Raw genomic sequence first — 144,179 nt, forward strand, 5'->3', positions numbered from 1 at the left:
CTGTGTCTGGCCAGGAGAGCCGTGCTTTGTTGGAGTGTAACGCGGCAAAACATTTTTTTGTCTCACCGCTGGAGAAACTGGAGCTGGGTTTGCATTGATTAGAATGGGTTGGCAGGCGCTTTATAATTAATACACACTGACTGCAAGCGAAAGGTCACCCAGGTACTTCGCGGAGGGTATTACTGCAGCCAGAAGGGGCCCTTTCAGGCTCGGTGAAGTTGCGGCTTGTATTGTCTCGTTACCATGTAAAGCTGGTAACTAGATGGGTATATTTCTGGAATCATTAGCGGCGCAAGCAGCCTCGCCTTCCCAAGACGTGCCCTTCAGGTGAGCTTTCTCAGATTAAAATGAACTAGTTCTTGGTTTAAAAAAACATTGCTCCTCTCGAAAAGCACAGAAACATTCACACACTGTTGAGACTAATATTGACTATATCAATAAGTACCATTTCGTGTTATTGTATCTAAATGCATTTTATGTGACCGTCTTAAACTCTGGTATTGAACTGCCCCGCTGGCACTTACAATACAGGAACTTCATAAGGGGAGATGTTCATCTGAGGACAGCGAAGAGCGTCCTGGTAACTCAGGGTGGTTTTTCTGTTTTCCTGTTCGATATATCCTGTCATAGCACGCTTTTTTGTAACTCATTTACAGATCTTAATGTTGGGACCTTGATAGATCCCGCCTGTTGGGTACTAGCTGCTAAAATCCTTTTTGATTTGTAGGTAGGTTTTTTATAGAGCATATGTAATTATGCGGTGGTTGTGCATGGTTTCTCATAGGTGATTTGTTGCCAGTCTTTCTCGTGTGGCTCACAGGGCTCTCAGTATGAGGCCGTGCTGCCCCCCCTGTGCTGGGGAGAACAGACGCCCCTTTCTTTCTCTCTAAACACAACCTTCGTGGTGATTTACCGTTAATTCCGTACATGGCATTTGCGTGCGAGCGGGGCTGAGTTTAATTGCCATGGGTGTTAGGTTTGGTGCAATTTATCACATAAACATTTGCTCCAGTTTTCCGAATTGAAACCGCAGCCCAGCTTGGCTGCTCCAGTAGCAGAACACAAAACTTCCCGAGCCCCGTTCAGCTGCAGGCCGCATCAGAGTCCAGGCATTGGCTTTGTAAGCGGTGTAGATGAAACCTGGCAGAAAACTGCAGCCCCTAGCATCAGAACCTGTTATGTGTCAGGAAGTGCACCCTTTGTCTGCATGTGTGGCTGTGTACCTCGCCCCTCCCCTTTTTGCGTCCCCGGCTGCCCGCTGGCGATGGAAATGCCCTCACTCACTCATCCTCACTCACCCTCAACCCCTCACCCACCCTCACCCTCAAACCCTCACCCTCACTCACTCACCCTCAACCCCTCACCCTCAACCCCTCACTCACCCTCACCCACCCTCAACCCCTCACTCACCCTCACTCACCCTCACTCACCCTCAACCCCTCACCCTCACTCACCCTCAACCCCTCACCCTCAACCCCTCACCCTCAAACCCTCACCCTCAAACCCTCACCCTCAACCCCTCACTCACCCTCACTCTCACTCATCCTCACTCACCCTCAACCCCTCACCCACCCTCACCCTCACTCACCCTCAACCCCTCACCCTCACTCACTCACCCTCAACCCCTCACTCACCCTCACTCTCACTCAGCCTCAACTACTCCCCCTCACTCACCCAAAACCCCTCACCCTCACTCACCCTCACCCTCACTCACCCTCAACACCTCACTCACCCTCACTCGCCCTCACCCTCACTCACCCTCACCCTCAACACCTCACTCACCCTCACTCGCCCTCACCCTCACCCTCACTCGCCCTCACTCGCCCTCACCCTCACTCACCCTCACTCACCCTCAACACCTCAACCTCACCCTCACTCACCCTCACTCACCCTCAACCCCTCACCCTCACTCACCCTCACTCACACTCAACCCCTCACTCACCCTCACCCTCACTCACCCTCACTCACCCTCACCCTCACTCACCCTCACTCACCCTCCCTCACCCTCACTCACCCTCAACCCCTCACTCACCCTCACTCTCACTCATCCTCACTCACCCTCAACCCCTCACCCTCACTCACCCTCAACCCCTCACCCTAACTCACCCTCACTCACCCTCAACCCCTCACTCACCCTCTCACCCTCAACCCCTCAACATCAACCCCTCACCCTCACTCACCCTCACTCACCCTCACTCACCCTCACTCACCCTCACTCACCCTCACCCTCACTCACCCTCACCCTCACTCACCCTCACCCACCCTCACCCTCACCCTCACTCACCCTCACTCACCCTCACCCTCACTCACCCTCACCCTCACTCACTCTCACCCTCACTCACCCTCACTCTCACTCACCCTCACTCACCCTCACTCACCCTCGCTCTCACTCACCCTCAACCCCTCACCCTCACTCACCCTCAACCCCTCACTCACCCTCACTCACCCTCACCCACCCTCACTCACCCTCAACCCCTCACCCTCACACAGTGCAATAGGTCTCGGAGCATTTGAGTTAGAGCTTTTAGAAATGTTTATGGCTTTTTTTTTTAATTCTTTAGCATTGGCTACAGGAAACAAAAATGCTAAAGACTTACACAAAAACCCATAAACAATTCTAAAAGCACTAACTCTAATGCTGCGAGACCTATTGCATTTCCAATGCTTGTTTGTTTTTTGGCTTGGGGAGAAGCCCCAGCATCACCCCCTTTTGATAGTGGCTGGTATTTTCCATCCTGTGGCAGTTATCAGGTTTATCTATCTCTTTACCCCAATAGTATGTTAATTCGCGACAGTCCCATACCATGTGAACGAAGTGTGCATCCATGTACCTACATCTGGGACAGTGGGTGTGCTCGCTCCGGATATAATTTATAAAGTACTCGAGGGGTCAAGTATGCGTGATGTATTACATTATAATGTATAAGTTCGAACCTTGTGTTGGAGCTTATCTGTTTGACCCCTTAATGTACTTTCTTCCATTCTGTCAATGTAAGAGGCTCGTCCAGTACATTCTCCTATTTTGTGTGGGTTGGGAGGGGATTGATAAAGAGATCCTCCTGAAGTGCTCTGTATTATGCAAGACCAACCCCTGCCCCCTGCCAAGGTGGTTATCCTCTGTAGGGCTGTTGTGATGGGCGGTTCCAGCAGGAATGCCGGCCACAGTTCCCGGGCCACTGCAGAAATCTTTGCATATTGCAGGAATTGCCCCTTGCCTAGCTCAAATATATTCTTCTCCTCCTCCCTCGTTATGAACCACTCAGCAATGTATAGATCCCCCATTGTATGGCAGCCAACCTCCTTCCACTTATTGATGTTCATTGTTTGCCCTATCATTTTGAGGGGTTTTACTACCCATAGGGGTGTATCTGGAGCGTAGGGCGCTCGCTTAACTACCTTCTGTACAGCTAGTTCCCAAATCGAGGCGATATGTTGTATGATATATGGGAAAGATTCAGGCACTCTGGATCCCAGCATGAGAAGCTCTGGGAGAGGGATCCCCTTATGCGTGCCCGCCAGCAACCGCTTCTCCCAGTTGTCCTGTTTATCGAACCAGCGTACACAGTGTACTGCGTGTTGGAGTTGTGTGGCTATGTAGTATAATTCTAGCCACTCGACCTCCAGACCCCCCTGCCCCCACTCCCTCTGCAAGGTGCTAAACTTTATCCTCTTCCTTTTTTGGCCCCACTGTAATTCCACTATCAGACTTTCAAGTTGAGAGAAATACCTGTGTGGGACTCTATACAAAGAATTTTGAAGGTTATATTGACATCGCGTAGCATGATCATTTTCAATACTAATCTACCCATTAGGGACAGTGGGAGTTCCTTCCAGAAGACAACCGATCTTTTAATGCCTTCCACACTCTTTCCTATGTTACTGTCCAAATATGCTGTGGTTGTATGGGTTAATCTGATCCCTAAGTACCTTACTCCATCTAGTACCCTTTTCATCCCCATGGGTAGCTCGTTCTCAGTTTTCTCTACTAGGTTCCCCATGCGGAATAATTTGGATTTCCCCGGATTAAGAAGTAGGCGGACCACTCCCCAAGCCTTTCCAGTTCTGTAGTAAACACCGCGTGGCGCAAGTATACCAGCATGTCGTCTGCATACATAGACAACACGTGATTTATGTCCCCCAGTCAAGCTCCCCATCTCTCCATTTTTGTTCTTAGGGTGACAGGGGCATCCCTGTCAGGTACCCCTTCATAATACAAAACTTTCTGATACCTGGCTTCGGAGGTGGACCCTGGCTGCCGGTTTGTTGTATATTATTTCCATTATTGTATAAATTGTCTTCCCACTCCTATCCTTTCCAACACCGTCCACATATAACTCATTCCACCGAATCAAAAGCCTGTTGTACATCTAGCAGGCACAGTGCCCAATTTTCCTTTTCTAAACTTGGTGCATGCCATACATGCGCCAGCCGCCACCAGTTGTGTGTGGTATTCCGTTTAGGAATAAACCCAGCTTGATCTGGGTGAATCAGTTGGGGCATATACGGTAATAGCCGGGATGCTAGGATCCAGCTCAGTATTTTGGCATCTATGTTTAATAGGGAGATCGGCCTATAGGAACTCCATATGAGGGGATTCTTGTCCGGCTTGGGGAGCATGGTCACCACTGCCTCCAACATGGTGTTCGATAATACTTTACAAACTAGGGCTTCATTAAACACCTCTAGTAGACGATCAACTAACAGCAGAGCATATTTTTAGTAAAACTCCACCAGTAGTCCATCTTTCCTGGGCATTTCTCTGGTTCCAGTTTCTTGATAGATGCGAGAATCTCCTCTTTTGAGACTGGTGCCTCTAGAGCTTCAGCGTCTGCTTCTTCTAACAAAGGGAGTACTGTACCATCCAGGAATTCCTGCAGCTCACGGGGGTGAACCCGACGGTCACTCGTCCAAGTAGATTCCAAGTGCAATGCAAATTCCTTCAGGATCGCCTCTTGTGTTTGTAATATGACCCCATTATTATTTTGAAGTTGCAATATAGGTATCTGTTCCTTTTCTGTTCTGATTAATCTCGCGAGCCGGGCCCCAGACCTGTCACCCTGCATATATAACCTTTGTCTACATGTAGTGTATGTAACTTTCTCTAATCTAGTCCAGGCCTCTAGGAGCTCTCCATGGACCAGAGTCATTCGGTCATGTGTGCCGGTTTCGTGTGTATGGTGCCCTCTAGCTTTTGCAGTTGGTCCTCTAGTGTTTCAATATCTCTACTCAACTGCTGATTCACCCCTTATGTTGTCTTCATGCATACCCCTCTTATAACCACCTTATGGCTTCCCATTCAGTCGATCTGGTGGCCGTTGACCCCCAATTCTCATCAAAATACTGTTGTAGGGCCTCTGAGACTGTATTTGCATAGGGTGGGCCCGTTAGTGTTTCAACCCGGAGCCTCCAAAGCGGTATGGCCAGGCGGCCCCCTCAGCGGTACATGATCAGATAGGTAGCGGGTAAGGTATGAAATTCCCTTAGTGTCCCAGGATGACCCAGGTGTAAGACAGCAGTGATCAATGCGGCTGAATGTATTTGCCACAGGGCTGTAGCAGGAGAACACTCTCTTTAACGGGTTCCTAGCCCTCCACTCATCCCAGAGGTGCCTACCCTGCATTAGCGTTTCTATTGACCGCCGCAGGCAGGGCTTGGCTTTGACTCTAGGGGATCTCTGTCTAAAACTACATTGAAGATGCAGTTAAAGTCCACCAAGGGGATAATCTCTGCACCTATGTATGGTGTTGCTGCTTTCAGGATAGATGGGAAAAAATCGGGGCAATCCACATTCGGTGGGGTAAACATTAATAATACAAAGCTCTTTGCCCTCCCATTTCCCATGTAGGATTACATATCTCCCTTCGGGTCAGGACATGATTTAAGTGCTTAAAGGGGACTCCAGGAGCCACCCACACTAGGGCTCAACGTGCGAATCCCGAATATGATGTAGCATATAGCTGCCGTCTTCATCTTTTGCGTATGCTAGAGATAGTACCCCCCTTATGTGTGTTTCTTGTAATCCAGCTACCACTATTCTGTACCCTTTCTAAAACGCTGGAACTCGGCAGCGTTTTTCCGGGCCCGCCATAGCTCTAAAGTTCCAATTAAGTATTTTCAGAGTTTGTACAGCCATCAATGTCTTCCTGTTCGATTACCTCTGCCAGTCCCTTTCATCCCTGTGCGTCTCTTCCCTCCAGCCCGATTGTGCATAGCCAAAGAACACATTTCTCCAATGACCATATGCATTCCCCATAACTAGTAAAACATATATAAATTAACTGTCCCATATCCCCCTCTCCCATTGGGCAGTCACGTGAATTCCGCTGCTATCAATACAACCAGTGCAAACTTCAACACATACCGCCCCATGCCACCCTCCACCCATCCCTTGTGTATCCTTCTAGACCATAACATAAACATCTGAGGTCCAGATACTATTCTGTTTTTGATTTAAACTTTAGTTAACCATATTGAACACGTGCTGTGCTAGAGAACTGGGACCGCCGAAGGAGCGAGATTACTCTCAAGCGTCCCCTGTGGGCCTAAACTCTAGTGGGGGGGGGCGTCGCTATCCTGCAGCCGCCCATTCTTACCCCTTCTTTTATACATTGCTCTTATCATCGCTCATTCCATATTTGTATAGTTCCACACCAGCGTGTGTTTACGTTTACTGTCACTTATCCCCTTAGGATTCAGGCCATCTTCATTCGTGTCCACTTCCCTGATATCCTATATCGAATATAGCATGTTACAACATATGCTATAACATCGTGTACTATTACTATTACAACCCAGTTGTTACAAAGACCTTGTTGTTAGTACACGTGGCATTTACATTGCAAGTTATTATAACGATTTGCACTAGGGGGCCGCGCTGGACTTAGGAATAGTATTAATTACTATTCCTACTCCAGTTTGCTCAACAGCAGGGAAGGTGTTGGAATTTATTTCCAATACCTGAGCACCCCCTAGTGCAAGTTGTTGTAATGACTTGCAATGTAAATGCATTGCGTACTAACAACACGGTCATTATAACGACCACGTTGTAATGGTAGCGCGATGTAATGACAGCGTTGTAAATGCTGTTTCCCCCAATATCAGTCTCTGGGTCTTGTGTCACCTCTGTTGACTCTTTGCAAACAAAACAGGTGATTGACAGAATGTGGATCAATGTCACATATTCACCCCAGTCCAAAGACCGGGCCCAAATCCATCGTTTTTTTGCACTCCACACCACCCTGGGTTAGACAATGGCGATATGCAAATCAGCTCTGATCCTGTGCCCCATGGGAACAGTCCAGTTCGAACTACAAAAGCCATGTCCTTCCCAGAACGGAATCAAGCATCCGAGGACCGGATCGGTTTCGAGGTAACACCTCTCATCAGCCCGGCTAGCTTGACTCCAGTGGTGTGGAGTGCCTGGGACCCACGTCTGAGCATCCCCAGCGCACTTATGGCGGCATTTGCAAACAAAACAGGTGATGGACAGAATGTGGATCAATATCACACATTCACCCCAGTCCAAAGATCTGGGCCCAAATCCATCGTTTTTTTTGCACTCCACACCACCCTGGGTTAGACAATGGCGATATGCAAATCAGCTCTGACCCTGTGCCCCATGGGAACAGTCCAGTCTGAACTACAAAAGCCATGTCCTTCCCAGAACGGAATCAAGCATCCGAGGACCGGATCGGTTTCGAGGTAACACCTCTCATCAGCCCGGTTAGCTTGACTCCAGTGGTGTGGAGTGCCTGGGACCCACGTCTGAGCATCTCCAGTGCACTTATGGCGGCAATTGCAAACAAAACAGGTGATGGACAGAATGTGGATCAATATCACACATTCACCCCAGTCCAAAGATCTGGGCCCAAATCCATCGTTTTTTTGAACTCCACACCACCCTGGGTTAGACAATGGCGATATGCAAATCAGCTCTGACCCTGTGCCCCATGGGAACAGTCCAGTCCGAACTACAAAAGCCATGTCCTTCCCAGAACGGAATCAAGCATCCGAGGACCGGACCGGTTTCGAGGTAACAACTCTCATCAGCCCGGCTAGCTTGACTCCAGTGGTGTGGAGTGCCTGGGACCCACGTCTGAGCATCCCCAGCGCACTTATGGCGGCACAGGGTCAGAGCTGATTTGCATATCGCCATTGTCTAACCCAGGGTGGTGTGGAGTGCCAAAAAACGATGGATTTGGGCCCAGATCTTTTGACTGGGTTTAATGTGTGACATTGATCCACATTCGGTCCATCACCTGTTTTGTTTGCAATTGCCGCCATAAGTGTGCTGGGGATGCTCAGACGTGGGTCCCAGGCACTCCACACCACTGGAGTCAAGCTAGCCGGGCTGATGAGAGGTGTTACCTCGAAATCGGTCCGGTCCTCGGATGCTTGATTCCGTTCTGGGAAGGACATGGCTTTTGTAGTTTGGACTGGACTGTTCCCATGGGGCACAGGGTCAGAGCTGATTTGCATATCGCCATTGTCTAACCCAGGGTGGTGTGGAGTGCAAAAAAACGATGGATTTGGGCCCAGATCTTTTGACTGGGTTGAATGTGTGACATTGATCCACATTCGGTCTATCACCTGTTTTGTTTGCAATTGCCGCCATAAGTGTGCTGGGATGCTCAGACGTGGGTCCCAGGCACTCCACACCACTGGAGTCAAGCTAGCCGGGCTGATGAGAGGTGTTACCTCGAAACCGGTCCGGTCCTCGGATGCTTGATTCCGTTCTGGGAAGGACATGGCTTTTGTAGTTCGGACTGGACTGTTCCCATGGGGCACAGGGTCAGAGCTGATTTGCATATCGCCATTGTCTAACCCAGGGTGGTGTGGAGTGCAAAATAACGATGGATTTGGGCCCAGATCTTTTGACTGGGCTGAATGTGTGACATTGATCCACATTCGGTCCATCACCTGTTTTGTTTGCAATTACCGCAATAAGTGTGCTGGGGATGCTCAGACGTGGGTCCCAGGCACTCCACACCACTGGAGTCAAGCTAGCCGGGCTGATGAGAGGTGTTACCTCGAAACCGGTCCGGTCCTCGGATGCTTGATTCCGTTCTAGGAAGGACATGGCTTTTGTAGTTTGGACTGGACTGTTCCCATGGGGCACAGGGTCAGAGCTGATTTGCATATCGCCATTGTCTAACCCAGGGTGGTGTGGAGTGCAAAAAAATGATGGATTTGGGCCAAGATCTTTTGACTGGGTTGAATGTGTGACATTGATCCACATTCGGTCCACCACCTGTTTTGTTTGCAATTACCTCTGTTGACTCTGCCATTGTCTCTGTGTCACATGCTTGCAGCGTGCCATCGTGAAGGACTTTAATCTGGCCTGGGCCCCTTGCTGTATCTGTCCGTTGTTGCCTTTTAGACTGCCTCATCTCTTGAATCGGGCTTGTCGCAATCCGTTTTCCTGTGGACCCCGTGGATGAGACCAAGTGCCGCCCTCCTGCTCCCCTGGCGTCCAGCCATTCGCTTGCATCCCTTGCAGAGAAAAAGAACAATGTGTGTCCTTCATTTGCAACTCTCAATTTCGCGGGATACATGAGAATGTATTTCAGGTTCAGATCATGCAATCTTCGTTTGACCATGATGTAGGATTTCCTCTGTTCCTGTATTCTTTGGGTGTAATCCGGATATAGAACTGACCCCGGTTGCGAGACAACTGTAGGAGAAGGTCTCTGTCCCTGTAATTAAAATGTTTTGCAATGAAGGCCCTGGGTCGTGCCCTCGGCCTGGGAGGCGGAACCAGCGCCCTGTGCGTGCGTTCAAAGCTAAAAAACGTGGAAAGTTTCTTGGGGGCGATTTCTTTAACAATCCAATCTTCCAGAAATAGCTCAGTGGAGGGGCCTTCTGCCTTTTCGGGAAATCCAATGAATCTTAAATTGATCCTTCTCGATCTCCCTTCAGAGTCCTCCGCTCTCCCATGCAATTTTATTACCTGCTTTTTTTTGTTTATTCACTCTGGCGTTGAGAGACTTCATTTCTTTTTGCAGTGTGCCCACGTCTTTTTCGGTGGTGGCCACCCTATCCGAGACCTTCCTCAGGTCATTTCTCAACAGGTTGACGTCAATAGCCACTGAGTCAATTCTGTTGACCATATCATCCTTGGTCGCCTTGGTGGCTTGGATCTCGTCCGCCAAAGTGGGGAAACCCTCTTTGCCTCTCTCCACAAGTGCCTGATCCCTATTGATATTATCCTCCCTCTGCTCCAGCCCGTGCACCAGTGGCTGAGCATAGTTGGAGATTTTATTTGTCTGTAATTTGGGAGCCTTCTCTTTCCCCATGTGGACTGTTGGTTTCTCTACCTTCTCTTCACTTATTGCTGAGCGTGCTTACTCCGTAGGCCCTGGCTATAGGGCTTCTTGGCCTAGCATGTTCCCTTAAGAACCCTCAATGATCTGTTGCTCGAGTTTAGGGAAAAATTACATGGCTCACGGTGTGAATTCTTGGTGGAATTGGTCGGTAGGCAGTTCCTGTTTTGCGACTTGATCCGTTTCCCACCTATCTCAGTCGCGGGCCCAGGTTCTCCCTAGCATGCAGCCGTGCTTGGCTTCTGCATTATTCTTACTGTGGCCTAACCCAACTCGCATTCTCTGGGTCAGCGATACCAACGCAGACAGTCTCTCTTGTGGACTTTTATTTACCCCCTTGTTATCTCTGTATGCCACTACGCCGTTGCTCCACAGCAATCCTTATGTCTTCCCAGACGCCGGTGGTCCGAGTTCGGTGACCCCACTTCTGCCTCCAATCGGGCCTAAAGCCTATTGTCGCGGCTGCCAGGCCCGCCGCAAACCAAGTTCCTTCCCCCCCTCCAATCACGCCTTAGGGGGTTCTCCTCTGGTCTTGATCTCACCTCTAGGGTTGGCTTTTCCTGCTCCCTCGCCAGATATCTGGTAAGTGCATCGGCCTCTCCCAGCCCCACCAATATTTCTTTTCGGGGCACGCTCACCGCCCCTCACATGCCCGCGGCTCCCAGTCTCCACGTCAATATTGAGTCATCCGCTGGGCTGCCTTCAACCCCCACTGCTAATTTCCGGGGGTCTTGGTGTTGGGCCAAGGTACGCGCTGGATTCCCTCTTTGCAGCGACCACCTACCTCACCAGGAACACAGACACCACTCCCTGTACATGAGCGGCTCTGCCGCTTCCTCGTCCGTGCCCCCGATGCGTCGCCTTTGCCTTTGGCGATCCCAGGGGTGAGTCTCCAGATTTATTGGCTCCCGGACTTTGCAGCGTGTCACATCCTTTGGCCTTCTCTGCCCCAAAATGAAGCCTCGGTTCTCCGGAGGCTTCATCTGTGCTTTAAAGGTGTTAGAAAGCTTCCCCAATCTTCGCTCTTCTTGTATTTTCATGGGTGCAGATTACCACTGCTCCATGGTTCGGTTAGAGCTTTCGATAAGGACAGGCTATTTCAGGATTCTTCTGTTTTTTCCGATCGCTGCCAGGAGCTCAACAGAAAGACGTCTATGCGGCCATGATGGTAAGCCATGCCCTTCGTCATGGTACCTTATATCCTCTGACATAATAGGCTCATATGGTGCTCAGGGTTCCATCCTTCAACTGGGCCAGGTGTCTTGACAGGTTCTTCAGAGTTTTGGGCCCGCAGTTCTGGAACTGACTTCTACTGGACCTGCATTTTACCTCAAATTATGTGCAGTTTTGCAGCAGTTTGAAAACACACTTTTTTCTAGTCACCTTGCAACATTCTCTTTTAGTACTCCTAGCGCCAAAATGCCCTTGACCCTTTCGCTGCGGCGGCAATTCCGCAGCAGCGCTGGGGGGGGCGGGCAGGGCCGCGCGGCGCTCCCACGCTGGTGACAGAACCGCTCTGTCACGAGCCTCGGGTGGGCTGTGCTTGTGACGGAGGGGTTCCGTCACGGCCCCGCCCGCTCAATAGAATGCTCAGCGCAGGCGTGAAATCGCTGCCGCGCAGGCGTTCCGAGCGGGCCGTGACGGAAGCGCTCCGTCACCAGCACAGCCCACCCGAGGCTCGTGACGGAGCGGTTCCGTCACCAGCGTGGAAGGGGTTAATTGTACATGTGCTATATACATAATTACATGTGTAGTTATCCGATTACCAATTGTTTCTACTATTTCCAATACATAGTAAATGAGCGAATTAATCCTATAATAATAGCCCCCTAGAAAGGGTTGCTACAGTGCCCTTCAGTATAAAGTCAAGAATACCAGCCTTGGTATAATTCATGTTAACTTCAGCTTCATAAAACCATGGTGGGAGCAAGAAATCCTATTGTTTAAAATTGTCAAAAAATAATCTCTTTTGGACCAATTTATTTGATAGGGTAGCTATAGTAAATTGACCAATAATTGCTTTGGTTCCCGTATTTCATAATACAATTGGATTATCTATAGGAAAAGGGCAGTGGTTAACCAGCTGTTTACTGTTGCCAGCAACTGAGCCATAATACAATCTGAAACCTACAACTGAGGTTAATTTGCAGAGTTGGTTTAGCGTTTATGGCATGAGAGAACCATAAAGGCCCATAACTATCAACGTGATTTATGAAATGGCATTTGGAAATAACTTAACGTCTTGTATTTGTAATGTGTTTCTATCTGCATGAACTAATGAGGTGGTTATTTTAATTCTCCTTTTTGTGTGTATTAGGTTTTTATGCTAACCTCCTAAGTATTTAGACAGTATGACCAGATGGCCTATTTTTGTGCTCTTAGTCAAATAAGGCATTAGTTATGTTGTCATGTTGGTATATGTTGCTGCCATTACAATTTAATAAGATTGCTATTTGCCAAAAAATAATAATGATGCCGGAGTCTGTCCTGCTGTCACCCATATGTTAGAGATTCCTTGTCTATATGGGCAAAATGTTATGTTATGTTATGTTATTTATTTTCTTCTATAGCGCACGGCTACTCCCAAGAGCATCCCGGCGCTTTGGCGAAGAGAACTAAGTGCAGAGTAACAACACAACAGCTAAAAACTGAGGGAAATCTAGAGCTACTATTGGACAAAAAGCCAGGTTTCAGTGCTTTCCTAAAAGCTAGAAGGCTGTTTGCCTTTCTCAAAGACAGAGGTAGCTCATTCCAGCCCAGAGGAGCCAGATAGCGAAAAGACCGACCACCTATTCTAGAACGCTTGATGGCAGGCACTACCGCTTTGGCCAAAGAGGCTGACCGCAAAGCCCTGTTAGGGAGGTAGAAAGATAGGCGTTTCCCAATATACTTGGGGCCTACACCATGCAGGGCTTTAAAAGCCAAGGTCAGGCTTTTAAATAGGATTCTCTTGGGAATGGGCAACCAGTGCAATGCTTTAAGCACTGGCCCGTCTCGGGAGCCCAAAGATGGCACGAGCTGCCAAATTCTGCACCACCTGCAGGCGGGTCAAAAGAAATTTGGGTAGGCCCAAATAGAGGGCGTTCGCATAATCCAAACGCGACCCTATAAGAGCCTGCACAATGGTATTTTTGTGTTGGAGCGACAGCAGAGGGAGAAACTTCCTGAGCATCCTCAAAATACCAAAGCATTTCCCAGAGAGCCCTATAATCTGGGGTCTGAAAGAAAGGTCACAGTCAATCACAATTCCAAGGTTTTTCGCTTTGGAAGAGACATTGTCCGGGGGAAACATGTCCTGCGGCCACCAGGCCTTCCAGCTGGGATCCGGTGTACAGCCAAAGAAGAGCAGCTCCGATTTATCGGAGTTGCATTTTAGGCCATGCTGCTGGAACCACTCAAAGACAGCATCAAGACAGTCCCTAATCCGTATGCCGTCGATAGCCCTACCTCTGTCACATGAGAACAGAAGCTGGGTGTCGTCAGCATAGGATATAATCTGGGCGCCGAAGGGTTCCGCCACCACCGCCAGAGGGACCATAAAGATGTTAAAAAGCATGGGGCTAAGAATGGAACCTTGAGGAACCCCCACCTCTAGCGGCGTCATATCGGCGGAAAAAGGAGGCGCCCAGATCGTTTGCCGGCGGCCGGTAAGAAAGGATTGAAACCAGTTCAACACCATCCCACGTAGGCCAATTTCCCAGAGTCGTAAAAGGAGACCGTCGTGGGGAACGGTGTCGAAAGCCGCCGACAAATCTGGCATAACCAACATGGTTAGTGTTTAAGAGAACGCACAGCATTTATTATCTTCATGATAGACTGTCAAAGGCATCTGCAGCCATGAAGCATTCAGGGAAGTGACTAGAAAAAATAAAAGACCCTCCCATCCCCCCACTTTGAGCTCTGTATCATTAAATAACGGAGCAAAGTGAGAGACCTAAAATGTTCCAATGCAAGCCAGTGAGAATTGTTTTCACAAGGAATATTTGCACCAAAAAAAAGATAAATAATGCATCCTTCTTTGAATTCTTCATTTTCTTGTTCCTTTCTTCCTTATTATCCTCTTCCTTCTCCCATTCATTCCATCGATCTTTATTTTTGCTTTACTTCAATTTGTTAATTTGTTCTCTTTTTCCTTCCATTACCCTTAAATCTGCCCCACATTGTTCCTTTCCATAATTATACTGTTTTTCCTGCTCTCCTTATTTCTTTCCCTCTTCCCCGTCCTCCTTTTATTTATTTGTTTCTTCCATCTTTTCTTCTTGCTGCCCTTCTTTCTGTTCTTCATTTTATTCCTGTCCCTTTTTCTTCTTTCCTTCCTCCTTCCTTTTTCTTTCCTTATCTCCATTCTTCTTTTGTCTCTTTTTCCATCTTGCTTCTTTTTAGGTCTGGCCTGCGACAGTGCATGCGTTCTTGCTTGTAAGAGATATTGTATTCAACAAGGGGCTTGCAGCCTACCCATGGCTTAACATTTTTTGGATTCATTGTCACTCTTACTTGCTGCCTTCTAATTGACCAGTGTGTGCTGTCTCCACTTCCTCTTCGTGTGTCTGGAGCATGAACCAAGTACTGATTGCTTCAGCTTGATTGTTGTTCTTCCGCTGATTGCGCTGTGATTGAGGTAGTACATTTATTTTAGGTCAAGCCTGGGCAGCACATGCGCTGCTCTCCGAGGCATGCTGTATTCAGGTATGGATTTGAAGCTTCGTCCATCTTTTCAATTGGCTCCTGTTACTGTCATTTCTAAATGGTTGCTTTTGATTCATCAATAGATTTAGTAGTCCCTCCTTAGTACCGCCTTGTCTGCATTTGTAACCTTCCATAAGGAGTGAACTTTTTAATTGTGTTGTTACACAGTCTGTTTTATATACAGTCTGTGAGCACTATTTTCTTTAACGATTTCCCCTTTTGCAGGCACAAAGTGCTTTCCTGCAAGGGTGCCCGCTCTGCCTCGCGGCGCCCCACTACGTTTTCAGCACAGTGCCTGCTTTCACATTTTTATTGGGCCAACTTGGCAAATAAATGCTTTTTTTGTAAAAGCACCAATACCGTACTTTCACTTTAAAGGCCGCCGCACACCTTTCTTAAGACCTGCCGCGTGGCTGCCATTAAAGTTAAAACATGGCATGTGGCACTTCTACAAAAAAATATTTGCAGTACAATAGGTCTTGCATTTGCAAGAGTTTAAGCTATTGGCATTGTAAATGACAATGCCTTTTTATTTTTCTGTTATAAAAACAACACATAAATAAAAGGCATTGAGATTTGAAATGCCAATAGTTCAAACACTCATAAATGCGAGACTTATTACATTGCAAATGCTTGTTCTTCTTCCCTGTTGGCCTTGTTGAACCTCTAACCCTTTGCAGCTATGTTTTATTATGCCACACACTCTTCAATCCATTGCAATGATGTTTATTGTGACAACAGATGTTATCTGCTTTTATTGTGACAACAGATGTTATCTGCTCCAAAATGTATTTTCACTAAGACATGGACATGAGAGTAATTGCTTTCTTTATGTGAGGATATTTTGGCAGGAGGGAGGACAGAGTGGAACACAACACAGACAGAAAGGATAGGCAACCTGAAGGGCGGGGGATCAACACGGACAACAGAGGGTATGGGGACAAAAAAAAACGCAATGATACTGCCAGCGGTGTTCGTGTTATAGTGCTTATCTTTTTTTATTATGGCAGGTTGGGGGAGTGCCAAGAAACAACACGGATGAGGGGGGCAAGTAACAGCATGGACGGAGGAGGAATAATACAGACGAGGGAGGATATGTGTTGGCAAGGAAAAATATGGATGAGGGAGTGCAGTTGGGAGCAGCAAACAACATAGACGATGAATGGCGGTGGGGGCATGTAACATCATGTAACAATACAGGTGAGCGAGGGAGGATGTGTAGGGGCAAGAAACAACATGGGGAGGGTGGGTGGGTGTAGTTAACCAACAACATAAGGGATGAATGGTCGGGGCAAACAACAACACACTGGTAAACAAAAACACTAGGGAAGGAGGTCAAGTGGGGACAAGTAACAACACTAACGAGGGAGGTAGGGTGGGTGGGGGAGAGCAATAACACAGACAAGGGAGAGGGAGAAGTACACAAGTGAGCCAGCTGAAAAAGATGCAAGCTGGTAGAGTCCTTAAACACAAAGTAGAAAGAAGTGCCTACATAAATGAACAACAGAAGGACACAAGTAATACAGCCGTACTCTAGGCAAGGGACAAACACACAACGACAAAAGAAGTCACAGGCAGTTGACCAATAAGAAGTAAGCAAATGAAATTGACAATGAAGCCAACCAACAGTACGCAATGGACACTCACTAAGCCCAATGATAAAAACAAAAGGTATTGGAGAGATCATATGTGCTGTCTCGGTGAGGTGTAAAAAAACAGGTCAGGTCTCGAAGAGGGTCAAGTTTCCTTCGTATCCCATAACAAGCATTTGCAATGCAATAGGTCTCGCATTAGGCTAGTTTGAGCTATTGGTATTGTAAATGACAAATATTTTATTTATGTGTTGGTTTTAAAAATAGCGAAATTAATAGCTTTGTCATGTACAATGCCAATAGTTTTAACTTTCGCAAATGTGACACCTATAGCATTTGTAATGCAATATGTGTTGTATTTACATGACTTCAATGTATTAATATTACAAATAACATTGGCTTTTATTTTTTTTAATAATTAATACTTAAATAAAAGTTATTGTAATTTATAATGGCAAAAGCTTAAACTTTTGTAAATAGCTTTTGGGAAGATTATGTTCAGTGTATTTTATTGTGATGAAAATCCAAGAACAGCAGTGAAATATTAACATCTTTTTGTGACATTTGTAATAAAGCTTGAAACATTGAGAGAACATATTAGAACCAGTTGTTGTTGAAGGGTTGCACAGAGTGATGCTGTGGTGTTCAGACATTTGTAATAAAGCTTGAAACACTGAGAGAACATATTAGAATCAGCTGTTGTTGAAGGGTTGCACAGAGTGATGCTGTGGCATTCAGTGGTGCTGAGTGATGCTGTGGCCTTCAGTGGTGCTGAGTGATGCTGTGGCATTCAGTGGTGCTGAGTGATGCTGTGGCATTCAGTGGTGCTGAGTGATGCTGTGGCATTCAGTGGTGCTGTGCCGTTGAGTGGTGCTGAGTGATGCTGTGGCATTGAGTGATGCTGTGGCGTTGAGTAATGCTGTGACGTTGAGTAATGCTGTGATGTTGAGTGATGCTGTGACGTTGAGTGATGCTGTGGTGTTGAGTGATGCTGTGGCGTTGAGTGGTGCTGTGGCGTTGAGTGGTGCTGTGGCGTTGAGGGGTGCTGTGGCATTCAGTGGTCCTGAGTGATTCTGTGGCATTGAGTGGTGCTGTGGCATTGAGTGGTGCTGTGGCATTGAGGGGTGCTGTGGGATTCAGTGGTGCTGAGTGATTCTGTGGTGCTGAGTGATGCTGTGGCATTGAGTGATGCTGTGGCATTGAGTGGTGCTGTGGCGTAGAGTGGTGCTGTGGCGTAGAGTGATGCTGTGGCGTAGAGTGATGCTGTGGCATTGAGTGATGCTGTGGCATTGAGTGATGCTGTGGTGTTGAGTAAGGCTGTGGCGTTGAGTGATGCTGTGGTGTTGAGGGATGCTGTGCGCTGAGTGGTGCTGTGGCGTTGAGTGGTGCTGTGGCATTGAGTGGTGCTGTGGCATTGAGGGGTGCTGTGGCATTGAGGGGTGCTGTGGCATTTAGTGGTGCTGAGTGCTTCTGTGGTACTGAGTGATGCTGTGGTGTCGAGTGATGCTGTGGCGTTGAGTGGTGCTGTGTTGTTGAGTGGTGCTGTGGTGTTGAGTGGTCCTGTGGCATTGAGTGGTGCTGTGGCGGTGATTGGTGCTGTGGCGTTAAGTGGTGCTGAGTGACGCTGTGGCATTGAGTGATGCTGTGGCATTGAGTGATGCTGTGGCATTGAGTAATGCTGTGGTGCTGCGTTGTTGAGTGGTACTGTGGTGTTGAGTGGTGCTGTTGCATTGAGTGGTGCTGTGGCGGTGATTGGTGCTGTGGCATTAAGTGGTGCTGAGCGATGCTGTGGCATTGAGTGATGCTGTGGCATTGAGTGATGCTGTGGCGTTGAGTGTTGCTGTGGCGTTGAGGGATGTTGTGCGCTGAGTGGTGCTGTGGCGTTGAGTGGTGTGGCATTGAGTGGTGTTGTGGCATTGAGGGGTGCTGTAGCGTTGAGTGGTGTTGTGGTATTGAGTGGTGCTGTGGCATTGAGTGCTGCTGTTGCGTTGAAGGCTGCTGTGGCATATAGTGGTGCTGAGTGATTCTATGGCGCTGAGTGATGCTGTGGCGTTGAGTGATGCTGTGCCATTGAGTGATGCTGTGGTGTTGAGTGGTGTGGCGTTGAGTGGTGCTGTGACGTTGAGTGGTGCTGTGGCATTGAGTGGCACTGTGGCGTTGAGTGGTGCTGTGGTATTCAGTGGTACAGAGTGATGCTGTGGCATTGAGTGATGCTGTGTCGTTGAGTGATGCTGTGGCATTGAGTGATGCTGTGGTGTTGAGTAGTGCTGTGGGGTTGAGTGGTGCTGTGGTGTTAAGTGGTGCTGTTTATTTGTTTTGAAAGAGGAGCAGAGGCTGTGCTTGGTCCTGTGCTGCTTCTGACTCTATTTTGTCAGATGGCTTTGAGTGCTGGGGCTATTGTTTGAATAGCACAGTCTGGATTAGAGGGGCAGCAGGGGGCCAAAGTGCAAAGCGAGCGCGGGCAGCTCCTAAAGGACACTCAGAGGCAATAGCAACAAGCTCTAGGCATTGCTGTGCAGGGGGGGGGGGTGGGCGAGCAGCACCCTTTGATGTCTGGTGATGTAAGAGAGACAAATGTTGTTGTGCGAGGCTTCCTTTCAAGTCGGGTGGGGGGGCGGGGGAGCAGGGGAGCAAGCGAGTGGGAGGGAACGAGCATATGGGGTGTGAGTGAGGCCAAGCGCTCTCTGGCGAAGCGTCACGCTTCAATAGATCAAATGGCCAATAGGTCTCGCTTTTAGGACCTTATAAGTATTTAGTTTTGCAGCACAATATCCTTGGTGCAACAACATCAGCTGTTGCATGACTAAACCTTGTACCTTATAAGTGTTTAGCTATGCAACAGTTGATGTTTTTGCACCAAGGATATTGTGCTGAAGTTATCCAGAAATGAGACAATTGGGGCTAGGGGGTGAAAGATTGAGAAAACGAGCAAAATGGAGAAAGATTGAGGCAGCGTAAAAAGGAAAGGTAAACGGAGTGGGAAGGGAGCAGGTCAGTGAGAAGGAGTGAGGTGAAATGCGAAGGCAGTAGAGGAAAAAAAGGGAGTGTTTATGAAGGAAGCTGAATGAGAGAGGGATGAGAGCGAGCGAGACAGAGAGGTGTGGAGGCGGGGGAGATCGAAGGAGGAGAGGGAGCAGCACAGTGCACGTGGAGAGCTCCTTGGCAGCTTGGACAAATGGTGCTCCAGATGTATGGCTGCTCAAGTCAGCCCAAGGCAACAATTCTAATCAATTCTAATGTGATTAAATGCTGCATGGGAAAGTGCACAGAGGCCGTGGCTTGTGTAAAAAGAACATATAAAAGCAGATTCTATCTAGAGGGGAGACCGGAGGGTGGCGAGAGGACACAAGAAGGGGGGATGTAGAGGAGGAGCAGACAGATGCAGGGACAGGATGAGAGAGAGAAAGAGAGAGATGTGAATAAAGTGACAGAAAGTGCAGTAAACAGAAAGGAGCATATGTGGAGAGAGGGGCCCCGATAAAGTCAGAAGGTGAGATAGTCGCTGATGGGGGGAGGGTACAGGGGAGAGGTGCACGGAGAAAGAAAATAGATTGAAGGAGAGGTGACTGGGGCAGGCAGAGCGAACACAGTGTGGCTCTCAAGAAGAGGGTGAGAAGAGAGAGAGGAAGAATGCCAGACAGGAATGGAGGGATGAGACAGGCAGGGCAAGGGGGTGAAAGATTGAGGTAAAGGAGCAAAATAGAGAAAGAGTGAGGTAGAGTAAAAAGGAAAGGTAAACGGAGTGGGAAGGGAGTGGGCCAGTGAGAAAGAGTGAGGTGAAAATCGAAGGCAGTAGAGGAAAAAAAGGGAGTGTTTATGAAGGAAGCTGAATGAGAGAGGGATGAGAGCGAGCGAGACAGAGAGGTGTGGGGGCGGGGAGATCGGAGGAGGAGAGGGAGCGGCACAGTGCACGTGGAGAGCTTCTCAGCAGCTTGCACAAATGGTGCTCCAGATGTATGGCTGCTCAAGTCAGCCCAAGGCAACAATTCTAATCAATTCTAATGTGATAAAATGCTGCAGGGGAAAGTGCACAGAGGCAGTGGCTTGTGTAAAAAAAGAGCGTATAAACGCAGATTAAGCGATTCCTCAGCGTGGTAATTCTATCTAGAGGGGAGTCCGGAGGGTGGCGAGAGGACACGAGAAGGAGGGATGTAGAGGAGAAGCAGACAGATGCAGGGACAGGATGAGAGAGAGAAAGAGAGAGATGTGAAGAAAGTGACAGAAAGTGTGGTAAACAGAAAGGAGCATATGTGGAGAGAGGGGACCCGATAAAGTCAGAAGGTGAGATAGTCGCTGATGAAGGGAGGGTAGAGGGGAGCGATGCAGGGAGAAAGAAAGTAGATTGAAGGAGAGGCGACTGGGGCAGGCAGAGCGAACACAGTGTGGCTCTCAAGAAGAAGGTGAGAGGAGAGAGAGGCAGAATGCTAGACAGGAATGGAGGGATGAGACAGGCGGGGCAAGGGGGTGGAAGATTGAGATAAAAGAGCAAAATAGAGATAGAGTGAGGTAGAGCAAAAATGAAAGGTAAACGGAGTGTGAAGAGAGTGGGTCGGTGAGAAAGAGTGAGGTGAAATGCGAAGGCTGTAGAGGAAAACAAGCTTGTTTACCTCTGTTTGAAACCAAGGCGGATGGGGGTGGGGGGGCGGGGGAGCAGGGGAGCGAGCAAGTGGGATGGAACCAGCATATGGGGTGTGACGAGTGGGAGGGAAGGAGCATGGTGGTGTGCGAGGTGGATGGGGGTGGGGGGCAGGGGAGCAGGGGAGCGAGCGAGTGGGAGGGAACCAGCATATGGGGTGTGAGTGAGGCCAAGTGCACGCTGGCGAAGCGTCACGCTTCAATAGATCACATGCATTGGGAGGAATCCGATTGTTCAAGAGTGTTGTTTCCCCTACAATAGTTCAGAGCTATAAATAGCTCGACCTAAAAATGCTGGAATATTTCATTTGTGTATTTTTCGGATTCTGGGGCCAATTTTGTGAAAAACTAATTTGACCCCCACTTTTCCAAACTTTTCTCTAGAGGGATATCCCCATCCTTACCCCCAAAAGTCTGGCTCACTCACTTTTCTCACAGACATTCAGCGCAAGTATTAAGTCACACTTACAAGCACCGGCAAGGCAAAGTCAATAGGTTTGGCTTGTTTTAGGAGAGTGTTTGTTGCTGTGTGATGTAATAACAAAAAGCTCATGCGGTAGCACTCAAATACTAGTCAACCAGAATGTTCTGTGAAGCACAGAATTCTAGTTTGCATGTTTTAAGCCCCACCCTTAATTATTTAGGCCACGCCTTTGGAGAGGATTACTAGTTATGCTTCTTTGGCCACTTCCCTTTAGAGATATTCTCCATTCTTTTTCATCCCCATTGAAAACACTGACCATAATCTCAAAATGTTCTTTTTTCTCGTTCAGCAAACCAGAACCAGCAGAGGACATGCCTGAGTGTTGGATGTGTACTTAAGGCAATAGTTTATTTAGGACATTTTAGAAACCTGAAAATTGTCAGCAATGTGATGCTAATGCAGTGAGATATACATGCTTATGCTAACTGAAATTCAGCTTTTAGAAGACGTGCATTTGAAGAATTAATTCATTTGGACAGAAACACTCAGTACCAATCCCTCTTTGGAAGTTTAAAGCACACAAAATGTCAACTGCATTTGAAATCTGTGCCCTTGTTTAGTTGAGGTTCTGATGCTGGATTCCGTTGTAAGCCACGTGCCCTATAGCTGCTGGAAAAAAGCATTAGACATTCTTAGCAAGAACTGTATGTCTTTGGACAGAGCAGCTTCTAGGAATTATTATGAGGGAGATAGCCATCTGAGTTCCACTGGCCAAGAAAGAGCAGAAAATAGTTCAATGTGATCCCGACTACAGTAGTCCTTAGTGCCAGAGGCACATTCACTAGAAACCAATGTGAGCTACCATTAATATGCTCAAATTAATCTGCAATTTGATAGATTCGTGGCTAGTGAACAATTAGCAAAGCCCTGACCTTTTCTTTAATGTATTTAAGGAATCAGTTGGCACATAGCAAAACAGAGAGCACCGGGACTTGAATTACAAATGTTAGCATATCTATATAAAGTATGTTAGGCACCAAAATCTGAATGCACTATATCATGTTATAATATTCACTGGGATTACTAGAGATGAAGTATAATTTCCTGACAAATTTGGTAAGGAGATATCCTTATCTTTGTCATTGTGCATCTGCTTTGTTTTCCCAATTAACTTTGTAGACAGAACACCATGGGGCACATTTGTATTCATAATTTAGAATTCAACACCTAATAACTGTAGGAGTTCCTTGAGGAGTGGGGGCGGGGGGTGGCTCGGTAGCATCTGTCAAAAACTCGAAGGTTGGCGAGGGAGAAGTCTAAAGTCCTGGCTCCTCAGTAAAGTGATGGAACACAACCTAGTGGTTGATGCTGTGGAATGAAGGTCCTGAAGTCCAAATGTACTAATAGGCATGTTTTGTCTTCAGTCATTGCTTTAAAGACCCCATCCCAGATGGGGTGTAGCTTGGATGCCAAGCAAGATGGCCGCATAGTTGCAAAGTTCTGCTCTGTTGGTCCTCTAGTCATTCTGACGTGGACGGAGAGAGTATTTTTCAATTACTGGAAGTACAGGACTACAAGTGTGGATTGCTGCGGTCAGCTAATGGAACCATTTATTGCCAATTCCTTACTTTTTTGGCAATTTTGGCACAGTTCTATATTTTCTTCATTAATGACTGACATTTTGTCAATGTGCCTGCACGCTGAAAACCACCTCATAACTCTAAACGTTTGCCCTCAGGAAATATCTAACCTTTGATTTCCAGCTATGGGCAAGTAAACTTTTATATTTGCAGCACACTTTGGTGTTTTTGATTCATTCCAACGATACATTTCGTGACTCTCATTTCAGAGTCAGCATTTTGTGAATTCCTTGACGTACTACATAATCAATATTTGCCTCCTGTTTTAAAAAGCAACATTCTCAATCTGTTTTTTCAAGGTGGGCAAGTTAACTTCCTTCACGGTTAATAACTTACAGCTAGATTCATGAAGCATTTTTGCGGACGCAAACGGTGCGAATCGCAGAATTCGGCCGTTTGCGCCCACAAAAATGGAATTTGGAATTCAACAATGGGTCATGAACTCGCAATTTGAAAAATCGCAAAAAATTGCGATTTTTCAAATTGGGATCGCATTTAAGGAATCTCTATTTGAGATTCCTTAAATGTTATTCATGAACCATTAAAAAAATGCGATTTCGCTATTTTTTCCCGCTATTTACCGCGAAGTCTGACTTCGTGGTAAATAGCGAAAACTGAGAAAAATGCACTTTTGTGCATTTTTCTCAGTTGTATGTTACACACACACATGTCCTTTGGACATGTGTGTGCGCAACATAAGTCTAAATTTACATTTCAGGGGTGCTACAGGGTGTCCTTTGGACACTCCTGGCACCCTTGAAATCGCATCCTTATTTGCGATTAGCGAATTGCTAATCGCAAATAAGGAATAACTCCCCATTCATTCCTATGGGCCTTTGGCCCATAGGAAAGAATGAGGAGTTATTCCTTGTTTGCGATTAGCAATTTGCTAATCGCAAATAAGGAATGTGTAGGAATCGCAATTTATTTAGCGATTCCTACATGAATCCCGTTTTGCAAGTCCTTAATAGCGATTCCTTAATAATCGCTATTAAGGACTCGCAAAACGGGACAATGATGAATCTAGCAGTTACTGTTTTAGCAGTTTGAGAGCTACACTCGGAATTTTCTGGTTAACGACCGCCATTTTATTGCTCTGTTGGCACGCTACAGAAAACCCCCACATCTTTGAATTCTCTCATAGGGATGCTTTTTATTAAAAATACTACAACAGTTTAGATTATCTATTTCTCTCTTCTTAGTCCTCTAAACCACTTTCAAGCACCTTATGCGAGACATTTGTACTGCTATGTGTTCATAATAACTGCGACAATTGTTTATCTTTTTTTCAGCATGATTTAATTTCGTCATGTCCTACATATGCTCCATGAAATAGTTTTAGCTAACTGATGTGCAATTTTCTACCATTATAATGTAATCCATACTAATATAATAAAGAGAGAGCCCAAACCTTTGAGGCGGGTAATCTCAGGAACCACAGCACCAATCACAACAACCAATACAGCGTTGGAAAGGGCAGTTGCAGCAGAAAGACATAGGCTATGCAGACGCCCACCATATACATTTTAAAGGTAAAAGAACCGTGCCAGCAAAGTAGACCTTTGTGGGCGTGTCTGCATTGTGCTGTGGGCGTGTGCTGGGGGCGTGACAAACGCTGGGGGCGTGTGGTACGTTCCACCCTTCATGCCATGTCTCATATTGTGTGGTAATCCCACCCTGCTCCCTTTAAATACCCCTGCACCCCATAATCAAAACCCACCCTTACTCCTTAAAATACCCCAACACCCTTAAACACTAACCCATTTTAACCCTATAAATATACCCTTTACTCCAAAACTCAAACCTATCCCTAAACTCTAAAAATACCCCTGTAACACAAAACCCAAACCTAGCACTGAACCCTATAAATACCCCTGTACCTCAAAACCCAAACCTACCCCTGAACCCTAAAAATACCCCTGTACCCCAAAACCCAAACCTAGCCCTGAACCCTAAAAATACCACTGTACCCCAAAACCCAAACCTACCCCTGAACCCTAAAATACCACTGTACCCCAAAACCCAAACGTAGCCCTGAACCCTTAAAATACCCATGTACCCCAAAACCCAAACCTAGCCCTGAACCCTAAAAATAACCCTGTACCCCAAAACCCAAACCTACCCCTGAACCCTAAAATACCCCTGTACCCCAAAACCCAAACCTACCCCTGAACCCTAAAAATACCCCTGTACCCCAAAACCCATACCTATCCATAAACCATAAAACTACCCCTGCACCCCATAACCCAAAACTATATCTGAACCCTTAAAATACCCAAACGCACCAAAATATATACCTCAGTACCCCAAAACATATACCCCTATACCCATACTTACCTTATCCAAACATTAAAAAAACATGCTTTTACCATTCATGCATTTACAACGAATTTCGTTGTAAATGTATGTGTGGTAAAAGCATATGAAATATAATGCCATAAGTTATAATGGCATTGCGGAGTCATGGTACTTTCGTAATGAAAGTATGCGGAGTGATGGTATGCGGAAAGAAAGTTGCAGAATAATGGGTGTTTACCCTCCCCCGGTAAGTACATTGGTGGCACGGCGGCCCACATCTCCAGCTGCATACTCAATTTTTTTCACCACCCATTTGAAAAATGCACAGGTCTCTCTCATTGATGACCAGCACCGACATACACTTTTAGACACCCCTCCCACCACAAGTTCTAGAATTGCAAACTTTAGAGCTGGGGAGCTACATTCGAATCTCAGTAGAAGGGTAAGGTGCCTTCAAGGGACTTAATTTGATTTATACTTATTTATTTGAATTGTTTTAGAGGAGGACTAGTCAATCGTCCTTGCAGTGAACTAATCAACAATTTATTGTATTTTTAAAAGACCAACATATAACATATAAACAAAGACACAAGGTGTATACGAAAAGTATTTTTTATATATCAAGTAGTTCATTAAAAGAAACCAACTTCATATACAGATAAATAAACAAATAAGATTTAGGACTGTAGGTACACATATAAATCAATTACTAAGTGACTCAACAGAACCTAAAAAACACCTATCCCAAAATACATTGAATCAAACAAAAAAAAGAGGGATGAGATGTGCTGTCGACGTTTCGGTTTCTTAATATTTAATTGCTGAAACCATCATCAGGACTGTTATTTTGGATCTGTATAGAAATATTGTAATCTGAAAATCAAAAGATATTTACAATTACAATGTTGTATTCACTATATACGTTACACCCTGGTGACCAAACAATGAAACTAAACAAAACAAAACTGACAAGGGACAATGTTATAATATGTATAACATGAACACAATATGAACCTAAAGTTCACTTAATTTAAAACAAAACATGAAAATCATTTATCTAAAAACATTCCAGCAGTTCCTGCAGCTTTGTCTAAAATAGGACAATAGTTCATGACACTATCTACACAGTTTGTCAAAATGAATTGTGGATCACAAAGGGAAAGAAACAAATAGATTCATCTATCCTTTGGGACAATGGGTCTACATTTCATTAAAGTTTGTACATCAAAAAATGATGATGGGTCTGAATTGATTGTCCTGTCCATGTTTAAGGTATCAATCTCATGAATGCATAACATAAACCATAGATGAGGGTTTAGGTAAAACTCTACCCCCCCGTGTATCATAACGTCATAGTTCCTCATATATATTTATAGCATCATTATTCCATCATACAATCAAAAGATTTATATAGCGGATGTTTTATGAAACCATTTTAGACGATTGAGCATAATCGTATTTCAGTCTAAATTCTCAAAGGAATGAGATACCTGTTTGTACAGATGCTGCCGCTTCTACACAAGGAAGAGTGGTATTATGAATCACAATGTCTTTTAGGTATGACTGAAATACAAATAAGGGTTGGTCAGAAACGTTAAATCTAAGTTTTTAAGTTAGACCAAGGTAGATCTGTTCATTTATCAGAAACATACCTATTCATTATCGATCAAATATCTTCGGAAATAGTATGAAGTTTGGATATAGGGTCGATTCTTCACTTGTGGAGCACAGGTATTTAGCAAGGCAAGGGTCGTCTGAAACAATAATGATAGGGATTCTAAATCTGGTCGATGTTTGTAATGTAGTTGCCATATAGTGCTAAATAGTTGTAATCTTACCCGGTATGGATGCAATCCTGTCAGCCACCGGGATTTAGTTGAGATAGGACAATAGGTACGCAGTCATCAATCCTGCACCGCCTATTGAAAAGAACGTCTGCGCGTCAATTACAGAGATGTCCAGAGATTACCGAGATAGCTGGCGTTATGGTAGTTGTATAAGCCTGCAGCGCTGACTGCAGTCACTAGTACTTAGAGCTGTTTACAGAAGCTTGCATTCAATGTTATCAAACAAGCTTTACAGATTACTTGCGTTATGACCAGTCACAAGAGGTGCAATGGTAATTCGAGCGCATGCACAAAAGTTTAAACGTGTCCGTCATAACTCGCGTTATAACTATATTAAACGTGCGGAACGGAGGCGGCATAGTTCCTAGCGTATGTCGGATCAGGTACTCTTACCTAGTCTTTTGACGAAGAGAGGTCAATCGAGCGTCTCACCAGTATGGAGCCACAGATTGTTACTGACAGCTATCGTGTTTTAAAGGAAAAGTTTGGAAGTCGAAATAGGACTGGTTTTTGCTGCCATATTGGACTAGTCAACGGACCAAAGAATCATTCGTCTAACATAAAGGCGGATTTAATCATAAAGCATCCACCTAATGCTATGGTGAACAAAGATGTTATCACCTTTGAGAATGCAACACTCTTGGAAATAGAAAACCTTTTTAAAACTCCTTGCAAATTCAAATCCAATTTACCCAAAGAACAACAGACAGCCCTACAAAACCTTCAAAGGCTACCAGATGCATTGCTCAAGCCGGCTGATAAGGGTGGGGTGATAGTTCTATGGCAGAGATCAAAATACGATGACGAAATGCTTAAACAACTTTCCATTTCAGCCCACTACAAAAAATTGACCTGTAACCCGACTAAAAGACTAACTACTGAGATTGTCAATCTAAGTCAAAAAGGTTTAAAGGTTTAAAGGGTGGTTGGCTTAACGAAAAAGAGGTGACTGGTCATAACGCAAGTAATCTGTAAAGCTTGTTTGATAACATTGAATGCAAGCTTCTGTAAACAGCTCTAAGTACTAGTGACTGCAGTCAGCGCTGCAGGCTTATACAACTACCATAACGCCAGCTATCTCGGTAATCTCTGGACATCTCTGTAATTGACGCGCAGACGTTCTTTTCAATAGGCGGTGCAGGATTGATGACTGCGTACCTATTGTCCTATCTCAACTAAATCCCGGTGGCTGACAGGATTGCATCCATACCGGGTAAGATTACAACTATTTAGCACTATATGGCAACTACATTACAAACACCAACCAGATTTAGAATCCCTATCATTATTGTTTCAGACGACCCTTGCCTTGCTAAATACCTGTGCTCCACAATTGAAGAATCGACCCTATATCCAAACTTCATACTATTTCCGAAGATATTTGATCGATAATGAATAGGTATGTTTCTGATAAATGAACATATCTACCTTGGTCTAACTTAAAAACTTAGATTTAACGTTTCTGACCAACCCTTATTTGTATTTCAGTCATACCTAAAAGACATTGTGATTCATAATACCACTCTTCCTTGTGTAGAAGCGGCAGCATCTGTACAAACAGGTATCTCATTCCTTTGAGAATTTAGACTGAAATACGATTATGCTCAATCGTCTAAAATGGTTTCATAAAACATCCGCTATATAAATCTTTTGATTGTATGATGGAATAATGATGCTATAAATATATATGAGGAACTATGACGTTATGATACACGGGGGGTAGAGTTTTACCTAAACCCTCATCTATGGTTTATGTTATGCATTCATGAGATTGATACCTTAAACATGGACAGGACAATCAATTCAGACCCATCATAATTTTTTGATGTACAAACTTTAATGAAATGTAGACCCATTGTCCCAAAGGATAGATGAATCTATTTGTTTCTTTCCCTTTGTGATCCACAATTCATTTTGACAAACTGTGTAGATAGTGTCATGAACTATTGTCCTACTTTAGACAAAGTTGCAGGAACTGCTGGAATGTTTTTAGATAAATGATTTTCATGTTTTGTTTTAAATTAAGTGAACTTTAGGTTCATATTGTGTTCATGTTATACATATTATAACATTGTCCCTTGTCAGTTTTGTTTTGTTTAGTTTCATTGTTTGGTCACCAGGGTGTAACGTATATAGTGAATACAACATTGTAATTGTAAATATCTTTTGATTTTCAGATTACAATATTTCTATACAGATCCAAAATAACAGTCCTGATGATGGTTTCAGCAATTAAATATTAAGAAACCGAAACGTCAACAGCACATCTCATCCCTCTTTTTTTTGTTTGATTCAATGTATTTTGGGATAGGTGTTTTTTAGGTTCTGTTGAGTCACTTAGTAATTGATTTATATGTGTACCTACAGTCCTAAATCTTATTTGTTTATTTATCTGTATATGAAGTTGGTTTCTTTTAATGAACTACTTGATATATAAAAAATACTTTTCGTATACACCTTGTGTCTTTGTTTATATGTTATATGTTGGTCTTTTAAAAATACAATAAATTGTTGATTAGTTCACTGCAAGGACGATTGACTAGTCCTCCTCTAAAACAATTCAAATAAATAAGTATAAATCAAATTAAGTCCCTTGAAGGCACCTTACCCTTCTACTCTTACTACCCAAGCCCTCAAGGGTATTCCGGGTCGCTCACTTTCTTGATAAACATTCGAATCTCGGCATCAGCTCAAAATCCTGTTATTCCAGGCAAATCGCTTTGTCTCTCCGTGCCTACCACAAATGAATGTGTTCTTCTGTAATGTAAATTGTGCTCATGTCATGTTGTCGAGTTTGCGCTATATAATATTGCAAGGAAAAATAAAGTAGGGAAACTGGAGTTCACAAAATACTGAACGCGCACTCTTAAGTGCATCAGCAGTGCACTGTGAATCGGAGCGTTTCACAGGCCTGTCACAGATAATAAATGAAATCCTACAAAACAATATACTACTGGCCGGCAGCAATTCATACCCGGACAACGTCGGGACGGGTTGCTAGTAGTTAATAATTTGATTGTTGTTCTCTAACTTCATAGAGTTTTTGGTTTATATGTTGTTCTTGCAACTCTTTCCCTGAATTAATGTTATGTTTTCTTTACAGCTTCTCCCCATACTGTGACATATTTTTCTGCTATTTTTATCATTTGGAGCTTCCCCATATCCGTGTTATCTTTTGTGATGTCCATCTCACCCTATACCCTTATGGATTTTCCTCCCCTAGGTATATCTTGCAGTCGTCAGTTTTATGACCTGTACTGTCTGTTTCTTTTTGCTTATTATCTGTCCCTGTCTGTCCCTTTCTTTTCAATTATCTTCGATTCCTCTCAGTACTGTCTCTTCTTTTTCTGCTAGCAATTTCTTTTTGACAGAAATCTCTTTTTTCCTATCGAAGACTACATTCCAATCCACAATTTGTTGTTTATATAATTGTAAGCACTGTGTTATTATATCATTTTCTATCTATTTTCATTCGGGGTAATCTCTAGGAATATTAAAGGTCTAAATAGCCCAATTAAAAGGCAGCAAGTACTTTCACATCTTTCCAACTTACATGCGGACATTGCACTTCTTCAAGAAACACGTTTGTGTGAGGTTGTATGATGTTACAACTCGATCTTTTAGATCGCGGTACATCACAACGCAGGTTTTACAATGCAAGTCGTTACCACGACTTGCGCTGTAGGGTGCTGGATTTAGGAATAGTTAGATTTACTATTCCAACACCAGCCTACTACAGTAGGGAAGGTGTTGGAATAGTAAATCTACTATTCCTTAGTCTAGAGCGCCCTCCAGCGCAAGTCGTGGTAACAACTTGTGTTGTAAAAGACGCGTCGTAATGGCAGCGCGGTGTTTTGACCACGTTGTCATGGATGTTCCCCATTAAGTGATATAGAAGCTACAAAAGTATAGACAAATTGGGTTGGGCATGTATTTTTTCACTCCTGCTGTACAGAAAAAAAAATTGTACTATAATTTTTGTTCACAAAAAACTAAATGTCATAACTATATCTCAAACTACAGACACAAAGGGCAGATGGAATGCAGTTGATATATTAATTGATAAAATCTCTCTTTCAATCTTTATTGTTTAAGGTCCCTCAAAGATAAATAATTCATTTTGGTCTGATATCACTAAACACATTTTGAATATTACTTGAGAATATTTAATTATGGAAGGTGATTGTAATTAGTGTGCTGACCCAATTTTGGATAGACTGTAGTCAAATGTATTCCCTCTAAAATGCATAAATCCTTTTGGTCAATCACAAAAATCACTGACTGATTCATGGAGAATGGCTAACCCCACTACACGAGAATATACCTTCTTTTTCCATGTGCGTGGTTTTCAGTCCAGAATCCACTATATATTCACTTCAAAGCACGTGTTCAAAATCTCATCCATGCAGAAATTGTTTCTATTTTAATTTCTAATCATGCTCCTACTATTGCTGATTTTGATTTAGTACCAGTTCACCCTCATCCAAAAAGATGGAGATTCAACAATTCCCTTCTTTTAGGTCCTGCATTTAACACACAACTTTGTGGTACTCTTTTAAACCCCAGCCAGAATTTTTATTCTTCACTATGTGAACTGTAAAAAGAAAAATGTTGAAAACACTTCCAAATCCAAATGTTACCATTCCAAATATCCTGACTCTCTTCAAGACCTTATACAAGCAAAGTCTCAATTCAATAAATTATGTACCGAACAGGCATCCTCCATACTGCTAAGACTAAATGCAGATATTATGTAGGACAGAATAAGACAGGAAAACTCCTGGGCAATTATTTAAAGGACAAACAAAAACGTAAAATGATTGATTCCATTAAGGATTCAAACAATCAACTATTATTTAAAGATGAATTTATCCTGAAAGAATTTTCTACCTTTTATAAATCTTTCTATACACCAGAAACTGCCCCCCCCCCATCACACATTTCTAATTACTTACACTCCATTCCTAAACCTAATTATAAAAACGTGGATTTTCCTACTTGAAATCTGACATTTACCTTTAAGACATTACGGCAGGTGTCAAAAAAATAAAACCTGATAAATCTCCTGACCAGATGGGTTCACATCTGAATTTCACTCTCATTTTTCAACTCTTCGATTTCCCCAGCTTCTTAAATTCTATCACTATTTTGCTCAGTCTCAAATTGCTTCCAGTACTTTTCAAGAAGCTCTTATTTGTCTAATCCCCAAAGATAATAGAGACTCTCAACATTGTAAACATTGACCCATTTCCCTACTTAATGTTGACTATAAGATTTTCGCCAAAATTCCAGCTCTCTGATTGGATCCCTTACTCCCTCATATTATAAGCCCAGAACAAGAAGGATTTATAAAGGAATGTTTCTCCTCCAATAACACTAAATGTCTATTTAATGCGCTTGGTAGAGCCTGTAACCTTTCCCATGAATTAGTGGTCATTGCTTTAGACGCCGAAAAAGCTTTTGAGCGAGTTAGTTGGCATTTTATGTTTGAATCCTTAAAGTGGTTTGGTTTTGGTCAAAACATCCTAAACCTCATTTCATTACTCAACTCCACTCCTAGAACAGCAATGTTTGCTAATGGCATGACCTCTGATTATTTTCCCTTACAAAGAAGAGTACGCCAAGGCTTCCCTATTTCACCTCTTCTTTATATATTAGCATTACAACCTTTTATGTTAAGAATCAACAAAACAACCAGTTATCTGGATTCTCATATGATAAGTGCCACTTAAAATGATCAGTTTATGCTGATGATATTCATCTTTATCTTTCCGATCCTTCTAATTCCATTTCTGTTTTTCAATCTGAGTTCCATCAGTTTGCTCCCATCGCAGGGTAAAAAATGAATCTACATAAATCAGAGATTCTTCCTCTTAGTACATTTTGTATAAAGGTAGATTTTAAAAATCAGGGATTTATGTGGATCCTATCAAAGAATGAACTTTGGGTTTGTGGGTCACCAACTCTATTAAATCCGCTCTTAAATTAAATTTTGACGAGGTAATACAAAAACTAGGAAAGTATTGTTCTAAATGGGACAGTCTCTTTTTGTCCTGATTGGGTAGATTACGTTCTATTAAAATGACACTCTAACCCTGAGTGATTTATCTTGTTTCCATGAATCCATGAATCCAAGAGGCAAGGTGCATCTTGAATTCAGGGGGATCTGGGAAGGCTATGCACTCTCTAAATCTATCCCCCTCCAGTGTGGTGTACCTCAGGGCTCCTCATTGAGCCCTACTCTTTTCAACATTTATATGGCCCCACTGGAGGATGTGGTTAATCCCTTTGGGATTAAGATAGTCACCTAAGCAGACGACACCCAACTAGTCGTCTTGCTATCCCAACAAGAGAGGTGCTCGGAAAATCTTTTTGCCTGTCTCTCAGGAATATATTCCTGGATGACCAACTCCCGGCTCAAACTGAATGGAGCAAAAACAGAGCTTATGCTCCTGAGCCATCAATTAACATATTTACCCAAGTCCATCTGGCCTCCCTGTATGGGTGACCTCCCTGCCCCTAAAGATGAAATTAAAAGTCTAGGGGTAGGGTTTGAGCAAGACCTGACCTTCAGGACGCAAGCAAAGAAAACAGCAGGTATTTGCTATGGCCTACTTCGGTCGGTGCGGAAGGTCCTTCTACTCCTGCCTTTCCAGTCTAGGAAGCTGCTAATCCAGGGGCTAATATTATCTAGGCTGGATTATAGCAATGCCTTGCTCCTGGCAGCACCCAAAGCCACCATCAACACGCTCCAGCGTGTTCAGGGATTTATGTGGATCCTAACAAAGAATAAACATTTGGGTTTGTGGGTCACCAACTCTATTAAATCAGCTCTTAAATTACATTTTGACGAGGTAATACATAAACTAGGAAAGTATTGTTCTAAATGGGACAGTCTCTTTTTGTCCTGATTGGGTAGATTAAGTTGTATTAAAATGACACTCAAACCCTGTGTGATTTATCTTGTTTCCATGAATCCATGTATCCAAGAGGCAAGGTGCATCTTGGATTCAGGGGGATCAGCAGTTGCGATCCTCCTGGATCTAAGTGCAGCTTTCGATACGGTGGACCACGGAATCTTAATTCAGTGCCTTGCCCAAGTGGGAGTGTCAGGCATGGCCCTGCAATGGTTCTCATCTTTTTTGAGTAATCGTTCTTTTCAGATCTGGAAAGGCTCTGCACTCTCTAAATCTATCCCCCTCCAGTGTGGTGTACCTCAGGGCTCCTCATTGAGCCCTACTCGTTTCAACATTTATATGGCCCCACTGGAGGATGTGGTTAATCCCTTTGGGATTAAGATAGTCACCTACGCAGACGACACCCAACTAGTCGTCTCGCTATCCCAACAAAAGAGGTGCTCGGAAAATCTTTTTGCCTGTCTCTCAGGAATATATTCCTGGATGACCAACTCCCGGCTCAAACTGAATGGAGCAAAAACAGAGCTTATGCTCCTGGGCCATCAATTAACATATTTACCCAAGTCCATCTGGCCTCCCTGCATGGGTGACCTCCCTGCCCCTAAAGATGAAATTAAAAGTCTAGGGGGAGGGTTTGAGCAAGACCTGACCTTCAGGACGCAAGCAAAGAAAACAGCAGGTATTTGCTATGACCTACTTCGGTCGGTGCAGAAGGTCCTTCCACTCCTGCCTTTCCAGTCTAGGAAGCTGCTAATCCAGGGGCTAATATTATCTAGGCTGGATTATAGCAATGCCTTGCTCCTGGCAGCACCCGAAGCCACCATCAACACGCTCCAAAGTGTTCAGAACTCAGCAGCCAGGCTACTTACCGGCTCCTCAATAAGATCCTCGGCCAAACCGGCACTGAGATCTCTTCACTGGCTGCCGATCCGCGAAATAATTAAATTCAAATCCCTTTGTATAACCCACAAGTTACTTCAGGGTAGGGGCCCCCCTATCCTCAGGAATCTTATTCGCCCCTACAAGTCCGCTCGGTCTCTTCGTTCAGATCTTGGCAACTTGGCCACTGTCCCCAGAGTGAGGAAAGCGAGCTCTGGGGGGCGTCGATTCTCGGTCAATGCAGCAACTCTTTGGAATAGTCTTCCCGCATCGATTCGTACGGAATCTAGCCATCTTAAGTTTCGTAAGCTCCTTAAATCTTTTCTTTTTCCCAAGGAGCCCTAATTATCGGTACCCACTTCAGTTGTCTTGCCCTTAGTTCTGTAGCGCTGGGACGCTCTTGGGCAGCCATGCGCTTTATAAATCACATTTCATTTCATGATGATCCCTGTCTACATTCTCCTACAATTTTTCAAAGAAATAGACTCAGTTCTTTTGCATTTTTTATAGAAAAATAAACATGTTTGCATGTCCCTTTCATAGTTGAAACTTTCGAAATATAATGACAGCCCAAACATTACCAATATTTTCAAAATGTCATGAAGCTTTTTGTCTTAAACAATCCTCCCATTGGCTCCAAGATAATAGTGAGATACCGGAACCTTTATGGTTTTTTGTTGAACCCTCTTTCATCTACCCCTTTTCGTTTAAAGAGCTTTTATCTCTTCCATCTAAGACGAGTTTTCTTTCTAGCCCCTCTATTACACACTCATCTAAACTCTTGAAACCTCTGCTCTTTCCAAAATCCCTTTACCACACTACGTTTATAAAATTCCACCCCTTGGCAGATAAACAGCTCAAAAGCAATAACAAAACCTTTTTTTTGAAAATTGGAAACACAAAAGCATTAACTTAATTAATCAGCTAATCTTCAGTGATAATCCTCTTCCATTTTCTGCAGCCTAGACTCTTTTTCAACTACCTCAAACATCTTTTCATAAATACACACAGATGCCCCCCCCCCCCCAGTCCGGATGGGTCTGGGAAAAGGTGTCTCGGTTTCTAGTTCCTCAGGGGGCCCCATGGCGGGTGTTTGAAGAGTGGATACAGTTAAACGGAATTTGAAAGCACCTGGCTTCTTGTTCCAGGTCAATTAAGTAATGGTCACCAGCTTGGAAGCTCAGTTAATTCTTCAGTATTTGTCATTGATCTCCATGTGTGGCTGGTTTGGGTCTGCCCCCTGCATCGTTCCCGATAACTCACACAGGGTCTTCCACTTCAGTCCCTTAGGTGAGCCTCGGCCGCTGTCGTCTCTCGGACAGAAGGAAAAGACTCAGGTGATTGAAATTATGGACGAAGAAAGCAAGATTTAGCACCAGCCAACTGAATGTTAGTGCCATAAGAAGGATTATTTTGAAAAACTGAAGAACATCTAGTATTCTAAATTTAAACAATTTCCAAAATCTAGGTGTGGCGAGGAAGTGGGAGCTGAGGAAAGTACTATGCCTGTAAGTGAAGTCTCTAATTTTGCATTTCATTAACCCAGAGCAAAGTCATATATGTCCACACAGCATCAGAAATAATGCCAGAAAGACCAATCACCACATCCTCATCTGAAATATTATCAGAAAGACAAATTGCCTCAGCATGACTGAATAACGTTCATCTAAAGCACGCATGATCTAAAGCATCATGTAATTCCAGAGTGGCAGCGCACACTGCATAAAAGAAAGATATAACAAAAGGTTTCTTCTGCAAACCATCAAAGAAAAGACACTGAAAGAAGAATCCGAAGCTGACACGCTAACAACCAAAAGATTGGAAAATCACCTTTGTTCAACAATGGTTTTTAACCAGTTACGCAAGTTTGAGACTATCTGCCTCGGTATATAACACCTCGACCCACTCTGCTCACTCTGGCGAAAAACTTAAAAATTCACCACTTTATTGTGTTCATGACCATCTCAGATTGTTTCCTTTTTATTGTGTACTGTTCTGTAATTCTATGTAAATCGCCTCAACATTATCTGTTGTGCACGAGTGATATGTAAAACTGTTAAATATAAAAATGGATTAAGAGAGCACCGTTGCTCTATAGCTAATGTAAATAAATCCTTGTTTTCAGAACTAAAAATAAATAAATAAATAAATAAATACACACAGATAATCCAGCACATTCAAGAATCTATTTCAACTTTACATGATGGTAATGTATCTTCTGATTACGAACATATTTTACTTCAGTCATTAACACATAATTCCAGGCCTTGTCTTTTTCTCCCTATTCAGAACCAAATCGATTTACGAATTGCAATGGAAGATTACAAATTGAGTTTTCTACTCGGTGCTGGGATAATCTTCTCTAAAACAACATACTTCCTCCGGAGCAGCAAATGTTACCCAAACAATATTTTTTACATATTATTCCTGTTTTATTACATACAATGAAAGTTGTTACACAAGACATTTGCTGGTCATACAATGCACCTTATTGTGACTTACTGCATATGTTATTCCTTTGTCCTCGTTATCATGCATTTTTGTTTACATGTTTGGGGCCAACTCACTCCTCTTTTTAATGTTAACATTCCTTATACTATACATAACATATTTCTGGGAAGTCTATCCCCGGTATGGTCTCAACTCACACATCCACCTCGCCTGTTAGATACCTTAATAGCAATCATTTTTCAGTAAACAACTCTAAATTGGAAAAACAATATACATGTTTCATATAAAGCATGGTAGTAGGTAGTATGTTTTAATCGCTGTCTGGATAGAGCTTGTGTACACCCAATTTCTTTAGCTCTTAAAAGAGATCATATGTGGTCAACTTTAACATTATTTGTTGATGCTTTAAGTTATCATAGTAAATCAGTTAATATTATTGATGAAGAAATCTCCAAACCTCCCTGAAATGTTTCTAATTGATACAGTTAAAGCTTAAGTTGCTTTCCCTTTTGGAATGCTAATTTAAATCTATAGTGCTCACAAAGTTTAGCTTTTTAAACTTTCATTTCAATATTTGACCTCTTTTATTTTAACACTCTTTTCCTTCTTTCCTTTTTACTTATTCATTATGTTTTATTGAAAAATGTTCCCATTCATACTGTTTTTTGCTTATTTCTTAGTTTTTAATACAAGTGCAACTTTGACATTGATGTAATATTTTTCATTTGTTTGATCAATATTCTCTTATGCTGTTATTATATTTGACTAATTTTTCAATAAAACATTCTTGAAACTTTTAAAAAGTGCCATTCCAGACTTACAAATGTACAAATGTTTTCATTCCCAGACAAGCGCTATGCTGGAGTGGGCAGCAAATGCAGTGATTACCATGATGAGCTTAAAACTGGCCAACAAATGTTTTCTTAAGGATCTTAGTTGCACTGCGGAAATGAGCCGGTAGTTGTAGGTTTAAGGTTAAGTCAAGCGGCTACCTGCGCTGAAGTGAAGAAATTGCTTAAATTAGAAATGTTTTCTGTTTAACGGAATTAGTTTTGTGTACGGCAAATATGTCAGTATGCTCTTTAGTGATTGTAGAAGGCATGATGGTGTTCAGGGAGGAACTTTCTGATTATGTCCTCAATGATCGTTAAGGGAACTAACGTGATAGATAACTTTGACATTTCCAGTTGGTTTGTTCATAGAGCAAAGGAAGGTGAAGAAGCTGCAAAACATTTTTTATCAGATCTAGGATCGCTAAATGCTAAGGCTGAGCCAAACATAAGAATTTAGGCAGTCTAATAGGTTATACCGTCTATTGATGTAGAGCATAGTCTCAAAAGCATGGCCAATGGGAAAGGAGCATGTCTTTGTAGCCCTGCCCCACTCTTAAGAAGCCGCTCTATCATGCCTTTGTTTTTAGACTCAACAAAAAGAAAAGCACAAACCATGTGTTACACCTGAAATCAGCCTTCACAGGATGCCAACAAGAATAATATGAGAACAGGCCAACATGCCAACATGCTTCAATCTGCTACCATCCTGGGTAGTCATAAAAGATTTTTTGTTGGTAAAGATTGATGTGATTTAAGGATTAATGGCATCGATTCGTGAGAGATTTGACGTAACCTCCAAATAATTGACGTTTCTTTTGGTGCTTTGTCCAACTATTGCTGTAACCCAAATGTTACCTGGGAGCAATTACACAAATATCTATTATTTTATAGAAATGCCATCCTCCAATGCAGAAAGTAAAATTACCATAATTTTTAGAACCACCGAAGTTTCACGAGGAGGGGATTTAATATGCCATCTTCTTACTCTAAGTTTAACACCAAGCCTATATTTTTAAATTCACGAAAACATCTGTATCAGAATAGGAGGCAGACCAAACCCTAAATCCTTAAACAATGGCTGGTCATATATATGCGAAGGTCAGTTCACTCTTACTGACAATGATACAAAGGGAGGCTCTTTGAGGCATCCTTTTTGAATTTATGGTAGGCACAGAATGTGTGCTGTATTAAAGATAGTTATAACATAAAGAAAAAGTTAGCTACCTGATCAATTATAAATGGAAGGACAGTTTTCTCATAATCCTTAGAGCAAAAGCGCATTAGAACCCATAGTTGGTGAAATGCTTCATCATTGGGTTCCTACCCTGGTCATCAAGTGCTTCAAGGGTGTGCTACGATGCTTAACTACAGCGGAGCTGTTTTTTCTTGTCATTCTGACAGTGCATGTGATGGTGAATAGTGATGTTAACATTGGCTCAGGAGCTCCTGCAACCAATAGTGGTTTAATATTGGTGGTCCTGGTCAACTTTTAAAACAAACAGTGGTGGATATTCCTAGGGTAGTAATTGATCCCACTTATCCTCAATATGGACAACATGTTTCAGTCATCCGTTATAATGCCTCTAAGGGTCAATGTGGCTTTCGTCAGGACAAAAACTCAAACAAGCATGCACGGTATGGCATGTGAGATTATAGTCTGTACTTACAAACCCGTTCAATTGTTGAGACAATAACTCCTTGTGATCGATCAATTTTTTGTAGTTGTTCACTACATGGGATGCTCTGAGGGGGTGGATCCTGTGGTCACACTTTCCTCAAGGTGTCTCACCCTCCGATCCACCTGTGCATCATTCTCAAGAGCCCACATCTATTATTATATTCTTATTATTATTCTAGAATTAAAACAAACACCTTGGACCCGGCGTGCACCAAGTGTATTTGTCTTTTTACTGGTTGGCTTAACGTGGGCTTTAGAAAAGAAAAGGGGGTAGGAACAGATGATCAACAGCTCAACATCTCTGTCCCAAATTTCATGTGTATGTCCATTTGTGGAGAAAAGCATTTGATGAACCCTAGACAGAAATTCCACAATCAACAATACGAGTCTAAGAATTTTAATACAATTGCATTACTTTTCTAAAATATTACAACAACTCTTATATATTTGATGGCTGTGGGAACTGACAGTAACCTGTTGGTGTGTTTTTGCTCTCCTACTGAGCAGGATTACCCCTGTCCCCCTTCTGCTGGCTCTGTACGCGCTGTTCTGTTTCAAACCTTCTGCCATAAAAGTTCCCAAAAGGAAACCTTGGCCAAAATGAAAGAAAGTAATAATGGAATAAGGAGATACAGACATTCACACATTCATACATAGAGCACTATTTTAGAGCGATCCACTGGGATTCTCAAATAAAACCTTAAATGTGTACATCAACGAATCGTAAGGAGTTGTGCGCTAATTTAATGCTCAAGCCTTAAGGGGGAGACTGCCTCATATTCCAACATGGCCATAAACAAATGACTCCCAGCCCAAAGCATCTACAGACAACGCTTGCTAGGGTCACAGCCATAACTATCAACTAAGAGTGTAGCTCAGCAGCAGTTACCAGCGGTGCCAGTAGCCTTCTGAGACTTTCCCCTAAGATGAGTGACAGACACACGGATAGGTAAGGAGTGCAGATTAACCTATGATTGTTTGCAGACTAGTGAGCAGTGGAACCTTTGGGGAATATAGAAGCTACTGCCTCCAGTTGCAGCAATAGGACCACACACTCCAACAATTACCTTGGCCTCCAAATGTTGGTCACAAGGTCAACATACTGCCACTGAAACCCATATAAAGAAGGAGTGACAAGGGTAGTTGCAGTAGGCAAAGGTATACTGTCTTCCCTGGGACAAGGTAATACTGGGACTGGACAGAGTAAGTGGGAGGCATAGGCACTTTGCATCACACATGACTAGCACAAGATTTCACTTGAGATGGCAAGGGCAGGTGTGCATTACATAGCTGCATCTGGTGCATGCCTTTCCGGGTCTCGACTGAGTAGCGCTGTTGATAGACTCAGAAAGAATCAGGGTGCACTAGTAAAAAGATAAACATGTTTCCATGCTGTAAGGGTATGTGCCCTCTTACTCAAGGCTACATTTACTCAGACTTGTTGTACCATTCTACCACCATGCTGAAGATTCATAGCTTGACACTTCTCCACTGAAACCACTGAGCTCCAAAGTTGCCCTTCAAATACCTTAAACATCACCTGTGACTTACACCTCAATGCATTGTGTCATTGTGATTGCCATTTTAATGGAGGGTTAGGACCTTTGCAATGTTACAGGTTCATGCTTCTTTCTGTCCTATACACAGTTATAGTAACAATGTAGGACATATAGCCTGCATCTTCTGCTGCACTTAGCAGTGATATTGTTTTCAACTTCTCCAGTGTGCTAGACTACTTTCAGTTCCTGTGCCCTCTTCCATATCTTTCCCTCTCCTGATGAATGCTTCAGATACATCTCCTATTAGTGTAAAGGAAAACAAGGGACACCCTACTCACATGGAACCAGGGTTGATAATCTACAACCAGAAACAGTGGTGCCTGTGGAAAAATGTAAGCAATAAACAATATTGATACTCACAATGGCAATAAACAGGGGTAAGGACGATGTCCAAACGAGAATAAGACCATATACAACGTGATATTTGTAAATTCTGAATGTGTGGTTAATTTAGCAGCTTGTGAAGTTTTTAATATTGTAAATTCAGTATGTTTATATACAGAAATCATAACAATTATATTCAAGATAAGTGCATAGTGTTCCCAAGTGAACATGGAACCTACAAAACAGTGTGTAACATTTTGTGACATAGAGAAATGGTTTCCATAGTGACAAAGTCAACCATCAAATTAGTGCATAATGAACACAGCCTTCTAATATGGTAATAGAGAGTGGTGAATGGTTCACTTTAAGTATTGTCGATGACGTTTTGACCCCGTTAACAGTAGGGGGTCTCTTCAGGACCAAGCAATGCAGGGACATCAGTAAGATGATGATAACATTGAAAAAATTAGGGTGGGGCCAAACACAGCCAAAAGGCTGTGGTTATATGCTTATGAGCGATAAAACAAGTACCTGAAAGGGGAATATGCTTTCCAAGTTAAGTGAAGTATGGAAGGGTACTCACTTGGGACCCAGCCGGGAACTGACAAAAATGAGAAAGAGGGGCAATGACACCTCATATTACACTACTACGGTGGGGATGTGAATACTATGGTAAAAAAAGATGGTAAAAAGAGACTTACCCCAGTGAGGGGATGGACAGTCTTGGTACGTGCTATGTACAGTAACCAGCATCGGTGTCCATAAAAACACGACAATCCATGTGGTCGATAATTGGTTAGGCACGAGTAAGCACAACAGTGTGTGTGGATTTAACATGTTTCTGCAAAAATAAAGAATTGCGAATGTAGCCAAGGATGCAGTGTCAACAAACATGGGCTAAAAATAATCAGGACTGAACGTGCTACCTCTGCTCTTACAGTTTTTTTTGCAGCAATGATGACTGCAGGATGAACCTACAGCCGCATGCAGCCGCTAGGCGTTAGGAAAAGAGAACCGCACAAGTCAGTTTCCTTGTGAGGCTCACCTGGATTTACTGCAGAGACGAAATGGATGGAAGTGATGCTAGGTCCCAACTTCCCTCACCTACCTCCTTCGCCCAAACCAGGTCAAAGCAAAAGAGGGAAGGTGGGGAAGGAGGGAAACAAAACAAGGGAAGGAAGAGGGGTAGACGTCCACTGGATCTTCTGTGGGGTGGTCGCCAATACTCCTGGAGGAGAAAACCAAGGTAAGTACTAAGTTAGTGTACAAGTAACTAGTTGTATGTTATCCTCCCTAGATTAATGAGATACATGGCTGACCAGACGGCCAGACAAACAGCTCTTAGGAAAAGGGAAGGAATGTATGTAGGAGGTCTAATGCCTAATGTATAACCCAGGAAAAGGCACAGTTACTCCTAAGGGAGGATTATCTCCTCCTACCTTCCCTTTTGAAGTCCTCCAAATGGATTACATCCAGATGGACAGGTGTAACAATTTGAAATATGTCCTGGTAGTGGTCTATACCTTCAGCCGATGGTTGGAGGCCTACCCCGTCAAAGACTGCACCGCTATCACTACCGACAAAGTACTATTAAAAGAGTACCTCCCACGATTTGGTTTGCCCCATTAGGTCTGGACTGACAACGGGACCCACTTTACGGCTCAAATTATGGAATATGTCTGTACAGCAATGGGTATAACACAAAAAGTTCATGCAGCTAACCACCCCCAGTCAGCAGGTCTAGTGGAGGTGTACAATGGCATCCTAAAAACAAAAATGGCCAAAATAATAGTCGAGGCAGGTGTCACTTAGGTTGATGCTCTGCCCTTAGCCCTACTGTCCACAAGAACAGGCTCACACCAGAATAGGGCTATCCCCCCTGCCAATGTATGGGGTGTCCCACAGCCTAAGAAACTGTCTGACGTTGAATACCCTATATTAACTGATTATCTGTATAGTTTGACTAATACCTTTCGTACTCTTTATCACCAGGTGCATGAGGCCATACCTTGACAAAAGCGAGTGTCCAGGACACCTGGGGATTGGGTCTTAGTGAAAAATTTTCAACGGACTAAGAGTCTCGAGCCCCGCTGGACACAGCCCCGTCAGGTGTTGCTGGCCACCCACACTGCAGTGAAAGTAGAAGGTCGGAAGAATTGGGTGCATTTGTCGCACTGTAACTATTAAGGATAATAAAAGGGCATGTGTTTGGCAAAGAACTAATTGTGGTATTAAGTAGAGAAATTAATAGATAAAGATAATTAAAAAACGGAGGATGCTTTCCATCTCTATTACCGGTCAAGAAAATTAACTGGGTATTGAGTGATGTCTTCACAATGTTAAAGCTGCCTCAATGTTAAGGCTGATGTGGCAGGGAGGTCATAAGCCAGGGCTACAAAAGTGGGTAGAAATATTGGAATATGTTGTCAGCAAACAGGTGGTTCTAAATGAACCAGCAGTAATTTGTAAAGGAATTGCCAGGGTGACTATACTAACAATATTGATGAAAAGAAAAATGAAAAATCATGGGTGTTCCATGGGACCAAAAGTTATAGCCAGCATGGTGCCTATATATAAGACCACAAAATAACATATTCATGGTGGAAAATTGCGGACTTTCATTGCAGGATGTCCGAGGCAGCTGCTTAAGTGCTAGAACAGCAGGGGTTAATACCGTATCCACCATTGCCAGGTAGCCACATTCTGTCACAGGACCCAACTGCAGGTCTCGTAATTTTCTTATGTGTTTTTCTGATTATGTGAAAAAAAGTAGGTGCTTAGAAACAGACTCAATACAGGTAGTAAATGCTATACATAAACCTTTACTGGACCCATAACAAGGTGGGACAACAGAACATGATGTGGTCCATTGGGTAAGTTTTAGCCAAGCAACTAGGACACTTGATGTTGGGGCAAAAAATTCCCTTGCATTGTGACTGATGTGTAACTCTGCCCTCTATGCCCCAGCTGCAATGATGTCTACATCATTGGTGGTGAATGTTGTTGTCATGGACGAACACGGAGCATGCATGTGTGCCATGACATGGGCCTGTTCTCATGGTTTGTAGTTTTGTTGAACTGGGAGGGGCGTCCAATGTGCTACCCTCAGTGTGAAAAGCTACTGCCTTTACAAGAAGTTAAGTAGCATGAGAACGGTGGTGGCAGGATACTGTCTAGTGATCAATAGAAGTGGACAGGCCTTTTTACCTGTGTCACTGGAGTGAGGCTTAGAGGCTCACTCATCTAATGTTCTGCTGTTGTGGGCTTAACTTGCCCAAGGCCTACATCAAGTAGTATGTAATGCTGTGGAGTGTGTGTTTAGTATCCAGGTGCTGGGATCATGTGTGCCTATGAATGGTACAATGAATGGAAGATTCTGGATTCCATTTTGGGAGACCCGGGGTTGACTGGAGGAGCATGAGGAAGTAGAGGAATACCCAAAACAGATCTGTGGATTGCTGCTTTCTTGTGAGGTGCGTGGGACGCACACTGGAAAAAGAGGAGCCAGGCTCTTCAGTACACTTGAAATGGTGCTCTTTAATTCAGAAAGAGGTCACTGGAAAGGGGCCTGAGCACATCTCAGGAAGGAGATGGGGCTGATAAGAAAATCATAAAAAGAAGGGCAGGTGCTCTGGGGTAACCTTTAGATACACATATCACTGTGGCTGACATTCATGTATGAACCTCTAGTCACTCCTGTTGCCAGGGTTGTGGGGCTATCAGATTCGGAGTTGCTCCTGCTGTGACATACTGCTTTCTCAAGGAAAGGCCATTTCAAAAGGAAGCAGACCCCCAACACAAACTTCAAAGACAAAACCAAGTCGTTACCTATCAAGCAACCAGTGAGCTGTGCGAGGGAGAGACGCTCTGCAAGACTTTTGCCTGTGACCAGGGCTGGGGGTTAAAGGCCTGCCAGTTTCCTCGCTGGTTGAGGGTACATCACCCAAGGAAAATCCAATCCCAGATGCCCCTAGAGCGCCAGTTTGAGAAGTGGTGAGTGTGTACTCCATAGAAAATCACAAGAGTTCTTATCAGGATTAATATCCGTTCTTTCAAGTTGTCATACAGAGGACAGAACTATTTCTGGTTGCAATAGGGTGTCTTTATTATTTTTTGTAGAACATGGACAGCCGACACGTGTTTCGCCCCCTCTTGGCGATTTGCGCCGGGGCTTTCTCAAGGCTAGTTTTGCATATATGGCATAAATTTATGTGGTTTCCAATTTTTGTAGTATCCAAAATACAGAACGTTCAATTTTCCAGAAATAGTTCTGTCCTCTGTATGACAACTTGAAAGAACTCTTGTGATTTTCTATGGAGTACACACTCACCACTTCTCAAACCTGTATTTCTACATGAAGCCCAAGAAGTCCAGAGCTTCGAGTGTGTCTCCATTCACCTACAAAAACAGCTTATCTAAGCGTTGTTCAAGCCTTAGAATCCCTGGACCTTTGCTACCTTGCCCATACCCTAGAGCGCCAGTGCCTGCTTGCTTGCCAAGACTAGTGTGCCCGTTGAGGAAGAGGAGATCGCTGGAGGGAGTGAGGTCCAGCAGGGATTCCTGATGAGTGGATCCCTGTAGAGAAGTGTGAGGAGAGGAGTACAATGCCAATGAGGCCTTTGTATGCATGCGGTGTGTAAGTTGGTGACCATGTATACCAGCTGGGATCGCTATGAAGTTAACCATGCTGATCGGGACTCGCCCACTTGCAACAAGTATGTTGGTGACCATGTACACCAGCAGGGCTGCCGTGAAGTTAGCTGTGCGTTTCAAGCAGTTGCCTGTGTGCAGCTGGAGAGTCGGTGACCTCATATGCCAGAGTGGGCTGCTGTGAAGTTAGCTGTTCCTGTTGGGCCATTGCCTGTGTGCGGCAGGAGAGACCGTGACCCCGTATGCCAGTGGGGGCCGCCATGAAGAGGATCTTGCTTCAGTGCCGATCAGGACATTGCCCAAGTGTGAAGTATGTCAGTGGGGGTAACTGGAAAGGACAAGTGTAGCAGCTTAATTGCTGCTGTTGTCAAGAGGAGAGGCCACCATGTGACCCATGCAGGCTCACGCCCTAACTGAGGATCGGAACCAGAAGCCGTTGAATCCCCCTCGCACCTGTAGGAAGAAACAAAGAAAAGTTACAGTCACACCTGAGGAGAGCCAAGGATACTCAGCCACTGCCCCTGCAGAGCAGCAAGTGATACTCACAGAAGGCAGCCACTGCAGTCATCACGCCTGTAAGAGAGAAACTCTGGGAGACTCTGGAGATATAATCCTTGCTGGTGCAGCTAAGATGGATCAAAGGGCCAGAAGGCCAAGAGGGATCTTGTCTGTTTTACAGCGCTTCAGAGCTGGAACACTTTTGACTTTTCTAAAAGAGACGGAGTGGGACTTCTGAGACTCGGCTTGATAGTAGGGTCTAACTTTAATGTTGCAAATACTTGAATGGGTAATAAACACTATTACTACTGAGAGACAAATGATTCAGTGGCTTGCCTATTAGGCACTAGAGCCCTTACTTCAGGGGGCTTTGTGTATTGTTTGTTTATGCCATTTTCACTTCTTTTAACATATATAAATCCTGCTTTTGTCACAAAGACAGTATTTGACTGACAAATCATGTATTGCTGCTATTGATCATACTTTTAGTGATGACCCTGTGTTCACCCCCGATATCTACATTCCTCCTGAGAAGCCCTGGACTGCTTGGCAGGTGCTACCACTGAGAGTCAAATGCCGATGGGGTACTTGGCTGAGTTGCTCACGATTCATAGTAGGTCGGGCCCAGACACATGAGAAGTAAAAGGCTTCCTATCCCAAAGTTGGGCTGAGTAGCTCCTGTTTGCCCTGTGGTCCTCTGAAGGGGTTCTGACACTTAACATCTTATCTCAGCTTTACCGCTTCACTTAAATATGCTGACAATAAACACTGTATTCTAAGTCTGAGCAGGGCCCACAACAAAGTGACATTTCCATGGGAACTGTAGTCCCTTGGTCTATCCATCAGATTCACTGCCATTCCAGTTGTGGCCTAGTGGGCTATCTTGAACAAGGAGGTGTGGTTTTTATTAGCAGACTCATCTCACCAAATTGTTAGAAATCAGAATTGTTTTAACTTATTTCTCTGCTCTCTTTTTTGGTACCATTGATAGTATGTTGAATAAATCTTAAACCTCAGATTAAAAGTGCGGTTAAGCAAAATGGACTGAATATTACCCATTGGAGGGACATTGTGTCCAATCTCATAAAATAGTCAATAAAATGCAATATGCTGGTAAATTTATATTCTTTGGAATCTTTTGCATTCTCGGGTCTCCTTCTTTAACAAACTGTTTGATCTTGGGCCTTTTCTACTCTCCCTGTGCTTCTAGCCACTAATTAGAAAATATGTGAGCACTTCGGAAACACTTACTGGAAGAAATAAACATTAAATATATGTTCCCAGTACAAGAACCAGGGCTCGAGTCGGGGAACCAGATCACTCAAAAGCAAAACAAACTCATCAAAAATGGTATAGTTGCCCATCCTAAGTCTGGCCTTCAAGCTATTGATCAAAACCCTGCCTCCTTCTCTTGCTCCCCTATTTGTTTTCGCTATTTGTTGATATCAACTGTTAGTTTGGTTCAAAAGGTTGATCTACACTAATTAACTCAAGTTGAATTCAGAATATTCTCTAGATTTCTTTTTAAGTGTAGCTTTTTGGGGTCACTAGTGGACTCATACCTGGTTCCCTCTCAAATTCAAAGAGGTAGAAACTGCAACAAGCATTGGAAATGCAATAGGTCTCGCATTAGAAAAGTTGGAGCTATTGTTCTTGTAAATGACAAATATTTTATTTATTTGTTGGTTTTTAAAATAGCTAAATTGATAGCTTTGTCATTTACAACGCCAATAGTTATAATTTTCGCGAATGTGACACCTATAGCATTTGGAATGCAACAGGTTTTGTATTTACGTGACTTAGATGACAGCTCTGGCTGTTAGGCCACATCTCTAGAGGTACAAAAGGGGGTGGTGATGGACGGAGGATCTGAATCAATCAAACACTCACACCCAGTCAAAAGATCTGGGTTTAATCCATCACCGTTCTTTAGCCCACTCTGACACCCCAGTTCAGACATGGCTACAAGCAAATCAGTCTGACCCTGTGCCTCATGGGAACAGTGCAGCCCGAACTGCCAAGCCATGTCTTCCCTGGACCGGAAACAAGCTTCTGAGGACCGGTTTCTGGCATTCCCGCCGTCTTCAGCCCGGCTTGCTTCAATCCAGTGGCAAAGTGAGCAAGGGACTCACGTCTGAGTATACCCTGCCACACTTATGGTGGCCAAAAGCGGTACAAAAGGGGGTGGTGATGGATGGAGCATCGAAATCAATCAAACACTCACACCCAGTCAAAAGATCTGGGTTTAATCCATCACCGTTCTTTAGCCCACTCTGCCACCCCAGTTCAGACATGGCTATATGCAAATCAGTCTGACCCTGTGCCTCTTGGGAACAGTGCAGCCCGAACTGCCAGGCCATGTCTTCCCTGGACCGGAAACAAGCTTCCGAGGACCGGTTTCTAGCATTCCAGCCGTCTTCAGCCCGGCTTGCTTGAATCCAGTGGCAAAGTGAGCAAGGGACTCACGTCTGAGTATACCCTGACACACTTATGGTGGCGAAAAGCGGTACAAAAGGGGGTGGTGATGGACGGAGCATCGAAATCAATCAAACACTCACACCCAGTCAAAAGATCTGGGTTTAATTCATCACCGTTCTTTAGCCCACTCTGCCACCCCAGTTCAGACATGGCTATATGCAAATCAGTCTGACCCTGTGCCTCATGGGAACAGTGCAGCCCGAACTGCCAAGCCATGTCATCCCTGGACCGGAAACAAGCTTCCGAGGACCGGTTTCTGGCATTCCAGCCGTCTTCAGCCCGGCTTGCTTGAATCCAGTGGCAAAGTGAGCAAGGGACTCACGTCTGAGTATACCCTGCCACACTTATGGTGGCCAAAAGCGGTACAAAAGGGGGTTGTGATGGACGGAGCATCTGAATCAATCAAACACTCACACCCAGTCAAAAGATCTGGGTTTAATCCATCACCGTTCTTTAGCCCACTCTGCCACCCCAGTTCAGACATGGCTATATGCAAATCAGTCTGACCCTCTGCCTCATGGGAACAGTGCAGCCCGAACTGCCAAGCCGTGTCTTCCCTGGACCGGAAATAAGCTTCCGAGGACCGGTTTCTGGCATTCCAGCCGTCTTCAGCCCGGCTTGCTTGAATCCAGTGGCAAAGTGAGCAAGGGACTCACGTCTGAGTATACCCTGCCACACTTATGGTGGCCAATAGCGGTACAAAAGGGGGTGGTGATGGACGGAGCATCTGAATCAATCAAACACTCACACCCAGTCAAAAGAACTGGGTTTAATCCATCACCGTTCTTTAGCCCACTCTGTCACCCCAGTTCAGACATGGCTATATGCAAATCAGTCTGACCCTGTGCCTCATGGGAACAGTGCAGTCCGAACTGCCAAGCCATGTCTTCCCTGGACCTGAAACAAGCTTCCGAGGACCAGTTTCTGGCATTCCAGCCGTCTTCAGCCCGGCTTGCTTGAATCCAGTGGCAAAGTGAGGAAGGGACTCACGTCTGAGTATACCCTGCCACACTTATGGTGGCCAAAAGCGGTACAAAAGGGGGTGGTGATGGACGGAGCATCTGAATCAATCAAACACTCACACCCAGTCAAAAGATCTGGGTTTAATCCATCACCGTTCTTTAGCCCACTCTGCCACCCCAGTTCAGACATGGCTATATGCAAATCACTCTGACCCTGTGCCTCATGGGAACAGTGCAGCCCGAACTGCCAAGCCATGTCATCCCTGGACGGGAAACAAGCTTCCGAGGACCGGTTTCTGGCATTCCAGCCGTCTTCAGCCCGACTTGCTTGAATCCAGTGGCAAAGTGAGCAAGGGACTCACGTCTGAGTATACCCTGCCACACTTATGGTGGCCAAAAGCGGTACAAAAGGGGGTGGTGATGGACGGAGCATCGAAATCAATCAAACACTGACACCCAGTCAAAAGATCTGGGTTTAATTCATCACCGTTCTTTAGCCCACTCTGCCACCCCAGTTCAGACATGGCTATATGCAAATCAGTCTGACCCTGTGCCTCATGGGAACAGTGCAGCCCGAACTGCCAAGCCATGTCATCCCTGGACCGGAAACAAGCTTCCGAGGACCGGTTTCTGGCATTCCAGCCGTCTTCAGCCCGGCTTGCTTGAATCCAGTGGCAAAGTGAGCAAGGGACTCATGTCTGAGTATACCCTGCCACACTTATGGTGGCCAAAAGCGATACAAAAGGGGGTTGTGATGGACGGAGCATCTGAATCAATCAAACACTCACACCCAGTCAAAAGATCTGGGTTTAATCCATCACCGTTCTTTAGCCCACTCTGCCACCCCAGTTCAGACATGGCTATATGCAAATCAGTCTGACAGTCTGCCTCATGGGAACAGTGCAGCCCGAACTGCCAAGCCGTGTCTTCCCTGGACCGGAAATAAGCTTCCGAGGACCGGTTTCTGGCATTCCAGCCGTCTTCAGCCCGGCTTGCTTGAATCCAGTGGCAAAGTGAGCAAGGGACTCACGTCTGAGTATACCCTGCCACACTTATGGTGGCCAATAGCGGTACAAAAGGGGGTGGTGATGGACGGAGCATCTGAATCAATCAAACACTCACACCCAGTCAAAAGATCTGGGTTTAATCCATCACCGTTCTTTAGCCCACTCTGTCACCCCAGTTCAGACATGGCTATATGCAAATCAGTCTGACCCTGTGCCTCATGGGAACAGTGCAGTCCGAACTGCCAAGCCATGTCTTCCCTGGACCTGAAACAAGCTTCCGAGGACCAGTTTCTGGCATTCCAGCCGTCTTCAGCCCGGCTTGCTTGAATCCAGTGGCAAAGTGAGGAAGGGACTCACGTCTGAGTATACCCTGCCACACTTATGGTGGCCAAAAGCGGTACAAAAGGGGGTGGTGATGGACGGAGCATCTGAATCAATCAAACACTCACACCCAGTCAAAAGATCTGGGTTTAATCCATCACCGTTCTTTAGCCCACTCTGCCACCCCAGTTCAGACATGGCTATATGCAAATCACTCTGACCCTGTGCCTCATGGGAACAGTGCAGCCCGAACTGCCAAGCCATGTCATCCCTGGACGGGAAACAAGCTTCCGAGGACCGGTTTCTGGCATTCCAGCCGTCTTCAGCCCGACTTGCTTGAATCCAGTGGCAAAGTGAGCAAGGGACTCACGTCTGAGTATACCCTGCCACACTTATGGCGGCCAAAAGCGGTACAAAAGGGGGTGGTGATGGACGGAGCATCTGAATCAATCAAACACTCACACCCAGTCAAAAGATCTGGGTTTAATCCATCACCGTTCTTTAGCCCACTCTGCCACCCCAGTTCAGACATGGCTATATGCAAATCAGTCTGACCCTGTGCCTCATGGGAACAGTGCAGCCCGAACTGCCAGGCAATGTCTTCCCTGGACCGGAAACAAGCTTCCGAGAACCGGTTTCTAGCATTCCAGCCGTCTTCAGCCCGGCTTGCTTGAATCCAGTGGCAAAGTGAGCAAGGGACTCACGTCTGAGTATACCCTGCCACACTTATGGTGGCCAAAAGCGGTACAAAAGGGGGTGGTGATGGACGGAGCATCGAAATCAATCAAACACTCACACCCAGTCAAAAGATCTGGGTTTAATTCATCACCGTTCTTTAGCCCACTCTGCCACCCCAGTTCAGACATGGCTATATGCAAATCAGTCTGACCCTGTGCCTCATGGGATCAGTGCAGCCCGAACTGCCAAGCCATGTCATCCCTGGACCAAAAACAAGCTTCCGAGGACCGGTTTCTGGCATTCCAGCCGTCTTCAGCCCGACTTGCTTGAATCCAGTGGCAAAGTGAGCAAGGGACTCACGTCTGAGTATACCCTGCCACACTTATGGTGGCCAAAAGCGGTACAAAAGGGGGTGGTGATGGACGGAGCATCTGAATCAATCAAACACTCACACCCAGTCAAAAGATCTAGGTTTAATCCATCACTGTTCTTTAGCCCACTCTGCCACCCCAGTTCAGACATGGCTATATGCAAATCGGTCTGACCCTGTGCCTCATGGGAACAGTGCAGCCCGAACTGCCAAGCTGTGTCTTCCCTGGACCGGAAACAAGCTTCCGAGGACCGGTTTCTGGCATTCCAGCCGTCTTCAGCCCGGCTTGCTTCAATCCAGTGGCAAAGTGAGCAAGGGACTCACGTCTGAGTATACCCTGCCACACTTATGGTGGCCAAAAGCGGTACAAAAGGGGCTGGTGATGGACGGAGCATCTGAATCAATCAAACACTCACACCCAGTCAAAAGATCTGGGTTTAATCCATCACCGTTCTTTAGCCCACTCTGCCACCCCATTCAGACATGGCTATATGCAAATCAGTCTAATCCTGTGCCTCATGGGAACAGTGCAGCCCAAACTGCCAAGCCATGTCTTCCCTGGACCGGAAACAAGCTTCCGAGGACCGGTTTCTGGCATTCCAGCCGTCTTCAGCCCGGCTTGCTTGAATCCAGTGGCAAAGTGAGCCAGGGGCTCACGTCTGAGTATACCCTGCCACACTTATGGTGGCCAAAAGCAGTACAAAAGGGGCAGGAGAGTGCAGCAGGGGAGAGAAGCACAGCAATGCAATAGGTCTCGCATTAGGAAAGTTTGAGCTATTGGTATTGTAAAGGACACATTTTTTATTTATGTGCTTGTTTTGAAAATAGCGAAATTAATAGCTTTGTTATTTACAATGCCAATAGTTTTATCTTTTGCAAATGTGACACCTATTGTAACACAATATGTGTTGTAGCACTGAGTGGTGTGAGGGTGAGGGGTGTGAAGGGGTGTGAGGGTGAGGGGGTGTGAGGGCGAGTGGGTGTGTGAGGGTTTGAGGGTGAGAGTGAGTGAGGGGGTGTGAGGGTGAGGGTGTGTGAGGGTGAGGGTGTGTGTGGGTGAGTGAGGGTGTGTGAGGGTGTGTGTTAGACGGGGACCCGGAGGGTCGGCCGAGCAAGGGGGAGAGGCCTCCTGGCGAGGGCCCTCTCCTTCAATCGTACGGACGAGCAACTACCCCCCCCACAGATGGACGCCACACAAAGATAGGTACTGCACACTTTTATCCGTATTCTTAGGCAGGTTAACTTGACAATACAGAAGGACCAGGATACGATGATCCCGTCAATTCTAGTCTCTTTGGGAAGGGGGTAGCGGGACAGTCTCAGTACCGGTCCGGTACAGGGGTAGCGGGTGTATAGCTCACAATCCTCGAGCGGGAGTGTTCACAAGTAGGGGCCGCGGCAGCGCCAGCAGGCCTTCAAAGATAGTTCACGATGAAAATGAGCCGCGGCAGCGCCAGCAGGTCTTCACGATGGTTCACGAAGAGGATGAGCCGCGGCAGCGCCAGCAGGCCTTCAAAGATGGTTCACGAAGAGGATGAGCCGCGGCAGCGCCAGCAGGCCTTCACGATGGTTCACGAAGAGGATGAGCCGCGGCAGCGCCAGCAGGCCTTCAAAGATGGTTCACGAAGAGGATGAGCCGCAGCAGCGCCTGTAGGCCTTCAAAGATGGTTCACGAAGAGGAGCCGCAGCAGCGCCAGCAGGCCTCCAAGGATGAGTTTGTCTCGGTGTCTCTCGACTCCAGGATACAACTCCCTTCCTGCTCTGGAGCTTCCCCAGTTATAGGTCTGGCGCCCTTTGATGTCCGGACCCTCGCACTTGGAGGTCGGAAGGTCCGGGATGAGGGAGTCCAGACACCCAGCAGGGGGGTGGAGCCAGCGTCCAGGGAGGCTGGGGGCGATCGAAACCTGGCGGAGGGGAGCCATCGACACTCCTTCTCCCATTGACTCGCCAAGTGGTCTCTTTACCCCCTGGGTGGATGGTGGTGCCTCGATGTCGGGCTTGGCTGGGCCTGAGGCTGAGGTCGACCTTAGGCCACGAGGCCTGGTCGTGGAGGGTCCAAGATGGCAGCTGGGCCGGAGACGGTGGTTCGGGAAGGGACCCGGGCCAGCCGAGAATGTTATGATTATGAGCCGGTGTTCCGTTGGGGAAGAGCTGGGGGTTGACCCGGCGGGTTGCAGGTGTGGTTCTTGTCCGGGGAACAGGGGTAGCAGTGGTCCGCGACCCGCCATGCGGGGAGGGGTCGGGCCTGCCACGAGGCCTGTCCAACATGCATCACCCCCAGCTGAAGGCAGGCAGAGTCACCCATCCTCTTGGGTAATCTCCTCGCCGAGGCGGAAGAAGCGGGACAGGCCGTCTGCGTTGGCGTGATCTTGGCCTGGGCGATGTTCCACAGTGAAGTCCATCCCTTGCAGGGAGATGGACCAACGCAACAGCTTCGGGTTCTCTCCCCGCATCTGCATCAGCCATTGCAGAGGACGGTGCTCTGTTTGTACCCGGAAGTGGGTGCCGAAGAGATAAGGCCGGAGCTTCTTGAGGGCCCACACCACGGCGAAGGCCTCTCGCTCTATGGTGCTCCAGCGCTGCTCTCGGGCCAGCAGGCGCCGGCTGATGAAGGCCACTGGCTGGTCAACTCCCTCGGTGTTGAGTTGGGAGAGGACGGCCCCAACGCCATGATCGGAGGCATCCGTCTGTACTATGAATTCCCGGCTGTAGTCGGGGGCTTGGAGCACGGGGCGGTGCACATGGCGGATTTGAGGTTCTCAAAGGCAGCCTGACACTCAGGAGTCCAGTGTACTTTCGGGGGGTTCTTTTTGGAGGTGAGTTCTGTGAGGGGCCCCACAATGCTGCCATAGTCTTTTACAAAGCGCCGGTAGTATCCGGTGAGCCCCAGGAAGGCTCGGACCTCTGTTTGGGTGACCGGGGGTTCCCAAGCCTGAATGGCAGCGATCTTGAGCTGGAGAGGGGCCACCTGGCCACTTCCCACCTGGTGCCCCAGGTAGGTCACGGACCCTTGGCCGATTTGGCACTTGCTGGCCTTGATTGTCAGTCTGGCCCGTCGGAGGGCTGTCAGGACCTCCCGGAGGTGTTGGAGGTGTTCCGCCCATTGGCGGCTGTACACGGCAATATCGTCCAGATAGGCGGCGCTGATCTCCTCCAGTCCAGCCAATACTTTGTTCACGATTCTCTGGAAGGTGGCGGGGGCGTTTTTCATTCCGAAGGGCATTATTTTGAAGTGGTAGTGGCCATCCGGGGTGGAGAAGGCGGATCGCTCCTGGGCACCGGGGGTGAGGCCGATCTGCCAATAGCCCGTTGTTAAATCAAAGATGCTCAGGTAGCGGGCGGCCCCCATGCGGTCGATCAGTTCATCCGCTCGGGGGATGGGGTGAGCGTCTGTCCGGGTGACGGCGTTCAATCCCCGGTAGTCTACACAAAACCTGAGCCCTGGGGCGACTCCAGGGGCGGCGGCCTTGGGGACCAGCACGACTGGGCTGGCCCAGGGACTGTCGGATGGCTCGATTACTCCTAGGGCCAGCATCTTGGATACCTCTGACTGGATGCAGGCGCGTACTCGATCAGGTACTCTGCAAGCCCTGTGCCGGATAGGGGGGCTATCCCCGGTGTCTACATCGTGGAGGCACCAGGGGGTGACCCCAGGGATGAGGGAGAACAGGTCAGCAAATTGCTGTAGCAAGGTTTGGCAGTCTTTGCGCTGTGCTGGGGACAGGGCATCGGAGAGGTGGACTCCTTCCACGGAGCCGTCTTTTTCGAGGGTCCTCAGGAGGTCGGGGAGGGGCTCGGAGTCCTCTTCAGCCCCACTGTCGGGGGCCATCAGGAGGCTAAGTTCAGAGCGTACAAAGTGAGGCTTAAGTCTGTTGGCATGGAGGACACGGAGAGGGTTCCCGGGGGATTCCAGGTCCACCAGGTAGGTGACGGGGCCCTTGCGCTCCACCACCTTGAAGGGTCCTGTCCATTTGTCCTGGAGGGCCCAAGGTTCGACCGGGGACATGACCCAGACCTGTTGTCCTGGCTCGAACTCAATGGATGAGGCATTTTGATCGTACCAACGTTTCATGTCTTCTTGGCTGGCTTCGAGGTTGGCCTTGGCGAGTTCCCTGAACCGCCGAGTCTGGTTCCGGAGGGTCAAGAGGTACTTGTACACATCAGGAGGAGTTTTCTGGGGGGTCACCTCCCACCCCTCCTTGACCAGGCTGAGGGGGCCCCGGACGGGGTGCCCATACAGGAGCTCGAAAGGGCTGAACCCCAGGGACTTCTGGGGGACCTCCCGGTAGGCAAACAAGAGGCATGGTAGTAGCACGTCCCATTGGCGGCGTAGGGGCTCCTCCAGGCCCATGATCATACCTTGAGGGTGCGATTGAATCGTTCCACTAGCCCGTTTCCTTGCGGGTGATAGGGGGTCATAAATTTGTAGGTGACCCTACACTGTTGCCATAGGGACTTCATGTATCTGGAGATAAAGTTCGTGCCCCAATCACTGACGACCTCTCGGGGGAAGCCCACCCGCGAGAATATCCCCATCAGGGCTCGGCCCACCACGGGCGCTGTCACTGTCCGGAGAGGGATGGCTTCGGGATAGCGGGTGGCATGGTCCACCAGGACGAGTATGAACCGGTGACCTTGTGCAGTCCGGGGCTCCAGGGGCCCCACAATGTCGATTCCCACCCGCTCAAAGGGAGTGGTGACGATGGGAAAGGGTTGCAGGGGGACTTTCTAATTTCTAATTTAACTTCTAATTTAAAACATTTCTAAAGCGCAGCGTGCACCGTGCGGTTTCTTGGCGCTGGTGGGGGGTTCGGCAGATGAGGGAGGAGACAGGAGAAAAAGGTGGGAAGAATTAAACGGGGAATGCCTGATTGAAAAGGAAAGTTTTTAGGTCCTTACGGAAGGAAAGATAGTGGGTGGCAGAACGGAGATGGTCAGGGAGGGAGTTCCAAAATGTGGGTGCCAGGGTGGAGAAGTTGGCCCCCCCCCATTTTTTGCGTGTAAAACGTGGGATCTGAAGGAGGGACTTGGAGGAAGACCGGAGCTCTCTTGCGGGAACATATTCTTTTATTAATGAAGAAATGAAGGCGGGGGCAGTGCCCTGGCGGGCCTGAAAGACCATACAGCCGGTCTTGAAAAGGGAGCGTTCCTTTACGGGAAGCCAGTGAAGCTCCCTGAGAAGGGGAGTGGAATGGTGATAGCGTGGGAGGCCATAGACCAGCCGGGCCGCCTGGTTCTGGATCATCTGGAGTCTCCGCAGGCTGTATGCTGGAATGCCATGATAGAGGGCGTTGGCATAGTCCAGCCGCGATATCACCAGGGCGGCCATGATCAGCTTAAGTGCCTGTGGGGAGAAAAAACGGGAGACAGTGCGGATGGTTCGAAGAGTGAGGAAACAAGAGGAGACCACGGAACTGATTTGTGAATGAAGGGTGAGCTGGTTGTTCAGTTTGACACCCAGTGTTTTGACCGTAGTTGAGGGGGAGGGTGCGGAACCAAGAGAGGAGGGCCAGAAGAGGGAGTTCCAGGGGCTGGACGAACCACCGGTGAGAACCAATTCGGTTTTGTCCGGGTTCAACTTAAGGTGGTTGTGGTTCATCCAGTCCCTGATGAATGTCATTGTTGACTGGAAATTAGAGACAGAGAGGGAGGAGGAGGATAGATCAAAGATGAGCTGGAGATCATCCGCATAATTGTACACGGTGACCTCCAGCTGCTGGAGTGCGAAGATAAGAGGGAAGATATAAAGGTTGAAAAGTAAGGGAGAGAGAGAGGATCCCTGGGGAACACCACAAGTGACAGGAAGAGGAGTGGTAGTAAAGTCTCCTAGCCGGACCGCCTGGGTGCGGTCCCTCAGAAAGGAGGAGAGCCAAACCAGAGCTGATCCCCCGATTCCAGCCGCCTTGACACGGGAAAGTAGGATGGTATGGTCCACCGTGTCAAAGGCGGCGGAAAGATCGAGGAGGACCAGTGCCTGGTGTTTGTTGTCATCCATACCCTTTCTGAGGTTGTCTAAGACTGAGACCACAACTGATTCAGTCCAATGCCTGGGACGGAAGCCGGCCTGGCGGGATGCCAGTCCCCCATTAGCCTCAATATGGGCGCTGAGTACCGCGGTGACGTGGCGTTCCATCACCTTGCCCAGAAAGGGCAGCAGGGAAATGGGGCGGTAGTTGGCCGAGATGGAAGGGTCCGCGCCAGGTTTCTTTAAGATGGGCACTATGGTGGCTGCCTTTAGCGCAGGGGTCACTACACCCTGTGCTAGGGAGCTATTGAGGAAGGTGATGGGGGGTTCGGAACAGCAGGAGTAGATTTGCTGCAGAATTCGTGCCGGGCAGGCGTCCGCTTTTTTTCTCCAGTTTTTTCTCCAGTTTTTGGCCGCTCTTCCCGCTGGCCTGGCAGGTGGGGCAGGCCCGGCAGTGGTTCATGACATCGTTCCGCATTTTCGGCCAGTAGAAATGGGTCACCAGGCGGCTGTAAGTCTTGTCCTGCCCCAGGTGCCCGGCAAGAGGCACATCGTGTGCCAGGTTCAAGAGGAAGTCTCTGAAGCGGAGGGGGACAACCAGCACCCGGCTGGCTCCCAGTTCGGCAATTTTTTGTTCACTGTAGAGGAGCCCGTTGTCCCAATAGATCCAGTGGGCCCCCGAGGCATCTCCTGCGCTCTGGGCTATGGCTTGCTGTCGGAGCTCAAACGCTTGTAAATGCGAGGCCCTTTGCATTGTCAACGTATTGATTGATGGTGGTTTCAACGTACGAGAATCACACACCCACTGCTTGAATCGGGAGCGGACGTGTGCGTGAGGAGCTCTCTGACCTTGGACTCGGCTCACCTGGTTGTCCTGTTGGGCGTCCTGACCGATTACTCTGACACGGCATAGAGGTGTGGAAACGTGGTGGCGGTCGGCTGCCGCCGGCAGGGGTGTTGATGAGTCGCGTGGTTGCTGTGGGACAGGCGGTCTGGCGTCCTTGGACTGTTGGGCTGGCCGTATTGGGTGCTGGTCTGGGAGCCGCGACGCGAGGAGCGAGGTTTTTGCAGCGGAGGAGTGTCGGTCTGCAGCATATCGAGGCAGGACCTTGCTAGCAGTAGCGAGGAGATTTGCGGCAGCTGGAGGAAAAAAGCCTGTGGCTGCCGGTAACTTTGGTAACTTGTTTTTTATCGGGAACCTCTGTGGCTGTCAGCTGTTTGCGGTTTGCTGGAGAAGGAGGCAGCAGGGACAGGGGAAGCTACGATTGAGCACCGTGAGGCATACGCGGTGTGCGGAAACTTTGAAAACTCTGGCGGCTGTATAATTGCCGGTACCGCTAGTCTATTCTGCACCCAACGCCTATTGTAGTGGAGAGTGAGGTAACTTTTCGCTGCTGAACGGATGTAAGTGAAAGTGTAAAAATATATCGTTTACTTATGGGATTAAGATCGTATTTGGGAGACAATACTGAAGTAAATACTACCCGGCTGGATTAATATATGATTGGTGCCACAGAGTTGGAGGTGCTACGTGTGGAACTCTTGTGTTTGCCCTTACGGAGCTGAAGGGAGACGGAACATACCTGCCCAGTTTTGTATCGTCACTGCACCAGGGCTGATTTTCGGGGACGAGTGCTGACATTGTTGGGACTCATAGTCCCAGGATTCCCCTCACCGCCCACACCTGAATCGGGGCTTTGAGCACCGCCCCTGCTGTCGTTATTTAGTCAACCTCCCCTACCGCTGCACGGGAACGTCCCGGGAGAAGCCCGTCACAGCCCGAAGCAGGCCGAGCCGGGCTACCCCTCTTGCAATTGCAACCTGGATTTTAGCATAAGATTTCACCAGGATCTGTCTTCTCTTGGCTCTGCCGTTGCGAGGAAACCATCTGTTGCAGCTTTCCTTCAGTGCTTCTAGACTGCGCATAAAAACTCTAATATCCAGCGCTCCGTGGTGCCGCCTCCCCGAGGACTCGCTGGTGTGAGCGAGAGCTGCAGTCCGCAGGCTCTACTCCCGCTCCCAGCTTGAGTCCTAAGGGTCGAGGTCAAGGGCAGAACAGCGCACCGAGCCCGGGGGACTGCGAGGACCAGCACCCCCTGCCTGGTTCAGCTGGTTCCTCTTCCCCCAGGCGACACGCCCACGGACACGCCCACCGGCGAATCAGGCGCATTTAATTCGTGACACCCGCTTCGCGGGTGCCACTCATCAGGATCTGTCTTCTCTTGGCTCTGCCGTTGCGAGGAAACCATCTGTTGCAGCTTTCCTTCAGTGCTTCTAGACTGCGCATAAAAACTCTAATATCCAGCGCTCCGTGGTGCCGCCTCCCCGAGGACTCGCTGGTGTGAGCGAGAGCTGCAGTCCGCAGGCTCTACTCCCGCTCCCAGCTTGAGTCCTAAGGGTCGAGGTCAAGGGCAGAACAGCGCACCGAGCCCGGGGGACTGCGAGGACCAGCATCCCTTCCCTGGTTCAGCTGGTTCCTCTTCCCCCAGGCGACACGCCCACGGACACGCCCACCGGCGAATCAGGCGCATTTAATTTGTGACACCCGCTGCGCGGGTGCCACTCACCAGGATCTGTCTTCTCTTGGCTTTGCCGCTGCGAGGAAACCATCTTTTGCAGCTTTCCTTCAGTGCTTCTAGACTGCGCATAAAAACTCTAATATCCAGCGCTCCGTGGTGCCGCCTCCCCGAGGACTCGCTGGTGTGAGCGAGAGCTGCAGTCCGCAGGCTCTACTCCCGCTCCCAGCTTGAGTCCTAAGGGTCGAGGTCAAGGGCAGAACAGCGCACCGAGCCCGGGGGACTGCGAGGACCAGCACCCCCTGCCTGGTTCAGCTGGTTCCTCTTCCCCCAGGCGACACGCCCACGGACACGCCCACCGGCGAATCAGGCGCATTTAATTTGTGACACCCGCTTCGCGGGTGCCACTCACCAGGATCTGTCTTCTCTTGGCTCTGCCGTTGCGAGGAAACCATCTGTTGCAGCTTTCCTTCAGTGCTTCTAGACTGCACATAAAAACTCTAATATCCAGCGCTCCGTGGTGCCGCCTCCCCGAGGACTCGCTGGTGTGAGCGAGAGCTGCAGTCCGCAGGCTCTACTCCCGCTCCCAGCTTGAGTCCTAAGGGTCGAGGTCAAGGGCAGAACAGCGCACCGAGCCTGGGGGACTGCGAGGACCAGCATCCCCTGCCTGGTTCAGCTGGTTCCTCTTCCCCCAGGCGACACGGCCACGGACACGCCCACCGGCGAAACGTACAAATATCACTCATAGCACTCCACGTCGTGGGACGCGCGCGGGACCAAGCGCGGGTCTAAGCCCGGACAAAGGGCGGGCCGTCTGTGGCCGTCCGTGGACGATCGAGGACGGGACGGGCTAACCCTCTTTCATCTAATCTAGGTATTCTCGAATACTGGAAAGATTACGTTACAACGCAGTTTTTGGTAAGCCAGAACTCCATTACATGTTCATGCAAAGGAGCTGACGAAAACTGATGATCTGATATAGCAATATACAGATACTCACCTGAAAACAAAAACAATATCTATATCAAATATTCTTTTCGTCAACATCTAACATAAACCAATCAAAACATCTGAAAACCAGCTGTGACGACTAAAACCAGCGGCTGATACCCGGGTCCAACATGAGGGCACTAAAACAACTACGTTCACGTACAATCTACATGAAACGTATGGGTACTGACGCAGCTGTCAGGAAATCAACAGATAAATCAATGAAACCGGGACAATTATCATATACTCCAGCCATAAATAAATATTTTTCTACCCTTTCCACGAAAAAACATTCATCCTTTTTGTTCTCAGATGAACAAGATAAGTTAGATCTCACAACAGATAGGGTACAGCATGAATCGCTAATCTCCTCCGATCAGAGACTTCACAAACAAGAATCTTTAATTACAGAGAATAGTTTGGCAAAGACCTTTTTTCCTGAAGAGCGAGACAAAACTTCAGGAAAATGCACCACCTTTGGAGGTGTCGGTAAGCAACACAACGAAAGGAGAACACGAAAAATCAGAAATACTATTTAGTCAAAAACAGCCATTAACTATTTCACCGGAAAAATCACCCAAACTCTTCTCCAATCACGTCAATTACACAGACCCTAACTTTACAAATCTAAATTTAAATTCTTTAAACACTGTTTCTCCCCTGTCAAAAGCACTTTTTTCACTACAGGAAATCCTGGAATCAGTACTTACCCATCTCGGTCAAATTCTAGCCAACTCTGACGATACACTAGATGTACAAATAGGAATCCTAAAATTTCTGGTCGAAGAAAAAAGGAAAAAAGATCTAACCAAAGTAACACCAAATGAACATGAATCAGTCAAAACGCTTCAAAACAAAGACTGTGAAAATAATGGAATAAAAAATCTAAACCAACAGGAAGCAAGCACTCAAACGACTGATATGGTAATAATCGAGACCAAAACTAAGGATACAAAAAATAAGAAAAAACATCTTATTACCTATTCACTTAAAAAACTGTTTATGGAAGAATCGGAAAACACCATCGAAAATGATATTAAGCACTATCCCATCTTCTCAAACAAAGTAATCAACACCAAGTCAGATCGGATAGCTCGGGATACTACATTAGAGACACCAAGAGTCATTACCGATCAGGAACCCAGTCAGATAGAAAAGACCGAAAAAAGTAATGATCAGGAAAAGGCAAGAGGGAAGAAAAAGAGAAGAAAGCCTCTGAGAAGAATACAGAAGAAAAAAGGGAATAAACTCAAATTTCAAAAACCTATCCCCCCAAGCCCCGCGAGCTCTCCACCAATCGAAAAAACACCTCCGGCAAAAACTCCGCTGGCGAATTCATTGAACCCGAAAGCAGAAGAATATTGTCCGATGATAGAAAACCGACCAAATCTGCGAAAGTCCATGGATACAGATAATTTACATGAAAAGAAATCTCAACAATGGGAAGAAATTCCATCTAAACATATAATAATAGAAGAACTCTTTCCAATAGATAAAATGCCGTTCAACCGTAGTAGAATAATTAATCTTCTACAAGAAATACCATCCTTGACCTCTCTCACAAGCAAAGAAATTGACCTTGTACTCTTTCCAAAAAAAGAAATTGATAAATTAGTACAGGTATCCTTTTTTTCTCCAGTTTTACCTGGAATAATAATTAGAGAGAAGGAAATTCTCCACAGAAACGGCTACGATGTAGTTTCAGTATCAGACTCCAAAACCAACATACATACTAATTGCACAATTGGTCAAACTCAAAGAAGAAATGACAATTTTGGCTCAAAAAGGGGAGAAGCTGTATTTAATACCATGAGAAAAGACACACTCAAAATACAAGTAACGCATGGCGAAAGGTCAGTTTGGTCTCGGGAATCAAGATTAAGTGATACAGAGAATCCAATAACATCTTGGGCATGGCTATCAGAGACTCTTAACAGCAAAAAAAACGGATAAACCCCATCAACATCAGGTTTAGCAAAGGTTTGTCGTTATTAACTTGGAACCTGGCTGGGAAATCTGTTAAAAAAATGAAAAATGCGACTAAGGATTTCCCAGACATTATAGCCCTCCAGGAAACATGGTCAACTGCTCCATTTACACAAAAAGGGTATTTTGTCTATGAAGCTCTGGCAAAAAAATCTAAAAGAGGACATGCCAAGGGAGGTTTGGCCATTTTATTAAAAGAAGAATATTCCTGGTCACAAGAAGTAATCAACACTAACACTGATAATCTGCAATGTGTAAAGGTGTCACTTAAAACTCAAACATCAGTTACTTATGAAAAAATACTACTATTCAATATCTACGCACCCCCTAATAGTAATAATGACTTGTTGTTTGACTATCTAATGGAGACTATTACGCACATTATTGAAGACCAACTCTATATCCCATATATCATCATGGGAGATTTAAATGCTAAAATTTCAAATAAAGAACTTAAGAAATGGGCTCTCTTATTTAAAGAGGAATCTCTGGAAATATCTCTTCCAGAGGTACCGAAAGGAGCAAAATCAGACAAGAGAGGACGCTCATTATTATCAATTCTTCCGAGTATAAATGGGACAATATTAAATGGTAACGCCAACGGAGACAAACCGGCATCTTACACGAGGCGGGGAAACGGATCTCCCTCCATCCTTGATTATTTGATATGTGGGATCGAAGAGAAAGAACAAATCATCCAACTCTCGATCAAATTTAACGAAGAAAGTGATCACGCACTCTTATATTTAACAACTAAATGGAATGCACAGTCTTGTTTTCTTAACCAGCTAATATTCCACAAACCCAAGACGGAAGTAAACACAACGAAGTGTCGTATATATTGGAGCACTGAAAACCTAGGCCATTTGAATACTTTACTTTCTCATACTCATTTATTGACTACCATCTACTCAGAAGACCCTATTGCGAACTTTGAACTTATCATTGACAAACTTAAGCTTGCCTTGCAAAGTAAGTCACAAATTGATACACAGACAAAAAGTAAACGTAGCAGTAAAAATAAAAATTGGAATCAACCCAACATAAAAAAACTTAATCGGTTGATTCGAGCCCAGTATTTGAATTTCTCGTCTGAAAATAAAACGGAAATTAACAGAATAAAGAACCAAATACGACGAGAAAAAACTAAACAGAAAAAACTGAAGCAAGACTCCAACTGGATAGATATCCAACTAGCAGCCAAACAAAATAACCAACGCAAATATTGGTCCTTGATTGCGAAATTTACTGGAACCAAAAAAAAGCTGGAAGCAACTCCTGTTTCAGAGGAAGACTGGGATACATACCTCAGCGAGCTGTACAAATTAAATCAAATCAATAAGGCAAGAGAGGCAGATGAACGACTTATGGAAACGAATGACTCTAAAATCAATAAAACTTGGGCAGTATCTATCGCCATGAACATAAGAAAGGCAAGAAGCACGGGCGCCTCTGGACCTGATCAGATCCCTATTAAGATCTACCAACACGACCATAAAAAGTGGGGTCTGGTGCTTTCGCCACTATTTAATTACATATTCGACTCCGGCAAAATACCAAGCTCCTGGAAGGGAAGTATTATAATCCCGATTTATAAAAAAGGAAAAAGATCTACACAAGGGAACTATAGACAAATAGCGCTCATGGACGCTGCCGGGAAGATATTTGCAGCAGAAATTCTGGATAGATTGAAAACTTGGGCATTTACAACCGGACAAATTCCTAAGTTCCAGTCTGGATTTCGTCCGAACCATTCGGTTACAGAAAACATTGCAATCTTCCAGACAATTTTAGATAAATACGTATCAAAGAAGAAACAACCCATTTATGCAGCGTTCATCGATTATTCTACGGCCTTCGACCGCGTCGATAGACCGACACTGTGGACAAAATTAAGAAGGAAGGGCATTCCTGAATCACTATTACAACTTATAGTGAATTTATACAGTAACACCTGGTGCCGAGTTCAAATGGGGCGAGATAAGGGTCTGACGAAGAAAATATCGACATTTAATGGCCTAAAACAAGGGTGTCTCCTGGCTCCAATTTTATTCTCCCTGTATTTAAGTGACTTACCATCCCAACTACAATTAGGGTCATGCACTCCTCCAAAGATTGCCAACGAGTGCATTCATACGTTACTGTACGCGGACGACATAGTCATGTTTGACCTAACACCGTTTGGCCTTCAAAATCTATTAGACATCTTATATAACTATTCGAGGAAGAATTTTCTTATCCCAAATATAAATAAAACCAAAGTGGTCGTATTCTCAAAAAAGAAGAAACGTGTAAGGTATGAATGGAAGCTGGGAGGTGAGAAACTAGAGCAGGTAAAAGAATACACATACCTAGGCAGAATTTTTTCACATAAAATGGATAATACCAAACAAATTGATCATCTTAAAAAGAAAGGTGATCTACATGCTGGGGCCCTGTCACGCCTATATTCAGCCGCTGGGAGCAGACACTTCTCTGCACTAATACAAGTCTACAAAGCCAAGATTCCACCGGTTTTGTCATACGCCTCGGAATATATCCCTTTAAAACAATGGGTATATATGGACCTACAAGAAGGTAAAATACAAAAAAAATTAATGAAAGTTTCTACATCTACACCCGTACAGGCGTTGAGACTAGAATGCTCTATTACGAGTGCATATGCCACAGCAATAACAAGCATTATCAGGTGGGCTTACAACCTCCTCCATTCAAAAGAAGGAACTTTACGAAATTTGTTAAAAATTGAGACATTTAATAATGATTCTCTCCATCTCACCTTTTCTACAAATATGAAAGAGGCTTTCCAGCTTGCAAAAATCAGCTTGGAAATTTTGTCAACATGGACACCTGCACATCTAAAACTTTTTCTAAAAAACTTTTCCCCAAAACTGAGCTACGAGCGGGCCACTCCGGTTCTTCCGTGGTGGGGATGGCGCGGGCGGCCATGGATCGGGTCGTGGCGCAGACCCATTCAGGGAGGCCCAGCATCCCCAGGTGCTCTCTTCGCTCAACGGCTGCCCAGGGAGAGCTCTCGAGATCGTTCCCCAGGAGGCAGTCCACGGGGGCATCGTCTCGGACGGTCACTTTCAGCATGCCCGACACTCCCCCCCACTCGAAGGGGACGCGGGCCATCTGGCACAGGCTTTCGGAGTTGTCCGCAGACCGCACTGGGCAAAGTACGTTGGGTAGGATTTGATCGGGGGTCACCAGATGGCAGCGGACTGCGGTCACACTGGCCCCTGTGTCACGGAGGGCTTCAGCCCGGCGTCCATTAATGGTGACCCACTGGCTATACTTCTGTGTGTTGGCTGGGATGGGGGCCCGCGGGACCATGTCACTTTCCCCTAGACATACCAGGGACATGGCGGCGGGTTCCCACTCGGGCTGGTATTGTTCGCACTCTTCGGCTTCTTCTTCGCCTTGCTCTTCTCGGAGGGCGACGGCGGTGATCTGGCGGTTCACTGGACTCTGGTTTCTCGGACAGTTTGGATCATTGGCGTAATGGCCGGGTCGCTGGCATTTGTGGCAGACCAGGTTGGAGCGGAACCCCGGTCGCGTCTGAGGGCTCCCTCTTCCGGCCGGGGACGGGGGGTTGCTAGTGGGGGGCACCGTGACGGTGTCCCGGCCCTGACCCTGGCCTCCTCCTCCCCCTCGTGGACGGTGGGGCCCTTGGGAGGCTCTGTTCTGTTCGCCCGGCCAACTCCGGGGGGGCCCGGGTGCTCTCCCATCGGTCTGCTTCGACGGCGAGTTTCCGGGGTTCGGTCGGCTTGCTATCGAGGAGATGCTGCCTTAGTTCCACGAAACAATTATTGGAGAGGTGCTCCCACACGATGAGGTCGAATAATTGTTCGTAGGTGGTGACCTGACTGCCTTTGATCCATCCCTCCAAGGCTCGGCTTAAAAAGTTCACATATTCCACCCATGTGGTACCGGGGATTCTTTTACAGTCTCGAAATCGCTGTCGGTAAATCTCGGGAGTGAGCCCATAGCGAGTGAGAAGGGCGGCTTTCATGTGTTCGTAGGAGGTCATTTCGTGGTCGGGGAGTTGTAGCAGGGCATCTCTTCCTTCGTTGACGAATCTCCCCCACAACCCAGCCCCCCAGTCTCTTCACGGAATCCGGTGGGAGATCATAGCTACCTCGTAGGCCTTGAACCATTGCTGGATATTGTCGTTCCGGTAGTATTCTCGGACGACGTCCTTGGGGATGTGGACTTTGGTGTCCGTAGGGGGAGCGGAGCTCTGGTTCTCGGGGACGCCGAGGTCTTTGTTTTGCCTTCGAATTTCTAGCTCTTTTAAATTGCGCTCATGCTCGTACGCTAGTTTCTTTTCTTCCAGCTCCCTTTGGCTCTTTTTTTCTTCTCGTTCTTCCCGGAGCCGTAAGTGTTCGAGGGTTATCTTTTGTTCTGCCAGTTTTAGTTCTCCATCTAAGCGGAGTCGAGCCAGTTCTAACTCGTGGAGCCGGCTCTTCTCCCGTTCTCGGGCCTCCTCGGACGAGAGGCCCGCTCTTCTTTCTTCTACGGGGGTGGTAATTTTCTCTGTGGTCTCAATGCTTTCGTTTTGGGGTGGGGACGCTCCCGTCTCCACCCAAGATTCCAAGGCGTGCTTGAGGTCATCTTTGGTGCTCAGTCCCGTGGTAGCGATGCCCAAGTCTATGCAGAATTGTTTCAATTCTTTGTGGCTGTATTCTTCCAGCCGTTCCATCTGGAATTTTGCGGTTGTTCCACTCTCTTTTGTCGTCATTGTTGCTGTGCGTCGTGGGGCGAGCTACTCTCCGTACGATTATGCGTTGGTTCGGATCGCGCCGCTGGCCACCAATGTTAGACGGGGACCCGGAGGGTCGGCTGAGCAAGGGGGAGAGGCCTCCTGGTGAGGGCCCTCTCCTTCAATCGTACGGACGAGCAACTACCCCCCCACAGATGGACGCCACACAAAGATAGGTACTGCACACTTTTATCGGTATTCTTAGGCAGGTTAACTTGACGATACAGCAGGACCAGGATACGATGATCTCGTCAATTCTAGTCTCTTTGGGAAGGGGTAGCGGGACAGTCTCAGTACCGGTCCGGTACAGGGGTAGCGGGTTTATAGCTCACAATCCTCGAGCAGGAGTGTTCACAAGTAGGGGCCGCGGCAGCACCAGCAGGCCTTCAAAGATAGTTCACAATGAGGATGAGCCGCGGCAGCGTCAGCAGGCCTTCACGATGGTTCACGAAGAGGATGAGCCGCGGCAGCGGCAGCAGGCCTTCAAAGATGGTTCACGAAGAGGATGAGCTGCGGCAGCGCCAGCAGGCCTTCACGATGGTTCACGAAGAGGATGAGCCGCTGCAGCGCCAGCAGGCCTTCAAAGATGGTTCACGAAGAGGATGAGCCGCGGCAGCACCAGCAGGCCTTCAAAGATGGTTCACGAAGAGGAGCCGCGGCAGCGCCAGCAGGCCTCCAAGGATGAGTTCGTCTCTGTGTCTCTCGACTCCAGGATACAACTCCCTTCCTGCTCTGGAGCTTCCCCAGTTATAGGTCTGGCGCCCTTTGATGTCCGGACCCTCGCACTTGGAGGTCGGAAGGTCCGGGATGAGGGAGTCCAGACACCCAGCAGGGGGGTGGAGCCAGCGCCCAGGGAGGCTGGGGGCGATCGAAACCTGGCGGAGGGGAGCCATCGACACTCCTTCTCCCATTGACTCGCCAAGTGGTCTCTTTACCCCCTGGGTGGATGGTGGTGCCTCGATGTCGGGGCTTGGCTGGGCCTGAGGCTGAGGTCGACCTTAGGCCACGAGGCCTGGTCGTGGAGGGTCCAAGATGGCGGCTGGGCCGGAGACTGTGGTTCGGGAAGGGACCCGGGCCAGCCGAGAATGTTATGATTATGAGCCGGTGTTCCGTCGGGGAAGAGCTGGGGGTTGACCCGGCGGGTTGCAGGTGTGGTTCTTGTCCGGGGAACAGGGGTAGCAGTGGTCCGCGACCCGCCATGCGGGGAGGGGTCGGGCCTGCCACAGGCCTGTCCAACAGTGTGTGAGGGTGAGTGAGGGAGTGAGGGTTAGGGGGTGTGAGGGTGAGGGTGTGAGGGTGACTGAGGGTGTGTGAGGGTGAGGGGATGAGGGTAAGGGTGTGTGAGGGTGAGGGGGGGTGATGGTGAGAGGGTGAGGGGGGTGAGCCAGCCTGCTGCTACGCTGCAGTATCCGACAGATCACATTTACTGGAAGTCTAAGGTAGAGTGAAAGAGCAACCAACAGCAGAACCAGACTGCAAAGCCCCAAAGGAGGCTAGGGAAATCCGGTGCCTTAAAGAAAGCCAATACTGACACTTCGGCAGTGTTAATGGCCTCCCTCCTTCAGAAAAACAAAGGGTACCTGGGAAAAGAGAAGTATAAAAGCAGCGGCTGTTACTCATGAGACTTGTGCACCTTAATAATTTAATACATTTTTATTCTTGATACTGTGCACTCTCGGATGCAGTTCCGGTTAGAGCACCGGTCGTCAATAGCAAATACTGGATGTTATAATAGTGACGTTTACATGTTACTGCACCCCCTGCTCTCCCCCACCAGCGAATACAGATTTACTTCCGCACTCGATAGGAACAAATACTACCTTCCACGTGCTTGGAATGTGCCTTACTAAAATATCCAAATATCCACAAATTCACAGGTTCATATGCGTGCATCTGTTTTTTTGAAGCATCCTGTCCTACAGCACCCAAATCCCTGCTCTGGCAGTAGTTATACTCCCATGTAATACACTATGCCGTTTTAGGAGCGTGAAAGGGCACTCTATGAAAGGGAAACGAGAACCGCGCCCTCTGTGCACCAAGTAGCATTTTGGTGTGCACGAGGTTGCGTGAATCGGGCGGACAGTGCTTCAGTAACACACTCGCAAGAAAGCAAAAAATAGGGCGAAATTCTATTATTTTATGCGAGACATGGCTTCCCATATATACATAAATTGTGTTTAATACATTGGTGGAGTCTGGCCACTCTTGCATAACCATGCTTTTATGGAGTGAAAGTTTGGAACAGTGCAGCCTAAAAACAGCTTTTTTACGCAGCAAATGAAAATTTTTCAGCAAGGGAGCAGCTAAACGCAAGCAAAACAAAGCGAAGTGAAGTGTCAAGCTGTTTCAAGCGTTTTTTTGGGGTAGTACCGACGTTGCGGCCAGCAGTGCTTCCAAAACATAATTTTAAGACACAAAAGCAAACTTAAAACGGTATGAAACTAGCACTCACAAGACAATGCATAAACGATGCGATAGTAAGATGGATAAAAGGTGCACAACCTTTACTGAAAAGCAAATAGGCTTACACTTAATTATTTTTAGTAAATCAACAAGAAAATAAAGGAGACCAAACTACGACAGAAGGCAGAGAAGGGGAGGGGGGAGGAGAAATGCGACCCGGCGGGCAGGGGAGGGGGCGGAGGGGGGAGAGCGGCGATGAGGGTGTGCATTGGTGGAGTTTGGCCACTCTTGTATAACCATGCTTTTATGGAGTGAAAGTTTAGAAGCAAAACAAAGGGAAGTGTCAAGCTGTTTTAAGCGTTTTTTGGGGGTAGTAAAGACGTTGCGGCCAGCAGTGCTTCCAAAACATAATTTTAAGACAAGTCTTACACAAAAGCAAACTTAAAATGGTATGAAACTAGCACTCACAAGACAATGCATAAACGATGCGATAGTAAGATGGATAAAAGGTGCACAACCTTTACTGAAAAGCAAATAGGCTTACACTTAATTATTTTTAGTAAATCAACAAGAAAATAAAGGAGACCAAACTACGACAGAAGGCAGAGAAGGGGAGGGGGGAGGAAAAATGCGACACGGCGGGCAGCGGAGGGGGCGGAGCGGGGAGAGCGGCGATGAGGGTGTGAAGCAGCAGGGGCCTTTGAAGTGAAGCTAAGCTTCACTTCAAGGGTGTGGGAGGAGTGCGGCTGGGGGAAGCTTGTGGGGCGGAGCGGGAAGAGCTGCTGGGGAACAGATGGCGATTTGATGATGTACACGCGTATTTTAGGTCAATGCGCTTGCGCATTGACCTAAAAGCGCACGGGCACAGCACCAAATCGCCAGTTGGGTAGAGTCTATTTAAGTCCCTATAGTCTCGCTCTGCCTAATTGAGAGGCGAGACCTAAAAATGTGAAACATTGACCAGCACTTAAAAAGTCCAAAAATAGAGGTGCCTAGTTCTGAACACTGGAAAGATGGTCATCTTAGCGCATCAAACGTTTAGTGAAAGCCATTTGATGAAAAAAATTCACGCCCTGTCTTGTGTAGCACTTTATTTCCCACTTTTGGAAAACAAATTGGTACTATGGCTATTTTCTCAGGTCCCTCAGGATAAACTACACATTCTGGGTACGTTTACAATACCTCAACAGGTGTGGGAGAAGTACTCAAATTTGAAGTAGAAATTGTGGAAAAAATGTTATGAAGCATATAGGGCCCGACTCACAAAGGGACTTACGACTCGTATAGTTACGAGTGCGAAATCTCCGCACTCGGGGCGGAAACTGCGCATTGAGCATTGCAGTGTGGAGTTCCACCCCGAGAGCGAAGACTCCACACTCTTAACTTTATGATCAGTAAGTCCCTTTGTGAGTCTGGCCTGTAGTGTTAATTGTTCTAAGTGTTTTAAAACGTCTCAGCTCTGGGGGCAGGGAGGTGGGTTATACAATAGTCAAGGAGTTTCTGTGATTTTTGCCTTAAATATGATACCACAATGCTGCTAACTTTATTAAGCTACTAAAAGTGATTATGCACCTAAAAGTGATTTGTGCTCCTGCGGGGAATGAGATTTTGATATCAATTTATGATCAATTTAATAGCTTATCTCATTCATCTATTTTGGACCGCTAGTATCTGTCATTGAGTAAAAGACAACCCCCGCATAGGTTAGACAAACCCCATTAACTGACGCCACTCTTGCATAACCATGCTTTTATGGAGTGAAAGTTTGGAACAGTGCAGCCTAAAAACAGCTTTTTTACGCAGCAAATGAACATTTTTCAGCAAGGGAGCAGCTAAACGCAAGCAAAACAAAGCGAAGTGAAGTGTCAAGCTGTTTCAAGCGTTTTTTTGGGGTAGTACCGACGTTGCGGCCAGCAGTGCTTCCAAAACATAATTTTAAGACACAAAAGCAAACTTAAAACGGTATGAAACTAGCACTCACAAGACAATGCATAAACGATGCGATAGTAAGATGGATAAAAGGTGCACAACCTTTACTGAAAAGCAAATAGGCTTACACTTAATTATTTTTAGTAAATCAACAAGAAAATAAAGGAGACCAAACTACGACAGAAGGCAGAGAAGGGGAGGGGGGAGGAGAAATGCGACCCGGCGGGCAGGGGAGGGGGCGGAGGGGGGAGAGCGGCGATGAGGGTGTGCATTGGTGGAGTTTGGCCACTCTTGTATAACCATGCTTTTATGGAGTGAAAGTTTAGAAGCAAAACAAAGGGAAGTGTCAAGCTGTTTTAAGCGTTTTTTGGGGGTAGTAAAGACGTTGCGGCCAGCAGTGCTTCCAAAACATAATTTTAAGACAAGTCTTACACAAAAGCAAACTTAAAATGGTATGAAACTAGCACTCACAAGACAATGCATAAACGATGCGATAGTAAGATGGATAAAAGGTGCACAACCTTTACTGAAAAGCAAATAGGCTTACACTTAATTATTTTTAGTAAATCAACAAGAAAATAAAGGAGACCAAACTACGACAGAAGGCAGAGAAGGGGAGGGGGGAGGAAAAATGCGACACGGCGGGCAGCGGAGGGGGCGGAGCGGGGAGAGCGGCGATGAGGGTGTGAAGCAGCAGGGGCCTTTGAAGTGAAGCTAAGCTTCACTTCAAGGGTGTGGGAGGAGTGCGGCTGGGGGAAGCTTGTGGGGCGGAGCGGGAAGAGCTGCTGGGGAACAGATGGCGATTTGATGATGTACACGCGTATTTTAGGTCAATGCGCTTGCGCATTGACCTAAAAGCGCACGGGCACAGCACCAAATCGCCAGTTGGGTAGAGTCTATTTAAGTCCCTATAGTCTCGCTCTGCCTAATTGAGAGGCGAGACCTAAAAATGTGAAACATTGACCAGCACTTAAAAAGTCCAAAAATAGAGGTGCCTAGTTCTGAACACTGGAAAGATGGTCATCTTAGCGCATCAAACGTTTAGTGAAAGCCATTTGATGAAAAAAATTCACGCCCTGTCTTGTGTAGCACTTTATTTCCCACTTTTGGAAAACAAATTGGTACTATGGCTATTTTCTCAGGTCCCTCAGGATAAACTACACATTCTGGGTACGTTTACAATACCTCAACAGGTGTGGGAGAAGTACTCAAATTTGAAGTAGAAATTGTGGAAAAAATGTTATGAAGCATATAGGGCCCGACTCACAAAGGGACTTACGACTCGTATAGTTACGAGTGCGAAATCTCCGCACTCGGGGCGGAAACTGCGCATTGAGCATTGCAGTGTGGAGTTCCACCCCGAGAGCGAAGACTCCACACTCTTAACTTTATGATCCGTAAGTCCCTTTGTGAGTCTGGCCTGTAGTGTTAATTGTTCTAAGTGTTTTAAAACGTCTCAGCTCTGGGGGCAGGGAGGTGGGTTATACAATAGTCAAGGAGTTTCTGTGATTTTTGCCTTAAATATGATACCACAATGCTGCTAACTTTATTAAGCTACTAAAAGTGATTATGCACCTAAAAGTGATTTGTGCTCCTGCGGGGAATGAGATTTTGATATCAATTTATGATCAATTTAATAGCTTATCTCATTCATCTATTTTGGACCGCTAGTATCTGTCATTGAGTAAAAGACAACCCCCGCATAGGTTAGACAAACCCCATTAACTGACGCCACTCTGAAGAACCACTTACAACTAATAAAGTTTAAAAGTTTTATATAAAAGTCAAAGTTGTATGCAATTACAATCCTCTCAGGATCAAAGTATACAAAAAGAATACAAAATCAATTCCAATATCAGCAATTTAAAGCTTCGATGTGAAGTGGTTCCTTGGCGTCATCTACAGAAAGAGAAAAGTATCACGTTAAATCTGTCCCTACTCTATGCTATGTGACATCCCTACTTCGCAAGTTCCTAACCTAAAAAGGTGTCAGCAGTTTGACTCCCAAAGAAGTTCAAACTCTCTTAGCCTCTAAAGGTAACTTAAGTCTAAGAAGCAGTACCCTCGCTGCCTACCCATCCGCTCTTCTTAAGGGTCCTCGGCCTACTGCTCTCTTGCGCTCTGATCTCTCTCAGCGCATCTGCTCAAGTCATCTACGCTTCGTCCTTCTCTCTCTGAGCAATTCCCTTGCTGTTCCTAATCTCCAATTGCTACCTCCTCCCCGGGGTGCTGTCCCTAAAATACACAATCACAGTGTAGGTGGAACGCCCCTTGACGCCCACCACGGACTTTCCCCGATGATGTCAGCTTCTGGCTTCTTCCATTGCTTCATCTCTTTCGTCGTCCGTTAAGTTGACCTTTCTTCTTTAGATGTCATCTTCATCTTCTTGTTGGCGACTTCTACTGACACTTTCAGATCAAAAGTCATATGAACTTAAACAAGACTTTAACTTACAACTGCTATTCTTGACCCTTCTAGGTCCTGTGAATGGTCATTCAAAAACAAGTTTCAAATTCTAAGCGCTTCTTATCACGTTCAGGCCATAAACCTCGTCCAGCGTTGTCACCTTAAATCTAACAAGTGCTAGACTTCTTGGCTCTCACGTCCACATCAAGCTATTCACGACTCCTGTGAGTCCACTAAATTACACACATTGGCCTGTGCTCCTGCTAACCCTTGGTCAGTCGGGTTAAAATCACAAATGACCTAAACCTTTCTAACATTCCTACAAAAAGCCTTCTACACAGTATAACCTTTAACATATATTCTCGTATTTAGCAAAAGTCTGTTACATATGTGTGAATATATTATACATAGAATATAAACTACGTAAAGTATAACTTTATATTCTCATTCGCTATATCGCTTTATACATGTTCTACACATTTCTTCACGTTTCATTTCTCGCCGCTTCTCCGTTTAAAGTTACACACGTACATGAATTCTACTTTGCACGTTCTACATTTCGTAAACATTTCTACACCTTTCTACATCAGCCCACTACATATACGGGCCTTCTAAGTCTAATACATGTCCTAAAGTGAATACAGTTACATTTCCTATATTACTTTGGATTATATCAGTTATCTATATGCTATAAGTGTCAACTTCACACTACGATATACATTTCATTCCTACGTTATACAATGTGCTTGTAAATATGCCCTATACATAATTTTTATTCAAATTTGCGCTCTCTCAGTCCCCCCTTTGATGACTTCTAGGAGTCATCACTGAAGGCAATTTGAATAATATCTCTAAACAGGACTAGTCACAATATTCCCTCTTTTCATCGTTTCGAGAGCTCTTAAGCTTTTGTACTGTTGATCTTGTAAAGCAGCTAATCTCCTTTCTTGCTCTCTCATTGTTCGTTGTAACCGGTTCGACCTATACCATTTATATAATTTTACTAAACCTAACAATGTGATTATACAAATTAATACTATCAATACAGGCTTTATTATGTACCACACTATGCTTTTCCCAAGGTTGGCAAACCAACTCCCAACCTTTCCTACTCCATGACCAACTTTTTTCCAAACATTTATTTTTGATAAATCTTCGATCTCTTGATGAATCTGTGTAATGTTCCGTATGACTTTCTCAAGTGGTTTTGAATTATCAGGAATAAAAGTACAACATTCCTGGACCTTCAAAGCCTTACAAACTCCGCCTTCTTTTGCTAGCAGTACATCTAAAGCAAGTCGGTTCTGAAGAACCATTGCTCTAATCGACTGCATCTCGCCTTCTACCAACATTAATGACCTTGCAGTACTTGCAGATAATCTATCCACAACTGTAGCCAGTCTCCTGATCTTAACATCGTTAAGTATTAAACCTAACATAGGAAACATTGCTCCAAATACATCTCCTACTACTTCCGCATCTCCTACTTCCCTTTTCGCTCTCCTCGAAGCCTTTCCTTCTATTATCGCTACATCCTTTGCATGATATATTTTGGGGAAGACAATTGCCAAGTAACACGAACCATACCAATTGTCAGGTAGTTTTACATAGGCATTTCTTCCACATACAAAATACACATTCGGAATAACTTGCATCTCCTTCATAAAGTCTTTCGTATAGTACTCCAATCTAAAAGCATGTTCGCAATTTACTTCACCTACAAATACATTCTCGTAATACGTTTTGCTTCGAGTTAAACATAACTTTCCTTTCTGCGTCCTATCCAAAGCTATTGGACCATTGCTACCTTTCTTTTTATGTGCCTTCTCTTCTTCGGTCCAATCCGTTTTCCATTGTCCTGACATTTTTAGAATCTTCTGCCTTCTGTATCGGTCATCTACTTGTCCTATGAACTTTTTCTCTACCTCCGACACTTTGCAAGTTAGGTTATTTCTGCGTGCATATGATGTATCTAGTGTATCCCAAGGAAGAAAGAATTTTGCTAGTCTATCCTCCTTTTTGTAATAGTCCCACTTATTCATTTGCTTATAATTCGGAACTTCAGGCAATACCGAATCATAATTTGAAAAGTAGTACTCAAATCCTTCCCTACCATAAAATATACTGAGCAGTAAACTACATGTTATCCCATAAGTCAATGGGAGATGATGGTATCTAATGCCTTCATCTACAGAAGCCGGCAATTGCATACAAACATAGCAATCTTTGGCCTCCATGGCATCGATATATTCATATAACAGTTTAGCATATGCGTTTGACCTAAAGTTTCCCTGTGACTCGTCTACATGTAATCTACGAGCTTCCTCTGCCAATAACGCCTTTTCACGTATAACATTGCTCTCCTCCTTTTTCCCCACAAGAGCAGGTCTCAAAGTCGTTACAGGCTGTACATTTGCTGTTTCTTTATCGCTTTCATGTCCGATTATGTATGATATTGTCACTACTGTAATTATGAGAAAAATTACTACTGCTATTAGTGTACCTACTATACATCTAGCTTTTCGGTTTGGGTTGCCGTTCTCCATGTTATCAAAACAAATTCCCTCCTTCTTTTGCGAAAAAAATTTGTCCTTCGGCAGTCTTTGTTTGCTTTATTTGCTTTCTCAGTCTGTAAAGTGCTTTTTATCAACAAAGTCTCTTTTTCGCAACAATGTCTTTTCTCTTTTAACAACAGACAACCCTAACCCTTCTCCGTCCTCTAAATGTAATCCCTAATTTTATTCTTCTTTCCACTCGGCGCTAGGTTATCTTCTTCTTTATAGCTTATATACAAAAGTCTTTTATGCATCAACAATTATTCTCGGACCTGCAGCTTTCACAACAATTTCTAATAATTCAAAACGAATAACTTTTTCTTCTTCTTCTGGCATTTGCTGGCCAAAAGTTGGAAATTGTAATCTTTTCAGCACTAGATCTTGAATTTGACTCAAATATGGGGGTATGGGAAGTGTGAAAGTCAGTAACCCCTCAGTCTCGAGTCCAGGCGTCAACATCCATATCTCCAATGCCACAAATGGATCGTGATCGATTACTTTCACTTTCTTCACTCTCCCAGATTTCTGTCCCCAAGACATCTGCTAGATAAGTCCACTCTGGGGTGGCGTACCTTCTGCAGGGCACACGTACCCTTCTCGATCTTCTTGGACTTTCAGTTCCTGAGTCTGTAGTTTCCTCCTCCTGGTCCGATTCTTCTGCAATCGGGACAAGAGTTCTTTCTTGCTTTTCTTCCGAGCTTGGCCTTTTCCTTCTCTCCGGCCAACTGGCTTCGTCACTCCTTGTCCTTCTGCTCCTTGTTCTTGGACCAGTCTCTTGGTCACTCTCAGTTTGTTCGATATCTGTGTCGGACTCCCAATTACTTTCTTCTCCTGAGGCGACTTCGGTCTCACTGATGTCCTGACCTTCGTCGACCTGTTCCGTCTCAATCTCAGTTCCCTCGATCACCTCCACAGCTTGGCTTTCCCCCTCTATGGCTTCTCCGCTTTCTGCTGGATTCTCATCCGAGAGAGGAGCTGTTTCTTCTAGAGGTGTTGGCACTCTTCGGGTGTGTGAGGCATGTATCCAGTTTGGCAGACCTCCACACTTTACTGCAGTATTCGTCACAAGTATGACTTGAAACGGTCCTCTCCAGCGCACGTCTAAGCAGTTCTTCCTGACATGCTTCTTCACCAGGACCCAGTCCCCCGGACTCAGGTCATGGCACAAATCTTGTGCTGATGGAACCTCTGCAGCCTGGACCTGGAGGGACACAGAATTAACGGCATCAGATAGTCCCTTACAGTAGTCCAAGATCAAATCGTCTGTGATGTTCACTAGCGCTGCAGTCGGAACCGATGGCAATCTCATAGCTCTCCCCATTAGCACTTCATGAGGAGAGAGACCTGTTTTTCTATCCGGTGTGCTACGTATGCTCATAAGAACCACTGGAAGTGCGTCTGGCCAACTCAGGGATGTTGCTGAACAAACTTTGGCAAGTCTGGACTTTATCGTGCTGTTGATTTGCTCTACAATCCCTGAAGCTTCTGGTCGATAGCTGTAGTGTAACTTCTGATCGATACTCAAAGCTGAACATAGCATCTTCACTATTTCGCTGTTAAAATGAGTTCCTCTGTCCGATTCCAAAGAGGATGGCACCCCAAACCTCGGTATTAACTCTCTAAGTAACAATTTTGCTACTGTAAGTGTATCGCACCTACGTGTAGGGTAAGCCTCAACCCATCTAGAAAATATGCACACAATCACTAAAACATATCTGAGTCTGTTGCACGGAGGCATTTCTATAAAATCAAGCTGCATTCTATTGAAAGGCCCCCCAGACCTTCCAATGTGACTCAATGTAACTGGCGTTCTCTTTCCCACGTTTAGTTGCTGACAGATCGTACATCGCTGACACACTGCTTCTGCCGCTACTCTAAACTTGGGATTAAACCAAGTTTGTCTGAATACTCTCACCATAGCATCTCTACCTATGTGTGCTGATCCATGCAATTTCCTTGCCATTGGACTAATAAGTTCATTTGGTAAAACTGCTCTCCCATCGGCGGAGATCCAGAAATTCATCTCGCTTCTGGAACAACCCGCTGTTTCCCAACTCTTTTTCTCATCATCTGGTGCATTTTCCTGAACACTTCTTAATTCATCCCACGTATCTACAGTATCCAACAACATTGTCAATTCAGTTCTTTCCTGGATTCCCCCCACTTTTACATCAGTGTGAGAATATCCCTGCTCTGCGCAGTAACGCGCTACTTCATCAGCATAGCGGTTTCCTAGTGATACAAAGTCAACGTTTTTTGTATGCGCTGCACATTTGACCACTGCAATAGCTGTTGGGCCTTGCAATGCCTCTAACAAAAGTCTCACGAATTCTCCATTCCTAATGGGAGAACCCGAGGAGGTCATGTAACCTCTTTGAGACCATAACTGCCCGTAATCATGAACTACCCCGAAACCATACTGGCTATCGGTGTATATGGTGACTCGAAGTTTGTCGCCCGCTAAGCAAGCACGAGTCAAAGCAACAATTTCAGCTACCTGAGCGGAGTGTACTCCTTCCAGGCAAGCGGCTTCTATTACTCTCGTAATTGTGCAAACTGCATAAGCTGCTCTCAGCTGACCGATATTGTCTCTTACACATGAACCATCAACAAAGAAAATTTCATCTGGGTCAGTCAATGGCTCATCCACAATATCGGGTCTCGGTTTGGTGCATAGTTCAGTCACATCAAGGCAGTCATGATCTGTACAAATTTCGTCATCCACCTCATTCGGAAGTGGCATCAAAGTTGCAGGATTCAAGACGGAGCATCTTTTTAGGGTCACATTCTCGGCAGCCAGTATGACTTGCTCGTAGCGTGTGAGCCTGCTATTTGTCAGATGCTGAGTCTTAGTCCTGGTCATTAACAATTCTACAGAATGAGGTACGTACACCACTAACTGGTGACCCATGACCACGCTTTCAGAACGTTCAATGCTGACACCCGTTGCAGCTACGGATTTGAGACATCCGGGCAACGCTGCGGCTACTGGATCTAATGTAGCCGAGAAATACGCCACTGGCCTGCGCGCATCTCCGTGGATCTGAGCTAAAACTGCTAAAGCGCATCCCTCTCTTTCGCAGCAGTAAAGCAAAAATGGTTTTGTGTAATCAGGCATTCCTAAGGCCGGGGCACGACATAAGTCCTCCCTCAGCTGCAAAAACGCCATCAAACAATCTTTGTCCCATGGTACCGGATCACTTACTCCTTTGTGCGTCAGTTGTAATAACGGTTTTGCCTTCAGTGAGAAGTTGGCTATCCACTGTCGACAGTAACCGACCATACCTAGAAACATCCTGACTTCTCTTTGCGTTGTAGGCGCGTTCATTTTCATGATCGCCTCTATTCTGTCTGGAGACACCTTCCGCTTTCCCTTTTCAATCCTATGGCCCAAGTATTGCACCTCAGTCATACAATATTGCAATTTACTTGGAGACACCTTGTATCCGTTCTCGGCCAAGTGATTCAACAAGGTTATGGTGTCTTCTCTGCAAGCTTCCTCAGTTTCTGACGCAACTAGGAGGTCGTCTATGTACTGGACTAGAACCGAATTCTTGGGCAGTACTAGACTTTCAAGATTTCTTTTTAATAGCTGGTTAAAGATCGATGGGCTTTCTGTATACCCCTGAGGGATACGGCACCATGTTAAGACGCAATCTTCCAGCTTAAAAGCGAAAAGATACTGGCTCTCTTCATCTAAAGGTATCGAAAAGAAAGCCTGGCACAAATCTATCACGGTAAACCATCCAGCTTGGAACGGTATCTGAAACAATATCACTGATGGATTCGGTACCACTGGACAACACGAGACAATAATGTTATTAATCTTCCGAAGATCCTGCACTATTCTGTATTTTCCACTAGGCTTCTGCAAACCCATAATCGGGGAGTTACATGGACTTCCCACGATCTCCTTCAGTATTCCCTGTTTAATCATGTATTCGATCACAGGCTTTATTCCTGCAATCGTCTCTGGAGTCAACTTGTATTGCGGGGTTCTTGGATACTCAGCATTAGGTCTTACCAAGATTTTTACTGGTTCTACTCCTTTGATCAGACCTATTTCTTCTCCAGTAAAATCCCACACCTCAGCTGACACTTTCTCCCTCAAATCCTGTGGAAGTTCTTCCATTGTTAAAGTAGGATATAGTTCCACGCACTCTTGCGAGTTTACAACTTTAAAATCGGCATCCTCATCATTGGTCTGTACTTCTACTCCTTCAGGTGTGCAATGTATTGTGCAATTCAGTTTACACAATAGATCTCTTCCTAGCAAACACACAGGGCTAGAATCACAGATCACAAACTGATGTTCGTCACTGTAATTCCCTATCTTTACTGACACTGGTTCTGTCAGAGGATTAGTCATCCTCTTGTTTACGACTCCTACCACCTGAATCGTCTCTCCCGATATTGGCAAACCTGGGACTACCGCTGATCTCAACGTAGATCGAGTAGCACCCGTATCTACCAAAAAGGTTGTAGGACATCCAGCTACTTCAGCCTCTACGTATGGTCCTCTCTGATCTACTTCCAGGGCTGCTCCTAGAGTACAATCTTCCTCCCTATTTACTCGTTGCCCTGTAAGAGGATCAACGTAATAGCATTCTTCTCCTCCTACAAACAATGGCATTTGTCTATAGGTTTTCCCTCCGTTTGTGATGCGAGGCGGTTGAGGAAACGGGGCTCGAGGAGTCTGAGTCCCCCCTTTGATAAACTTTCCCTTCGGGGCTGCGGCTCCCTTAACCACGTTATTCTGTACCTCTTCCTCCTCTTGTTCTAATTCCCCTGTCTCAACATTGTAAGGACACTCGCGTCTCCAATGTCCCACTTCGTTACACTGATGACACCTCGTTGTCTTTTTCAGTGTCGCGATATCCATTCTCGGTCTCGGTCTTTCTTCCTCATCTCTGCTCTGATTATTCTGTTTCTTTGCTTGCGTTCCTGTTCCCTGTTGCCGCTGTCCACCCTTTCCAGCTGCTTGCATTTGTACCAGCATTAATTTTTCCTTGAGTTTCTTCGCTTTCGAATCTATTTCATCGCTACAGTACCTTGCATACCTCAAAATTTCGTCTAAAGGTTTGTTCTGCCAACAAATCAGATGCTGTTGTATCATCAGGCTTATGTCTGGTCTCAATCCTAAAACAAACTTCGACACAAACTGTCCTATGTCCTTAGGATCCATTACGTCTAACCCACTATATTGTTTAAATGCTTTCAGCAGTCTCTCATAGAACTCGTGAACTGTCTCTTTGGGCTCCTGAGTTGTTCGATCTATCTTAACCCAGTCTATGTCTTGTACTGGCACTTTCTCCTTTAGCCATGTTATTACTCTTTCATATTTCTCCATGACTCTGTCTGATGGACCATTTGTCCGAATATCTCTCGGAGGCTCGCTAGTAGGCCATTCAACATTAAGTTTGCATGCCGTCCACAAATCTCCGGGTACTACGATATCGAACAATGTGTTCAAATCGATCCACAGCACCTTAGAGATCTTCACGAACCTCTCTACCTGCTTGTACCACTCAACGGGGTTTTCTCTAAGCTTTGGGAAGGAGTTAGTGAATGCCGCTAAATCCCCCCTACTCCAGGGTACATGAACGTAATTTCCGTTCGCGATTTCTCGCAAAGGGAAAGCTTCCATTCGCATTAGGTCTGTATCCTGGGATTTCACAATTGTGCTTCTTCTGACAGATCCCTTCTTAGACCACTTTTCCTCCCATCTATCCAGATCCCTCCATATTCTGATACACATGACTAGTTCCCGTATGTGTACTCTTAGTCCAATCGTTCTACGTTCATCCAAATCTAGGTCTGTGCAATTTAGCCTATGATTGGGCTGTAAAGCTTTGGTTCGTGACAAGTCTATCATATACCTATTTGCCAAATTAGATAAATTTTCATGAGCTGACCTCGCTCTCCGAGTAACATCCTTGGCTAAGAACAATATTTCATCTGGTGCGTACAATTCTAACCTCTCTATTACCACTGTGCCGTCTATTATTTCATCCAAATCCGATTTTAAGCTCATTACATCAATCCGTCTTGCTTTTATTTCAGCTCTCAGTATGTCAGTCCTAGGTGGTTCGCTCATACCTCTCTCACCTCCACTATGCGCCCTACGCCTGAACACAGGTGAGTTATGAGGAGTTTTCCTTCCATCTCTTTGTTCCCACCTCTCTAGATCCCAAGCCTTTCCATCTTCCCGTGGGGTGTGGTGGAACATTACTCCATCCCCCATCCCTACACTGCGCCTTTTCGGCTCGGTTTCTCCAGATTCGAGATAGGATCCACCGTTCTGTTCTATACCACTGTAACTCGCTTGCTGTCTGGTGTCGCTCAGTAACCGATAAGGTCCTTCATGGCCCTCCATGCTCCCGCGATCTCGTTCTTGATCACCAGAAGTATGGCGGGACGTTTCGCGACTCCCTATATTCTCATGACTTCGCCCATGATCACCGGATGCATGGCGAGACCCTTCACGACTCTCCATGTTCCCGTGAGTCCAATGTTGCACTGTTTCACCCGGGGTATGGTGAGTGCATCTGAAAGTATTACGGTACTCCTGCGTCCTTCGTTCTCCTTCACTAAAGGTGACGCGAGGCACTTCGCCACACCCAGTACTCCTGTCGTCGCACATTTGCCTATTGCCGCTGATAGTAGGACAATTATTTCCTCTGCTTTCCTGACTCCCTCTCTCCCACTCCGGGCTGCTTTCGCCAGCTCCACAATGAGAGAGGATCCGGTTATCCTGATCTCTCCACTCTGCTCCTGTTTCTAAACTTTTATTCCGAATCTCTTCGGCAGTATCCCATTCTTTCAGGTATTCCCTTAATTCCTTATGGGTTTTCGGTTTTGGTCCCCTTAAGTCCATTGGCCCTCTTTGACGCCCTTGTTCTACCCAGGGACCTGTTGCGGCATCTAATGGAGTACTCCGACTCATCGGTGCTAATATCTGTCTCTGAGGATTCATCATGGTATCCCTATTCTCCATCTCTGCCCTTTCCCTACCCCATCGTGCCTGTTCCTCCTGCTGGACCCCTTCCGGGTTGTAGATTGACACAATAGGGCCTATGGTAACCGGTACTTGTAGAGCATCCGGCATTTGATAAGACCTTACATGTTGCGTTTCTGGCATTTTCTGGACCACGAATCTTCCCACTACTCTCTGTTCGGAACTAGATTGAGGTACCTCCTCCTCTTTCTTAGCATCCCAATCTGTTACTGGGATCGATTTATATTCCCCCCATCTAGCTCTGTCCTCTTGTGGTAATATAGGACTTGCGGCCCCTCCGCTGTACGGAGGTGGTCTATCTGTTAATAGCCTCTCTATCAGTTCCTCTTCTGTCTCGCTTTCTTCTTCTTCCTCTAGAGGTTTCCTTTCTCCCGTGGCTTCTATCATTGTGAACAGTTTGTCCACTTCTATCTTTTGCACTCTCCATTTCTTAGCTTCCTCATCCCATTTGGCATCCTGTACTGCCTTTACTGATCGTCTCACTCTTTCTTGGCGCCTCTTTACGCTTTTTTCGTGTGCTGTTCTAAACCATACACTAAGTGCTTCGAACTGTGTTGGCCTCGGTAGAGGTCTTGTTGCAAGCATTACCGCTTTTAGTTCGTTCAACACGTCTAGCTTAAACGTTCCGAATCTCGGAAACGTCAGTTCCTTACTCCCTTCAGTCAGCTTATTCCACTCGGAAATCCATAATATCGAGTGCAAGCCTACATTCACTGCCATATAATAAGCTGGTGTGCCTTCTGGTGGAGCTTCCTCTCCGGCATATAAATTTCTTCTATTCCTCCTAAAGAGTGCTCTTAAACTCTTAAAACACTTCATTTTCGATAATTTACAATTTTCCTCTTACTCTTCCTTGTTTACGTCCCGATGACGACCAACCAATCCCTACGCGGCTCTCGCTAACCGGCCTATCCCAGTGCGACTCTACGCTGACGTCTGACAAACTAACCAATCTCAACGTGGTTCTATGCTGACGTCACTCGTTCCCACTTGCAGCAATTCTCCTTCTTTCTCAATTTGTCTCACGATTTCGCATGCGTTTTCATTCATACACCGAAAAATGACTACTTCCGTCCAAGCGATCACTTTTCTCTGACTGTACGGCCACAGTCTAACTGTAATTGTCACCTCAACTGACGAAACGTCTTCCCTCTTACGGTCAGACGATCGCCTCAACTGATAGGTTACTTACACACAGTAAACGTACGACCAGCGTCCGCTACTCATTCACTCACTCTTACGCTCCCCCTATCATCGGTCTGTCGGGAAATCAATGGTACCTCATGACCCCCTTTCATGGTAGACAAATTACTCTGGGTGTTCGATACACCCGAACCACTTAAGTCCTTCCCTGGAGCTTAAGATTTCATCCGGTTGCGCGCGCTCACAACCTTCCCTCAATCACACTACAGGCATTCAACTCCGCTTGACATTACAACACAGGAACAACATAAAATACCGCAATCTTACAACGCATGACCCTTATACTCACTCTCGACCGACTCTGCTGCTTTTCTCTCGTCGCACCGTCAGCACCGTCTTCGGCTGCAATTCTTCTTCTGGTCGTCGATGACTAGGGACCTTGGGGTAAACTAAACCTGGCCTAGGTCGTCTTCCTCAAGAAGATAACCATCATTACTCTGCTACCAACTGCGGGGAATGAGATTTTGATATCAATTTATGATCAATTTAATAGCTTATCTCATTCATCTATTTTGGACCGCTAGTATCTGTCATTGAGTAAAAGACAACCCCCGCATAGGTTAGGCAAACCCCATTAACTGACGCCACTCTGAAGAACCACTTACAACTAATAAAGTTTAAAAGTTTTATATAAAAGTCAAAGTTGTATGCAATTACAATCCTCTCAGGATCAAAGTATACAAAAAGAATACAAAATCAATTCCAATATCAGCAATTTAAAGCTTCGATGTGAAGTGGTTCCTTGGCGTCATCTACAGAAAGAGAAAAGTATCACGTTAAATCTGTCCCTACTCTATGCTATGTGACATCCCTACTTCGCAAGTTCCTAACCTAAAAAGGTGTCAGCAGTTTGACTCCCAAAGAAGTTCAAACTCTCTTAGCCTCTAAAGGTAACTTAAGTCTAAGAAGCAGTACCCTCGCTGCCTACCCATCCGCTCTTCTTAAGGGTCCTCGGCCTACTGCTCTCTTGCGCTCTGATCTCTCTCAGCGCATCTGCTCAAGTCATCTACGCTTCGTCCTTCTCTCTCTGAGCAATTCCCTTGCTGTTCCTAATCTCCAATTGCTACCTCCTCCCCGGGGTGCTGTCCCTAAAATACACAATCACAGTGTAGGTGGAACGCCCCTTGACGCCCACCACGGACTTTCCCCGATGATGTCAGCTTCTGGCTTCTTCCATTGCTTCATCTCTTTCGTCGTCCGTTAAGTTGACCTTTCTTCTTTAGATGTCATCTTCATCTTCTTGTTGGCGACTTCTACTGACACTTTCAGATCAAAAGTCATATGAACTTAAACAAGACTTTAACTTACAACTGCTATTCTTGACCCTTCTAGGTCCTGTGAATGGTCATTCAAAAACAAGTTTCAAATTCTAAGCGCTTCTTATCACGTTCAGGCCATAAACCTCGTCCAGCGTTGTCACCTTAAATCTAACAAGTGCTAGACTTCTTGGCTCTCACGTCCACATCAAGCTATTCACGACTCCTGTGAGTCCACTAAATTACACACATTGGCCTGTGCTCCTGCTAACCCTTGGTCAGTCGGGTTAAAATCACAAATGACCTAAACCTTTCTAACATTCCTACAAAAAGCCTTCTACACAGTATAACCTTTAACATATATTCTCGTATTTAGCAAAAGTCTGTTACATATGTGTGAATATATTATACATAGAATATAAACTACGTAAAGTATAACTTTATATTCTCATTCGCTATATCGCTTTATACATGTTCTACACATTTCTTCACGTTTCATTTCTCGCCGCTTCTCCGTTTAAAGTTACACACGTACATGAATTCTACTTTGCACGTTCTACATTTCGTAAACATTTCTACACCTTTCTACATCAGCCCACTACATATACGGGCCTTCTAAGTCTAATACATGTCCTAAAGTGAATACAGTTACATTTCCTATATTACTTTGGATTATATCAGTTATCTATATGCTATAAGTGTCAACTTCACACTACGATATACATTTCATTCCTACGTTATACAATGTGCTTGTAAATATGCCCTATACATAATTTTTATTCAAATTTGCGCTCTCTCACTCCCGAAAGTGCATTTTAATGTTGCATCAACTACGATGTAGCAGCTAAATATGCCTTTGTTGCTAATGCTAAATGTGATTTGTGATCCAAAAAGTGTTTCCACACTCTAGCTGATTTTGCACCAAGCGTGATACTATAATGCTGCCTGCTTTGTACCAAGCGTAATTTTGCACCTAGAAATGAGTTGACTCTTACGTGCAAATGTTACACATAAATTGTATTTCTGTTACTAAATGGTTTCCAAACTCATGCTGCTGTTGCACCTATTATGGTTGTGCACCACAGTATGATGTGAGCTAAATGTGATGATATACTGATGCACACTTTTTACATTTTTGGACCAAAGGTGATTTTGTACATAGATGTGTTTTGCTCCTAAATGTAATTTGTGCTCCTAAACGAGTTTCCACACTCCTGTCTACATTGAGATATGGCAAAAAAAATAGCCAGTTTGCTTGCTTAACCAGATTTATTTGCATTACCAATGCTTGTTTGCTTGTGCTGAATTGATGTTGCCTGTTACAGCTCCTTTTGCATTTTGTCATCACCGAGTAGTGCTGTGTGGACATTTTTTGTCAGGATAATGACAGCAGAAGGGGAAGACTGCTCTTCAGGCAGGATACATGACCCAGTGCCCCTTTGGAGCATGGGGACCTAAATAGAACTACTGAATCACAAAATCTCTCTTTGCCTTAGACAGTTTTTTTATTCTTTTATGACAATCTGTAATGTAAACTGTTTTTGTTGGAAAGCGCTTTAGCTTTCATGAATGCCCTTTGGCCTGAATACGCTATAAAGCATTGGAAATAGGACAATATTTCCTTAACATGTCCTTTACAGAGGAACAATAATATATAATGTTGTCTTAGTAAGCCACAAAAGTAAAAGTGTCCAGTGGGCGAATAAATTAGCTTGTTTGCGTCTTTTTGTGAAAGCAAACTTCCTGTATAAAATGAAAATCCTTGATTTCGCAACCAGAGAAATCCTAAGCGACCTAGCTAAATATCTTACCCAGTGCGCATTGGGAGTTTATTCTCGAGCAGAGGAGCCAACAAGTAGCCCCAGCTGCAGTTAAACCATTAAAGGTGACGTCATCTACGGTGCGTGCCCGGCGCTCCTGATGACGTCACCACTTCTGATGCTGATGTAATGCACTTACCTTGGAAACAAAATCCAGAGCTTACGAAGAGCAAACAAGGGGCTGTCCGAGCGGTCCAGGGACTCTAACTGAGGGGGCCATGAATGTTGGTCCCAGGGTGGTGTGACACTCCATCACCCTCACGCACTCAAACAACACTGCAAACAGAGAAGGCAACACCTGGGTCTGTGAAACAATAAAGCAATACTAAGCAGCTGCTTAATGTGCCACTGCAACAAACCCCAAGATTACAGCGACAGTGACGTCTCTAGATGTGATTTTTAGGGTGGGCACACTCGGGCCGGACTGAGAACCAAAACCGGCCCTGGCAAAGTGCTCGGCCGGCCCTCTGGTGGTGCAACCTAGCTCTTTGGCGGGGCCAGTTTTCTGCCGATTTTGTTACAGGGCCGAAAAAACGGCCCTGGGCTGTAACAAAAACGGCCCCCTAGGCCCAAAACCGGTCCCCACCCTTGCGGTGCACCGGGAGATTGCCCGGTGCCCGCTACGACCAGTCCGGCCCTGGGCACACTGGGGGCGAGGATGTGGTCCGTCGGCTAGACTGCCGACTTTGGTGCTGGAAACGAAGGTTCGAGCCTCAGGGTCGCGTCTTCACACCACAAAACACATCTAGGAGTACAAGAGAAGCAGAACATCATAAACTCTTAGAGATAATTTATGGGTGGAAGTGAATATGACCATGAGTTTAGATAGTGGTTCATAGGAAGCTAACTTTTGTGTATGACGCACAAACCCAGAGGATTCTCCATTCTGGGTACCTCTGTTTTAAATAAATATTACAATAAACATAGATATTGTGGATAATTTATATTTTGGGTATTAACCCACTCAGTCAATAGTGTGTACTGAACAGAATATTATACGAAATCATGATGTGTATCTAATTAGGTGTTTTATCTGCTCCTGTTCCCCAGATTAGCTACTGTTTTTAAACGTGTTCTAAGAAAGCTTTTATTTTCATTTTGTCCTGAAGAAGCCGAGGATTGTACCTGATAATCCGCCAACACGCTCCGTCGACACTAGTTTAATTACAATAAGTACATGAAGAATTAGAAAAAAGTTTTAGAGTTTTTATGTGGTAAAGATTTATATGCATAAGAAATATTTTTGTGCTTTTTATGTGAACGGACATTATGATTGTATTTTTGTATATGTATATTTTATCGAATTAGGATAATGTGGAAAAAAATTTAATCTATGTAAATCTCCTTCTAATTATGTACTACTATGGAATAAGTATTCAGTGAATGTTTTGAAATACAATTTTATAATAAAGAACAAATAAAAATCTTTTATAAACAATGCATAGAGAAAACAGAATCATGTATGTTTTTAAGGCACATTTTTTTTTTAGAGTTTTATATAGCACGACTAGAGACATTGGGTATCAGAGTGCTTTACACGAGCACCAGTTCCATTACAGATGCACAAATTCATTTTTGTTAGGCACAAGGAGATTAAGTGATTTGCCCAGAATCACAGGATGGGTGCATCGCTGCCCAAACTCGAACCCGGTTCCCCAGCTTCGAGGTCGACCACTCTAACCGTAAGGCTACAGCCTCTCCTTGGTACATTTCTGGTTCAGTGCACTTTGTTTGATCATAGGTTGACCAAGTAATATACAGCACAAACAAGAATCTTTGTTTTTTAGTTCCTTTAACTACTCAGTTCCTTTTGGCTCAAATTGGGTGACTCTCTGTTGTTGGGGCAGGGTAGGAATACCCTGACCCCCCCAGATATGGTGGGGGGTCCCCACAGGGACCCGGCCATGCATTAAAAAGAGATTTTGTTTTCAATTTTGACACAAATTCGCAGGTGGATCCGCGGACGCGCAGGAAAATTGGTAGAAAAAAAGCAATGGCTCTTGCGCTTCTTTTAAAAGAAGCCCCCGGGTGGGCAAAATCCTGGTGGCATATGAAAAATAAAGGAGGGGGCGCATGGGGCCCTCCTCCTAGGATTTATTCAAGTCCCGTGGACCACCACCTCCCCCGAGTTTTTTTATTTAAATTATGTGTGGGGTGCCCGCAGTGCACCCCCCGGACCCCACCCAGGGACTAACACCTTCCAGGGCTTATTTAATTATAAAAAGGGAGGGCCTCTCAGATCCCCCCTCAGCCCCGGGGATTGCCACCTTCCAGGGCGTTTTGTTTAATGCGGGGATGCCATGCAGACCACACAGCCCACATGCTCGATGGCTGCCTCCTCCATGGGACTTTAACTTTAATTAATGTGGGGGGCTGGGCAGACCCCCTGCAGCTCTATGAACAGCCAGCTCCCCAGGGCTTTTGATAAATTGAAGACGGGTGCGCCGCGAAGACCACACCCACCGCAGCCCTGGGGACCACTACCTCCCTGGGGCAAATTCAAAGAAAGGATGCCTCCTGGAGCCAAAGTTGGCACTGGGGACTCAGGCCACCCACATTAGAGGCCTGGCCCCAGGGATGGGGTTCCCGGGGCTAATCGACCCAGGTTAGGAGGGCTGATTGGCCCCCTCCCATTATTTTTTATTATTATTTTAATTTTAAAATAAAGAAGCCAGACCTTGATCCGAAATCTGCCTAGGACAGGGGCTGCTTGTCCAACTCTTTAATTAGCTATTTTTTAAAAGATTGGGCCCCAGGGGATGGGGTCCATTGGGCCGAAATTGGCTTGGGGAGTGGGGCCGCACAGCCTTCCTCTCCATTGAAAAAAGGCCTGACCCCGGAGGAAGGGGTCCATGTGGTCCAAAGAGCCAAGGGAAGTGGGGCTATGTTTACACCCCCTTCATGAAAAACAAAAAATGTAAAATGACTGACAAGTTGTCGGAGGCCCCGCCCCCTTTCTCCACCACTCTGCAAAAGTGCCTACTGGTCGGGGGATGAAGTGCCCTTGTCTTCAGAAGGTCCTTGGGGGGCAACAAGCCCTCCTGTTACCTCCAGTAAGTCCCACACAGCAGGATTGCTGAGAGGACTTCCAAGGCCACATTCCTTTTCTCCACCACTCAGCAAATGTGCCTCCTGGCACACTGTTCATTGGCGGAAGAAGCAAATATACATATATACCCACCACACCAAAAAAAATCATATGGCATTTTTTATAGTAATTGGTGATTTACAGAGATAGCTCCAAAACACTCTCTGAAATGAAATAATATGTTATCATAACTCAAGGCCAATGAATCCCAAAATGGGCTTGTTTCTTTTAAGAGTTATGGCTCAGGGTCTACCTAGGGCTCATCTCACAGCCACTACAAAGGGTCCTATTAGTCTGGACTAGAGTTTAACAATGGAGAACTGACAAAGATGAAACTGCGATACTTTAGATGGTCTTCTGACTAGAGAGAGGAAAGCAATGATTCTGAAGTCAGCAATCACGCTCACAAAAGGGATGGAATCCAAAAGGCTTACGGTTAGATATACCAATAATTGGTCACAATACTAGTAGAAAATTCAGGACTATACCTGTGATCCCAATTCTTTCTTCTTCAATACAAATGCAGAGGCCTCTTCAGAGGTCAAAGAGAAGCTAACTTTCTGGTTCTTTGCTGCAGGTGCTAGCTTGATCTGAGCACAGCAGTGAAAACTAGCACCCGATTACTGGTACTTTGACTTTTTTTTATATATATTTTTATTAAGGCAAGGCATCAACAATAAAAAGCACAGTACAGAAGAGACACTTTCCCACATAGCATTACATCTTCCAGGAGGGGGGGAACAGGGTACATACATATCAAGAACTCACGGGGATGAGGGAATATCAAAAACAGAGTCTCTAGGCAGCACACAGATCTCCCCCTTACACTGGTTCCAACGCTCCCATACTGATGCCCACTTTCGAGGCCGGCCTCTAGCTATGTAAACATTATTTTCACGAAACATACACCAATCCATGTCCTCTTTCCATCCCTCAAGGGTAGGAATCCGCACGGATCCCTACTGCTGAGCAATATTTCTTTTCGCTATCATATAACCAAGTGTTGTCCATTTAGTCTGTGCCAAATTAAGATCAGTGGGCTCCCAAATATTAAGGAGGCATCTCCTCGCCTACGGCAACATTGCCACCCCCAAAACCTCATGCATAGTGTCATGGATCTTACCCCAATACTCTACAATAGACCAACATTCCCAAGGGATATGGAGGAACGTACCCACAAGACCACACTTCCTTCTACACAAACCTGTTTCAGATAGCCCCATTCTAACTAGGCAGGGCCCTGTGACATAAACCCTGTGTAATATCTTCAACTGAACAAGCCTCAATCGCACTGGGATCGCAACTTCCTTCGGTGAGGACACAGCCAGTTGCCAGTCCTCATCGTCCAATTCAATGCTGTCTCGCGACCATTTATCCCTCAGATCTGTAAGGAGATCTGCTCTATGATTAATCAATTTCTTATAGATCAGGGAGATAGTCTTCTCAGGCAAATGACCACCTAAAATTCTATCCTCGAGGGGTGAGGCCTCGGGAAGGTCCTCCTCCACCGGTAGGGCCGCCTTCAACGCATGTCAGACCTGCGCATAGCGAAAGTACTCAGTTCTCCTCAGATCAAATTCAGCCTGTAGTTCTTCGAATGTTTTAATCCTCCCCTTAACCCAAATATCACCAATGGTTGAAATCCCTATCAAATCCCACTTATCAAAGCCTCTTGTGTTCCAAAGCTTGCCCAACTTTCCGGACTCAAACAGTGGGGTGGCTAGTGTCAATCGATACCTCCATCCCAAAGAACTCGTGGCGTCATGCCAGATCCACACCGCATGTTTAGTCGGCCCTGTCAAGCGCAGTTTCGCTGAATTAGCATACAATGCCCTATTGTAATTACCTCCAGGGAGAAGCCACCTATCCATCGCGTATCCGGGATCCGCAACGGGCCCATAAGTACCCTGGTTGATGGCAGCCAGCTGGGAAGCCCAGTAATATTGTTTGATGTCAGGGAAAGCAACACCATCATCATACCATGGAAGTGTCAATTTAGCTAATGCAATACAGGGTCTACCCTCCCATAATAGACTACGCTGCAACCCTTCCACCTTACGGAAATAACTGGCCGACATTGTATCTAAAGTATTTTGAAGGGCGTAAAGAAAACGAGGCAGAGACATCATTTTAATGAGGGCTGCGCGCCCCAACAGAGAGAGAGGAAGTTTCTTCCAATTAGCCGTATCGCTCCATAGTCTCTGCAAAGGGGGAAGGAGATTCCTCACATACCGGATCGCCGGATCCAATGAAATGAAAATCCCCAAATACTTAAAACCGCCTGTAGTAATCTGAATCGGACAATTTCGCGGAGGGACCGGATTCTCCCCTCTAAGAACGAATAAAATAAATTTCCCCCAGTTTATGGACAACCCAGAATTTCTGCCAAAGGAGGCCAACACATCACAGACAACAATTAGGGACTTTCTAGGCGAGGTCAAATAAAGTAGAATGTCGTCCGCATACAAAGAGATTCGGTCCTCCCAATTTGGGGACCATCGAATACCCCGAATAGAAGGCTCCCAACGAATCCAGGCCGCCAAAGGTTCAAGGGCCAGTGAGAAAAGAAGAGGAGAGAGGGGGCAGCCCTGTCGGGTGCCGCGCCGAAGACAGAAGGACGCTGAGACCCGGTTGTTCACCACTACCTGGGCGAGCGGTTCAGTATATAACAAACGCACCCAGCGAATGAAGTCGGGCCCAAAACCGAACTTAGCCAGGACTGCCCACAGATACGGCCATTCCACGGTGTCAAAGGCAATTGTTGCATCAAGCGAGGCTATTATGGACGGTTCCTTCAGGGTATGAGCCCTGGCTATCACGCCATGTAACCTGCGTGAATTTAGAGCCGTATTTCTATGGGGAATAAAGCCCGACTGATCCGGATGTATCAGTCCGCTAATCACTTTAATCAGCCTAATAGAGAGAAGCTTGGCAAGCATTTTGGGCTCTGCATTCAATAACAAGATAGGCCTATAAGAGGCACAGTTAGTCTTTGGCTTGCCCTCCTTATGGATAACCACCACCAACGCTACTCTCTGATCATAAGGTAGTAACCCCTTCTCACGGGCCTCAACAAACATACCCTTAAGGTGGGGAGCAATCTTGTCAGGCCGAAGCTTATATAGCTCAATTGGGAGCCCGTTGGGTCCTAGTGCCTTACCCGAGTTTAATGAGCGTACCGCCAGGGCTATTTCATCGGTGGTAAGTGCACTATCCATGAAATCACGGTCCTCCTTGGTCAAGCACGGGAGCTGTATATCTAGCAACAGCGAATGGGAGTCCTCCTCCAGTCGATCCGATACTGAGGTATACACAGTTTGAAAGTAAGCTGCGAAATTATCCACTATACCCTGGGGATCGGTAAGCCGTGCTCCCTCTGCTGTCACAAGTTCTGGGACAACACGATCTGCCCTATCCTTCTTGTCCAGCCAAGCAATAAGTTTCCCTGCTTTATCTCCGAGGTCATATAGCCGACCCTGCTGCTCTCTACTCAGGGCTCCGGCACCATCAGTGACCAGAGATCTATACTCAAGTTGGTTAAGATTCAGGAGGTGCAGTTTAAATGTAAATGTAAATGTAAATGTATGTGTAAATGTATAGGCATTTATATAGCGCACTACTTACCCGGAGGGTCCCAAGGCGCTTCGACCGCTGCGAAACCCTTCTTGGCTTCCCTGAGAGATGGTCCCTTAATGGGTATCTCCAGGGTGAGACCAGGCATCCCCGGCGGTCTGGTGGGGCCGTTAGTGAAGATGAGGCAAGCTAATGCCCAGAGTTGCCGAGTGTGATCGCTGATCAGAGTGGGCACCGAGGCGAGAGAATTATCGAGTCCGCTGACCCTGGTCCAGAAACCTGCCGCGCCGGGAATCGAACCCTGGTCCCGGGCCGTCCTCTGCTCTCGGGTCTGCCGCCTCTAACCAGTGAGCCACACTACTTCTTCAGTTTAGCACGAGTTACCTCTTGCTCCAGTCGACCTATCTCAGCTTCTACTTCAACAACTTCTTTATTCCTTTCTTTTCCTTTTTCGTTCCAGCTATCAATAACAGAGCCTGACCCCTGATAACCATCTTAAAGGCTTCCCAGAGAGAACAGAAGAGGACACCGATCCCTCATTCTCCAGGAAATAATGATCTAGAGACTTAACCAGGTCCTTACAAATTCTAGGGTTACGCATATACCAGGGATTAATAGGTGTTACCCTACCCGCCGATCCCAACGCAATACAGAAGAGGGGAATGATCAGAGATGCCCCTAGCAAGGTGAACCGCCTCAGCAATGTAAGCTGCGTGGGCAGCGGGCACCAAGCAATAATCCAAATGGGAAAGACTACCATGGGCTCCAGAGTGAAAGGTGTATTGTCTCTGGTCCGGGTGGAGCAGTCTCCAGCCATTCACTAACCCCATAGCCTCAAGAAAGTCGGGGAGCCATCGCTGAACACGCCCCGTATCCCGCTGGGGGTGCCTATCCATATCTCCAGAAACCACTGCATTAAAGTCTTCCCCCAAAATCAGCAGTCCCCTCGGCAGATCCAGCAGAATCTTTCCCAAGTCAGCAAAAGTGATAGCCTGCATACCCGGGGGGACATATACCGACGATAGGGTCAGGACTTGCTCCTCCCAGCGACCCATCACCCCGACATATCTGCCCATGTCATCCTCAGAAATAAGGTCAATCACCAACGGGAGCGCCTTCCGAATAAGGATGCCCACCCCCCTGGAACCCGATGTGAATCCCACATGACCCACCAACCTGTATCCCATTCTATGCAGCGACCTACATGAATTACCGACTAAATGTGTTTCCTGGAGTAAAACCACATCAGGCGCATGACGTTTAAGATACTGAAGAACCACACTACGTTTAATTTTGTCCCCAACCCATTCACATTCCAACTTAATACCTTCAGTTCCCGACCCCCCGTCGTCAAACATGAAAAGGAAGCGACACTCCTCTGACCGCTGCAACACATAAATTCTACATTTCAAATCAATGCCTTGATAAACAAAAACTGACAACACACAAAAGGAAACAAAAGACCAAAAAGGAACATTCCCAACTCACCTCCCCCCACTCTGCACCCCTGCTCATGGCTGACGCCTGACCCCAACTTGCAGCGTGCCTGTCGCCCCACACTCTAACTAACCGACTAACTAAAGATAGTAGTGAGGAGGAAGACAGCTCTGAAGGACACCCCCCTACCCCCCTCCACCCCCAACTCAATAGTGACACACATCTCTTAAAGTCATTATAGGAAGACACATACATTGGACACCCCGCGGTCACCCCCAAAGGCTGCGCCACTATTCCCGCTCCAACACCTCACCATCCTCTATATTCCCGGGTTTCTCAGATTCTGGCCCAGGGTGAGCGTCTAACCAGTCTGAGGCAATTTCAGGGTTATCAAAAAAACACAATTTCCCATTAAGCTCAATCCGCAGTCGGGCCGGGAACATCATGGCATACTTCAAACCCCTCTCCCTGAGTCTCTTCTTGATGCCCAGGAAACCCTGGCGCTGTCTCTGGACTGTTTGTGTAAAATCAGGGAAGAAGGAAAGATTGGCATTTTCAAATTTTAGAGGGCCTCCCGACCTGGAAGCTTGCAGGATAGCGTCCCGATCTCTACAATTAAGTACTCTCGCAATCAGTGGGCGTGGGGGAGCCCCTGGCCTTGGCCTTCCGCCCGGGATTCTATGTGCCCGTTCGACCATAAAGAAATTACTCAGACCTTTGGGCTGAAGGTACCGGAGGACAAGATCCTCTACGAATAAGTCTGGTGCCGGGCCTTCTGCCTTTTCGAGAACCCCAACGATCCTGACGTTGTTTCTCCGGGCCCTCCCTTCATAGTTATCGAGCTTCCGACTCGTAAGCTCCCCAGCCCGCTTGAACTCCCGCACCTCCAGCTGCAATGAAGCCACGTTGTGAGAAATTGGCCTGATATGCAGTGCTCACTATTCTAGTGATCACTATTTATCAGTCCAAATAACCCTTATTGATGATTGGTTATAAGTCAACCGTAGACCAGCTATCCTAGTAGCATGGACAAGAGCAGTCTTTAGGCTAGACTCTAGAGGGCGTGTTAAGCCAGCTGTTATACCATCACATATACCCTTTGAACACCAAGTGAAAGGACACCACACAAGTTGTTATGAAAATAAAAGGATATTTATTTAGAACACAACAGCCCTGGACTCTTTATGAGGACAGGGCGCTAAGCACAATACAAAGCTCTTAAGAAATTACTGAAAGTCGCACAATTTACACAAATGCCCGAGGGGCACAAAAAACCATATACTCTAAAAGTGGAATGCAAAATTACTAGCAGGCAAGTACTACTCTAATAGACTTTAGGATTGCTAGGACTGGACTACTGAACCTTCAGATTACTAGCAGGAGACCTAGGGAGATCGGGTGCAGAGTGTGCACTCTCACGCGGGATGCGGGACAAAGTCCATGTATGCTAGATCTCGTAAAGTTAGTGTTATCGGACGAATCCGACTAGGTAGAGCTGAAACGAAAAAGGATCTGGACCTTTGGATAGTTGAGCTATGCTGGAGCACCGAAATGCTCAGGTTACCTAGCCCAGGGGCTGCGGCTGCATAGGTCTGGAAAGACGTCGGGAATCCTCGGTGCAGTCTATGGAGCCTGAAAGAAGAAGTTGCTGGCAGGCGACCAGTGATGAAGTTCGAAGGGATCCAAGCCTGGATCGGTGATGAGGGATACCTGTAAGCAGAGGGGACCAAGTTCTGAATCACTAGCCAGTGATTAGATGGGCACCAGGATGGGCACCGGATGAAGTCACCTCGACCAGGTGAGTGGGCGACGCTGGGCTCTGCAGTCTCTCGGACCAGGAGGCGTTGTCGGTGACCAGGATGGAGGTGCGAGCTGTCCCACGAAGGTATCTGCTGTCGACATCGCTGGACCCAGGATTGGGGCAACAACTCTTGGCAAATGCAAGCCCACGCGGTGGACTCAAAATGGCGTCTGGAGTGGCCCAGGAGGGTCCGGGGTGCTCCTCTGTTGGAGGAGAGCAAGGGCCAGTCTGGAGCAACCAGACCAGCGGTGTTGTCGTCGTGGTGCATCGTCAAGAGGGCCACAAGCCAGCAGGCAAGTAGCCGGACAACGCGGTGAGCAGCAAAGAGCAGAAGGGCCCCACGCAGATCTCGTGGATGCTGGGGGGCTGGACTTCGGTGCTGGAGCTGCTCAGGGTTAGGGCTTCTCGAACCCCAAAGCACTCACTCGAGGATCCCTCGGCGGTCGTGCTGGATAAGCTTAGTGCAGTTCTGAAGATGGCAGGTCCCTCGAGGTCTCGTCACACCCACGAATCTCAGCTGGGCTGATGATGCAGGTTGAGGTCAGAGGTGCCAGGGAAGCCGGGTCTCGTCGTGCTGGTCGGTCGGATTCCGGAGGAAGGACGTGCAGCAAACCGCAGGTTACTTAGTTGGTGCCCGCTGATGCAGGGTGACTACTCCTTAGTCACAAGGGAGAAATCTTAGGAAGAAGTCTTGAGTTCCTTTCGTAGAAAGTAGTTTCAGGATTCAAGGATGATCTAATTTGGAAGGGTCCCCGCTCCCACCTTTATACTAAACTAGCGGCCCGTCCCGACGTTGTCCGGGTAAAAAAAGGCTAGGCAGCAATGGTTTTAGTATCATTGTACATTCGTCCCACATGATAAGAGACACATTTTGAAGCAGTGTCCCCAAAGGTCCGTTTTTCCGAATAGAGCATATTGAATCCCTTTCAAGGGAAACAGTTAGAGGCAGTTCAAAGGTAGAATGTGCTGTTAGCAAAGTGGCAGCTATTCCAGATGAAGCAACAGCTAGAGCCAAATTCCCAGAAGATAGAACTTTGGCAAGTATGAGGTTGATTAGGTGAGTCTTTCCTGTGCCACCGGGGGCGTCTATGAACAATAGTTTGCCTTGCTTCTTTTCAACACTATCAACTAGGGTGTTGTAGGCGAGTTGTTGATCGGGAACTAAGTTAGGCAAGTGTTGAGCAGGGTAGTTATTTAGCTCTGGAATATTGTGTGCGGTAGCGATATTGTGGTATCCAGTTAGGTTAGTTCGGACCGCTGGCGGCAGGCTGAAATCTTGTAAGGACTTCTCGCTTAATAGATACAGTGAGTCTTCAATTTCTATAAGTCCTTGGTTTATGATTTCATTGTTGATAGCAGCCCGTGCCGACGTTGTCCGGGTATGAATTGCTGCCGGCCAGTAGTATATTGTTTTGTAGGATTTCGTTTTGATAGCATTTCTTATCTGTGACAGGCCCGTGAAACGCTCCGATTCACAGTGCACTGCTGATGCACTTAAGAGTGCGCATTCAGTAGTGTGTGAACTTGAGTTTCCCTACTTTATATTTCTTTGCAATATTATATAGCGCAAACTCGACAACATGGCATGAGCACAATTTACATTACAGAAGAACACATTCATTTGCGTAGGCATGGGGAGACAAAGCGATTTGCCTGGAATCACAGGATGTTGAGCTGATGCCGAGATTCGAACGTAGCTCCCCAGCTCTGAAGTTCGCAATTCTAGAACTTGTGGCGGGAGGTGTGTCTAAAATGTGTCAATGAGAGAGACCTGTGCATTTTTCAAATGGGTGGTAAAAAAATATGAATATGTTGCTGGAGATGTGGGCCGCCGTGCCACCAATGTACTTACCGGGGGAGGGTAAACACCGATTATTCCGCAACTTTCTTTCCGCATACCATCACTCCGCATACTTTCATTACGAAAGTACCATGACTCCGCAATGCCATTATAACGCATGGCATTACATTTTATATGTTTTTACTACGCATACATTTACAATGAAATTCGTTGTAAATGCATGAATGGTAAAAGCATGTTTTTTTTAAATGTTTGGATCAGGTAAGTATGGGTATAGGGGTATATGTTTTGGGGTACTGAGGTATATGTTTTGGGGTGTTTGGGTATTTTAAGGGTTCAGATATAGTTTTGGGTTATGGGGTACAGGGGTAGTTTTAGGGTTTAGGGATAGGTATGGGTTTTGGGGTACAGGGGTATTTTTAGGGTTCAGGGCTAGGTTTGGGTTTTGGGGTATAGGGGTATTTAAGGGTTCAGGGCTAGGTTTGGGTTTTGGGGTACAGGGGTATTTTTAGGGTTCAGGGCTAGGTTTGGGTTTTGGGGTACATGGGTATTTTAAGGGTTCAGATATAGTTTTGGGGTTTAGGGGTATTTTTAGGGTTCAGGGGTAGGTTTGGGTTTTGGGGTACAGGGGTATTTTAAGGGTTCAGGGGTAGGTTTGGGTTTTGGGGTACAGGGGTATTTTGAGGGTTCATGGCTAGGTTTGGGTTTTGGGGTACAGAGGTATTTTAGGGTTCAGGGGTAGGTTTGGGTTTTGGGGTACAGGGGTATTTTTAGGGTTCAGGGCTAGGTTTGGGTTTTGGGGTACATGGGTATTTTTAGGGTTCAGGGGTAAGTTTGGGTTTTGGGGTACAGGGGTATTTTAAGGGTTCAGGGCTAGGTTTGTGTTTTGGGGTACAGGGGTATTTTAGGGTTCAGGGGTAGGTTTGGGTTTTGGGGTATAGTGGTATTTTGAGGGTTCAGGGCTAGGTTTGGGTTTTGGGGTATAGGGGTATTTTTAGGGTTCAGGGGTAGGTTTGGGTTTTGGGGTACAGGGGTATTTAAGGGTTCAGGGCTACGTTTGGGTTTTGGGGTATAGGGTTATTTTTAGGGTTCAGGGCTAGGTTTGGGTTTTGGGGTACAGGGGTATTTTAAGGGTTCATATATAGTTTTGGGTTTTGGGGTATAGGGGTATTTTTAGGGTTCAGGGGTAGGTTTGGGTTTTGGGGTACAGGGGTATTTTAAGGGTTCAGGGCTACGTTTGGGTTTTGGGGTACAGGGGCATTTTTAGGGTTCATGGCTAGGTTTGGGTTTGGGGTACAGAGGTATTTTAGGGTTCAGGGCTAGATTTGGGTTTTGGGGTACAGGGGTATTTTTAGGGTTCAGGAGTAGGTTTGGGTTTTGGGGTACAGGGGTATTTTAAGGGTTCAGGGTAGGTTTGTGTTTTGGGGTACAGGGGTATTTTAGGGTTCAGGGGTAGGTTTGGGTTTTGGGGTGCAGTGGTATTTTTAGGGTTCAGGGCTAGGTTTGGGTTTTGGGGTACAGGGGTATTTTTAGGGTTCAGGGGTAGATTTGGGTTTTGAGGTACAGGGGTATTTATAGAGTTCAGGGCTAGGTTTGGGTTTTGGGGTATTTTTAGAGTTTAGGGATAGGTTTGGGTTTTGGGGTACAGGGTATATTTATAGGGTTAAGATGGGTTAGTGTTTAAGGGTGTTGGCGTATTTTAAGGAGTAAGGGCGGGTTATGATCATGGGGTGCAGGGGTATTTAAAGGGAGCAGGGTGGGATTAGCACACAATATGAGACATGGCATGAAGGGTGTAACGTACCACACGCCCCCAGTGTTTGTCACGCCCCCAGCACACGCCCACAGCACACGCCCACACCACAACGCAGACACGCCCACAGGGGACTACTTTGCTGGCACGGTTCTTTTACCTTTTAAATGTATATGGTGGGCGTCTGTATAGCCTATGTCCTGCTGCAACTGCCCTTTCCAACGCTGTATTGGGTGTTGTGATTGGTGCTGTGGTTCCTGAGATTACCCGCCTCAAAGGTTTGGGCTCTCTCTTTATATTATTAGTATGGATAAAGGGGCTGGTACGGGACTAGGTCCTGCCCATGGGTGGGACCAGGAAGGGGGGTGGTTACACCCCTCTTCCATGCCGGACTTTCCCCAGCTCAGTGGCTGGTGTGCCCCTGGAACTGGTTCTAGCCGGCCTATGCAGAGTGAGCACCGGGGTGCCACTTGCAGTCACCTTCCTCTAAAGCCCTGCCTACCCAGGATACACAAAACCCTGTCTGGGATGGTGCTAGCACCGCCCCTGACAGGAAACCCTTTGTCCAAGCTCTCCTCGCTGGAAGGACTCCCAGCAGCAGGAGGTCAGACTTGTGTCTGTGGTGGCAGCATCCATTTTGTGATGCTGAGGCTCGAGTTAACTTTAACCGGGGTTCACAGTTACATACATGCCGTGTCCCTCTAGAAGGGTGGAATGCTAACCCCGTTGCCAGAATTGGCGAGGGGTTAGTATTCCAATTCGTATGACACCTTACTCGACATGTTTTGATAAAGCGATACCAGAGTTGGCATATAACCACGAGGATTATAATGCACTTAAGAGTATATGGTATGCGTTATCATGGAACAGCTATTAGGACTTGGTTCCGCAAGCTGCAAATGGGCTCAGCTCATGCCAGAGCACCATCTCACATGATTCCAAGCACTCTGCCTTCAGGATTGTTAAGGCCTGCCATAGGAGTGACTGATAGGAATCTATGTATCCATTTTAGGGTTAGATATAGGTATACGACATCTAAAGCAAAGAGTGATTACACCACCTTGTCCCAGCTGTCGTGCAGCCAGTTGTGTCAGATTTAGATGGCCAGCCAGGGGTGGCATAATACATGCTGCAGCCCCTGGTAGGCCCTGGGTACACCTATGCCCTGAGTTACAGGGTCTGATAAGGTGGCCCAGTACCAATTGGATATGTACCTAAGGTACATGGAATCCATTTTACAGAGAGAGCAGTAGGCCTGGGGTCCTGATTGGCAGGATCCCAGGCCAACTATGTCAAAAACCAGCTAAAACACAAGGCAAAAAGTTGGGGGCAACCATAGTCAGGAGCTACCCTCCTACATAACCCCCCCCCCCTCCCCCCCCCCCCCCCCAAACGAAAGGAGATAAGGCTATCCTTGTCCAGGTAAGCCTCTATTGCCTAGGTGGCCATATAAGGAAAGACCAGCTCTGGCTTGGTTTCCCCCTGTGTCATGGTCCACTAAGCAACCCCTCACCCTAAGGGTATCTGAGGGTCTCCACCATAGGGAATCTCTATCTTTGGTGTGTCTTGAGAAAGTAAAAGGCTGATGCTGGGATGGAGTACTGAAGTGAGGCTCCTCTACCGTTGGGCTCAACTTCCTCCAATCACCATCCATCGGGTGTGCCTTTCTTTCTGTAGCTGAGATGCACTGTGCTCTCAGGGTCAACCTCTGGCTCCCTAAAGCTGGAGGCTGAGTCCCTCTGTTTGGCTTACTGGAGGGACAGGTCAGGTTTGGGGTTCTTATGCCCCAGGTTTGGCTGTGCCCATCAGTGTCCAGCTGTGGGAGGTCCCTAACTAATTTCAAGGGGGATCCCTCAGGAGTTTGTTTTATTTTCACTGGGCTAGGATTACTAGCTTCAGTGCCCTTAATCTGCTGATTGGGGGGTTCTTGTGGACAGTGGGCCCTTTGGGGTCCACTGGCCTCCCTGACCTCTGCAGCCCTGGGCTGACTGAGGCAGGGTAGAGAGGTGCAGGCTACCTGCTCCAGACTGGGTCCCACCTGGGAAGGGTCCACTGCCATCAGGGGCTTAGTCAGGCTAGGCCTGACTACCTCTGGGGCAGTTCCTTCACCAGGGGTAGAGTCAGTTCCCTGAGGAGGCTGGCTCTCACCTAGTGTCTGGGAGGGGGAAGACTTTTCTTCCTCCTCAATGCTCTCAGTTTGGGTGGAGTGATCCATTGTTTCAGGCTTCATAACCCCACTATCTGTTTGAGTAGAGGCTGAGACCATTTCAACCTTACCAACCTTTTCAGGAGGGCACTCAGTCTGTGTGTGGGCTGTGACTGTCACAGCCCTCCTAACCTGTTCTGGCAAGTCTGTCTGAGCCTGGGCAGTGGCTACCACTGCCCTTCCAACCTTTTCAGGGAGGACTGGTGCTTGGACTGGGGCTGCAGCTATTACTGCCCCACTAACCTTTCTGGGTAGGCCTACCATCATGGAGTGGGTTTCTTGCTCCACTTCAGCCCATGCTGAGAGTTCCAGGTCATTCCCCAGTAGACAATCTACAGGTAGGTTGTCTGTCACTGCCACTCTCATGGGCCCTGTGACATTACCCCAACTGAACTCGATTACTGCCATGGGATGCCTTCTTTTCACTCCATGAATATCTGTCACCTGGTAACTAAAACCAGGGGTAAGTTGAGCAGAGGGGACCAGATGGTCAATCACCATGGTGATGCTGGCCCCTGTGTCTCTGAATGCCTCAACTTTCTGACCATTGATAAGGGGCTCTTGTCTATACTTTCCCAAAGTGTGGGAACCAGTAGTGAAGTTGGCAAACCCCATGCCAGTCTCACAGACATGAGTTGTGTTAGGGGATCTGGCTAGGCTATGATCCACCTGGTTTCCCAAGGTAATGCCCACCACATTCTCGGGGGCACTACCACCACCTGGGGGATTACCACTAGTGGTAACAGGAGATCTGGGAGTAGTACCTGGGGGTATGTCCTCCTTTTTGCTATTTTTAGGGCAACTGCTATCAGTTTTCCAGTGGCCCACCTGTTTACAGGCATGGCAATAAGGCTTTTTCAGTTCTGAAGGGGTGTTCTGGGACCCACCACCCTTGTTGGAGTTTTGGGGCCCTTGAGAAGTCTTCTCTGTAGATTTATCCCCACCCTTCTCTTGAGGCTTGTTAGTCTCTGTCTTTTGGTTGCCACCCTGGTTCTTAGGCCTAATCCTGGTTCTGACCCATTTGTCTGCCATCCTACCTAATTCTTGGGGGGTGGTCAGAGCAGAGTCAACCAGGTGCTGATGCAGAAGCTGATTTTAACAATTATTTAGGATTTGCTCTCTCATGATGAGATTGTACAATCCTGTGTAATCAGTAACCTTACTGCCCAGCAACCAGCCCTCCAAAGCCTTAGTGGCACAATCCACAAAGTCAGACCAATCCTGAGACTGAGTTTTCTGGGTATCCCTGAACAGCAACCTGTACTGCTCAGTGGTTAAGCCAAACCCATCTATCAGTGTTTTTTTCAGGACTTGGTAATTGTTAGCATCCTCAGCTCTAGTAGTGAGGAGCTTATCTCTACCAGTGCCTTCAAAGGAGAGCCACAAGACAGCTGCCCACTGACTCTGGGGGACGCACTGGACAGTGCAGGTCCTCTCCAAAGCAGTTATCCATTTGTGGATATCATCCCCTTGTTTAAAGGGGGGCACTATCTTACTCAGGTGTCTAGTGTCTAAACTCCTGTCCTTTTCTCTAGGTAAAATGCTGCCACCAGTGGGATCTAGCCCACACAACATTTGCTCTCTAGCAAGGGCAAGTCTTTCTTTGGCCAGGGCAAGTTCTTCCCTTTCAATCCTCAGATTGACTTCCCTCATCTTAGCTTCATGCTCTCTTCTCTGAGGGGATGTCATCCCTCTGTGAGAAGAGGTCTGAGAGCCATTGGTTCGAATGGATCTGTTAGAGCCTCTGGATAGAGACCTAACTCGTCCACTCCCAATGTTAAGCCTGCCTGAGAGTGGCCCTGGGAGTCCCCCAAATCCATTCTCATGCCTGCTTAAGTTGGTCCTGGTTAGTCTACTGACTTCTACCTGACCTTTGTCTGCCTCATCCCCTGACAACTCCTGATCCTCTTCCTCACCTTCACTAACTGCTGCATTGAGGTTGAGGTCAGGGTCCCCAAGGGTTCCCTCTAAGGGGGGGCATGTTCCCATCTGGATGAGAAGGGTCTGTGTTAGCAGTCCTCCTGGCATCATAAGTCTCTAAGAGACCAATCAGAAATGGGATTGTAGGGTTAGAACCCTGTTTTAGCTTCCTGGATGTACAGATTTCTCTCATCTCCTGGAAGCTAAGAGCAGCATATCTGGAAGTGACCTGTGGAGGGTCAACTGACACAAGGGGGCCTCTGATTTCCCTCCTTTGTCTGACATGCTTCTAGTGTGGTGTAAGTGATGCACCTACCTACACTATTTGTTTGCCTACTGATCCCTTGCTAAGAGTTGTAGTCAGGGTGTGCTAGGCCCTGTGGCACTACAACAGCTGGTTCAGTAGAACTCAGAGTATTCTAAGCTACGTTATATGTACCTTGGTACTTATGTGATCTTTCAAATGATATTCTTAGGATACGTGTGGTAAAACAACAGCAAGCTCAAATCCCAACCGCTGCACACCAATGTGAGAAATTGGCCTGATATGCAGTGCTCACTATTCTAGTGATCACTATGTATCAGTCCAAATAGCCCTTATTGATGATTGGTTGTAAGTCAACCGTAGACCAGCTATCCTAGTAGCATGGACAAGAGCAGTCTTTAGGCTAGACTCTAGAGGGCGTGTTAAGCCAGCTGTTATACCATCACATATACCCCTTGAACACCAAATGAAAGGACACCACACAAGTTGTTATGAAAATAAAAGGATATTTATTTAGAACACAACAGCCCTGGACTCTTTATGAGGACAGGGCGCTAAGCACAATACAAAGCTCTTAAGAAAATACTGAAAGTCGCACAATTTACACAAATGCCCGAGGGGCACAAAAAACCATATACTCTAAAAGTGGAATGCGAAATTACTAGCAGGTAAGTACTACTCTAATAGACTTTAGGATCGCTAGGACTGGACTACTGAACCTTCAGATTACTAGCAGGAGGCCTAGGGAGATCGGGTGCAGAGTGTGCACTCTCACGCGGGATGCGGGACAAAGTCTATGGATGCTAGATCTCGTAAAGTTAGTGTTATCAGAAGAATCCGACTAGGTAGAGATGAAACGAAAAAGGATCTGGACCTTTGGATAGTTAAGCTATGCTGGAGCACCGAAATGCTCAGGTTACCTAGCCCAGGGGCTGCGGCTGCATAGGTCTGGAAAGACGTCGGGAATCCTCGTTGCAGTCTATGGAGCCTGAAAGAAGAAGTTGCTGGCAGGCGACCAGTGATGAAGTTCGAAGGGATCCAAGCCTGGATCGGTGATGGGGGATACCTGTAAGCAGAGGGGACCAAGTTCTGAATCACTAGCCAGTGATTAGATGGGCACCAGGATGGCACCGAATGAAGTCACCTCGACCAGGTGAGTGGGCGACGCTGGGCTCTGCAGTCTCTCGGACCAGGAGGTGTTGTCGGCGACCAGGATAGAGGTGCGAGCTGTCCCACGAAGGTATCTGCTGTCGACGTTGCTAGACCCAGGATTGGGGCAACAACTCTTGGCAAATGCAAGCCCACGCGGTGGACTCAAAATGGCGTCTGGAGTGGACCAGGAGGGTCCGGGGTGCTCCTCTGTTGGAGGGGAGCAAGGGCCAGTCTGGAGCAACCAGACCAGTGGTGTTGTCGTCGTGGTGCATTGTCAGGAGGGCCACAAGCCAGCAGGCAAGTAGCCGAACAACGTGGTGAGCAGCAAAGAGCAGAAGGGCCCCACGCAGATCTCGTGGATGCTGGGGGGCTGGACTTCGGTGCTGTAGCTGCTCAGGGTTAGGGCTTCTTGAACCCCAAAGCACTCACTCGAGGATCCCTCGGCGGTCGTGCTGGATAAGCTTAGTGCAGTTCTGAAGATGGCCGGTCCCTCGAGGTCTCGTCACACCCACGAATCTCAGCTGGGCTGATGATGCAGGTTGAGGTCAGAGGTGCCAGGGAAGCCGGGTCTCGTCGTGCTGGTCGGTTGGATTCATGAGGAAGGACGTGCAGCAAACCGCAGGTTACTTAGTTGGTGCCCGCTGATGCAGGGTGACTACTCCTTAGTCACAAGGGAGAAATCTTAGGAAGAAGTCTTGAGTTCCTTTCGTAGAAAGTAGTTTCAGGATTCAAAGATGATCTAATTTGGAAGGGTCCCCGCTCCCACCTTTATACTAAAGAAAGGGGCTGGTACGGGACTAGGTCCTGCCCATGGGTGGGACCAGGAAGGGGGGTGGTTACACCCCTCTCCCATGCCGGACTTTCCCCAGCTCAGGGGCTGGTGTGCCCCTGGAACTGGTTCTAGCCGGCCTATGCATAGTGAGCACCGGGGTGCCACTTGCAGTCACCTTCCTCTAAAGCCCTGCCTACCCAGGATACACAAAACCCTGTCTGGGATGGTGCTAGCACCGCCCCTGACAGGAAACCCTTTGTCCAAGCTCTCGTCGCTGGAAGGACTCCCAGCAGCAGGAGGTCAGACTTTTGTCTGTGGTGGCAGCATCCATTTTGTGATGCTGAGGCTCGAGTTAACTTTAACCGGGGTTCACAGTTACATACATGTCGTGTCCCTCTAGAAGGGTGGAATGCTAACCCCGTCACCATAATTGGCGAGGGGTTAGTATTCCAATTAGTATGACACCTTACTCGACATGTTTTGATAAAGCGATACCAGAGTTGGCATATAACCGCGAGGATTATAATGCACTTAAGAGTATATGGTATGCGTTATCATGGAACAGCTATTAGGACTTGGTTCCGCAAGCTGCAAATGGGCTCAGCTCATGCCAGATCACCATCTCACATGATTCTAAGCACTCTGCCTTCAGGATTGTTAAGGCCTGCCATAGGAGTGACTGATAGGAATCTATGTGTCCATTTTAGGGTTAGATATAGGTATACTATATCTAAAGCAAAGGGTGATTACACCACCTTGCCCCAGCTGTCGTGCAGCCAGTTGTGTCAGATTTAGATGGCCAGCCAGGTGTGGCATAATACATGCTGCAGCCCCTGGTAGGCCCTGGGTACACCTATGCCTTGAGTTACAGGGTCTGATAAGGTGGCCCAGTACCAATTGGATATGTACCTAAGGTACATGAAATCCATTTTACAGAGAGAGGAGTAGGCCTGGGGTCCTGATTGGCAGGGTCCCAGGCCAACTATGTCAAAAACCAGCTAAAACACAAGGCAAAAAGTTGGGGGCAACCATAGTCAGGAGCTACCCTCCTACGCACGTCAACCGTCAAACTCGTTGTTTTAATGTCAAGGGACTTGACCTTCTCACTAGTTTTGGTGAGATCAGCACGGATGAGGTTAACTTCGATAGTCACTGTATCTAACTTATGGTCAAGCGACTCAGTTTTCTGTCCCAGGGATGTTCTAACCCTGTCTATAGCCGCCATAACATCAAGAAGCGTCGGCTCTACCAGCGGGCCAGTCGTTCCTTCCCTGAGTCCTGCACCTTCCTCAAGTCTTGCGGGGACCCCTTGGGCGTCGTGTATCGGTCCAGCTTGTTAGTCTGGACATAACGAGATCCCTTGGAGGATCGAGATTGGGACTTCTCGGTTTCAGGTTTGGATGCCATCTTTAGCCCTCTGTCAGGACTTCCAACAGTACAAGAGCAACCACCACCACACCGGCATGTGCTGTAGGTCGTTCCGCAACCCCACCCCTCACCACCCCCGACTCCGCCAACCCCGGTATCTGCTGCCCCCAGGCACTGGGTCGGCCCGCTGGCCTCACTCCCCGCCCATGACCAATCACCTCCAGACACCAACCGTTGTCAAATCCGGCAGTTCAAAAGATCCAAGATCGCCACTGTTTCCTCGCCGATTCTCTCTGCCTATTCACAGGTGATTAGGGGGGAAGGGGGGCCAGAGGGTGGCAGGATATTTGAGCTCCAGTCCAGCAACCAAGGCGATCCGGGAAACACAGCCCCGGGGCCTCCTTCGGTGGGGCAGTTAATCTCGCCTCTGGGGTTACTGTAACTGACTGGAGCTGTTCATTGGTGCACTGCAGTTAACGGCAAGGCAACGTCTTCCAAGGCCCCCCAGCTTCCTCCACACCGGGGGCCACGTCTCTCAATCCGCTGCCTCAGCCCTCACTTCACCCGTTGGACCGGAGCCCCGGCCGCCACAAACCCAGCCACCACCGGACAAACCGCGCCCAACCAACATGCAGGGCACTCCGGTGCCCGCCCACGGTGTCCGCGCAGGCAGGGGCAGCCCGGGGGGCCCCAGGTAAGCCCGGACAAATCCACCTCTGTGCTCCGAAGCCGCTGCTGACAGTGCTCATATTCAACCGGCCACCTCCGGTTTCGGCCGCGGGAGTAGCTGAACCCTCGGCCGGCCGTGTCTCCTGCTCGAGTTCTGGTCGCAGGGCGTCTCAGAGGCCAACGACGTATTTGCACAGTGCCCCAGCCCTTAGTAGCACAGTGGGACCGGAGCCACTTCAGGGGGCGCCAGGGGACCTCCGCTGCCTGCCACGCGAGACCGGAGCCCCGGCCGCCACAAACACGTCCCGCTGCCGAGCCCCGGAGCCCCAGCCGCCGCCAGACCAATCGCCTCCAATCGGCGTGGAAATCGCTCCGGTGCCAGCTCACAGTCTCCGCGCGGGAAGGTGCAGCCCGGGGGGGCTCCAGGTTATTTGGGCAGGTCCGCCTCACTGCTTCCTGAAACAATTAGGACAACGCTCCAATTAGCCAGCCACTTCCAGTCTCGGTCGCGGGTGTTGTTGAACCCGCGACCGGCCGTGTCCCCCACTTGAGCTCGGGCTTAGGGCGTCCTGGAGGCCCACATCTTCTTCACGCGTCGCTCCGGTCCCCAGCCTCACAGTGGGACCAGAGTTGCTGCAGGAGGGTGCCACGGGGCTCCGATGTCCGTTAATCGAGACAGTGCTTCAAGATAGTGACAGGATATCGGGGTGAGGGTTCCGTCCCGGCGGAGCTGTTCACCTACGCGGCCATCTTAGGCGCGCATTAGGATCCTCCTCCGGTACTGTGACATTTGAAATATGGGTGTTGAACTTGTCCCTCTTAGCAGGGTCACCCCAAAACTATTTTTCTTCACCTCACCTGTTTTCTGAGCCTATTTTTGTTGAATTTTAGGAATATTTGCACTTTACCACTGCTAATAAGTGCTATAGTGCTTGTGCTCACACCCTAAAAAATGGTGCAATATGCTTACACCATTTAATTTTCTTGCAAGTACCATGGGTACCCAGGGGCTGTAAATTAAATGCTACTACTGGGCAACTGCAAAAAGAACAATTGATGGATAGAATCATGAACAATGTTAAACACTCACCCCCAGTGCAGAGATCTGGACCTAAATCCATTATATTTTGCTGACCATGCCACCCCAGGTTGGACCCAGCCATATGCAAATCAGTCTTGACCCTGTCCCTCCATGAGAACAGTCCATCCTCAACTGCCAGGCCAGGTCCTCCCTAGGACTGGTTTCGGGGTATCAGCCCTTATCAGCCAGGATAGCTTGAATCCAATGGCATGGTGAGCACAGGATCCACGTCTGGGCATCCCCGTCCCACTTGGGGAGCAGTACTCTTTGTGTCATCCACTAAAAGTAGCCTTTTATAACATGTCTCTGGCCCATCATTGCAGCCTGTGGGCAGTTTTAAACTGCCAATTTGACCTGGCAAGATAAACATTTTGCTGGGCCGAAACCTCCGTTTTTAAACATATGTCACCCTTAGGGTAGGCCCTAAACAGCTTATTGGGCAGGGTGCATTGTATTTAAAAAAAATGAAGATGTACTTTTAAGGTGTTCATGTCCTGGTAGTGAAAAACTCCTACATTTGTTTTTCACTACTAGGAGGCCTACCTCTCCTCTACGATAAAATTGGGTTACCTTATTTCAATAAAAAGTGCTAAATCATCTTTAATGGTAAAGTTGTATTTAAGAATACAATTTTAAAAATGTCACTTTTAGAAAATTTGCCTTTTCCAGCCCTAAACTTTCTGAGGCCTTCTAGGAGTTTCCAGCTGCGAGGGCCTGTTAATTGCTCTCCAATCAGGAATATGTATTGGGTCCAGACAGTGAATAATAAGACCTGGTTGTATCTGGGAAAGTGCCATCTTGTGAAGGAAGTGACCTGATTAGGGCCACTCGGGTCACTCGCGACCACCTCTCAGCATTACACACAAACGAAGAATCAGTCGAACAGTAGAGAATACAAACCAAGTTATTTTATTAGTATTCACTCGAGCGGAGTCCAGTCTGACCAGCCTCCTTAGACAGCTGCTGAAGGACTGACCCCTGTCCACACAATACCACAAAATATGCATTTCCAACACCTCTAAAACCCCGCCCAGATTGGAATTTTCCAGCCCGGGCACTAACGAACAAAGGGAGTACAGAAAGGCCAGCTACCATCTTGAGAAAGGGTACGTGTTATCTTGGTTTCAAGGTTACTTCGCCTGTGCTTATCTTTCTTGGATGGGAGCAGGGCTTACGAAAGAGGAAAGGTATGCAAAGACAGAACAATCTATTCATTAAGGCAGTGGAACTCAACGTTGGATAACACTAAAGAGAAACAATCGAAGCAACTTTTCTGCTGAGGCAAATATTTATGAGGCAGGCGCATATTATATCGACCATGGCACAAAATGGCGGCTGAATACAAAGTGGTGCCGCAAATGCTAACTTAACTCACATAATGTTAGAAGGAGACGGCTAGACACACTCTCAGTCCAACAGACCCTCCTTTTAGCATTTGCTAACAATTTTGTCTAATGGTAGAATGTGCATTATTCTATTATTATTATTATTTCACATAATTACAGAAGCATTAGTAAAACAGGAATATTTGCATATTGTCAATATTCAAAGATTGCCTCATCAATGGCCATCAAATCATGGGCTGCCTGCACCATCATGGACGAGGACTTAGCATCAGAGGTTGGGGCCTTAGGAGCTGGAGTTATCTTCCCAACACAATAAGCACAGCAAGGTGGGAGACAATGTATGGATAGATAACATGTAAAAATGATATCTGCTACTGCTATGAAAACAAGAAGTATTTTCCATACTCAGAATGCTATTAAACCCCAGAACCAACCACAGAAAGTCCAGAACCAACCTGATAAATGTCAGATGCAAGCCTGTGCAGCTTTAGTATTGTAGCATATACATTCGAAGTGTGGTACGGTATGTATATACAGCAACTACTGCTGATGACGCAGCATGCCCCAACCCGATCAGCAAGGATGACGTCTAACACCATCCGGTTTTGAAGGGCAACAAGTGTCGTAGCCTGGAGCTCTGCTGTGATGGAAACTATACATAATATCGAAAAAATATAGAATGGGCAGAATATCTAATTCAAAATATAGAATGGACATAATATCGATTGGACATAATATTATGGTTAATAATATCGAAATGCAGGTAAGTAATATCGACTATCAAAATATCGAAATACATAATGTAGGCATTAAAATATATCACATTTTTAATAATATTGAATTTTAAGTGTTTTATATCCATACTAATAATATAAAGAGAGAGCCCAAACCTTTGAGGCGGGTAATCTCAGGAACCACAGCACCAATCACAACACCCAATACAGCGTTGGAAAGGGCAGTTGCAGCAGAAGGACATAGGCTATACAGACGCCCACCATATACATTTAAAAGGTAAAAGAACCGTGCCAGCAAAGTAGTCCCCTGTGGGCGTGTCTGCGTTGTGGTGTGGGCGTGTGCTGTGGGCGTGTGCTGGGGGCGTGACAAACACTGGGGGCGTGTGGTACGTTACACCCTTCATGCCATGTCTCATATTGTGTGCTAATCCCACCCTGCTCCCTTTAAATACCCCTGCACCCCATGATCATAACCCGCCCTTACTCCTTAAAATACGCCAACACCCTTAAACACTAACCCATCTTAACCCTATAAATATACCCTGTACCCCAAAACCCAAACCTATCCCTAAACTCTAAAAATACCCCAAAACCCAAACCTAGCCCTGAACTCTATAAATACCCCTGTACGTCAAAACCCAAATCTACCCCTGAACCCTAAAAATACCCCTGTACCCCAAAACCCAAACCTAGCCCTGAACCCTAAAAATACCACTGCACCCCAAAACCCAAACCTACCCCTGAACCCTAAAATACCCCTGTACCCCAAAACACAAACCTACCCTGAACCCTTAAAATACCCCTGTACCCCAAAACCCAAACCTACTCCTGAACCCTAAAAATACCCCTGTACCCCAAAACCCAAACCTAGCCCTGAACCCTAAAATACCTCTGTACCCCAAACCCAAACCTAGCCATGAACCCTAAAAATGCCCCTGTACCCCAAAACCCAAACGTAGCCCTGAACCCTTAAAATACCCCTGTACCCCAAAACCCAAACCTACCCCTGAACCCTAAAAATACCCCTATACCCCAAAACCCAAAACTATATCTGAACCCTTAAAATACCCCTGTACCCCAAAACCCAAACCTAGCCCTGAACCCTAAAAATAACCCTGTACCCCAAAACCCAAACGTAGCCCTGAACCCTTAAATACCCCTGTACCCCAAAACCCAAACCTACCCCTGAACCCTAAAAATACCCCTATACCCCAAAACCCAAACCTAGCCCTGAACCCTCAAAATACCACTATACCCCAAAACCCAAACCTACCCCTGAACCCTAAAATACCCCTGTACCCCAAAACACAAACCTAGCCCTGAACCCTAAAAATATCCATGTACCCCAAAACCCAAACCTAGCCCTGAACCCTAAAAATACCCCTGTACCCCAAAACCCAAACCTACCCCTGAACCCTAAAATACCTCTGTACCCCAAAACCCAAACCTAGCCATGAACCCTAAAAATACCCCTGTACCCCAAAACCCAAACCTACCCCTATACCCTTAAAATACCCCTGTACCCCAAAACCCAAACCTACCCCTGAACCCTAAAAATACCCCTAAACCCCAAAACTATATCTGAACCCTTAAAATACCCATGTACCCCAAAACCCAAACCTAGCCCTGAACCCTAAAAATACCCCTGTACCCCAAAACCCAAACCTAGCCCTGAACCCTTAAATACCCCTATACCCCAAAACCCAAACCTAGCCCTGAACCCTAAAAATACCCCTGTACCCCAAAACCCATACCTATCCCTAAACCCTAAAACTACCCCTGTACCCCATAACCCAAAACTATATCTGAACCCTTAAAATACCCAAACACCCCAAAACATATACCTCAGTACCCCAAAACATATACCCCTATACCCATACTTACCTGATCCAAACATTTAAAAAAAACATGCTTTTACCATTCATGCATTTACAACGAATTTCATTGTAAATGTATGCGTAGTAAAAACATATAAAATGTAATGCCATGCGTTATAATGGCATTGCGGAGTCATGGTACTTTCGTAATGAAAGTATGCGGAGTGATGGTATGCGGAAAGAAAGTTGCGGAATAATCGGTGTTTACCCTCCCCCGGTAAGTACATTGGTGGCACGGCGGCCCACATCTCCAGCAACATATTCATATTTTTTCACCACCCATTTGAAAAATGCACAGGTCTCTCTCATTGACACATTTTAGACACACCTCCCGCCACAAGTTCTAGAATTGCGAACTTTAGAGCTGGGGAGCTACGTTCGAATCTCGGCATCAGCTCAACATCCTGTGATTCCAGGCAAATCGCTTTGTCTCCCCATGCCTACGCAAATGAATGTGTTCTTCTGTAATGGAAATTGTGCTCATGCCATGTTGTCGAGTTTGCGCTATATAATATTGCAAAGAAATATAAAGTAGGGAAACTCGAGTTCACACACTACTGAATGCGCACTCTTAAGTGCATCAGCAGTGCACTGTGAATCGGAGCGTTTCACGGGCCTGTCACAGATAAGAAATGCTATCAAAACGAAATCCTACAAAACAATATACTACTGGCCGGCAGCAATTCATACCCGGACAACGTCGGCACGGGCTGCTATCAACAATGAAATCATAAACCAAGGACTTATAGAAATTGAAGACTCACTGTATCTATTAAGCGAGAAGTCCTTACAAGATTTCAGCCTGCCGCCAGCGGTCCGAACTAACCTAACTGGATACCACAATATCGCTACCGCACACAATATTCCAGAGCTAAATAACTACCCTGCTCAACACTTGCCTAACTTAGTTCCCGATCAACAACTCGCCTACAACACCCTAGTTGATAGTGTTGAAAAGAAGCAAGGCAAACTATTGTTCATAGACGCCCCCGGTGGCACAGGAAAGACTCACCTAATCAACCTCATACTTGCCAAAGTTCTATCTTCTGGGAATTTGTCTCTAGCTGTTGCTTCATCTGGAATAGCTGCCACTTTGCTAACAGCACATTCTACCTTTGAACTGCCTCTAACTGTTTCCCTTGAAAGGGATTCAATATGCTCTATTCGGAAAAACTGACCTTTGGGGACACTACTTCAAAATGTGTCTCTTATCATGTGGGACGAATGTACAATGATACTAAAACCATTGCTGCCTAGCCTTTTTTTACCCGGACAACGTCGGGACGGGCCGCTAGTGTTAGTATATGTGTTAAAAGTGCATATTATTTTTGTAATGTATGTTACATTTTTTTTAAAGAAATGAATTTTATGTTATTTAATTTTTGAGTAATTTCATTCCGGAGCTGGTATGGGTTTATAGGGGAATAGGGTCGAAAGTAATTTAATTATAGTGAATGAAACATTAATTTTTAGGAATTATTAAGTATTTTTAATTTAATTTAGCATTTTAGTTCTGTAGCGGGTTGTGGGTTTATAGGGGAATAGGGAGGGAAGTAATTTAATTGCAATTAAGAAAATATTTATTTTTATTTATTGGTATTGATAATTGATTTATTGTTAATTATTAATTGGTAATTATTTTTTATTAATTGGTAATTATTTTTCATTAATTGATGAACTGATAATTATGTTAATTGTATTAAATTATTATTCAGAGCGGGATGTGGGTTTATAGGGGAATAGGGTGGGAAGTAATTTATTAGTAATTAGTAATTATTGAAATTATGTTTGTGTATTGATAATTAATTTATTGTTAATTAATTATTAATTGGTCATTATTTTTATTACTTATTACATTTTTGGTATTGAACATTAATTGGTTGTTAATTACTTATTAATAGGTAATTAATTTTTAATAAATAATATTTATGAGTATTTATAATTAATTAATTATTACATATTTTGTAATTGGTAATTCATTTTAAATATTTTTTATTGGTATTGATAAATATTTTATTCTTATTTAAATTTTAAATCATTACCTTACCTACTGTTGCACTCACTAGAGTGGGGATAGTAATTGTTACCCCTACGCTATCCAACGCTTTCCCTACTGTTGCACTCTCTGGAGTGGGAATAGTAATTTTTACCCCTACACTATGTTGCATTCGCTGGAGTGGGAATAGTACATTTTACCCCTAATCTATCCAATGCTTTCCCTACTGTTTCACTCACTGGAGTGAGAATAGTCATTTTTACCCCTACGCTATCCAACGCTTTCCCTACTTTTGCACTCACTGGAGTGGGAATACTAATTTTTACCCCTACGCTATCCACCGCTCTCCATACTGTTGCACTTTCTGGAGTGGGAATAGTAATTTTTACCCTCCCGCTATCCAACACTTTCCCTACTGTTGCACTCTCTGGAGTGGGAATAGTAATGTTTACCTCTACGCTATCCAACGATTTCCCTACTGTTGGCCTCCCTGGAGTGGGAATAATAATTTGTACCCCTACGCTATCCAACGCTTTCCCTACTGTTCCACTCGCTGGAGTGGGAATAGTACATTTTACACTCCCGCTATCCAACATTTTCCCTACTGTTCCACTTGCTTGAGTGGGAATAATAAATGTTACCCTCCCGCTACCCAACGTTTTCCCTACTGTTCCACTCACTGGAGTTGGAATAGTACATTTTACCCCCCCGCTATCCAACAGTGATGTACATTTTCTTTAAGAGATTACATATATTATTTATTAATTTTAAAAAAAAAATTAAGTATGTTTTACTTAATTATAGTGATTATTTAATTAAGTTAATGTTACTTTTAACATATTTTACAAATTCAATATTTCTACAAACTATATTTTAACCAACGATATTTTGTCTTTGATATTTTTGTACTTACCTGTTTGTAGATAGGGAGACGATATTTTGTACATCAATATTTTGGCGTCGATATTATGTCCATTCCATATTTTGGTCCTCGATATTATGTCAGTCATCCGGCTGTAATATTAGTCAGAATACCAGCCGTTGTTTTTATGACTCCTTCCACCACCCTGGTGAGGCGACGAATGTTAAGGCTGTTAGACATAGGGCCCAGAAAGGAACAATACCCTTCATAGCATCAGTAAACTGCTGCAAAGTAGTGTCTGTCCGATCAATTTCTTCTGTATTGAAGACCCTTCTAATACGGGATAGATGGACATCCCTATGCTGCAATCGATGATCCTTATGGTAGGTGGACGCTGCTATATACACCGGAGGAAGGAGACATAACATATGCCTGACCACCCTTAGGAAGCCACACATAAGCCTGGGACCCACAAACAAAATACACATTATGGGGCGGACATAAAGGTGGGCTATTGGTCGTGCTGAACTTATAAGTATAATTGCAAATACTCTTTCTCACGTTAACATTCCCAAAGACTTGAACACAAAAACTGGCTGTCGTGTTAACTACTGGCACCGGCATTGCCTCATCCTGAGTAATATTGCGTATCTGGAAAGACATGAAATATTCAGTGACATTGCACCCCTGGAAGTCCAACATTTCATTTTGAAGCCATGTCACATTCTTTCATTTTCATACAGATCCATGCAGGTGGTAGGAGACAATGTATCGGGCCCCTTGCTCCCCTGGAGTAAACCCTTGGTGAACACATATATATTCTAACACAGTATCATAATCAGCATATGTCATATTCATGGGATCAGCATGGAAATGAGTATACACCATGGTAAACAGTTGGAACCATGCCTCGCAGCTCCCCAGGTAGGGAACTGGTAGGGATAGTAATGTTTATATCAAAAAGGGGGAGGGAGGACAATCGATCACTTGATCAACGGACACTGTTTACCACTCAGAGTGGTGGAAGGTCCAGTAACAGCTTGTGTCCGTATCTAGTACTGAGGATACAAAAGAAGGTTGCTGAACTGTTCCTATGGAGTGATAGGGAAGATTTAGCTGGCGTGACCAAAGGTGTTGGAATGACACCCTGGGTCATCCATTATGTTGGATGTCACACACCCAGAAGGGTGTCATGCTTCATCATAGGCGGTTGCTCCTCGTCGGGGAGGCGGTGCAACCCCCGACGGGCTCACCTCAAAGAGGGGCTCTTTGGCGGAGATCTTTTTATCCAACAGCCTTATGGTGAGGTGGGGGTGTGTGGGCAGGATGGTGTATTATTGTGGTTGGGATATTAAAATGTAGCAAGGGGTACCGGAATTCACTTTATTCTGGGGGTCCCCTGGCTGCAATTAAAACATGGGGCTAGCTCGCTAGGTATCAACAGGTTAGGTCGAGTGACCCTAGAGGAGACTAGAAGTGAAAGTGGTCGACATGTTTCTCGCAATGGGTAAAATCATCCGCGATTCATCAGGACCTTACAAAAGTGAGGAAAAGAAACAACATGCTAGTGTCATGTGTGTGGTGTGGTGTATGTTACCTCTGTGGATTCTCCTGTGCCTATTGGTCAAGGATTATTTGCCACATGAGGGGTCGGCGGGACAGAACATCAGGGATGAGCCCATAGGATGTAGCTCGAATCGCCTGTGTCCGCGCGTGGGGAGACCTACCCATATCCGCCGAGCTCGAGTAGATATGTTACTAGTACTAGTAGCTAGCCCCATGTTTTAATTGCAGCCAGGGGACCCCCAGAATAAAGTGAATTCCGGTACCCCTTGCTACATTTTAATATCCCAACCACAATAATACACCATCCTGCCCACACACCCCCACCTCACCATAAGGCTGTTGGATAAAAAGATCTCCGCCAAAGAGCCCCTCTTTGAGGTGAGCCCGTCGGGGGTTGCACCGCCTCCCCGATGAGGAGCAACCGCCTATGATGAAGCATGACACCCTTCTGGGTGTGTGAGGCAACTACATCCAACATAATGGATGCCCCAGGGTGTCATTCCAACACCTTTGGTCACGCCAGCTAAATCTTCCCTATCACTCCATAGGAACAGTTCAGCAACCTTCTTTTGTATCCCTAGGGACAGTAATGTATCATTTTTATGTTTCACAGAAGGGAGCAAGCCGCAAATCCAGCAATTGGTGACATTCAAGGTATGATGCACCTTGTGTAGCATCTGCAGGAAGACGTTATCTACATATGTTTTTCTATGCTCACCCTTATGAGGGGCTAAAGTAACTAAGATGTGGGAGCATGCTTTGTACCAATCAAAGAGTGCACAGGATTTTTCTCTTCAAGGAACCACATTATTCCAAGTACTCTTATCAAAATGATCCTGATAATCAATACAAAAACTATTTTACTCTTCATTGACCAGCTGGACCATCCAGAGCCACTCGGTCTAAAACGTGGAGTCGCAAAGGGCTGCTCTCGCTCCATAACTGGGCGATTAAATGGGTACATTTTTTTACAACAGAGGAAAAGGCATGTAATGAAGCCAACTAGTCAGAAAGCAAGAAAGAGAGCAATTGTTCCCAGCGCCCATCAGAGCCTCGTTGGTAGATTCCTATTGTTCATCAAGTACTGGCACTATTGAGCACAAGCGGTGGAGCTAGGCGATCCCACCTCTTTGGAGAAATCCCACGCCGCACAGGATGATGAACTCCCTTTCCCAAATGGAGAGCACACTTGAGCAATCCTGTTCAATGTCCGAACAGAGCACCAATGTCACCTCTCCCTATTCTACTGTGGCCTAACTTATCGAGTTCCTCCCTGCTTGTCTGACTTTTCCTTTGGTGCACTGTTCCTCCATCTGGGCCGCAAGTTGTACCTAACTGTTCCAGGGACAGAGAGGTCTTCAAAAAGGGACTCAAACACAGGGGGGCTAGAGGACCGGGGCTCAAGCACAGATGGGCCAACAGGCTGGGGCTCTTGAATGGCCTTGATTCCTGGTGACAGAGCCTCGTTCAACACTGCATCCTTCTCCTCCTCTGTGGGTGCCCGCGTCAACCGGGCATCTGAGAAGGGAACATATTGAGGCACCTTCTCTGTTTCAGAGTCGCCAACCTCATTGAGTACCCATTGATCGTAGGGTAACTGGAGGGGCACACTCCGGCAGTGGGCGGAGTGGATACAGTTCTTCATGAGGTCCGAGTGGCAAAGAGGACCTGCAGGGAACCCCTCCAACGTGGCTCCAAGCTGCCCTTCCTCTTGAAATTTCTTACGAGGACAAAATCACCAGGCCGGATGACGTGGCCTGGTCCCTCTGGAGTCAGCGGCAAGGCCTCATAAATCTGTTAGTGAATGGAACCCAGATTTGTAGTCAACTCATAAATAATTCACAAGTAACGTGTACTTTATTTCTGAAAATCGACCAGGTCGCGGGACACTCCATACATTTGCCAGGCGCTTAAACACGACCTCGTCTACAAGAGCTACGGCTGGTATTCTGCCTAGAATGAGCCGTAGCTCTTGTAGACTAAAGGGGTAATCTGGCATCTGGCCACTGCAATCCTGTGCTCTCTTTGATTTTTGCCATTTTCAGTTTGAGTGTACCGTTGTACTTCTCAACCAGACCTGCTGACTGGAGATGGTTCGCAGCATGGAACTTCTGCTTGATGTGCAGACTGTCGCACACCAGCTGAATGACCTTTGATTTGAGGTGACTTCCATTGTCACTCCAGATCAAACGGGGCAGACCAAAACGCAGGAAGAACTTCAGAAGTGCCTTTGCCGTCGCCATGGCTGTGTTCTCTTCCGTGGGGTATGCCTCAATCCATTTACTGAATGCACAAAAAAACTACTAACACATATTTCAGATTGTTGACTAGTTCCATTTCGATGAAGTCCATCTGAAGAACCACAAAAGGGAAGGTGCAAAGTTACCAGTGGGAGTAGGGGTACCTTTTCCAGGGTTATACATCATGCATATCATACAGTACTTTACTAAGTGAGCAGCAACTTTCGGGATATTATTGTTCTGCCATACAGAATCTAACACTTTGCACATTCTCTTCGCACTAATGTGGGCTGGCCCGTGTTCCATAGTGACCACAAGGAGGACATATGCATCCGGTAACCAGGGCCGGACTAGGAACCAAAACCGGCCCCGGCATAGTGCTCGGCCGTCCCCCCGGGGAGGTTAGGGGTGCAACCGAGATCTTTGCCGGGGACGGTTTTCGGTCGATTTAGTAGAAGGGCCAATTTTGCAGCTATGCTGCATAAACGGCCCTGTAACAAAAACGGCCCCCAGGGGCCCAAAACCGGCCCCCACCCTTGCGGTGCACTGGGGGATTGCCCGGTACCCGCAACGGCCAGTCCGGGCCTGCTGGTAACATCCATCTCTGCTTTCCTGACTTGTCTGTCCAACACTCATCTTCATCTAAACGTGCTGTGCTATCCTGTCATACTGCTAATTCTTCAACTGTTGCCTCGCTTTGAATCTCCTTCACATTGTCTAAAGCAGTGGTACTCATAGTACGGACCACGGGCCGCTGGCGGCCCGCCCGGCCTTAATTGGCGGCCCGCGGACCTTGTTGCCATACGAGTCCTTCATGGGTAAAGTTTAAAGTAAACAGCGAAGATGGCCGCAGGCGCATACGTTGTGAATACATATTGAATATGTATTTACAACGTTTGCTCCTGCGGCCATCTTCTTTGCTTATGCGTGCCTCTGATTGGACTGAGCCTCTGCGACGTCACACCCGGCACCCGATGCGAAGCACAGGCCCTTTAAAAGTCAGCTGTAACTCGCACTTCTTTTACAGCTGACTTTTAAAGGACCTCTTAAGAAGCTTCCTGTGTCCGTGGTGACAACGTCGACATCCTCGCAGCCCCCGGAGAATCTTCATTGAACTCCTCACAGCCCCCAGCCCCGGAGAATCTTCACTGCAGCCGAAAAAACTTCAGTGTCACTAGTTTAGCTGCAGGTAAGTGTAACCACAGGCATATGTCACTTTTTCGTTTTGTAATGTATTGTTGGCTACCTTTTGTCTTGCCTTTTGTCTTTTGTTATCTACGTGTCCAGGTCCTGGCTTGGGTGCCGGGTTGTCCTCCTCTGAAGCTGCCCTTCCCCCCTTGTGTGATCTCTCCGGGCTGCGGCTGTTTCTCGAATTTCTGAAGCCGAGCCCCAAGCTCTAGTTATGCTTTAAGTCCCAGTTGTGCTTTTATTGTTGTAGGGGGCAGGGGTCAGGCTAGCTCACTGTTCTTGCTTACTGCATGCTGGGTCTCACAAATAATGTTGCATTAACAGCTTCTGCAGTTTTTAGAGGTCACCTTGATGTGTAGGTTTTCTTAATAACCGAGACGGCTGAGGTGTGGGCTAATGTTTGCCTTCTGTTGAGTCCAAAGTTAGTGTGAGAAGTTGGCCTGATATGCAGTGCTCACTATTCTAGTGATCACTATGTATCAGTCCAAACAACCCTTATTGATGATTGGTTGTAAGTCAACCGATAAACCAGCTATCCTAGTAGCGTGGATACGAGCAGTCTTCGGGCTAAACTCTAGAGGGCGTGTTAAGCCAGCTGTTATACCATCACATATACCCCTTGAACACCAAGTGAAAGGACACCACACAAGTGTTATGAAAATAAACAGTGTATTTATTTAGATCACAACAGCCCTGTACTCTTTATGAGGACAGGGTACTAAGCACACAACAAAACTCTTACGAAAATACTTTAAGTTGCACAATTTACACAAATGCCCGAGGGGCACGAAAAACCATATACTATGGAAGTGGAATGCGAAATTACTAGCAGGTAAGTACTGGACTAATAGGCTTTGGAATCGCTAGGACTACGTTACTGAACCTTCAGATTACTAGTAGGAGGCCGAGGGGACTCGGGTGCAGAGTGTGTACTCTCACGCGGGATGCGGGACAAAGTCTATGGGAGCTAGTAAAAGCAAAGTTAGTGTTCTCGGGCGAACCCGATAAGGTAGGTCCAAAACGACAGTGGATCTGGACCCTTGGATAGTGAGGCTATGCTGGGGCACCGAAATGCCGAAGTTACCTAGCCCAGGGGCTGCGGCTGCATAGGTCTGTTTAGACGTCGGGAATCCTCGTTGACGAACCAGGAGCCTGAAGAAAGAAGTTGCTGGCAGGCGACCAGTGAAGATTGTTCGAAGTGATCCAAGCCTGGATCGAAGATGGATGACACCTGAAAGCAGAGGGGACCAAGTTCTTAACCACTAGCCAGTGATCAGATGGCACCAGGAGGGCACCGGATGGTAGTCACCTCGACCAGGTGAGTGGGCGACGCTGGGCTCTGCAGTCTCAGGGACCAGGAGGCGTTGTCGGCGACCAGGATGGAGGTGCGAGCTGTCCGACGATGGTTGATGCTGTCGACGTCGCTGGACCCAGGATTGGGGCAACAAGTCTTGGCAAAATCAAGCCCACGCGGTGGACCTAAAATGGCGTCTGGAGTGGACCAGGAGGGTCCGGGGTGCTCCTCTTTTGGAAGGGAGCAAGGGCAAGTCTGGAGCAACCAGACCAGCAGTGTTGTTGTCGTCGGTCATCGTCGGGAAGGCCACAAGCCAACGGGCTAGTAGCCAGACAACGCGGTGAGCAGCAAAAAGCAGAAGGGCCCCACGCAGATCGTGGAGATGCTGGGGGGCTGGACTTCGGTGCTGGAGCTGCTCAGGGTCGGGGCTTCTCGGACCCCAAAGCACTCACCAGAGGATCCCTCGGCGGTCATGCTGGATAGAAGTCGTGCAGTTCTGAGGATGGCCGGTCCCTCGAGGTCTCATCGCACCTACGGTTCTCAGCTTAGCTGTAGAGGTAGGTAGAGGTCAGAGGTGCCAGGGAAGCCGGGTCTCGTCGAGCTGGTCAGTCGGATTCCGGAGGAAGGACGTGCAGCAAACCGCAGAGTTCGTAGATGGTGCCTGCGGATGCAGGATGACTACTCCTTAGTCACAAGGGAGAAATCTTGAGAAGAGTCGAGAGTTCCTTTCGTGGAAAGTAGTTTCTTGATTCAAAGATGATCTAATTTGGAAGGGTCCACGCTCCTCCCTTAATCTAAAGAAAGGGGTGGGTACGCGACTAGGTCCTGCCCTAGGGGTGGGACCAGGAAGGGGGGTGGTTACACCCCTCTCCCATGCCGGACTTTCCCCAGGCCAGGGGCTGGTGTGCCCCTGGAACTGGTTCTAGCCGGCAGATGCGTAGTGAGCACCAGGGTGCCACTTGCAGTCACCTTCCTGTGAAGCCCTGCCTACCCAGGATACACAAAACCCTGTCTGGGATGGTGCTAGCACCGCCCCTGACAGGAAACCCTTTGTCCAGGCTCCCCTCACTGGAAGGACTCCCAGCTGCAGGGGGTCAGACTCGTGTCTGTGGTGGCAGCATCCATTTTGTGGAGCTGAGGCTTCAGTTAACCTTAACCGGGGTTCACAGTTACATACATGTCGTGTCCCTCTAGAAGGGTGGAAGGCTAACCCCGTCGCCAGAATTGGCGAGGGGTTAGTATTCCAATTCGTATGACACCTTACTCGACATGTCTTGATAAAGCAATACCAAAGATAGCATTTAACCGCGAGGATTATAATGCACTTAAGAGTATATGGTATGCGTTATCATGGAACAGCTATTAGGACTTGGTTCCGCAAGCTGCAAACGGGCTCAGCTCATGCCAGAGCACCATCTCACACGATTCCATGCACTCTGCCTTCAGGATTGTCAAGGCCTTTCATAGGAGTGACTGATAGGAATCCGTGTGTCCATTTTTAGCGTTAGATATAGGTATACTATATCTACAGCAAGGGGTGATTACACCACCCTGCCCCAGCTGTCGTGCAGCCAGTTGTGTCAGATTTAGATGGCCATCCAGGGGTGGCATAATACATGCTTCAGCCCCTGGTAGGCCCTGGGTACACCTATGCCCTGAGTTACAGGGTCTGATAAGGTGGCCCAGTACCAATTGGATAATGCACCTAAGGTACACATGTCAATTTAGTGAGAGAACAGCTAGGCTGTTCGGTCTGATTGGCAGGCCCACAGCCAGAGAAAGTCGTAAACCAGTGAAACAAAAGCAAAAAATCTGGGTGATCATAGGATTGCAGACCCTACTCTCCTACATGACCCCCCCCCCCCCCAAAAAAAAACTTTCGGACAATCAACTAACCTTGACCAGGTGAGTCTTCTTGCTCTAAGTGGAAATACCTGGAGAGCCCATCTGCATTGCCATGATCATTGCCAGGTCTATGCTCCACTGTAAAATCCATCCCCTGTAGGGAAATGGACCACCTAAGCAGTTTGAGGTTTTCACCCTTCATCTGATTTAGCCATAAGAGGGGCTTATGGTCGGTCTGAATCTTGAAATGAGTGCCAAACAAGTATAGCCTCAGTTTCTTCAGGGCCCAAACCACAGCAAAGGCCTCCCTCTCAATAGCTGACCAATTTTTCTCTCTGGGGGTCAGCCTTCTGGTTATAAAAGCAATGGGCTGGTCTTGACCATCAAAATTCAGTTGAGATAGAGCAGCTCCCACACCCAACTCAGAAGCATCTGTTTGGACAATGAATGGTTGGGAGTAGTCTGGACTCTTGAGGATAGGTGCTGTGCACATGGCCTGCTTTAGGTCATCGAATGCTTTTTGACAGCCTGCTGTCCACTGAACCTTTTTTGGCATTTTCTTACTTGTCAGTTCATTAAGTGGAGTCACAATTGATCCATAATTTCTGAAAAACTTTCTGTAGTAACCAGTCAGGCCCAAGTAAGCTCGAACCTGAGTCTGGGTGGTTGGAGGAGCCCAGTCCCTGATTGACTGTATCTTGCTCTCCAGTTACTGAACTTGGCCTCCACCTACAAGGTGGCCCAAGTATACAACCTGTGTCTGCCCTATCTGGCACTTGGTGGCCTTGATAGTGAGACCTGCTGCTTGCAGTGCCTCTAACACTTTCCTCAGGTGGACCAGGTGATCCTCCCAGGTGGAGCTAAAGACAGCAATATCATCAAGATATGCTGCACAGAAGTCATCCAGCCCAGTGAGAACATGATTCACCAGCCTTTGGAAGGTGACAGGTGCATTTTTCAAACCAAAGGGCATTACCACAAATTGATAATGCCCACCAGGGGTAGAAAATGCTGTCTTGGGCTTGGCATCCTCAGCTAACCTGATTTGCCAATACCCAGCTGTCAGGTCAAATGTACTTAAGTAGTTGGCAGAAGCCAATCTATCTATAAGTTCATCTGCCCTTGGTATTGGGTGGGCATCAGTCTTAGTGACTGCAATGGGACCTCTGTAGTCTACGCAAAACCTCATCTCTTTCTTACCACCCTGGGTGTGAGGCTTTGGCACTAGAACTACTGGACTAGCCCAAGGGCTATCTGAGGGTTCAATGACTCCCAACTTCAACATTTTCTGCACTTCTGTTTTGATGCAGTCTCTAACATGATCAGGCTGCCTGTAGATTTTACTCTTAACTGGCAAGCTGTCACCAGTGTCAACCTCATGGGTACACCAATTGGTTTGACTGGGTGTTAGAGAGAACATATGCCTGAAGGATTGAAGAACTTGTTTGCAATCCTTCTGTTGATGTTCAGCGAGGCTGCCACAAAAGACAACACCATCTACTGATCCATCATCAGGATTCTGAGTGAGCAGGTCTGGGAGAGGGTCACTCTCTTCCTCCTGTCCCTCATCTATGGCCATGAGCAAGCTCATGTCCTTCCTGTCGACATATGCTTTGAGCCTGTTGACATGGAGCACCCTGTGGGGACTCCTGGGAGTTCCAATGTCCACCAGGTAGGTGACCTCTCCCTTTTGCTCAAGAATTGTGTGGGGCCAAGACCATTTGTCTTTGAGTGCTGCTGGGGCCACTGGCTCCAACACCCACACCTTCTGTCCAGGCTGATAAACAGTCAGGACAGCCTTTTGGTCATGCCAAGTTTTTTGGAGTTCTTGGCTGGCCTTAAAGTTTTCAGATGCCTTTTCCATATACTCAGCCATCCTGGAGCGGAGACCAAGCACATAGTCCACTATGCTGGTTGCGGGCTTTTTGAGAGGTCTCTCCCATCCTTCCTTAACCAAACACAGGGGTCCTCTCACAGGATGCCCATACAGAAGTTCAAAAGGGCTGAAGCCAACCCCCTTCTGTGGGACCTCTCTGTAAGCAAACAAAAGGCAGGGAATCAGGACATCCTATCTACGCCTGAGCTTTTCAGGTAGTCCATGAATCATCCCTTTTAGGGTCCTGTTGAACCTTTCAACAAGCCCATTGCATTGTGGATGATAGGATGTAGTGAACTTGTAGTTGACACCACATTCCTTCCATATAGCAGTTAAGTAGCTTGACATGAAGTTTGTACCTCTGTCAGAGACAACCTCCTTAGGGAAGCCCACTCTGGAGAACACTCCAACTAGGGCTCTGGCCACAACAGGTGCTGTAGTGGTCCTAAGGGGAATAGCTTCAGGATACCTGGTGGCATGGTCCACCACCACCAGTATAAACCTGTGCCCTGATGCTGTCTGGGGTTCCATTGGACCAACAATGTCAATCCCCACTCTTTCAAAGGGCACCCCCACCACAGGCATTGGTATAAGGGGGGCCTTTGTTGTGCCACCTGACTTACCACTGGCTTGGCAAGTGACACAGGAGCGACAAAACTCCTTGGTATCTTCATTCATGTGAGGCCAGTGAAAGTGTGAGACAAGTCTGTCCCAAGTCTTTGTCTGGCCTAAGTGTCCTGCTAAGGGAATCTCATGGGCCAAGGGGGGAGCCGCTCGCAGCTGTGTGCAGAGTCCGTGACTTTTTCCTGACACCTTGTTCGTTTGCCTCCTGAAGTGGTGGAGCGGAGCTTTGAATATTTTACTGTCGCCGAGGAGAGTGAGAGGCGCTTTCAACAGGGGCCGGGACTGCGAGACCCAGGGTTCCGCGCAGGATCAACGCAGCGCACCTGGAGTCTCTTCCCGCCCCTGCTCCTCCCTGTTTGCTTTGCCTGCCTTGCCCTTTAAAACAGCTCGCGGCCCCCGCTTCGCGGGAGCCGCTCGCAGCTGTGTGCAGAGTCCGTGACTTTTTCCTGACACCTTGTTCGTTTGCCTCCTGAAGTGGTGGAGCGGAGCTTTGAATATTTTACTGTCGCCGAGGAGAGTGAGAGGCGCTTTCAACAGGGGCCGGGACTGCGAGACCCAGGGTTCCGCGCAGGATCAACGCAGCGCACCTGGAGTCTCTTCCCGCCCCTGCTCCTCCCTGTTTGCTTTGCCTGCCTTGCCCTTTAAAACAGCTCGCGGCCCCCGCTTCGCGGGAGCCGCTCGCAGCTGTGTGCAGAGTCCGTGACTTTTTCCTGACACCTTGTTCGTTTGCCTCCTGAAGTGGTGGAGCGGAGCTTTGAATATTTTACTGTCGCCGAGGAGAGTGAGAGGCGCTTTCAACAGGGGCCGGGACTGCGAGACCCAGGGTTCCGCGCAGGATCAACGCAGCGCACCTGGAGTCTCTTCCCGCCCCTGCTCCTCCCTGTTTGCTTTGCCTGCCTTGCCCTTTAAAACAGCTCGCGGCCCCCGCTTCGCGGGAGCCGCTCGCAGCTGTGTGCAGAGTCCGTGACTTTTTCCTGACACCTTGTTCGTTTGCCTCCTGAAGTGGTGGAGCGGAGCTTTGAATATTTTACTGTCGCCGAGGAGAGTGAGAGGCGCTTTCAACAGGGGCCGGGACTGCGAGACCCAGGGTTCCGCGCAGGATCAACGCAGCGCACCTGGAGTCTCTTCCCGCCCCTGCTCCTCCCTGTTTGCTTTGCCTGCCTTGCCCTTTAAAACAGCTCGCGGCCCCCGCTTCGCGGGAGCCGCTCGCAGCTGTGTGCAGAGTCCGTGACTTTTTCCTGACACCTTGTTCGTTTGCCTCCTGAAGTGGTGGAGCGGAGCTTTGAATATTTTACTGTCGCCGAGGAGAGTGAGAGGCGCTTTCAACAGGGGCCGGGACTGCGAGACCCAGGGTTCCGCGCAGGATCAACGCAGCGCACCTGGAGTCTCTTCCCGCCCCTGCTCCTCCTATAAAAACTTGCTATTGACGCACAGCGGGACGCGTGTGCGGGACGCCGGACGAAGCCCGGACAAAGGGCGGACAGTCTTAGACAGTCCGAGACAGGCTGAGACTGGACTGGACACGTCACTTTGCCCTTATTGTCACCGATTTTTCTGGTTTGCAGTAAGACTACTTACTTTTGTTTTACACCCCGGTCATATCGCCATCTTATATATTATTGATGACACTTGGTTATTATTACTAAATTACAAAGAATGGCTAAAAAGAATCTAGCGGCGGGGGGCAACTCCATAGAAAATTATATGATTCAAGTCGTCTCAAAGATTAACAATAAGAGGCGCGAATCTTTAGGTCTTAGCTTGTCTCCTAACTTAGCTCCCCTAAGTCCTTCACTTGATTCACCCTGGATTGATATATCCTCTCAGGCTGAGGGATGTGCAGTTCTAGACTCTGATACCCTAGATAACGGCACTTTAAACCAGAGCACTCATACTATACAGGAGCAAGATATAGTCCGGGTTAATGACTCGGCACCTCAGTTAGATGATACTGAACATGATGAAATTGCGCAGGAAAGTGAGCAGTCAAACCACGAAATCGACCCCCCAGCTCAAGACCATGCACCACGTGCTATTAGGAAATGTAGGAAAACTCAATCACATCGCGGTGGAGCTCATTTAGGGAGGAAGAAGGCTGCGTCACCCGCAAGGAGTAGGGATAAAAGCAGGGGGAAAGCTGAAGAACCCGGGAAGCATAATATGGATGAGGAGCTACTATCTAGGTTAGCTGATTTAATTGACACTAAACTTAAAATTCTAATCAAACCAGTAGTGACCAAATTGGATAAGCTAACTGCCGATATAAAGAAATTAGGTGCGGACCAAAAAAAGTTAGCAGAAGCTGTATCTAATATATCAGACACAGTTACCAGCCTAGCTCTTCCTGTAAAAGAGGTTCTTTTTCCTTCATCTGAGGGAGGCACAACTTCTAACACTATACACGCAAATTTACAGGAACAGTCCTCAACTACAGAGACACATCATTTATTGCCAGGAGATTCATTACCCCCAATTCCGCCTGTTATACCTGCACCTATTACAGAAGAAGTTACGGTACAGTTTCTGGAAGACGCGGCTCCACTAGTACTGGTTCTGGCTAACGTCCCTCCACTAGCCCCAGACCAATCAGAATCCCCCCCGGCAGTAACAAGTAAGGCCCTGCATTGGTTATCAGGTAATATGCAGCTGGCCCCGTGGGGGAAGCAACAGCTAGCTGCAGATATTAAGTCAGCCAGAAGAGTCCCTTGGATAGGTCAAAACCCTAAAAAATTCAAGGGTGATTGTATTATCATAAATTTTACCAATTCTGCAGTTCTACCAAACATCCTGCCAAATATTTTGCCGCCGCAGCGCAGAAGAGGTACCATCATTCCTCTTACCCTAGAATTTTTCGGCAAAAAACAGCGGAGTATGTCCTATCCTAAGCCTACTCATAAATTCACTAGGCCTATATGGCCAGCGACACCAAATGGTTGGGGTTTTGAGGCACCAATTAACAACTGGGGGTATAGTCAGGATAGAAGGGAACGTTCAACACGGCCACCCCATCAAGATCAATATTACCCTACTCATCTTTTTAATAATCATTTTAACATCCCCACCTCTAACAGGTTTGGCATTTGCTCAGATGAGGGGGGATTGGATGGGGTGGAATGACTACCTGACACACCAACTAACCACCCCCCCACCGATCGACTGCCAGAAGATACAGACTTTGTAGACATCCCTCAAGGGTTAGATCCGCAAGGTAGTAATGATGGGGGATTGGATGGCTGGAATCCAATAGATATATCAGATTTACCCCCTGTTATAAACCCATCCTGCCCTCAAGCTTGTTCCTCGGCTAATCCCGGGACAGACGGGGTTCGCTGCTGTACAGGCCTAACATCTATTACTCAAATTGCACGTGGAAATGTGTCCATAAAACAACATGTACCAATTAAATATAAAGAGGGGCTATTATCTTGGAATATAGCTGGTCTGCAGGACAAACTCTCTAATTTAGAATGGTTATCCTTTGTTAAAGATTACCCAGTTATATGTCTCCAAGAAACCTGGGCAGTGGGGGAAAATATACACATTGATGGCTATGAGAGTTTTATAATCCCGGCAGTTCCTTCACCTAGTGGTAGAGCTAAAGGGGGTTTGGCAATCTTTGTCAATTTGTCACTAATCTGCTTTAAAACTGTACATCATTCTGGCAATAATAATATTCAGGTTGTTGAATTTAAGAGGGGTAGTACAAGTTTTGCTCTGGTCAACTTTTATAATGCAGTGAGTCAGTCTGGCGATTGTAATATTGAGTCATTGCGTGAATTCCTAAGGGCCAAAGATGATTCCCTTCCCCGCCTCAAGATAATAGCGGGTGATTTCAATACTCATTTATGTGGGAATCCTAACCTGAGTCCTGTTGGTCATTTGGGGTGTAATCAACTGGAAGGAATACACTTTGATCACTCGCGTAGGGGTTCATGTTTAAATGACTTAATGAATGAATATAATCTTTTCACTGCTATGTCAATAGTTGAGGAACAAACTGTATTCTCAATCCCTACTTTTAAAGGTCATGTAACAGGGTCATTTATAGACCATATTCTATTATCGGCAGAATTTGTTAATTTTGTTGGGGATTTTTTGATTATTTCAAGTATATTTAGTGATCACAATCCTTTATGTATAATTATGGGTGTAAATTTACTTGAAAAACATAACCCTCGAATGGACTGTGGTACCATTGAATGTATTAATGGTAAGCGACGTTTAAAGTGGTCAATGGTGGACTGTAAGCAATTTTACTCTTCTATTAATAATGTATGCCATCAGGATCTGATAACATGTACATCTACTGTTTCAGCACCATTACAAATTCTGTCGTCTTTTAACGAGATTGCTAAAAAGGTGGAGTCACTTTTAACGTTACCTGCTAAGAGGATAGCTAACTTATCCAATAACCCTAAATGGTTTGATAGCAACTGTTCGAAGGCCAGTCGTGAGCTTAAGAAAGCATTAAAAACAAAACCAAGAGATCCCTCAACCATCAGGGAGTTGCGGGCTGAGTATAAAAAGTCTCTTGTAACTCGCAAACGTGCTGTCAAGAAAAACGTTTGGGAGTCCTTGTTAGATCCAGAGATACTAAAAAATAGCTCTAAGTTCTGGGAGATCATTAACAAGCCTTTATTTGATCATCCCAACACTCCAAGTATAGGTACCAATATCCCAGAAGAAGTTTGGATTAACCACTTCAGTTCCATTTTCAAAGGTAATGGTTCCCAGGTACAATGTAGGTCAAAAGAAATTAGAGTAAAATCCTTGTTCTTCGCAATTGATGAGGTAATAAAGGGCATAGAAGGCCTATCGAACAACAAGGCCCCAGGACCTGACGGTCTCCCCCCTGATCTTTTCAAATCCTGTATAACACTCTGGGCACCGGTCCTTACAGCTGTTCTTAATGCTGCTGTGCTCTGTGGATGCCCAAAATCATGGGGGGTATCGACTATTGTACCTATTTTCAAAAAAGGAGACCGCAGTAGCCCTGCCTGCTATCGACCAATATCTTTAATAAACTCCGTGGTCAAAGTCGTAGGAGGAGTAATATTGAATAGATTGGTCAGATGGTCAGAAGAAAATAATATAATATCCTCAATCCAGTACGGATTTAGGCCTGGCCATTCTACGATTTCTCAATGTTTAAATTTATACCTCATCATCGCGAAGTATACCAAGGCTCGAAGAGGAACGATCCATATGGCTTTCATGGATCTTTCCTCGGCTTTCGATTGCGTGAGCCGAGGAAAACTCTGGGACGCCATGCTAAAAATGGGTGTGGACCCAAACCTGGTCGATTTGTTAGATGATATGCACTCGGACACCAATGCAAATGTTAGATTCACCCAAGACCTGAACGTGACCAAAGACTTTGGGGTGCATCGTGGTGTTCGTCAAGGTTGCATTCTGGCCCCATTTCTTTTTAACTTGTACATAAACGATCTGGAAGAGCATCTTTTAAGCACCAACACGGACTTCCCGTATATAGGCCGTAGGGGGCTGCCAGTCCTTTTATATGCGGACGACGCAGTTCTCCTATCAAGAACAGCAAATGGACTTCAAATCTTATTAGATTCCTTTCATTCTTTTATGTCCTCCAGAGAGTTAAGTATTAACAACTCTAAATCATATATAATGAAGGTCGGACGGGGATATAAAAAAGTAAACTGCCTAAATGTAAATGGTGTACGTATTCCCACTACACACACATTTTCTTATCTCGGGGTCCTCTTTGACAGTCAATTAAACTGGGGTCCCGTGATAGAAAAAAAGAAGGGAGAAGTCACTAGGGTAAACGCAGCAATAATGGACTTTTCTAAGAAAGTGGGTAATACTCCAGTTGCCGCCCTACTCCAACTCTATCAAGCAAAGAGTATTTCCACAGCGTGCTATGGTAGTGAAATTTGGGGTTACGTTCCTCCGGATCCCCTACAGACTGTTGAGAACAATTTTTTGAAATTGGTATTAAGGGTTCCCAGGGGTACGGCCAACTTTTCCGTGCACGAGGAATTGGGGGTCTCTTTCGTAAGTGACAAGATTGCTGTTAATCCCATGTTATGCTGGATGAACTGTTGGTTAAACGATAATATCCCACTTACCCAGCTCATTTTAAAAGAGTCACTTACATGGGATAACAGGATGAAGGTTCCCTGGTTAAAGTATCTCTTTAAGTGCTTTGCAGATCTAGGCCGTCCTGAACTCTTTTTATCTCCTGAATCGATCACTAAGCAGGATGTTGCAACGGTCAAGATAGCTTTTATCGACCGTAGAATTCAAGATAGGGAATCACGTGAGCTCAAAAAAGAAAGTGTTCGTAATCATGTATTAGTAAAGAGCACCTTGCTCATGGAACCCTATTTATCCTGGCAAATGTCCAGTTATGACCGTTTCTTACTGATCAGGTTCAGGTTTATTCTGTTTCACTTTTTGCTGGCTGTACCTAGGGGTTCTCATCGTGGACAAGTGTTGCCGGCTTGCGGCTGCGACGATATGTCTCCGCAAGACCTGGCACACTTTCTTTTTTTTTGTCCCTTTTATACTGTACCGAGGAACTTATATTTAAAACCCTGTCTGAAAAAACTAAACTTTATACAATATCGTCCTGCACTGCACTTTCTACAGTTATTAAGTTGTGAATATACCCTGTATCTATGTAGTTTTTTAAAATTGGCAGTAAAATTTAGAAATAGTATGGAAGGGTAAAAATAATATATGAATTGCTTTTATCTCTTTTTTTTTTGGACTCCGCTAAACACTCTGAACTCTTGTTGAATATTTGTTTTTACCTGTTCATTCTATAACTGTATTTTATTCTTATGTATTAATGTGTACTTGTTAAATGTAGTGTAAATGCTTTTATGGTTGTCAACTCGTACAACCGAATAAAGTTTATTGACTTGACTTGACTTGACTCATGGGCCAAGGTAAGAAGGAAACCTCTCTGAGACAAGGGGATAACCAGCCTCCTGGCCATGCCAGGCTTGGGGTCTCTTGCCTCAGTGTACAGGAGTCCATCATCCCAGTATACCTTGTGGGTACCTGTGGCGTTCCCAGCAGCCTCAGCAGCAGCCTGCTGTCTGAGGGGTTCAAGGGAAGGGCAGTCTAATTGTTCCTTCCCCAGGTCTTCTCTTGAGGGTCCCCCTGAGCCCAGAAATTCAACTTGATCAAGTTCAAATTCTTTAGGCTCAGTTTCCCTCAATTCCCGTAGGTCAGCCTCCTCTGAGACTTGATCCTCAACTTGGGGTAAGGGGGAAGGCAATGCCTTAACCCTGCTGCTCTTCTTCTTGGAAGGTAGCTGGTCCATTGTTCCAGGATCCAGCACCTGTTCAGTGGGGCATTTTCTGGCCTGTGACCTAGTCACAGCAAGCACATGTGCTGGCAAGCCTAACATCTCCATGTGAGTCCTCTGCTCCACTTCTGACCATTGTGATGACTCCAAATCATTGCCCAACAAACAATCCACTGGGAGGTCTGCACTAATTACAACCTTCTTTTGGCCAATTACCCCTCCCCAGGAGAAAGCAACAATTGCCATACTATGACTGGTAGTGACATTGCTTGCATTGGTCACCACGAAATCTGTACCTGGCATGATCTGTCCAGGGTCCACAAAGTTAGGTGTCACCATTGTGACACTGGCACAAGTGTCCCTATAGGCCTGAGCCAATTTGCCATTGATAAAAGGTGTCTGTCTGTATTTGCCCAAAGTATTGGGACTGATATCAGGGGATATATCCACATCCCCTGTACAGGCAAGGACAGCCTGAGTGAGTGTGCCAACTAAATTGGCATACCCCTCAGAACCCAAGGTTAACCCAACTAGTCCCTTGGGAGGTGCACTACTACTGCTGGCTGTACTAGGGGGCACAGGTGCCTTAGAGGCTGCAGTAGTAGGAGTCTGCCCTCCTTTCTTGGTGCACTCACTAAACCAGTGAGTTTTACTTTTACAGTACTGGCACCACCTTTTAGACTGGCCTTCTTGAGTCTTCTTCTTCTGGGAAGCCTGACCCCCACCCTCTTTGGATTGTTGGGGACCTGTTGAAGACTTCTGGTCATTTTGTTCACCTTTAGTATCTTTACCCTTCTGGTCTGCTTTCTTCTGACCACTCTGGTTCTGGCCCTGGTTCTGCTTAACTCTTGTTCTGACCCATCTGTCTGCCTTCTTTCCCAATTCTTGGGGAGAGGTCAGATCTGAGTCAACAAGATGCTGATGCAACAACTGGTTCTGACAATATTTTAAAATCTGTTCCCTCATGATCAGATTATACAATCCTGTGTAATCAGCAACCTTACTGCCCAGCAACCAGCCCTCCAAAGCCTTAGTGGCACAATCTACAAAGTCAGACCAATCCTGAGACTGAGTTTTCTGGGTATCCCTGAACAGCAACCTGTACTTCTCAGTGGTTAGGCCAAACCCATCTATCAGTGCATTTTTCAGGACTTGGTAATCATTAGCATCCTCAGCTCTAGTAGTGAGGAGCTTGTCTCTACCTTTACCTTCAAAGGAGAGCCACAAGATAGCTGCCCACTGACTCTGGGGGACACACTGTACAGTGCAAGCCCTCTCCAAAGCAGTTATCCATTTGTGGATATCATCCCCTTGCTTAAAGGGGGGCACTATCTTACTCAGGTGTCTAGTATCTAAACTCCTGTTTTCCCTTGGGGGAATGCTGCCACCAGTGGAATCTAGTCCACTTAACTTTTGCTCTCTAGCAAAGGCAAGTCTCTCTTTGGCCAGGGCAAGTTCTTCCCTTTCAATCCTCAGATTGACTTCCCTCACTTTGGTTTCATACACTCTCCTCTGAGGGGATGTCATCCCTCTTTGAGAAGAGCCCTGAGAGCCATTGGTTCGAATGGATCTGTTAGAGCCTCTGGATAGAGACCTAACTCGTCCATTCCCAATGTTAAGCTGGCCTGAGAGGGGCCCCAGGGGTCTCCTAGTACCATTCTCATGCCTGCTTAAGTTGTCCCTAGTTAGCTGGCTAACTACTTCTGGACCTTTGTCTGCCTCGTCCTCAGATGGCTCTAGATCCTCATCCTCCTCTTCACCTTCTGCAGAGAGATGGATAAGGTCAGGGTCACCTGTGGTTTCCTCTAGGGGGGGCATTGTCCAATCTGGATTAGAAGGGTCTGGGTTACCAGCCCTTCTGGCATCATAAGTCTCTAAGAGACCAATCAGGAATGGGATTGTAGGGTTAGACCCCTGTTTTAGTTTCCTGGAGGTACACACTTGTCTCATCTCCTGGAAGCTAAGAGCAGCATATCTGGAAGTGACCTGTGGAGGGTCCACTGACACAAGGGGAGACTCAGAGTTTCCTCCTTTGTCTGACATGCTGTTTCTAGTGTGGTGTAAGTGATGCACCTACCTACACTATTTGTTTGCCTACTGATCCCTTGCTAAGAGTTGTAGCCAAGGTGTGCTAATCCTTGAGGAGCTACAACAGCTGGTTCAGTAGAACTCAGAGTATTCTAAGCTAAGTTATATGTACCTGGAGTACTTATGTGATCTTTCACAAGATATTTTTAGGATACGTGTGGTAAAACAACAGCAAGCTCAAATCCCAACCGCTGCTCACCAATGTGAGAAGTTGGCCTGATATGCAGTGCTCACTATTCTAGTGATCACTATGTATCAGTCCAAACAACCCTTATTGATGATTGGTTGTAAGTCAACCGATAGACCAGCTATCCTAGTAGCGTGGATACGAGCAGTCTTCGGGCTAAACTCTAGAGGGCGTGTTAAGCCAGCTGTTATACCATCACATATACCCCTTGAACACCAAGTGAAAGGACACCACACAAGTGTTATGAAAATAAACAGTGTATTTATTTAGATCACAACAGCCCTGTACTCTTTATGAGGACAGGGTACTAAGCACACAACAAAACTCTTACGAAAATACTTTAAGTTGCACAATTTACACAAATGCCCGAGGGGCACGAAATACCATATACTATGGAAGTGGAATGCGAAATTACTAGCAGGTAAGTACTGGACTAATAGTCTTTGGAATCGCTAGGACTACGTTACTGAACCTTCAGATTACTAGTAGGAGGCCTAGGGGACTCGGGTGCAGAGTGTGCAATCTCACGCGGGATGCGGGACAAAGTCTATGGGAGCTAGTAAAAGCAAAGTTAGTGTTCTCGGGCGAACCCGATAAGGTAGGTCGAAAACGACAGTGGATTTGGACCCTTGGATAGTGAGGCTATGCTGGGGCACCGAAATGCCGAAGTTACCTAGCCCAGGGGCTGCGGCTGCATAGGTCTGTTTAGACGTCGGGAATCCTCGTTGACGAACCAGGAGCCTGAAGAAAGAGTTGTTGGCAGGCGACCAGTGAAGATTGTTCGAAGTGATCCAAGCCTGGATCGAAGATGGATGACACCTGAAAGCAGAAGGGACCAAGTTCTTAACCACTAGCCAGTGATCAGATGGCACCAGGAGGGCACCGGATGGTAGTCACCTCGACCAGGTGAGTGGGTGACGCTGGGCTCTGCAGTCTCACGGACCAGGAGGCGTTGTCGGCAACCAGGATGGAGGTGCGAGCTGTCCCACGATGGTTGATGCTGTCGACGTCGCTGGACCCAGGATTGGGGCAACAAGTCTTGGCAAATTCAAGCCCACGCGGTGGACCTAAAATGGCGTCTGGAGTGGACCAGGAGGGTCCGGGGTGCTCCTCTTTTGGAAGGGAGCAAAGGCCAGTCTGGAGCAACCAGACCAGCAGTGTTGTTGTCGTCGGTCATCGTCGGGAAGGCCACAAGCCAACGGGCTAGTAGCCAGACAACGCGGTGAGCAGCAAAAAGCAGAAGGGCCCCACGCAGATCGTGGAGATGCTGGGGGGCTGGACTTCGGTGCTGGAGCTGCTCAGGGTCGGGGCTTCTCGGACCCCAAAGCACTCACCAGAGGATCCCTCGGCGGTCGTGCTGGATAGAAGTCGTGCAGTTCTGATGATGGCCGGTCCCTCGAGGTCTCGTCGCACCTACGGTTCTCAGCTTAGCTGTAGAGGTAGGTAGAGGTCAGAGGTGCCAGGGAAGCCAGGTCTCGTCGAGCTGGTCAGTCGGATTCCAGAGGAAGGACGTGCAGCAAACCGCAGAGTTCTTAGATGGTGCCTGCGGATGCAGGGTGACTACTCCTTAGTCACAAGGGAGAAATCTTGAGAAGAGTCGAGAGTTCCTTTCGTGGAAAGTAGTTTCTTGATTCAAAGATGATCTAATTTGGAAGGGTCCCCGCTCCTGCCTTTATCCTAAAGAAAGGGGTGGGTACGCGACTAGGTCCTGCCCTAGGGGTGGGACCAGGAAGGGGGGTGGTTACACCCCTCTCCCATGCCGGACTTTCCCCAGGCCAGGGGCTGGTGTGCCCCTGGAACTGGTTCTAGCCGGCAGATGCGTAGTGAGCACCGGGGTGCCACTTGCAGTCACCTTCCTGTAAAGCCCTGCCTACCCAGGATACACAAAAGCCTGTCTGGGATGGTGCTAGCACCGCCCCTGACAGGAAACCCTTTGTCCAGGCTCCCCTCGCTGGAAGGACTCCCAGCTGCAGGGGGTCAGACTCGTGTCTGTGGTGGCAGCATCCATTTTGTGGAGCTGAGGCTTCAGTTAACCTTAACCGGGGTTCACAGTTACATACATGTCGTGTCCCTCTAGAAGGGTGGAAGGCTAACCCCGTCGCCAGAATTGGCGAGGGGTTAGTATTCCAATTCGTATGACACCTTACTCGACATGTCTTGATAAAGCAATACCAAAGATAGCATTTAACCGCGAGGATTATAATGCACTTAAGAGTATATGGTATGCGTTATCATGGAACAGCTATTAGGACTTGGTTCCGCAAGCTGCAAACGGGCTCAGCTCATGCCAGAGCACCATCTCACACGATTCCATGCACTCTGCCTTCAGGATTGTCAAGGCCTTTCATAGGAGTGACTGATAGGAATCCGTGTGTCCATTTTTAGGGTTAGATATAGGTATACTATATCTACAGCAAGGGGTGATTACACCACCCTGCCCCAGCTGTCGTGCAGCCAGTTGTGTCAGATTTAGATGGCCATCCAGGGGTGGCATAATGCATGCTTCAGCCCCTGGTAGGCCCTGGGTACACCTATGCCCTGAGTTACAGGGTCTGATAAGGTGGCCCAGTACCAATTGGATAATGCACCTAAGGTACACATGTCAATTTAGTGAGAGAACAGCTAGGCTGTGGGTCTGATTGGCAGGCCCACAGCCAGAGAAAGTCGTAAACCAGTGAAACAAAAGCAAAAAATCTGGGTGATCATAGGATTGCAGACCCTACTCTCCTACAGTTAGGATCACACAAGAAAAATTCTAATGTGTGCTAGAGTGCTGGATATTTTCCAAATTACCTTAAGGAGAGCACAAGGAAATGTGTAATTTCAGACCATAGAGCTGGTATTTCATTTTAAGTCATTTAAAAATTTATATTGATTTGGGCAGTTGAGAAGAACTCGGCTTCCCAGGGGGCATTGCTACCACACATTGGAGCGCGTCATCATCGAGCACCTGGCGGCGCTACAAAGCGGGGGCACGCCCGGCCATCCGAGCATTCTATTGTTAAAGGAAGGGTCCGTGAAGTAAATCCCTGAGTGACCCTGGAGACTTGCCTGCTATCCACCCTGTCTCCCACCGACCAGAGCTGACCCGTGCAGAGCTCCTGCCAGTCCACCTTCCCCTGCCGAGTCCTCCTGCCGCCGCACCGCTATTACACCAGCGGCCGCAGTTGAGAAGAACTCGGCTTCCCAGGGGTCATTGCTACCGCGCATTGGAGCGCGTCATCATCGAGCGCCTGGCGGCGCTACAAAGCGGGGGCACGCCCGCAATGCGGGACGCGAGCGGGACGCCCGGACATAGGGCGGACCGTCTGTGGCCGTCCGAGGACGAAGAGGTCGGGTTGGGTGCACCTCCCTAACATCTCAGCCAGTTGAACAAGTAGGGTATTACACACTTGCTTTATTGTACTAATGTGCTCCTAGGGTGCAGTTATATACATCTATAGCGGATCATCCAGATCAACAACTTATACTATCTAATTGCTTAAATATTAAAAACTGTAAAATGACTACGAGAGGTAGTAGAAGTAAGACTGCTGCGGGAGCAGCTTCAGTTTTAGGGCCAATAGATAGCTTTATAACAAGAACAAATGATGCTATCGATCTCAGCATTTCATTACTGCAGCGAAGAGTATCACGCGATTTGAGCATTGCAAAACGCTCCTCCCTAGGAAGCATTAAATTTGCTACAACCCCAGGTAATTCTAGTACAATACACCCAGCTCCCACTTATGACACCCAAAACGACCTCTGTATACTAACAAATGAGGTTGATCTATCAGTGTCACTCAAGCACCAATTGTGATCTAAGTAGTGATCTAGAAAGATCTCAGGCCCTTAATGTGGCCTTAACACCCGAGACTGTGGACGATACCCAAGAGAAAGAAGCCGCTAATATACAAGGGGGCGCAATTCCAAAACAAATCAAGCAACCGATTCTAGCGGCGTCTCGGGCCTCTAAGAAGCGCAAACGCGTGAGAGAGCAGAAAAGCAAAGAGACAGCCAATGAAATACACCAAACTTTGGGGGCCTCGGATACAAACATAGGGGAGGAACACAGAGATAAGTATGAGACTACTATAGGCAGTGACCACCTGATTGAACGAATTGGGGATCTCTTAAGTATCTATTTGTCACCAGTCGAAACTAGGCTTGCTCGACTAGAGAAACAAATTGAAGAACTAGTATTCCTGAACAGGAAAAAAACATCTACTGTTCCCCAAAATATTGCTGTAGTTCCAAATTCAAAAGCAAATACTAGCAAAACAACTATCCCTCAACCAAAAGTTATCCCCGGCCCAGCACCTATGCCGAAACAGAAGACTTCTACTAATAATCCATCTGCTGCAAACAAACCCCCATCATCTAATAGTTCTACTCCCACTGTCAACATGAACACTCAATCTGCTAATAATCA

The sequence above is a fragment of the Lissotriton vulgaris genome, chromosome 3_1 (genome assembly GCF_964263255.1).
Source record: "Lissotriton vulgaris chromosome 3_1, aLisVul1.2, whole genome shotgun sequence".
NCBI classification, from domain to species: domain Eukaryota; kingdom Metazoa; phylum Chordata; class Amphibia; order Caudata; family Salamandridae; genus Lissotriton; species Lissotriton vulgaris.